The 120,110-nt window shown below is 41.4% G+C and overlaps 3 protein-coding genes and 1 long non-coding RNA gene across 7 annotated transcripts; 3 read left to right on the top strand and 1 right to left on the bottom strand.

Annotated features, from left to right (window-relative positions):
* Positions 1–1,756: 1,756 nt before the first annotated feature.
* nt5dc1 (5'-nucleotidase domain containing 1) lies at positions 1,757–99,145 on the bottom strand. 2 transcript variants are annotated; one of them, XM_023953122.2, is made up of 12 exons: positions 99,011–99,145; positions 97,445–97,536; positions 96,450–96,521; positions 96,254–96,363; positions 96,098–96,177; positions 95,934–96,015; positions 27,969–28,143; positions 21,299–21,396; positions 12,275–12,396; positions 8,166–8,339; positions 5,649–5,817; positions 1,757–4,161 (listed from the first exon to the last, which is right to left on the bottom strand). In XM_023953122.2, exons 1-12 carry the CDS (start codon positions 99,101–99,103, stop codon positions 4,049–4,051), a joined length of 1,380 nt encoding a protein of 459 aa, XP_023808890.1. In that variant the 5' UTR covers positions 99,104–99,145; the 3' UTR covers positions 1,757–4,048. The 2 variants fall into 2 exon arrangements, with proteins under 2 accessions (XP_023808890.1, XP_023808891.1); XM_023953123.2 differs by lacking the exon at positions 99,011–99,145 and adding an exon at positions 98,654–98,776.
* On the top strand, positions 70,768–73,184 carry LOC144990126 (uncharacterized). Of its 2 annotated transcripts, XR_013654083.1 has the most exons (5): positions 70,768–70,832; positions 71,353–71,410; positions 71,546–71,607; positions 72,419–72,514; positions 73,008–73,184. It is a non-coding gene; the product is annotated as an uncharacterized LOC144990126 (long non-coding RNA). The 2 variants fall into 2 exon arrangements; XR_013654082.1 differs by lacking the exon at positions 70,768–70,832 and having other exon boundaries at positions 71,308–71,410.
* col10a1b (collagen, type X, alpha 1b) lies at positions 90,633–95,860 on the top strand. Its single transcript, XM_023953120.2, has 3 exons — positions 90,633–90,769; positions 91,116–91,245; positions 93,467–95,860. The coding sequence occupies exons 2-3, from the start codon at positions 91,131–91,133 to the stop codon at positions 95,320–95,322; spliced, it is 1,971 nt and encodes a 656-aa protein (XP_023808888.1). The 5' UTR covers positions 90,633–90,769; positions 91,116–91,130; the 3' UTR covers positions 95,323–95,860.
* frk (fyn-related Src family tyrosine kinase) lies at positions 99,118–113,020 on the top strand. Of its 2 annotated transcripts, none has more exons than XM_078942786.1 (9): positions 99,118–99,256; positions 101,084–101,724; positions 104,219–104,340; positions 105,501–105,664; positions 105,739–105,907; positions 106,545–106,703; positions 111,169–111,350; positions 111,565–111,730; positions 112,024–113,020. In XM_078942786.1, the coding sequence occupies exons 2-9, from the start codon at positions 101,321–101,323 to the stop codon at positions 112,230–112,232; spliced, it is 1,575 nt and encodes a 524-aa protein (XP_078798912.1). In that variant the 5' UTR covers positions 99,118–99,256; positions 101,084–101,320; the 3' UTR covers positions 112,233–113,020. The 2 variants fall into 2 exon arrangements, with proteins under 2 accessions (XP_078798912.1, XP_023808889.1); XM_023953121.2 differs by having other exon boundaries at positions 99,119–99,256; positions 101,157–101,724.
* The last annotated feature ends 7,090 nt before the right edge of the window (positions 113,021–120,110 follow it).

Below are 120,110 nucleotides of genomic sequence, written 5' to 3'. Positions count from 1 at the left end.
TCAACAAATGAGGAGTGAGCTTGTTCGAAGTCCACATCCTTTTCATTGAAAGCGGCTCAGGAGAATCTGTCAATCAAACGTTGGAGGTGGAGGCCAGCGGGTACCACATGATTTTTCTGAGGTTTCTAATTGATCAGTTTATACATAACAGTGATACTGTCTGTGGTCTGTATTCAGACATTTCTGTTTCGAACTAAAGCTTGTAAAAAAAAAAAAAAAAAAAAACATGACAAAAGATCTCTGTGTATTAATGTAAAGTACAGGTGCAACACTTTGGTACAGCAGAGGCCTGCTGCAAGGCGATTACTGAGGAGACGACGGGAATGAAAGTACGCTGATAAGTGTTGGGACAACAGTGAGAAATGATGTGTCATGTTAACAGTTGTTTTAATGAGCCAGCATTTATCCGGCAAAATTTGAATGAGCGCTATGTCTTATCGTCATGGTTACTAGCTTACTACCTGAGGAAACTTGGAGTGAACTGGATCTCAGTCTTATTGGAAATGAACCGAGATGATCTTGAAAGATGGGTTTGAGAGCAGTACCTGGTCCTGGACCTGGGTCAGCCTGGGTGTATTCAGACTGAAATTCTGTTACGGATTATTGGTGGAAACAAATTCTGATTCACTTTAAGCAAACCAAATGTGTTCAGTCTGAATACACCCCAACATTCTTAGCATAGAGTAAGTATCCTTGCAGTACACTTACAGTAAATAACTACTTTTTCCTTGGAGTTAAAAGGAAAGCCATCCTTTATTTCATGTTTCCACACAAACAACAGTACCAGCGATATAAAAAAAAGAACTTCCATGGACAGATCTTGTTAAGTAACAAACAACCTCGAGGGCAAACTGGAGGAAGTGAAATGATCTTTTTTTGACTTATCCAGAAACAATGGAGACTTAAGTGAAAACAGTTATCCTCTGAAATGAGGATAACTGTTTGTGTGTTTTCTATGAACATCTCAAAAGTTCTTCTCTGCCTACTTGCTACAAAGGTACACCTTCTCCAAGAAGTGTTTTCAGATCAGTTTACTTGTAAACCCATTACATAGCAACAGAAAAAACAAACTTTAACTCGAAAAAATACTCAATATTTTATATTCAAAAATGTTCAGATGTTTTGATACATCTTTTTCTCCAGGATCCTTCTTCATCCTCAGTCTTCATTCCTGATGCCCCATTTGGGACATTGAAATAAAAGTAATGTTTGATTTGGTTAAACAAGCAAAATAATTAACAGCTCAACGCAGACCTGCAGTCATTTTAGAACTTTAGACTTTAAATAGTACATATCCTTCCTAGTTTCATTTCTCCTCTTTTAATTGGCTTGTGTGTTGATGGTCATGAAAAAGCTTCATTTGCACAGTAGATAAGCTGCTTTTCGTGTCTGTTTTACCTCAGATCTCCTTCATGTCAAATATTTGACTAAACTGGGTCAAAATGGACCAGCTGTCCAGAGGCTGCATTTTGGCTCAGTTCACCCAAAGCATACAGCTAATCAGCTTATTATTGCAGGTCAGGCAGCATTTGAGCTAATAACTTACATCATTTATCATAAACGTTTGTTTACAGACATTGAAAATTATGATTGAATAATAGAACATTTAATCTGTTTTTAAACTTCATCAACCAAAACACACACACACAAAAAAAAAATCACAGTTGACGAAGAAAAGTGTCACAAACTCCACGGTTAAATATCTTTCATGCCGTGTTTAGCACAATGAGATAAAGTCCCAGATAAAAAGCCAAACTCGTTTTATTGTCCGGTTTATTTAGATCAAAACTAATGTAGAGGTCTGAGATTTTCTAGCTGCTGACATCGTTTGTCTGGCTGATGGAGAAATTTTCAACATTTCAAACAGGAAACCTCAGAAATCTTAACTTCTCTGAACAAATACAGCCTACAATAATGCTCGTTTGTCGTAAAGCGATGGTTGACTTCAGCACTCTATAGTTTGATGATTAAAGAATCTGCACAGAACTGAGAAGATGACAGAAGCCATTGTTTGTTTGTTTTGCAGCATTCATTAGCTCTACATGAAGAACACATGCCTGTGCTGAGGGTTTCCAAATGTGAAGCACTTGAAGTTCAAGGTTTAAACAAAACTTAAGACCAGAAAAATGTTATGTAAGAAAAATCATAAAACTTTTTATTTCTTTGACAGTTCCTCATCACTGAACACAGAACCAAAGCTTCCCTGTTTTTGAGATCTTAAAGACCACAGATGATTCCAACATAAGGCAAATGTGCAAAAGTTACAGGTCAGATGACAAAAGAAGAGTACAATCATCACAACTGTATGCATACACAAACCACACACAGCACAAACCACTGTTGACTTTGTATGTCCGATCCCACCTGCACTGCTTCCTGTCAAGGTACATGAGAGATGCTGGTCATTCTGTAGGAATATTTCAATCTACGATTCACTGAAAGAAGAATGTTGAATCACTTCTTTGAGGTTTGTAAAGGGACAGATGTGATGTGGAAGCAGCTGAGAACAAAGACAAAATCGGACAGTTATGTTGCACTCTGTACTGTGTATCACACCGGCTATTGAAATGGAGCAGATTGACCATCACTGCAGGACAGCAACCACCCAGAAGATCAGTTTCTGGAACCAAAAATTCAAACGCTAACAGCTGTTGTCTGTCAGATGATGCCTGCCAATGCTTTTTTGCTGAAAATGCTAACTAATCCTGCTCTTGCATCTTCCCACGAATGTCAAATAATTATCAGCTGGTGCAAACAAATTCACAAAATTAGCAACATTTACTGTACCTGACCAACCAAAGTAGTCGCAGATCACAATACTGCTATCGTAAACTTTATAATGGGGGAAAAAATCCCACGCTTCCATTTTCACTAAAGGATCCAAGTGTTTTTTTTATGCTACCTTTCCTACTAAAGCCCCTATTTTCCGTTTTTCAGACCAGTAGATTTCTCTTGTTACTCTCCAATTCAGTTCTAAATGAGCAACTTTCGTTATGATTTTTTATGCAAAAACAAAGCTGTAAGTTCTAATCTTCTTTAGTCCAAAAAGGACTTCAGCAATCCATCTATGGGAATTTCTTTTCCAAACACATTTCTTCCCAAAACAGGACACTCTACAATCCTTCTATGTTTGTGATGTCTCCTAAGCCATTTTCAGATACCTTTATCAGTCTCTTTAGGAGCTGTTTGTCTCAGTTGCTGTAACATTTCAGTCAGTTTTGTGGCACTGAGTCTGATGAAATTCTCCTACTACGTACTGAGATGGAACCTGACTTGAACCTGTGTTGACAGCAAAAAGACAACCTCCATAAATGGAGATTTCTCCACAAGTGATGGCACGACTGCTCAACGCCAAGCGACCAAGGGACCATTCACAAGCCGGTTACAGCATGGATGAAGCACAGGGGTTTAAAGAATCCCTCACAGAACACGTGACACAGCTGCATCAGAAGTAACACAGAGAACAGCTAGCATAGTCTTCATTCTTCTTCTTGTTATTAATACAAATTTCCCAAAGTTTTCTGGAACACCCAACACAAAAGACAATATTGTGCTAAATTTTTAGCAACAGCGAAGATCCACAAACGTGACGAGGGCTTACCAGCAGAGAGTTATAAGAAAGTACGAGGGAACCAAAGAGAAATGACAAATCTTCACAGTAAGAGTGTTGTAGAGAAATACACTGAGGAACGGCTTGACTGGCTTTACTTGTTTCCGCCCTTGAGGTAATCACTTTAGGTAAATCGCTTCATTTCAGAGTTTGAAGGATTCAAAATGACAGATGACCACATACACAAAGTCCAAGTGAAGAGTATACCACTACTGAATGCAGCACACACACCAGTACGGCACACTGCAGTATGGGACACTTCCATTACATTTATGTGGCTTACATTCACATGGTTTCTCTGAACGCATGCTTCCTGTGCTCCACAGATGATGGCTGGGGTCACCTGGAAAAGAAAAAACTACAGGCAAAAATATGGAGGCACCTTCCTCTCCTGAAGCAGAAAGGGTTGGGAGGACTTTCTTCATTTTTTGCCTTTTCTTAGGACACATTCTTGCACCTCTTCAGCACAGAATCTGGAGGTCTGGGGTAGTAGCCGGTGGTGTAGGGCTTGTCCGGGGAAAACCTGGGGAATTTGTAATCCAGAGGAAGATCTAGACAGCAAAAAATTCAACAGAAGAAAAACAGCAGAGTGTAAGTTATTTTATGATAAACATAACGAGTAAACATGACCAAAAACATAAAAAAAAACAACAACTAGGACAAATTTGGATCTAAGCACATCTCTGTCCATGAGACCAGTTCAGATCCTTCCACACAAAAAGATAAACAATCTGGGGAAATTCATGTCAGACTCAGTCTGGCTGAAAGCAAACCAGAACATTCTTTAATCCTTGATGAGACGTGTTATTATTGAGGTCAAGGTTGTGCACCGTCCGCATTACTGGATGATGAAGAGATCGGCTTGGATCTTGCATGTAATGGCTGTAAACAAACCCCAATTTCCCGCTCTTTGAAAGCTTTCTCCAAAAGCATGTGGGAAACAGCCCCCCCCCCCCCCCCCCATTGTTTGGGGAGATTCTTCTGAGCACTTTAAAAAAAAAAGGAAGGATTCAAATCCTTGTCTGAAGAATGGACGTTGGATAAGAGAGGCCAGGTGTACAGAAAACATTACAATCAGTAGACTGTATAAAAAAAAGTCTGTAAAGGATTCTGAAGACATCCAGCACTAAGTAAATTGTAGAAACTTGATTTTATAGGTTTGATGGTGTTTGTGATGGAGATTTATTGCTATCACTCACGTGAAATATAAAACAATAAAAGATGATTTTATTCAAAAGTAAAATCCTGTGATCTTAAATCAGTTTAGAATCTCTGTTTTGATAAAAAAAAATAAGGTGGAAACATTAAAAACCTCCTAGTACAACCATTAATCAATGAATACAATTATATTCTTAAGAGAAAAACCAGAGCCATCTGTCTGAGGCAAGTTGTTTATTAAACTGACTCTCACCATTAAAACTTATTTAAAAATAAAAAAGATCTGTATTCCATATTGGAAAATCCCCTTTGGATTGAGACATGGTAGGTTTATCTTACTATAACATAAAAACGACCAGTGCCTCACAGTGGACCTCACACATGTGATGACAGCAAAAAATGATGAAAACATTATAGTTCAGTGTAGATGACCTGCTTCAGATCATACTTTGCATGTTGCAGGAGAGTCCCACGGCTTGTACCCTGAAGGCTCTGCAGGTCAGAGCTGCATGGTTGAAACTAATCATTAGAGCGACTCCACATCTGTGTTTGACACAATTGCTGTTTTTGATTTTCACTCATGTTTCTGTGATGCAGAATGAGGCCGATTGTTTGAAGCGGGGCTTTATGAGAGTTTCTCTCCAACTGCTGCGTGTTTAACATCAATCTGCGATAAAGCACCCGTTTAGTTGCCACACGTGTTGTGCAGGACAGAGAGAAAAAAAAACACATAAAATCTTTTTTTGGTTTAAGTTTCAGTTGCGTAATCTTCATGAGTGAATGCCACTCTGATGGCAGATACACCAAATTTGTACTGTCTAATTTAATTTCCACTCTTTGCTTTGATGGTCAGATCCACCTCAGGTCTCCCGTCACTAACCTGCTATGTGCTCCACACTGGGAATGGCCATGGTGCTGTATTTGTGAATGCAGTGGCAGCACCAGGTTAGCTTCTGGGCATCTTCATCTTCTCCATCACTTTTCTGCGTGTCAACAAAGTAAGACCCCCACTGGTTGGACACGGCTGAGGGTGACTTCATGCCTTGCTCCTGCAAAGTTCATGCATAGTCAGATACTGAACTCTGTGAGGAGGCCCATCTTTAGACAAGCAGCTCTGGTGAAAGGAAGTGGGGAAAAGAAGATGGAACTGAAACCAAAAGTATTTTTACAACTTTAACACATCATTTCCCCTCAGAATTCCTCCCCTCGTGAATCATTTGCCGGCAAATCTTCAGGGCATTCCCTGGCATCAGACTAATTAGCATGAAGAGTTGCACTGTAAAGATTTGTCTGTTTGGAGGAGTTACCCAACACTGGAGCCATAAAAATAATTAGAAACAACTTCTTAAGAGTTGTCCACATGAAGATGGTGAACAAGAAGATCCATAAAACTGTGGGGATTGGTGCTTCAATGAAGTTTTCCTGTATCTGTTGTTTTCAGGTTTTGAGTTAATTATTCTTTAACTGCTCCAGTGTTCTTTGGGGTTCCACAAGGATCTATTTTAGGACCACTTTTATTCTCTTGTACCTCCTTCCTCTAGGTTCCATCCTGAGAAAGCACAGAGTTTCCTTTCATTGCTGTGTTGACAATAGTCAGATCCATTCACCAATAATGAAAGGTGGCTCCATTACACCACTACCGTCTTGTATACAAGACATTAAATACTGGATGACCCTAAGCTTTTTAAGCTTTACTGACAAAAAATGGAAGTGATGGTGTTTGGTCTAAGCAGCCCCTCTGACCCTTCCTCAGTGGAGTTGGTTTCCTTGGCTCCCCATTGAAAACAATCTGTGTCAAATCTGGGTTCTAAAATGCACAGCGATTTTAAACTTGACTGTCAAATGAGCTCAGTGGCAAAATCCAGCTTCTCTGATTTGAAGCAGCTGTTGAAGGTGAAACGATTTTTACCCAAATGTCATTTCAGTCAGACAACTCATGCAGTTAAGAAGATTTATTTCCATATTTCTTTTAGTTTGGCATAAGGCTCCGTTCAGATAGAGATACAGATACTTTGGACAAAACGCTCTTTCTGTAAAGGCCAGTAAACTCTAGAACAGTCTTCCACTGTACATAAGGGAGTGTCAAACATTACAGACCTTCAAAACACAGCTCAAGCAGTGGCTGAAGGCAAACCAGTCCTGTAGCCTCTGACTTTTAACTCTCATAATGTACCACCTTTTTGTGTTCTTATTGTATCTGTGACTCTGTCTTTTGTTTTGTCCTGTTTTATGTTTCCTGCCTAGGGACTATGGATGCAAATTGGCATCATTGCTAAAATCCAGTATGTTTACGCCTATCATTGTTTGATAGATGTTCATTAATATGCACTGTCCCTATCAAATAAAGCTTTAAAAAAAAAACTAAAACAAAGATCTCCATAGAAAACTTTGGGTAATAACTACCCCTAATGGAGCTCACAGGTGGAAGCCGGGGAGGAGGGTGGGGTGATGAACGCAGAGCTCGCGGAAATGGAAGAAGAGGATTGGACCGCACCTGGAACTTAAGTAGGACGCTGAACAGGTGAGTTGATTAGACTGAACCGCCCGCAGGGAGGAGTAACCATGTAAACACACAGCTCAAGTTGCCTGCCTGAAATTCTCCCAGGGTTGATCATTTTAAGAGATCCCTGCTTTCATTACATCTCTGCTGGATTACTGTAACTCTCTGTATTTTGGAGTCAACCAGTCATCCCTCTCACATCTACAACTGGTCCAGAATGCTGCAGCTCTTACTTGCTTTTATCAATAACATGTCAACAATATTAGAATAAATTGTTTTAAAATGTCTAATTTAAAGGTTCGAATTTGTTACCAATTGTTAGGAACACAAAACATAAATATCCTTTTTGCAGCAGAACAGTTGTTTGTTTAGTTGCTTTTTAAATATTGCAAACACCAGTGAACAAAAGCACAGGACGCCATCCATGCTCTGCTTGGGGAAAGAGGAAGTGCAGTCCTGAATTTGCGAGCCACAAGATGTGCTGACCGCAGACTTTTTGAAGCGAACATCCTGCTGCTCGGAGCGCTCTTCTGTAAGGGCCAAGCCTCCTGCACGTCACTCGCTTTCCTGTTTGCTGCTGTGTTCTGGAGAAAAGCTGCCGTCATGTGGTGCAACAGACCATCCCTCATCCCGTCTCGGTGTAACTGTGCCTGCTTTCATTAGACCAAACACAGACGGACTCACAAATGACCCAAAATGTCAACATTTGATTTTTCACCAGCCAGAGTACATTTAGGACACAGGTTTGGAAACAGATGTTAACTCTGATGAACTGTTTGGGAGAGGAGGTATCTACCAGAACTCAGGGCATGTGTTGGCAGCGGGCCGGGCCCGGGGGCTTGAGGGTTGGTTGGAGGTGGGGCAGCTAAACAGAAACAGCTGCCTCCTTGAACTTACCTCAAACTTTCCCCTTTTCTCCAGTGGCTCCGCTTGAGCCTCGTTGGCCATTGTGGCTTCACTTTTTGGGACCCCCTCCCCCTCCATTTCTTCCACGATCATCACCGTCTCCCAATCGGCAAAGGTCCTTGCAGGAAACATGTCTGACCTTATGCTGTCCCCAAAGTACGCCACCTGCAGGGAAAGCAGGGAAATGAATGAAAAGCAGCTCTGCTGAGCTTCGGCCACCACAGAAGTCTGCTCCTCATCTCCTCAACAACCACAAAACTACTACACATGTGGAAAAAAACAAGCAGGAGCAAGTCCAGATCAGCTGCATTCCATAACTGACAATCAGGAGCTCATACTCCAAAAGTCTCTGAGGCCTTTTAAAGTTTGCACAACATGTTTAAACAAGGAGTAAGGTGGTTAATTAGAAGAAGAAAACCAAGTTAAATCAGTTTAATTATAGCAGTAAGATATAATTATGAATAAGCCACATGTTTTTGGCTCTGATTGAAGATAAACAAAAAAGCTTTTTAGTGCATCTGTCTTAAAGCAACATCACCTGTGAGGGGTTTCAGAGGGGTTAATTAAACTACACAATACTCATTTATACTAGACTTTAATGGAAAATGCTCTGAGACTAAATTTCTACTGTCCATCAACTGTCCTGCAGCTTTAATAGATGATCTCCCTGTTAAAGAAACATCTGCAGAAAAGAAGATTTCAGAGACGGGGAGAAAAAGGATCTCTGAGAAGTCTCTCATTCATTTCAGATGCTTCCTTAGCAGAAGAGATTTATAGAACCTGATCTCTAAAGAAACAGGATGTTAACTTACAGGTAACTCAAAAACAGACCAGACCCTCAACTCCAGAAAAGCTGTGTGTTTTTTTGAATAAGAAAAAATACTGCCTTAAAAATTCTGCAATATGAGGCAAGAATAGGACCAAATGTGACTTTTGAAGCCCAGATATCTTAAGGGAGTTGTAAATAGGGACCAATCAGCGAGCCAGAGAGAGGGTGGATGGCCTTGCAGTAGCTGCATGGTCCTTCTCAAGGCTCTGTTAGCCTCTGCCTGGCCCTTCCACATGTCAACAGACTGACGGGCAAACCCAGGCCTCGGACAGACCGCTTCACATTTCCTGCAGACTTTTCCAGAAGTGAAACAGGTCAGGTCATGGAACTGTTGTGATAAATATTTATGGAGGCCTTGGATTCCAACACAAAAACAACCAATCACAAAAAGAGAGACATGGCCAGTAAATACTTTCAAAAGAGCCTTGCATACAGAGCCACATAGTTTCATGTCTTATCTAGAAACTTAAGTTTTGGAGTTGAATGCACTTAAAGAAATCATATGAAAAATGAAGAAAAAAAACAGCCAGAGTCACAGAAAGTGATGATAAAGTGATACATCACATAATAGAGACTCAATTTGCCAAAGCTAAGCTATGCATGTTTGTGCAGAAACAGTTTCCTCTTAAAGCTGCTGCTTGTAGTCTTAAGGTGCTTTTATGTCACAAACATGTTATCAAAATGTGTAGAAAATGTGGAAAAAAATGATTAGGTTAGTCAGAACTCAGAACTGCACTTTGTGGCACATGACGACGCAGCCACTTTCCTTCCTGTCCATCCATGAGACTGGGGGTCTGTCCTGAAGTGGGCTGGTGCGGCACATCCCTAATGAAACCTTCATTCCCAACGCGATTCACACATTAAATTTGCATCAGACGCTTCCCATTCAACGTGTGTAAAATTCCCTTCTTGACGTTTTTTCCAAAAACGCGTTCAAAAACATGATGCTCTGGACTCATGTAGGAGGAGCTACATGGAAGCATTGACTGAATCCATAATTAACAATGCATAAAAGACATAGATGACGTTTACAGATCAGGTTTATTTATTTTGAAGAACTCTACAAAATCATTGGTACACCACGGGCGGCCGTGGTGCAGCGGTAGGGCGGTCAACCCATGATCCTAAGATTGCAGGTTCGATTCCCGCCTTGCACGCCCATGAGTCGAAGTGTCCTTGGGCAAGACACTGAACCCCACCTTGCCTCTGGTGGTAGGCGGGCGCCTGTGTTTGGCAGCGGAGCCGCCACCAGTGTGTGAATGTGTGTGTGACTGGGTGAATGGGTCTGTGACTGTAAAGCGCTTTGTCCTTGTAGGAAGAAAGGCGCTATATAAGTATACGCCATTTACCATACGCCATTAGTTAAGTCTCCATGTCTGAGATCATTCAGAGACTCTTCCAGTACGGGGAGCTTCACCGTCTGCACTTTCAGCAGTACTTCTGTCTCTCTGTGAGCGAGTTTGATGACTTGCTATCCCATATTAGTCCGAGGGGGAAAAAAGAAAAGAATAATAAAATTAAACAATCATTTATTGTTGTCTCAGTGGAAAAAAGGAAAAAAAGTTCAAAAAATTTCAAAGTCCAGGACGAGAACGATCAGATTCTCCTCCATGTTTGTTCTGGACTCCACCCACTGATCGGGTCATCTGCACGTGCCAAAGTTGAGTCCCTAATTGGTCGACGTGATGTGTCTTCTTTGCCAAAGTTAAGATATTTGAACTCTTGATGTGCCACAAGGACCAAACTATTCTCTGACCCCTGATGTGCAAACCGTGTTCAGAGTGAACGCAGCTTATTTTCCACTGGAAATCATGCTGATCAAACGTAAAAAATGACTCAATGCTTGATGCAATCTTCAAATATTGGACAGCAAAAACAAAACCCTGAGATTTCTCACAGAGAAGGCTAACAGGGTAGTTGAGCTTGGCAAAAACTACGCCAACTTCTTGTTAGTCCAGGACTCTACAAAGCTTCTGCTGTGTTTGGATAGCAAAAAATCTTCAGCTGAGACCAGCTTCCAAAACAAGCCTTGACTTTCTGATACAGTTCAGAAGGTTTAAGCGAGGGTAGTTGGACTGTGGATTTGTGTGAACGCGCCCCTTCACCTCAGCCATGACCCTCACTGTTTTCATCACTAAGCTCAGAAACTGTAGTTTAGCCTGAACCCCAGCATTCAGAACACCAGCATCCCACCCTGTCTGGTTAGTGAAAGTGGAGAGCAGCGAGTCTCCCAGGAGGTTTGTTCAAAGAAGCTCTAAGTGCAGGCTGACACTGGATTCCACGAGAGCTTCCATCATGGGGCGGTGGAACAGACAGAAGGGGCATTCAGGAGCCGGTGGGAGGAGGAGATGGTGGTGGAGGAGGAGGGTGATGACGGACTCAAACTGCCTGTACCTGACAAGTTACAGCAGTTTCTGTGGTTTCCCCCCTGTACTGCAGGCTTTTGCTCCGTCACAGAGCCAAACCTCTCAACTCTCTGTTCAAAGATAATTTACAGTATTTAAATGACTTCTTCCTCTCTCACCCTCCATCGTCTTTATGGCCGTCTTTGCTAGCCCCAGGATTTTTATCCAAGTACATTTGTCAGAGTTTTACACCAGCAACGTTTTACTTCTTAAATGGTAACTTAATTTGAATCTCAGCTTGGCCAGAGAACCTGGTGTGGTAGCAGAATCATGATGTGGGATAGTTTGACTGCAAATGAAAGCTCAACAAAAAAAAACTAATGAAAGTTGGACTAATTTGTGTCAGAATAAACCACAACATTAACGGCTAAAATTTAATAGAACCCCAACAATATGGGGAACTCGTGTCCACTCCAAAGATACCATGGAAGAAAATAGTGTTTTGTTCACGTAAATCCAAATATTTACAAATAATTGGTTTGCACGCATGATATTGGCAGAAACGATTCAATCTTGGACGTATTCTACGTGGTAAGAGACCAATTCATGAAGTTAACTATGTCAACTATGAGATCAGGCAATTATTAAAGTGCAGAAAACAGCTGCAAAAGCTAATAAAGAAGCAATCAGTTCTTTTTAAGAGGTTCTGATTTTTTTAAGAGCTGCTTAGTGCCTGATGTGTAAGTGCTGCTGCCCGGTACTCATGCATGGCAAGAGTTGTGTTCTTCCTCTCCAACACACCAGTCTAAATCTCCCTGAGCACGTCCATCACAGACCCCATTTCTTTCAGTCTCTGCCAAAATCTGAAGCTGGAGTCAACATGAAAGCCAGCTGCAGAAAGCCTTCAAAGCAGAGGTCGGGCATACCTTGGGCTCTGGTTTCCCGGTCATGGTCTTGAGCAGCTTGTGGAGGTGTGGCCAGTTGCCCTGAGAGTACCAGCCGGGTTTGTCCAGCGATGGCAGCCCCTCACTGTCCTCCACGTCGTTCACTGCAGAGACAAATGACACTGAATCATCACAACAGCTTGGTAGGGCAGAGATCTAGTGCAGAAGCAGATCCAACTCCACAGCCTACAACCATCAAGTTACAAACTTTACTTAAGCTTTCACCAGCAGGACATCCGCATCTGAGAAAACAAAGGTTTTTTTCTCAAATCCAATAATAATAACTTTTAATTTTAATTATAAACAGACAATAAGTTGAACTTTTGGTGTCTTGCTGATCCTTAAACATCTTCTTGACCTTCTTGGGAAAATCAGCAGGAGGACGGCCCTCAAGGCCTTGAGTTTGACTTAGATCTTCTTGTAGTGGCCTGTCTCTTGTCTCTGGGATATTACTGAGACTGGGAAAAATGGCGGACGGAGTAACACCAGTGGTGAGTCCAGACCAGAACTCGGGTAAAAAAACAAATCCAACCAATGATCTGGACTCACAATCTCTGCGTATAACCACTGGAATCATTACTGACCTCAAGGAAGACATCCGTCGTCTAAAAGCTGAGCTGGAAATGAAGGACGCTCTCCTGTCCAAGTTCATGGATGTCTCCTTCGCCCAGTCTAAGCGGCTAACCTCACTTAGCGCCGCACTCCAGGACACAGCTCCATGGGACCCGTCCACCTGTGCACACCCTTCTTCATCTTCAACACCCAGGCAAAGATCCCTGGATGAAGAAGTGGTTGTCCGAAGGTCCAGAATGAGATCTGATGAGACCCGGAAGCCTCCTGTCCTGAGTCTCTCAAACCGCTTCTCCGGACTGGCTGCGGATTCTCCCGCTCCTTCCGCAGCGGTCACAGCGGCACAGACTCCACCAGACCTGGGCTCCACCATGGATTTCCCCGCTCTCCAGAGAGACGCCACGGAGATCCCGAAGGAAGACGGACGCATCGCGGCGTGCAGCAACCCGGACCGGGGCTCGAGGATCACCGCTAAGGCCCCATCAGGATCAGACGAGCGTCTGGATCTCCCCGCGTCCTCGCGGGCTCCAGCTTCTTCCTCCCGCCGTCGGATCCTGAAGGAAGCTGTCCGCTTCCATTCCAGCAAGGCTCGGGCCTCGCCGCCGCAGATGGACCACCGGCCGCAAGGTGAGGCCGCCGCTGCCGCTGTCGTCACGCAGGTACCTGTCGGCTCTGCACATGCGCCCGCGTGTCCTCCTCCACTGTTTGCCCCGACAACGGCGATCATCGGGGACTCCATTATACGGAGGGTCCGCTTCTTTAACGCGGTCACACATTGTTTTCCGGGAGCCACAGTTCTGGATATTCTGGAGAAACTCCCAGACCTGCTGAGATCTTTCCCTTCCACAATCAGGAGGCTGATTTTACATGTTGGTTTTAATGACACATCTTATCGAGAGTCTGAAACGACTAAAAAGGCGTTCATCAGACTTTTTAATTTTTTAAACTCTTGTCCATTGACTGTTTTTATCTCGGGACCCCTCCCCTCCCTCTCCCGCGGCCAGGGCCGCTTCAGCAGGCTGCTGAGTCTGAGCTCCTGGCTCCAGTCTGCTTCCAGCCTGAATAGGTTTGTTTTTATTGACAATTTTAACCTGTTCTGGAACAGAACCTCATTTTATAAAACTGATGGGATTCACCCCAGTCCACTGGGCAGCAATGTTTTAGCTGCAAACATCCGATACTCTGTCCAGACATCACCAGCCCCCATCATGCCCCCACCAGTCCAAACCTCCTCCTCATCCGTGCAGACATCACTGTGTGGAAGTGACTGACTGGATTTGGTATCACCTCCCCACATTCCCCAAAAAACTGCTTCGATTGACAGTGCTTCCTTGCCACCACCTACACCCCCCCCAGTCTATCCCATTAAGACCATTATTACAGACAGGTATTCCATGAGGGGACGTGCTGGGAGAAAAGCAAACACTAACTGGCTTCGTCCACTAAAGGAATCACCAAAACCTGAGGAAGCAGCTTCCACAAACACTCCCCCCTCTTTTAACATGGCACTTTTGAATATTCGATCGTTGTCCAACAAAACATTTATCATAAATGATTTTATCCATGATTATAAAATTGATGGACTCTTTTTAACTGAAACATGGCTGAGCACGGATGCATCTACTGTTCTCACAGAGGCCTCTCCACCCAATTTTAGCTTTGTTTTTTCAACCAGGGAGGGCAAAAAGGGTGGGGGTACTGCATCTATAAAGTCCAACTCCTTTGCAGTAAAGCAGATTACATTGGATGAGTACCCCAGCTTTGAACATCATGCCTTTGTTTTTAACAGCCCTCCAGTTTTATGCATCACAGTATACAGACCACCCAAACCAAGCTCTGTTTTTATTGAGGAGTTTTCAGAGTTTTTAGCATCTGTCCACACTTCTTTTAACATGATTTTAATAACTGGTGATTTTAACCTGCATATAGACGGGAAGTTGGATTATTGCACCACTCAGTTCTTGGACTTGCTCTCCTCTCTTGATTTTAAACAACACGTCATGCAGCCGACTCACAACAGGGGGCACACTCTTGACCTCGTCATCAGTCATGGTTTACCTACTAGTGTGTCCGCTGTTGTGGATCTGGCTGTATCTGACCATTACTGTGTGCTTTTTAACATCACTGGTTTTATAAAGCAAGAGACCTCTGTGAGAACGGTGAAGAAACGCTACTTGACTCCTGAAGTGGTCGAAAAATTTATTACATCTGTTCGCTCCAACTCTCCACCTGTCTTACCGGCCCCCTGTGATCTACTTGTTGAAAGTTTTAACAGTAAATTAAAATCCAGTCTCAACTCAGTTGCTCCACTAACATCTAAGAAGATAAGAATCAAACCCACACCCCCTTGGAGAACTGAGGAAATTAAACAATTGAAGAGATGTTGTAGATCTGCCGAAAGACTTTGGAGAAAACACAAACTTGAAATAAACTATCAATTATACCAAAACCAACTAAAACTATATAATCAAACCGTAAAACAGACCAGAAATTCATATTTTGCGAACATCATTTCCGTAAATAAAAATAATCCCAGAGTCCTTTTCACCACAATTGAATCTTTAATCAACTCAAATGTGAACAAAAACCCAATGCCAGCCTCGGCCTCATTGTGTGAGGACTTTGCAGACCACTTCGGGAGCAAGATTGATTCTGTCAGAATGAACATCATAAAAGAACAGAAAAGCCTCTCTATTGGTTATGATGGCTTGATTTTACCTGAGGAAGCACTGGACAGTTTTGACCTGGTTGAAGCTGCAACACTTGGTCGAGTTTTCTCCCAAGTTAATCCAACAACTTGTTCTTTAGACCCCATCCCTACATCACTTTTTAAATCATTTTATGGGTCTTTTGAGAGTGAGATTTTAAATATCATTAACTCCTCTCTACAGACGGGTATTTTTCCTGCTGCCTTTAAAACGGCAGTGGTGAAACCATTACTCAAGAAAACTAATTTAGACCCTTCAGTTTTTAATAACTACAGACCTGTGTCCAACTTGCCATTTTTAAGTAAGGTTTTAGAAAAACTTGTTTTTATTCAGCTAAACGAGTTTCTCTTACAAAACAACATTTTTGAGATAAACCAGTCTGGCTTTAGGACGAACCACAGCACAGAGACGGCCTTGTTAAAAATTGTTAATGATCTCAGGTGTGCCTTGGATTCAGGTCAGATCTCAGTACTAGTTCTGTTAGATCTAAGTGCAGCTTTTGATACTGTTGATCACCTGATCCTTGTAAACAGACTTAAAAGTCTTGGCCTTTCAGGGACTGTTCTCAAGTGGTTCGAGTCGTATCTCATGGAGAGAAGCTTTATGGTAAGCATGGACACATATTTTTCTGGGGTCCATGAAATTAATTGTGGTGTGCCTCAAGGTTCCATCCTGGGCCCCTTGCTTTTTAACATTTACATGCTTCCTCTGGGGAATGTCATCAGAAGCCACAACATCAGTTTTCATAGCTATGCTGATGATACCCAGCTGTACATAGCTATGTCTCCTGATGACACAAGACCAATAGAAGCACTTTTTAACTGTATTTTAGATGTAAAATTATGGATGGCAAATAATTTTCTGCAGCTCAACCAGGAAAAAACTGAAATTTTAGTTATTGGTCCTGAAGCCAAGAGGGAGAAACAGTTTTTGAAGCTACAGGAACTTTCCTTAAGTCATTCGGAAGCAGTCAGAAACCTGGGTGTTATTTTTGACTCTAAGCTAACTTTTATCCCCCATATAAAACAGGTGGTTAAAACTGGTTTTTATCATCTCAAAAATCTGGCTAGAGTCCGCCCACTACTCTCTCTTGCTAATATGGAGATGCTAATGCATGCTTTTATCATGAGTAAAATTGATTACTGTAACGCCCTGCTTGCTGGTCTTCCAAAAACAAATATTAGGAACCTTCAGCTTCTCCAGAACTCTGCTGCACGAGTTCTTACAAAGACCAGGAGGCGGGCTCACATCACCCCAATTTTAAAATCCCTGCATTGGCTCCCCATATGCTTCAGGATTGATTTTAAGATATTTTTAACAGTTTTTAAATGTCTTAACGGTCTTGCGCCTTCTTATTTATCAGATCTTTTAGTAAGATATGAACCCTCGCGGACCCTGAGATCCTCTGGCACTGGTCTGTTAACCATTCCAACTGTAAAAACTAAAACCTATGGAGAAGCTGCATTTCAGCACTATGGTCCCCGCTTATGGAACAGTCTGCCAGAGGGCCTGAGAGCCGCAGAGAGCATTGATACTTTTAAGAAAAGGCTCAAGACCCATCTTTTTAACCTGGCTTTTAGCTAATTTTTATTTATTATTTATTTATTTTACTACTTTTATTTATTTATTGTTATTTATCTATATGTATTTTCTATTTTTATTTTATTTCTTTATCCATTTTATCTTGTTTTATGAACTTGAACCTGATTTTTAACGTGTTATTTTAATTTACCTTATTTCAATGTTTTATCGTTTTTATCAATATGTTTACTTTTTGATTCTCAATTTTTAATTCATTTTTATTTCCGGTGCTTCCTCAGCTGGAACCTCTCCCTCTTGGACGGCTGCTGTTCAGCCGCTGCGGCTCTGGGTGGGGACCTGCATCACCGCTTAGCTGTGGTGGAGCGGTCCCCGCCTGTGATGTTGCATTTGGCCGTCTATGCGGCTGTTCACAGGGGGGGAGGTTCCAATTATTAGCGTTTCCCGCATCATGTTTTTGTGCTCAGCATATGTTTTACAGCCTATTTTTCATTGTCATTTTCCATCAGTTAGAGAGTGGGAGGTGTGAAAGGCGTGGGGGGCTAGGTACGGGGAGGGGGGCCCTATTATTTATTTATTTATTTATTAATGCTTGCTTGTTTTTATATTTTGTTGTTTTAATGTAAAGCACTTTGTGTTATATTTTTATATGAAAAGTGCTTTATAAATAAAGTTTGATTTGATTTGATTTGATTTGATTCCACTTTTAAACATTAGAGGATTTTAATGGAAAAGAACAACTGAACCTTTAAGTAATTAATTAACACATGGGACAGTGTTAGAAAAACACTTTTAATTTACTTTAAAATGTGTTTGTGCCATAATAAGGCTTATAAAACTACTCCCTGTCATAAAGGGATATTCCAGCATGACAAAAAAGCATCACTGGTTGAACTACAACCACATTTTGTCACCAAATGTGTATCTGAAATTTTACATTAAATTCCCATGTATCTAAGAGTTAGAAAAGAGTTTTGCTTCCTTTTTCATGATGAATGACCTCTGCTGCATGCCTGCACTCATTTCTGTTGCTTCCTGAACTTCTCGTACAGGTTAAAACCAGGCTGACCATGAGCAGTGCTGCCAGCCATGTTCTGACCTGAACCGCCCTTCTGGTCCTGGTCCAAACTATACTATGAACCCCTTACCAAATCCTCCCAGTCATCCTTTGAGCAGGTCTGAAGCGACACTGAAAGCACCAGTCAGAGCAGCTTAGACACAGACCAGTTTCTTGTAGGAAAACTCTTATAAAACACTTGATGTGATCGAACATCTACGTGGATTTAAGTTGAAACAGTTTCTGCACGTTTAAAGAGCAGATGTCATCATGGATGAGTGCATTAGAACACTGATCCTCAAACAGCCATGAACTGAATTTGTGAAAACAATAATGACCACAACTACTGCGAGGATTTTGTGGGTGAGGTGCATTGTGGGAATTTACTCTGTCTGTTGATGCTGCGTATGAGTTTTAGTTATGCTCTTTCTGAAGCCCACAGAGCAGAAAGTCTACAATTTTTTTAAATTATTTTTTTTAGGAATAAAACTAACTAAAGCTGGGAGTTTCTCCTTTAGTTTTGCTTCCTGTGTTTTCACTTTATCACATAAGAAAACAGCAATTCAGGCGTCTAAAACACATAACAATTCTGAGACAGCATTATCGTACAGGTAAATGATTACGTTTAAAAACAATAAGAAGTAATCTGTAATGTTTTACAATTTCCATTAACTTTAAAAAGTTATCCTAAATAAAATATATAATTTGAAGAGAACTAGAAACATTTAAATTCTAAATCAAATCATATTTGAACACTTTTTAAAAAAGAATTAGGTTTATAGGGAACAAACAGCTTCTAAAGTGTGAAGTTTTCTTAAATGAGAAGTAGGAATCTGAATGCACATTTAAGAAGGGAATTTTTAATTACTTTTACCTTGGCTCTTATCAAAGATTTAGAACAAAAACCTTCAGCTCAGGCTGTGTTTGAGTTGGCTTTGTGCTTTCTTTCTAAGACCACCAGAGTTCAGACGTCCTCAGCTTTAAACTGAGCCTAAATATGCAGTTATTGTTGGGGCTGCAGAGAAAGATTAAATCTTGCATGGGACATTCCACTGGCTTTGCCTCAAAAAGGGTAGGTGGGGGTGGGCGGGGGGTCAAATATTTTACCAAAGATCTGGTTCAGATCATTTACAAAAATAAAGAAATAACTGGACAAACAGATTTGTAAAGTGTAGAGACGAGTATGTGGGACACTAAAGCCAAAACCAACACGCTAAAGAGTATATAAAGGTAAAGCTCCTATGAACTGGGATACGGTCATATGATCTGATCCCGTATTAAAGCCTGGACTAGGGCCATCTAAGGGGTTTGACCGAATCCAATTTTAAATCTGAGTTTTTATTCCTGAATCACTCTCAGAACAAAAAACAAGGCTTTCCAGCCGTTCCAGACCATTCTAACGTCTACAATCAATCGTCTTTTGCTGTCGTGGACTATGAAACCGAGCATTCAGTCTGGGGAATCTGGGATAAAGTTCTGTGGGGTTTTTTACGTGAAAATCTCTGACCTTGCTGGAACGTCCAAAAAAAGAAAAAGTGACAACTGTCTGCTATCCTTCAGGTAAGTCATATTTTTGCACTTTGTTACTTACTTTCTACTTTTCTTCATATAATTGATAAACAGCTTTACAAGCAGACAGCAAGGCAACAAACCTGGTGAAAATGGCCAGAAAAAGAGAATAATCTGAAACTGTGTGTCACGATATTGATGTGTATTTATTAAAATCTGTGCGTTTGGAATAATGATTTTTCTAAAATAGGCCATTCTTTTGGCAATAACTAGATGTTTATGATACTGCTTTTGATTCTGCTTAGTTTGACTTTAAAAACTGGCCTCTGTGCAGTAAATTCCCAGTGAAAATCTCAGCGCTGAAGTTTATGGGCTGTTAAATAAAAGAAAACATGTGAAGAATGTTCAGCAAGTGCTGAGCATGGGTAAGACAGATGCTTCTCCTGCCAGCATGGCAGAAGTCAAGAGAATCTGCCCCATTTTGAAATGTAATATCAACTTTAAAACAGTCCAGAAGAGCATTCCTTGTGGGCTCCACCTTCAGGACCAGGATCCAGACTCACATCTCCAGGTTACGAAGAGGTCGGTTGGCGGATGAAAGTACCTGCTGTGGTCAGTCAGGAGCCCCTGCTAACCTGACTGTTAACAGCTGTTTGAAGTCTTCACATCACATTGAACCTTCTGGAAACCTCAGGTGAACTCACCTTGGGTTTTTTGACACCCAATTTGCTAAAGTTGAGGCATTCACAGTTAATGCATTGCAGCTTCTTTTCAATAAGCTGCAGGTGCTTTCAGGTGGGAGTATAATTTACAGCTTGCAGTTGTTTAAAGGAACAAGGGTGTGGTCCACAAGTCTCGACATAAAAATAGGTTATTTATGCATAACCTGTAAGGAAAAGTACTTGTAAATCTTGACAGCCATAAAAAACAAAGATGGCAGAAAATAGGACGAAGAAGATCATCTGAAAATGTTTTCGTTATGAAGATGCTCACCTCTCACTTTCTGTCTGTACCTGACTCGTGTGATCCATCTGAGGATTTCTTCTCTCTGCAAAAACTTCTGTCTACAGCCACAAACTGAAGTAAACAACACTTTAGTTGGGATTTAAATCCTTAAAGTCTTTAGGAAAACAGTCTTCTCTTAGGTTCATGACCACAGCTGAGAAGTGAGGTCAACAAAATGTTCTGGAACCCAAAACTGCTCAGATCATGACTTTAGTTATTCAGGGATCAACAAGAAACGGTTGTAGCTTCAGGGATCTTTAAAAACCTTGTTGGTCCATTGCTAGAGTGGTCACTTCGTAGAGTGAAGGGCAATTTTATGTATTCAGGTCATTTCGGTTGGTTGTGACCGGGCAACAAAGTTAGACAAAATACTTTTAATCCAGAGTTTCCAACAGCAAATTTAGTTTATATAACTCTTCATAAAGTGTATGGATGGATGCATGTTATTGAAACATGTTGTCTGAAGCTTAAAGACATTTAATACATTCATCAGATAGTGCAGGCTTTTAAGAAATGTGTTTCATAAATTACTCACTAGTGTTGGCAAAAGGACACAGAAGCGAGCTTTGTGGTTTGGAAAGTTGCAGGCTGACTAAAGACTGATTGCTCCGTACTCACCAAGGGTCCTGAAGGGCCTCTGGTGTGGGACTAAAGAGAAGAATCCTGGCTTCAGGGCATTTGTGATGATGATGTCAAACAGTTCTTCAAAATCCTTCCTGCAACAACCACAAAAACTGCATTTTTTCACCTGCGCAATAGAGCTAAGATCAGAAATATACTATCTAAAAGTGATTACGTCATCCATGCATTTGTTACGTCCAGACTGGATTACTGTAACTCTTAGTTAGCAGCATGCCCAAAAAGTTCCTTAAAATGTCTTCAGCTTGTTCAGATTGCAGCAGCTAGACTGTTAGCAGGAACCAACAGAAGAGATCACATCACTCCTGTGGTAAAAACTATCTATGCAGGAGAAAATTGTTCTATCAAACTTCATGCCCGGACATCTCCTCGATTTTTACTGAAAAGACGAGTCAGGCAAGGATGCCCCATTTCCTCTTATTAATTCCTCCTCTGTTCCCAGATCCTTACTGACTCTAAAACTCAGTCCACTAAAAGGAAATTTCAATAGCAAACCACACAGACATTATCCGCCAACGGGCTGATGATACCACCCTGTTTCTAAAAGATCATTATCAGGTACCGTTAGCTATTGATCTGATCAATAATTTTTATGCTGCATCTGCCAATTGAACTTTGATCCAATTATTAATAAAACACAGACAAAGCTGAACCAATGGCTCCAGAGAGATCTCTCATTGAGATGCAGAGTTTTGCTAACTAAAGCTGAGGGAATTTCCCGCCTAACGTATGCAGCTGTATCCCTCAATGTTGACAAAAGGTTCAGAAAACCACTGACAAAATGCTTTTTAATTTTATCTGGAGGAACAAAAACCATTATATAAAAAAACAGTAGTAATTAACACTCATGTTAAGGGTAATCATAACTTTTTAGATTTTTGTACATTAAGTATTACCTTTAAAATAAATTGGCTGAGACATTTTATTAAGAATTTCATTCCAAATTACATTTTCTCCAAATTAGGAGGCATAAACTTTCTTTTGCATTGCAACTACAATGTGCAAAAGATTCCAATAAAGTTTTCCTTCTTCCATAAATAAAAGTTACTTTCCTGGTCACTCATTTACAAACACAGTTTTTCTCCACACAGATACTACATATGGAATAGCAAAGACATTACATATAGACATACATCTTTATTTTATCCATCTTGGTTTAATCAAAACATTCTTCTGGTTAATCAGCTGTTTAAATCAAATGGATCTTTGATGTCACATGAAGAACTCTGCCTCAAATATAGAATCAAAATGCCTAAAACTGAGTTTAACATTGTTTTAAAAGCAATTCCTAAGTGTGTTATGTTATTGAGAAGCTCATCATTGCAGAGTCCAACTTTATTGCCAATTGACCCAACTAAAATAATAAATAGGCCAAATTTGTTTTTCTTCTTCAAGTAAGACAAATCGCCGTGCACGCTCACTCTTTCAGAAAGATGTTGTGTCCATTCCCTATGTAGTTCCTTATTGGAATAATTTAGTTTACTATTTAGAGTGGAAATAGATCTGGAATCTACCAGCAAAATATTTTTTAACCAATAAAGAGACAGAAATCCAATTTAAACTAATCCATAAATTCTACCCATCCAAACTATATCTGCAAAGGTTCAAAGAAGATATTGATGTAAGCTTCTCTTATTGTCAAGAACAACCTGAAGATGCTGTACATTTATTTTGGTCATGTCCCTTTTCCACAACTCTCTGGTCTAAAGTTTGTAAGTTCATTTCCGCCCACATAGACTCAGACTTCCGCCTGTACTCAGAACATGTTATGTTTGGCCTCACCCACTCCCCATCTCATAAAAAAGAACAATCATACATCATTTATCTCGTTTTGTTTTTATGCAAATGGAACATTCATAAATCCAAAGTTACAAATCATACCCCTCATTTTTCTATCTTTTTCAATGAGTTCAAACAATACGTGAACACAATAAGAAACTCTGACAATAAGAAAGCCATTAAAACATTCGATCTGTGTGTCAGTTTCAACGTCTTTGTATAAAGTGTAATAATTACCCCCTGGTTTGTTCCTTTCCTGTTGTTGCACTGTTGTGTATTAAGTTGTTGTGTTCAATAAAGTTCAAAAAAAAATAAATACAAATAAATCACTCCTGTGTTAGCTTCACTTTACTGGCTCCCAGTTGAATCTAGAATCAAGTTCAAAATCCTCCTGTCAACCTATAAGGCCTGACATGGTACGACCCCATCCTGTATCAAAGACCTCCTAGTCCTTAACCATCTAAACAGAACACTTTGCTCCCAAAATGCAGGACTGCTTGTGGTTCCTAGAATTAGTAAAAGTATGGTTGGAGGTAGAGCGTTTAGCCATCAAGCCCCTGTTAAACTCTCAGCTCATGGAAGAGAGTTTCAGTTTCAGTTTCTACATTCAAAGTTAGACTGAAAACATTCCTCTTTGGACAGGCTTATTATCAGACTATCAAGTAATCAGAGATTATTTAACTTACTACTAAAATGTTTTAATTAAATTTAATGCCAATAACAATTTATTGTTAGTAGGCTGCTAGAAGTTTGAAGCTGGGGGAACTATGATGCACTGGGGTTCTGTCCTCTATTCTCCTCTACTTCTACTCTCCTCTATTCTTGATCATTTATTCATTATCTAGTTCTCCGTGCCTCTGTTTGGTGCAGTGCAATTCATGTGTTGTTTCTCTGTCCCACTCCGGGGGTGATTCCGGATTCCAGTTGGATTGTCCATGCTCCTGTACCTGACCGTGGACCTCGCCTCTGGCTGGTCTCTGCTCCTGCAGCTACACTTGGCTGTGGACCGTGTCTCTGGCTCGTCTCACACCCCCAGCTGTCCCCCAACTCCATCTGGATGAAACCCATCTGCTGGACTATTCAAACATCTAGTTGTAGATTTAGATAAGCTAATTCTCTGTTAACAATCATGGTTCATCGCCTGTCTGTCCTGGGAGAGGATCCCTCTCTCATGTGGACACCCCACAGGTTTCTTCTTTTTTTTTCTGGAGTTTTACCTTACCTATTTTTTTACCATGATAGTACACACTGAATTCTATGACTTGATGTTCTTTATGATTGATGTTCTTATACAGTTACCGGTATGAAGCCCATTGAGACGAATATTGTTGTAATTATTATAGAAATAAAATTGAATTGAATTAAATTGACTGACTGACAATTTAATGACTGAATGGACCAGTGGAGACAAAAGGAAACAGGGCTGGACCACAGTCATGAAGACGGGTAGTCATGGTCGTAGTGCAGCGATTGGCCTCTGCTCGTAAACTGTGTGCTCGAAAATTGCACATTAGTCAAAGTGTCCTTGGGCAAGACGCTGAACTTTGCCTCTAGTGGTTACAGGTTGGCGCCAGTGTTTGGTAGTGGAGCCGCAATCAGTGCATGAATGTGTGTGTAAATGGGTAAAGTGTTTTGGGCCTTCAATGAAGGTTGAACAAGTTATACAAGTATACACCATTTAAATGTTGAGAAGTAGGTCTACAAAAAAAAGAAAAAAAACTGTGTGGGACCTAAAGGAGATTCTTTAGAGAAAACATAGTTCAAGGGATTTTTTAAAAATTATTTACAAATCAGTCCTTAGCAGCAATAACTAATCCTTTCTTTCTTTGACATTAAGGTAGTGTTTTTACTGAATAACAATTGAAAAACCAGCTTCACTGGAAAAACTGCTGACATCAGGACATCCTATCATCTCAAGTAAATCAAGCATCTCCCTTCACCTCCATCAGGACCCACAGAAAGGGACTGGTAGTGTTTTATGAAATAAGCTTGAAGCATTTCTATTATGATGTGATAACAGAGATGAAGATGTTGAGGTTCTCTTTGAGAGAGACCGGGATGGATCAGGAATGAATCCATTAGAGGAACAGATCATGGTAGATGTTCTGGACATAAATGCAGGGAAGCAGATGGAGATGATTGGACACTTTCAGAGGAGGAACAGGGATGATGTTGGAAAAAGGATGCTGAGGTTAGAGCTAGCAGGAAAAAGAGGAAGACCCAGGAGGAGGTAGAGAAGGGGGACGTGAGTGTGATTGGAGAGACTGAGGAGGAACAAATAGGTTGTGGAGGTTTGTTTTTAGAAGGAGGATTTAATTACTAAATGTGGCAACCTCTGACGGGAACTGCCACAAAACAACAACGAAGATTAGAAAAGCAAAAAAAGGTCTTAGTGAAGACATTGACAAAACTGACCCAGTCTGGAAGAATTTCTTGATAGAAAATGAAACCCAGAATCCTCAAGAAACGTTAAAACCCACTAAATAAGTGAGTGTCTTATGTAATTCAGTCAATCAGAACCCTCTGTTGTCCTGCATTCTCCTTGTTAGGTTATCTTCTGCTGGCCTCCAGTCAAAATACCAGACCACAGAACTGCAGAGCTACAACCATTTTATTTAGAAAAAGCTGCCTACACTGTCAAATAGCGGGGATTTATTTTCAATACGGTAGAATAAAGCTTTTCTCTGGACAACAGACTTGTTCTAATGATTAAGCTGCAGGATAAACAGAACCATCAATCTTCAAGTAACCCGTTGTCCTATGAACCAGCAGTGAAAAGATAAAGCTCTCTGAGTCATTATCACTACAGGTACTGATGGACAAACATGCTCACACACAGCTGGTGCTTCAGCTCTCTCTGGGAGGCAACATTGCTGGGACTATAAGTGAAAGCCAACAAATGAACTGGAAATCATTCATATGTTAACCAAAAACATTGAAAGCTGAGCATTTGAACCTGATTTTCTATTCTGCTTGACTTACACTTTCCACTCAGCATCCCACACAAAGATGACTGCAACCGTGGGCCCATGAAGTGTGTGATAACAGCACAGAGTGGTGCTTTGCAGAAAAAGCTTGACTCAGTGTTTGGAGAGCCACTTGCAGCTTAATTGAGGGTGAAACAGGCTTTGGGTTACAAAAACAGCCTTCACACAGAATCAGCAGAGGTCTGCAGGTGTCACTGTCTAAACCCCCAGCACTGTTTAAGCCTATTCTGGCAGGGCTTTGGATGTATACACATCTTCCACTTCCTCCACCTGTTTCCCACCAGACCTCAAAACCAACAGGAACACCTAAGGCCTTTTGCTCTTACAGGTGGATACAGGCTGTCTACAGGCAACAAATGGGCAAACCCTGTACGGGACATACAGGTGGCCCACACAACATTTTAAGATCATAGACCACTCAGTGAATCCATTGAGTGAAAGTGTTCATGCACATTTTTTTCTACGGATCATGGTGAACACATACAGAACACATAAGGGGACGTAAGGGGAAGGGTAGGTGAGATGCAGAGATAGATGTTTCAACATCCCTAAATCCTGTTCGAGCCTTAAGGGAACAACAAGACACACCTGAGCGCCCTTTAAGATGCAGCCACTCATCTCCATGACCGTCCACAGCCTGAACAACCCAAAAACCTGCAGCACCCGTATGGTCAATACCTTTTAAGGCCTTGGTTGTTGTCAGCTTAGGATGCACTCATCCATCCAGGGGAAGTTTTCCTTTCCAATGCCGCCTTTAGCTTGCTCACTTTGGCATTTTACACTTTGCCGTCATCTGTAGGTGACTTTTATAAGCTATTATTAAAACACAACTAGGGTCATTTGGCTTTTTGGAATGATTCTAATCTAATTAGAGTCAAATAACTATAATGAATCTATTTTGGTTTGATGTTTCTTTCATTTTGTGTTGCCCTGTTGGCTAACTGTAAGATGGTGCTTTTTAACTAATTTAAATAGGTTTAACTGCAGAAGGCCAAAGTTCTTTTTTTTCTGCTCACTCTACACTAAAAAAATATACTGTAAACAAAAATGTGCTTAAATAAGCACACCCCTCTTTCAAAAAATTAAAATCTCTTTGATCTTCTTCAATAATATCTGCTTTTTTCATGGAAACCACAAGAACATGCTCACATGGAGCTGCAGGAATGCTTTTTTTCTCCAATGGTCACAGAAATCAGTGCTTTCGTTATTATTGTGGGTAAAATCATGGGATGCTGGAATGACTACTGAACTGCAAACTGTTGTAATGAAAGTTGAGGCTCATGGCCCAAGGAACCCAACAGGAACACATCATCCGCAAACAGCAGAGTCGAGGTGTTAAATGGTGTCTTTAAAAGATATGAACTGAATCTCTGACAAGGAGAAACCCTAGAAAAATTCAACTCTAACTGGAAATGAGTCTGACTTACTGACAGTGATGATAAGTAAGCTCCTGCTGTTTGTACATGGATCAGATGACACCCAACACTTAAAAACGTACCCAGAGTTCCTTCCATAAGATATCCGGACAGAAGTAGGAAAAAAAACACTTTCACAGCCAACAGAAGAGACAGAAAGTCTGCAGCATCATTGCAAAATAATTATTGAAAAACAAGGGCAGTGGGCATAACAGATTCATTTTTTCCTCTTTCTGTGAGCTTCAAGTTTAAGAATATGTTTGCCCTTTTTAACCACTGAGCGACTGAATAGTTTCAAACAGAGGCTGGAAGAGTTAGTTTGGGTGGTCTCCCTATGCCAGGCACAATTTTTTCCAAGTTTAAATGAGCAACAGGCTTTCTGTGAAGCCCACTCTCTGTGACAGATGGACTGATGGGAATCAGTGGCAAGGGTATGAGTTCTGCTGAGGTCATAAGGGGGGGTCTTACCCTATGATGTGTTCACAGACGAGCCTGCAGTAGTCGCTGTGGGAGCTGGTGATGAGCAACAGAACCTTCCCGGCACTCTTCATGCTGCGGAGCCACAACTTTACCGAATCAGAGCATGGCTGCAGGTACTGGCTCGGGTCCCGCTTCACACTGGGGAAGTAGGTACCTGCATCTTCTGCAAAGAAACAAAAAAACGCAAGACTGTAAACAAAGTCCAACAATCAGATTGGAATTTCTTACATTTAAGAAGGATTTCAGCCACTTAACAAAGAACCGTGTAATATTTATGCATTGAAAATTAAAAAACAAACCCAAATTCGACACAAAACTTGGTAAAGAACCAAGTCTAACCAGAAATCCTTAGAAGATACTCCTCAAGGACTGGACTAGAAGCTGAATCATTTCGGTTGAGAGCAGCCTATCCAGAACATCCAAATAGGATGTTCCAAATAGGAACTGTGTTTTTTCTCTTGAAGTGTCGCTGTAAAGCACGTGCTGAAGAAATAAGAACCAAAAAAAGGAAACAGAACATCCAGATATAATGATTTTATCTTATCCTCCAACATCCAAACCAACCTCCTGCATGCTGAAGTGAATTAGAACCAAACCAGCAATGAGTGGCCGACAGCTGCTCTGACAGACGCCTGTCATGTAATTAATGTCAGATGTCATCATGGCGTTTTGGACATGGCTTTAATAATTTGACACAAATGATTCATCTGTTTCTGAGTGTCATGAAGCCTCGTTCTGATCAGCACTAGTCCACCATTTCCACTATTTAACCCAAGAGTTTGTCTCTACTGAAGCAGTAAATTACACATCAGCAAAATGCAGTGTTTTAAATAAGCCAGGAAGAGTGGTGGGATGCTGACTAATAAATGTTATACAAAACACAGACTCATCCAGAATGGTACACATTTGCTATTCATTTGCACAGGGCATACATTTTAGTATCTCATTAAAAAGTCCAAAAAAACTAAGGTTGTTTCCAAATTCCTTCACTACTCACTACATTGTGCAGTATATGGTGCGTTCGCCATGTTGTAGGGGTGTCCAAATCTACAATTCCAAAATCGAGTGCCCTAAAAATGTCCCATAAGTCTCTGCGACAAACCAGTGTGCATCGATGCTCACTAGATTGGCGAATATAGACCACAATGCATAGCGTTTTAATTTTTTTTTTAAAAGAACATTTATTTAAATCTTTTTTTTTTTAAATATTTTTCATCTGCAGAACACAGTGAATTCATTAATGGTCCTCGCAAAACACTCCTATCAATGAGATTTTAACTTTGTGAAATCAATGATGTCATTTTTCGCTGTTTAGGGTGGGAATTTGGACACAGCAAATTTGTCTTTTACAAAGTCCAGAAGTGAAAGTCAGGACCCCCTCAATGTTTACTAGCGTCACAGTAACTATGACCTTTGACCCATATCATGATTTGCTCCAAATGAACATTTTGGGGAATTTAAGATTTGCATATCTGACACACTCCCCGTCGGGACGGCCTCCAGGAGACGTCCTGACCAGATGCTCCAACATCTCAGCAGCTCTCAGCGAGGATGATGGTGTTTAAACAGGTTTACTAATAAAACAAGAGCGACATCTTGTGGCTTGGGTTTGTAATTAGCAGAAGGCGAACCCAGTGACCTCCACCCTTTTCCTGTTCACAACTATGGTCTCTTTAACCCTTGTGTTATCCTAGGCACTTTAACATTGGGAGTTGGGTCATCTAGACCCACTAGACAGTGCTCTGAACCTTTTTTCTTCAATGATTTGTGATCTTCACTGGTGTCCATGGATTACATGAAATCTTTCCACCTTTATCCACCTTTGTCATGGTAGGGAGAACACCACAATGGAAGGGTGGGGTCATCTGGACCCCATAGGATAGCAAAAGGGATAACAAAACTCTTTTAGAATCCTTTATGTGTTGGAAACACAGCTACAAATGTCAGAAATACTAATGAGAGGAAGCAGTATTTTCTGACCAATGGGCATTATGACAGGATAAAAAGTAATCTGCTCTAAACCCGTTGATTATAACTTATTTAAATTATAACTTGTTTTTTTACAAAAATTTTTTTACATGAAATATAGGAATATTGCCTCTTAAGAAAGTTTGTTTGTTTAGCTTTCTAATAAATTCATTATTTTAGTATGCATTCATATTTTACGAGAAAGACCACAGTATCAGTCATCATCAGATGATCATTCATCAGAATTTTGTCATACTTTTTAGATGAAAAATTCCAACGGTCTTGTTTAGTGACAGACAAAGGTTTGCTGCCCTCTAGAGAGGTAACAATAAAAGTAGATCCAAATAGTGTGCATTTATAGTTTTAGGTTCCAACCAAAAGATGGCGACATGGTCGCATGAGCAAAGGTAGAGATTTTCATCTCAGGCCAAGAGGTTCCCATCATTTAAAATGTATATGTAAATAATTTGTGGGAGCACGTTTCATCTTTAGTCTTAATTGTGTCCACAGATCATTTCAGCTCCAGCTAAACAGAAGAACAAGGTTTGATCATCATCATCATCGTCTTGCCTCATTACTCTCAGCCGAGGAGGTGAGGAGAACTCCCCCCAAAGACTGCCCATAATGCCGTGGGCGTCAGATCATAAACAAAATCTGACCTTTCATCCTCTGGGTTCATTTTGATCACATGCAATTTTGCAGAAAAAGAAGTAAAGAGGTTTGGTTGGAGTTTAAGACGCTAACACACAATGACACCAGTCACAAACATTCAGACACATCCATTCAAGCCAGGATGCACAGTGAAGGGCGGAACAAAGAAGAGTTAAAGAGCTACGCGGGGGTACAAGCTTCTTTCTGCACCATGTTTTGGTACTCTGATTCCTTTTTCTAAAAACTAAAACAGTCTTAAATTTTCTGCAGGAAGCCGAAGGGTGATGTTGTCAGACGTTTTCATCCGACTTCAGTGGATGGGTTCCCGCATGGACTTTTGCTTGATTTTGGTGGCTTAAACGTAAAATCGTGAAAACTTTTCCAGTTTTCAATGAAAGGACGGCATCAAGTGTCTTTTCTTTTCAGTGTGGCATTTGACGAGCACACTGAAGGGTGTGAGCCGAACCTTTTCTCCATCAGCCCATAACTGCAGCGGTGTGTGGTGCAGAGCGATGGGCCTCTGCAGACCCCGGCTGTGAATTTAGGCCTGGAGTGCCCTGAAGGCCTGTTGGCTTGTGGCCAGGCACCGGGGTGTTCAGAACAGCTGGACCATTGCCCAACATTGGGGGAGAAACTACCACAGAAGCAGTTCCATGTTTCACATTGAAGCAGCTGACAGGATGCACAAAATCAACAATTAGGTAGGGTCAGGGTTTTCTAAACAGACACACAAGCAGTGATGAAGAGATAGAGGTGCACATTCATTTTATTTGGAAGGAAATCAGCAGGGAGAGGTGACAGTAAGAGAACACCCCACACATTTTCATATCCTTCACAAGCTGTTGTCTGTGTGGCAGACGACACATGCAGAGCGTGTGAAGGGAGAGCTGTAATCTCCCGCATGGCCTCATGCAGAGGTTTCCAGCACCTGTCTGGACCACGTGGAAAACACTGGTCGGGCCTTTCGGTCTGTGGACTTTCCTTTTTTAGCAGACTGACCACAAAATTGCTGCATTATGTCCCTCCTGAAGCGCAGCAGGGGTTTTTTCTGTCTTTGTACTGACAGAGCAGGAAATCCTGAATGTGTGATAAAATGAGAATAACTCGGTTCAAAAGCAAATCACTTTACAAAACCGTCTCCATATTTCTTATATTTGCTCCTTTAAGCATCAAGGCACCTTTTCCAGAGCAACACTGCACCTACAGGAGGACTTAGCACAAACTTAGAGGAGAAAACACCTCTTAAAAATAAGAATTGTCTTCAGTTTTTGATAAAACTATCAACACCAATATGCTAAGTTAAAAAGAGAGGATACGGTGGGAGGAGAGGAAGCCATGTGATGCCAAAAAGTTTTTTTCTCAACTAATACAAATAAAATTTTCATTACAGTTAAGCAGAAACTACATGAGAACAGAGGTGTCAGTCAGGAGGGAGGGCGGTCCTTCTTCTGCCAACTGGAAAAGGCGTGGTTGGATTTCTGTCCTGAGTCAAAAAGTGGAAGCATCCTGTGGCGCTAAACCTTTCGCGGATGTTTAAGTGGTTTTTGATTTAAAAAAAAAAAAATAGAACCAAGTTTAAGAATGGAGCAACTATTTGATCCATTTGCTGAGGCCAAAAAGGTGAAACGCCGCCTCTGGTTTGAGAATGAGTCCGTCCTGCAGGCGGAAGATGAACAGTGAGGTTGGCCGCAGATTAGCACGGTAATGCAGTTACACCCCCCACCCCCCCATCATGTCCTGGAAATGTTGCAGTTCCATCTGTAACTGATGCAGACATTTGTCAAAAGGACGCAATTTCCCACTGACTTATGTTAAAGACACTTTACGACAAAACTAAATGTTTGCACAGTTTTGTTTTTGATATTGATATTTATTTCTCAATTGTAAAAACTGAGGGGGGAGTTTGTGGATCATATCATTTGAGCTTCAGGGGGTATTTTTTAAGTGGCAGCTCGGTGAATCCATGGGTTGACACAACAAAGCACAGATGCAACAATTCTTAAAATTGTTGAGTTGGGTGGATTAACCTCCGGACAACACTTCCTCCCCATTTTTGTTCATTTTTTATACGAAAAATTTAGTCACATTTTTAAAGAAACAAACTTTCGGAATTGAAACTATTTGACATCATGAAGGCTTTCTACAGCCTGTTTGATGTCGCTCTCATTGAATTCAATACTTTTTCACAAATCACACAGAAAAAAAATTTAAATTCATGATTCAAGTCTGACAGTCTTTAGTCTGCATCTTTAGGGTTGCACATGATGTGACTAATGTGAATTGTCTATTAAGAGGACAAATGCAGCTCTGTGTTTAATATACAACCTGTTGAAAGCAAGGCCTTATATAGAGTCTCAAAGCGTTTTGTGCAAATACAATCAAGATTGTTTTTGATTGTATAAAATAATTGGATGGCACTAACCATTTTTTAGAACTAAGTTTAAACTTTATAATTTGTTTGAAACAAACTCCAGTTGATTTCTGCCTTTACCTGATTAGCTGGCTCCAGCAACCATTTAACCCAGAAAGGGCTTAGTGCAGGGGGGTCAAACTCATTTTCACTGAGGGCCACATCAGCATAGTGTCTGTCCTCAAAGGGCCAAATATAACTTATACATGTAACTAAATGTAATGAAAAATAAACGTAACGACTCCTTAATGTTAAATTACTCATTTATTTATTTATTATATCTTTTTGAAGTGACAATTAGAGTTTCATAGAAAACATATGTTTGCTTGTTACTTTAGCATAAATCCTTTTACTTTTGATTCTGTCAGGTTAGGTTATATGGACAGTGTTTAAGTCCTAATGTATAGTTGCCTAATCCCATATTTCAAGTCTGATTCCCCCTAAATATGAATAAATACACACCTACTACCTCCTTCGGCTTCTCCCATCAGGGGTCGCCACAGCGAACAAGTCGCATGGTAAACTTGGCAATGTTTTACGCCGGATGCCCTTCCTGACGCAACCTTCTCAAACCGGGCTTGGAACTGGCACAGAGGTGGAGAAGGGATTAGGGAGCAGCCTGGAGTCGAACCCTGGTTTCACGGACGGAAGGCGCCGCAAACCAGCACGAGCTAAACCGGCTCATGAATAAATACACACCAATTTTTAATTTTTAATTTTAAGAAATTACAAACTTTTATGCTCTCGCGGGCCACATAAAATGACATGGGGGGCCATATTTGGCCCCTGGGCCTTGAGTTTGACACATGTGGCTCAGTGGATATAGAGAATGGATGAATGGATGCTTTACATTGATCAAAAAGAAATCCAGTTTAAAGTTTTCAAAACAACAAAATATTTCACCAAAGGTCAACATTTGTATTAATTTGTTGAGTATCTCATCAACCCTTTACGTAATTAACGTATTTCCAGTGGATTCAGAAGCAGATAAAAGCTGCCTTGTGCTAAAATACAACATTTTACAGAGACTGGTTTATGCAAACTTAAATCATCCGATTCTGCTATCAGCTTTGCACCGTTATGCAACACTATGTTAGTACAGTAATATGTTTTGTATAATGGCGCGAAGTTGCTTTTCTCCGCATCGAAATCAGCTGATTCATGGTGATCGCGTGAACGGTCAAAGAGGTAAGGTAGGTGAAAGAGAGATCATTACTTAGGTGTTGCCAGCAACATCTCCTGTATTAAAGGGCTAAAGCAGCCTCTAATGGTGCTTGACCGTGCGCTATGGAGGAACGTAGATAAAGTAAGACTTTTTTTTTAAACACAAATTTGGAGGTCCAGCCAATCAATTCAAATACCCTGCACATTTACCAAAGCTAGCACCATGTCTGCATTTGTAAGATAAACAACGAGGCTGATGTTTCTCAAAGTTTGAAGAGCTGCTACTGAAGGAGAGGTGGAGGAGAGGATGAAGAACAATGGCAGCAGAGAAAACAAGGCCAGTGGTTTTTGGAGCAATGTGCAGATCACTGTGGGGGACAGTGACGCCAGTGGCACAGTCACTCTCTCCTCAGACCAAACGTGAGGAACTTTGCAATCTGTCATTACACCAAACCAGAGCTATATTTAGCCAGAGCTATCTTGAGAAAACTGTGAGCTTTCCAACTTCAAAGGGCTCAACTTGAGATGATCATCTTCAAACACCTTAATGGGAGCAAAAGTGTGCTGAGTGCACGGGAAAGTGCTGATTCAAAAATATCCTTTGAACTGAAATCAAAACCTGAGATAAAGATCCTCAGCTCCAAAGATGTTTAACACAATAACAGGCTGCACTCCAACCCTCTGAAGAGAAATTTAAAGAAAAGCAAGAATAGAAAAGCAAAATGAGTAAAACACTGGACAAGTCCCATCAGATTTGGTTCAATTAGTGTATGTGTGTGTGTGTGTGAGTGTGTGCGTGTGTTTGTGGGGTGGGGGTGGGGGGGTGAAGGTGCAATCTCCATAAAAGTCTGTTTCCAGTTCCAATGTCTTCTATTTCTACAAGTCCTCAGTTTTTTTTTGTTAATTTGTTTTTTCAGTCAAGCTTTTTTAGCTTTAGTTTGTAAAATGCCCCTCCACAGCCAATAGAATTCAAAGGAAATGTTGTCACTCTTTCCTGTCACTGCCTATAGCCAGAAAATGCAACCCTCACATGAAGGACAAACTCAGACTTGAAGAAAAAGTCCTTCCATTTCAGAAATGTACTTCTTGTTCAGAACAAAGTTACAAGTTCGCCTATAAAAATTTTTATCAGTCCTAAAAAGAATTGCAAATGGTCATTTAGTTGACACTTCAACACATTGCATTCTAGCTAGGATTTTAATATTCCACTTGTAAAAGCAACAACCCTTGGAGTTCATTTATAGCTTGGATGGATGAATGGGACTGTGACTGTAAAGTGCTTTGGCCCTTCAAGGATGGTAGTAAAGTGCTGTATATGTATAAGCCTACGCCACTTATCAATTTTACTATCTACATTTAAAAATGGAGAAAAGTAACTAATTAAAAAAATCGACAAAATAAATCCATTTAAAACACACAAAATAATATCAATGATGAAAGACTTGGCATCCCTGCACCCTAAGCTTCCTCCTGATTGTCAGTGGTGGTCACATCTAACTGATGGTGAGTGGTTCATCCACCAAACAGCACAAAAATGTTCCAGGCATCTTAAAGTGTCTTTATTTGAGGAACTTACTTGGGAGGACCACAGAAATATAGTAACAATGAGACAGAAGCATATCTGAACATGGTTATTCTGTCGTAAAGTGACCTGAGTCCTTGGACACTTCCCTGCATATTGACAACTAAATAGTGATCCGTATTCATGTCTTTTGTGTGTTTTGATCCTGTTTTATTTGATAGTGTGCTTTTGCTATCAAAAATAAAGAAAGTTTTGTGCAGTTTGTAGAGGTGTGCCAATGTTAAAATCAGGTTAACACAAATAAAACATAACAGTGAGAGTGGAGAAAATGTTCTTCATTATGTTCTCTGCTAATAGAAACAGACTGTGTGGTGGCAGCAGCTTTGATCAGACTGAAGATTAGCTTTTTCCCCTCCAGCAGGAAAAACAGACGTCTCTTAACTCCTGATGGTGAGTTTTCAGGTTTCCACAAAAGGACACTAGGTTTTATTCCTGCCCACGGGTTATTTTAACTTTCCAGGCAGTCCGACTTTAATTCAATTCCATTTTATTTATCTAGCCCAATATTACAGCAATAGTCGTCTCAATGGGCTTTTCTAATAAACATGAACTCATGAAGAACTTGAAGTCATAGATTTCAATATTTATTGGCTAAACTAAACTAAACAGACTAAACTAAACTGGGCATCCCTGCCCTTAGATCATCCTCCTTTACCTTGGGTAGTTTCCTTTCATTGATAGGATGTCTAATTATTTGTTTTTGTGTTCATACAAAATTCTATTTTGACATTTTCATTACACATATTAATAAGTCATTCTTTCAATTTCTTCTGTGTTTGTACATAAAAACTTTGAGATGAGATGTCATGTCCCAAATGTAAATCTTGTTCTGAGCAAAGTTACAAAAAAAGACCACATGTAACATGTAAGTGTCTTCACAAAAGGCATTGGAATGGTCAGAAATCGTAACACCATGCATATCTGATTAAGTTCAAACACCAGCTAATCATAACCGTGGTGGAAAGAATAATAAACACATCTTTTACAGTTCTCAACAGTAGATGTTCCCCTTCCTCCCATACTACACAGACATTTGCTTTTATTTATTTTTATGGATATTTGTGAATGTTTCAACCTCCTATTTAATCCATTTCAGAGGTCTCACATACTGACGCACAGGCACTCTTCTATTTGTTAGTGTTTTAGACCTCATCCCTGTCGGTAGACTTTAGTATCATTTGCACACTCCATATGTGCATCATCTGCACACAGCCAGTAAGGAGCCGGTACTCACACAATACAATAGACTAGAGCGTGATGTAAGGGCACCACATGACGGCATCACCTGCACCTCATAGTTGTGTGCAACTTCTGCTAGCCTTACGGATAGCTCACGATAAACTTACCGCACGTATGACAGCAAAAACCCAAACAGACCTGAGGTTTAAAGGAATGAACCGACCCCAACCAACCAGACAAGTATTTCGAGATGTTAGAGATGAAAGAAGAATGATCAAACCTCTACCTGAAGGACCAGGACCAGCTCAGAAGCCTATTTGTAGGATGTCCACTCTGAAATGGTGGATTGTGGATTCAAAATCCTGGTCCATGCCAAGAACTTAAAAATGGGACTGGTTTCCTCTCTACTGGACACTCAGCATGAAGGGAGTTGATTAATGGGTTAAACCACCAAATGGTTACAGAACACAGCGGTGATTGCAGCTTGCCACTCGCTCAGGTGTCAGGTCAACTGGGGAGAAGAAATTTCCCGCACCCAGGTGCTGATGGAACTTTAGCTTAAACACAGAACATTGTTGCCTTTCTGTTTCACACTGAAGAATCTGAGACAAAGGTTCAGGGAGCTTTTACGTTTTTGTGTCACATGGTCTTCATTGAAATCAATGCTCCACAGCAGCCAACTGCCAATTCTTTTCCTTTTTTCTTTTAACTTATACTTTAGAGTGCCGTTTCATCAAGACAGAACATTTGTTTGTTGGTCTCCTATTTAGCTGTTATTGCTGCATGCAAAACATGTCTTTAGCTTATCAGGGCACAATCACAGAGCAGATCAAAGCACAGGCTGCGTGAGAACATCACTCAGCAAAGCAGACATAACAGTGTACATCCGCACCCTGATGAGTGACGTCCTGCAGCACAACTAATGTACACATTTGTTGCACAGCTGAGGGGACGACAGAAGCAGATGAATGCCCAGTAGCTCATTACATACACCAAAAGAGGCAAAATGGCACTTTCGTGTCACGTGTGGATTTATAGTGTTTACAGACTCATTCAAGCTCCTTCCTCAGAGACAGGGAGGGGTGGATGTAAATGTTTCACCCATAAACACACATATGTGTCATTTGGTCAGATCTTCCAATTTATCAAGCTAACAAATATGCTGGAGGTAGATTTCTCTATATTATGTTGAATCTAACCAGGTACAATCAGAGTTCAAATCTGTAATATGTAGAAGGCTTGAGTAAAAGAAGAACAGAAGCCCAACCTGAACACAATTTGTTGATTCATGTATTTTTCAGACTATAAGTCGCTCAAGACTAAAAGTTGCAGCAGCAAAAATATAAATAAAAAAGATGGAAAAGTCATGTATAGGTCGCACTGGAGTATAAGACGCACCTTTGGGAAATATTGATTTAGGGTGTATTCAGACTGAACCAGTGAACCAGTTGGTTTCCCCTGATAATCAAATGTTTCTGTCTGAATACACCCAAGTGGACCCTGATCCAGAAGACCACTCTCAGATCCATCTTTTGAGGTGGTCTTGGTTATTTTTCAATCAGATTGAGCTCCAGTTCGCTCTGAGTTTTCCTCAGTCTGAATAAGCTCTGTTCTCTGAGTGGAACACTTGGACCACACAGCCACCGTAGTGGGTCATTACGGGAGAGTAAAGGAAATAACCGATGAGCTGGAGATGCTGTTTCACGCAAGCTTCAGTGATAAATGCATGATTTTGTAAACACAACTGCATCAGAGTCACAGCCCAGGCCCAACCAAGCACAGAAGATCTTTCAAACAAAATAATTGAGTGTATTTTCATTTAAAAAAACATCTTTACTCACAAGTTGAAAAGGTGTCCTTGCAGCTCTGTAATGTTTCTAGCAGCACAGCAAAAGTTCAAAAACTCTAAAATTAAAGTCAACAATGTTTTTTATTTCTTGTAGGTTTTTTTATAACCTTCTTTTCTTTATTTCCTTCAAACAAAGTTTTAAAAGGCCTTTCAGACTATTAAGTCTTCATTATTGGTTGCTCTGAGTGCTGCAGCCCCAAAAAGAGAGATCATCAAACCTTAATAATTGAGCATTATTTATTTCTTCAGCACTAAAACTTGATGATCCAAAACAAATGTTTACATCTTTTATCACCTTTAAACTACTGCAGTTCCTACTTTGGGCTATATCTCTTAATTCTGGGGCTCCTCTTACGGAGAGTCTTTACTGGATTTCAAAGCCAGTGTTGTGGGCACACTCCAACTGCAAACAAAGACATAAAATTAACTCCAGTTGCCACTTTGCCAGCTAAATTGAGCCAACGACTTGTGGCACAGATGACTTCATTGTCTATCTAGGATTTTTACGACTCTGTAAAAGCATGGATACAGTTACTATAGTCAACAAATGAGCTATGTATACTTTTCGGTTGCAAAGTCACTGAAGCAGACACAAAGAATAAAAAACCAAACACAGATGATTACAAAGAAGAAAGACAGCTCAGGACAACAAAGCCACGCACCAGATGAATGGCATAAGGCAGGCGGGTAACACATTTGGATTTGAGAAGCAATGCTGAATAAAGTGGGAAGAACCACAGCCGTTTTCAAAACAATCAGCCAGGATGTTATTGAGCAGGAAGCTGAGGTGAACGGATAGCAGAGGAGGTGCTGTATTTTCAGACCTTTTGGGTACTTTGTTTGAAATGAAACCAGGCAACTTTATTTTAGAGTTACTGTTAAAGCCAAGCCTCCCTCCCATTTCACTGAAAAAATGACTTGTAAAAACCTACTGAAAAAGTTAATGCAGACATTTAGAAACAGGTCACTACGTCCACTACAAAATGTAGAAGCTTAGTTTTAATTCTTTTTCTCAGAGGGAAAACTGCTCTTAATAAAGCTCCTAGTAATGACAGTGTGCAGGAAGGCGGGCTGAGGTCACCTCACCAGAGGTTGTTAAAGGTCCGTAAGAAGCCCCCCCTTTTATACGCAGGCCAGAACTTTAAATAGAAGAAAATATTTCTAGGGTGAGGCACTAAGACTTTTAAAGAAAAACAAAAGACATCTGAATTTATATTGAGTAATTTCACAGTTTATTTAGAGCAGAACATTGTTCCTTATAAAACACTATACATTTCAGGATAGACATGTGACCATCTCAGGAAAAATAATCTGCCTTTTATTTAGTGTGTCTTCCAAGTTATGGTTACAGTTGGAGATGTTGCAGTGTTAAGGGGTTTTGCCAAAGGGCATGAAAACAGAATAGACCCATAAACAAACGACTTTGATGTACAATCTGCACAACCCAGTAATCTACATCCATGCCCCAATACTTGTGTGTAATCCAACGATCATAATCTGAATGTGAACCAGAGTATTTTTAGTCTGGGCAATAAAACGCTAATTAAATAAATGGAGATAGAACTTTTTCTTGATAGTAGAATGAGTCTATTTAGGGCCCGAGCACGGAGTGCAAGGACCCTATTGTAATTCGAATGTTTATTAGGGCCCGAGCACGGAGTGCAAGGACCCTATTGTATCTGTTAGGTTTATTATTAGGGCCCGAGCACGGAGTGCAAGGACCCTATTGTAATTCGAATGTTTATTATTAGGGCCCGAGCACGGAGTGCAAGGACCCTATTGTATCTGTTAGAGTTATTATTATTATTATTATTATTAGGGCCCGAGCACGGAGTGCAAGGACCCTATTGTATCTGTAAGAGTTATTATTATTATTCTTTTTCTTCCGACGGAAGAGTCGCCTTTTTGAGGCCTTTAACATACCCCAAAACTCACCAAATTTGGCACACACATCAGGAGTCGCGAAAAATTTCGTATTTTACAGGAGATTGGCATGGGCGCAAAAAAACGGCTCGACAGCGCCACCTACAGTGACATTTGTCCCGAGCCCCCGCATATGCTTTGACATACAAGCTTGATCTTTTCAGGACATGTTCATCAGATAGAAACCTACAAAAAAGTCTCTTGGTACCAAGCTGTCAGTCGCACAGGAAGTCTGCTATATTGGTGTCAATATGTCATTTTTGCTCTATTTTGGACATTTGTAGGCCTCCTTCTAGAACGAACTCCTCCTAGAGATTTATGAATAATGACTCCAAACTTTAATTTTGTAAACTAAACCCATGTCCGATGTTAAATTGCGAAGCTTTAAAGGTATTACGGATGTTTGTGACCGTGGCGGCGCGTCGAACTTGGAGGTCATTTTGAAAACACGCCATGAAAAGAAAAATGGCCATTACTCAGCCATGCAAAATCCAATCTGATCCAAAGTTGATATGCATGATTGTAGTCTGACTCTGAACACATCAGCAGTGAAAAAATCTGGAAAAGGTGTAGCGCCACCTGCTGGCAAGAGGAAATGACATGTTTTACTTGGAGCATCACTGCTCCGAGTAGGATGAGCCGACACACCTGAAAATGACGTCCACCTGTTGAAAAGCCATTGAAGTTTACCCTGACAAAAAACCATAACTTTCAATGCGGGGGTGTGGTCGTGACAGAGCGGCAAAGTTGGGCGTCTCGCCATGCACACAAAAGTTGCTCTCACGTGCACATTCCTTGTCCAATCTCACTGAAATTCAATGGATATGATGAGGCTTCGATTCTGAACCCATGGATATGACAATACTGGACGAGCTCCATAGCGCCACCTAGTTATTGAAAAAAACAGTTTTTGTTGCATTCTTCCCTATCTTTTCTCTGCGCTTCGTCCGACGTGCATGAAATTAAAACTGGAGATACTCAGAAAGGTCCTCTCTCATCATCTAAAACTTCATGGGTGTACATCTGACGGTGCCAAACAGGAAGTGGTCAATTGCACTTACTCATAAAACAAAGCTTCATAGCAAATCAGCCGTTTGTCTCAGGAAGCTGAGATTTCAGAGTTAGATGCCTCTTACAAATCTCCAACTTTGATAGATAGCACTATAGGGTCTACGAGAAACTTCATACCGGTGTTTTTCCTATGCAATTTTGGACTGAACAAAGATTTTTAGCATAAATTTTGTTTAGGTTATCAGCACCAAAGACTACACTTTAATAGGCATTTATGTGCTACTGCTTCCTAAAAAAATTCAGAATGATTGAAGTTACAGGTGAACTTTTATACAGCATTTCATCCAAAAAGGTCCGAAAACTTCTTTTTAGGCAAAACTGCAAACACCTATTTTTTTGCATAACTTATCTTTCAAATATCAACACAAAAAAATTAAAAACGGTAGGGATCTGTGTTTGCTGCCTTCCATATTTTTTTCAGACTTAAAAGTGTAACAGATGATTTAAAAAAAATCCTTTTTCATCCAAAAACCTGTGTTAAATCTGTCTAGACTCCAAACAAACATTTTTTTATGGTAACTTATGTTTCAACAATCGACACCAATTTTCACAAACCTATAGCTGAACATGTCCCATAGGTCCCTGAATATTTTCATAGATATAAAATGAACTGGTCATTCTAACATCTAGCATTCTAACATCTAACATCTTACATGTCAAAGCCTCTCTCAGCCTGGCTCTGCTGAAGGAGTCGTGTTACAACCCCGCCCCCTCCTGCTGGGACCCCTGCTTCTATGTAAATTAGCAAGCAGTGAACAGAGAGATGAGGAGTAAGAATGGCCATTACTCAGGCATGCATAATCCAAAGACAGCCAGTTAAACACTGAAAGACATATTTTTTCGGTATGTCTTTCATACATCTTTAGTATTAAAAACTCTCCAAGATGAATGTGCCTGACTCCACCTGCAGGTGGATCACAGACTTCCTGACGGACAGACAGCAGTATGTGAGGCTGGGGAAGCTCGTCTCAGATACTCGGACCACAAGCACCGGATCCCCCCAGGGCTGTGTCCTTTCACCCCTGTTACTCTCCCTGTACACAAACAGCTGCACAGCTGGTCACCTGTCTGTCAAACTCCTGAAGTTTGCTGACGACACCACACTCATCGGCCTCATCTCTGACGGAGATGAGTCGGCCTACAGGAGTGAAATAGCCAGGCTGGTGTCATAGTGCAGCGCTAACAACCTGGAGCTTAATGCTCTGAAGACAGTGGAGATGACAGTGGACTTCAGGAAGGCCCCAGCCCCCCTCCCCCCTGTCATCCTCTGTGACTCCCCGGTGACCTCTGTGGAGTCCTTCTGCTTCCTGGGAACCATCATCAGCCAGGACCTCAAGTGGGAGCAGAACATCAGCTCCATCACTAAGAAGGTCCAGCAGAGGATGTACTTCCTGAGGCAGCTGAAGAAGTTTCACCTCCCTGAAAAGATGCTGGTAGACTTCTACACTGCCATCATTGAATCCACCCTCACGTCCTCCATCACAGTCTGGTTCGCTGCGGCCACGGCCAGAGACAAGGCCAAGCTGCAACGCGTCATCCACTCAGGAGAGAAGGTGATCGGCTGCCACCTCCCGTCTCTCCAGGAGCTGCACATCTCCAGGACCTGGAGGCGGGCAGCCAGGATTGTAGCCGACCCATGTCATCCAGGACATAATCTCTTTCGGCCCCTCCCTTCTGGCAAGAGGCTCCGGTCCATCAGGACCAGGACCTCGCGCCACAAGAACAGCTACTTCCCCACTGCAGTCAGCCTGCTGAACAGTACCCCAACTCCCCCAGGTGACCCCCCCGCCCACCAAAGGACTGTCGGTGCCACTTAATGGCCCCACCATCCCAGCCCATCTGTGCTCCCACTTTACTTCACCTTACTCTACTGTATATAGTGTGTTGTTGTTGTTAACTTAATTTTTAACTTATTCTTAATTGCACTATACACCAAGTCAAATTCCTCGTTTTGTAAAGTGCGCTCTACTGAACCTGGCAATAAAACTTTTTCTGATTTCTGATTCTGATTCTATTAATCATTGTTTTTTATTCATTCAAAATGCAATTAAATCAATATTTTATCTTTTTTCTTTTCCTTTTTCTTTTTTTTTTATCTCTTATATCCTTTTTTATAATCAATGTTTGAACTTCTTTTCCTTTCTATTGTCATGGTTTCAGTTTGTTGTCTTGTTTTTCGCTTTAGTTCTTGTTCTGTCTTGTTTGGTTCTGTTTCCTGTTTTATTTTGAAAGGTTTCCTGTCTTGTCATGTTTCTTGAGTTTTACTTCCTTTGGTCCCCATCTGCCCTAATCGTGTTCACCTGTGTCTTGTCTGCCCTGTCTGTATATAAGTCTTGTCTCCACCTTCCTCCTGTGCTGGTCCATTAACTTCTGCTCATGTTGATCACGTCTTCTTGTCTGGCGTCCATGTCCCTTGCCATGCCACAGTAAGTTTTTGTTTTTAGTTTTGTCATCCTGCTCTGCAGCGCTTTTTGTTAGTTAAATAAACCCACTTGCCCTGAACCCGTTTGCCTCCCGTCTCTGCGCCTGGGTCCTACCTGCTCTCGAGCCTCCCCCCCACACGACATCTATACATCCAATGAAATTAAACTACAAATCAACTAACACAACTGATAACAAATGTCTCTAAAAAATGATGTGTATATTTGCAGAACCTTAAAAACACCAAACAAATAACAAATGCTTCCCAATTAAAGCACAAAAAATGGAACACAAAATGTAAAACCCAAGTTAGAAATTGCAATTTGAAAAAGATACTTTTTTCAGCAGCTTTTCAAAATCAATCACCAATTCTACTCTTCTGTGGATGAAACAAAGAACTCCAGAACAATGAAGCCATTTCTTTAAGTCTCTCTCACCTTCAGTTTTAAACAAGGTCTGTGAAAATCCACCATACATTGGTCACATGAACTCAGAGACCTGCTATAAGTGCACAATTGTAAAAGCTCTTTTATATAGACAACTGTTTGTTTGCTTAGAGCTCTAAATATAAAAAAAATGCTTTTCTATCACCTAGACACAGATGGAGAACCATATCAACTGGATTAATAACAGGGTGGCATGTTTAGACAACATGAAGCTGTCCATCACATTTTTGACCTAAACATGTAAACACATCCTTGGCTCTGCGGTTAGGAAATGGTATTTGGGAATCTCTTTATACCAGGAGCCAGCCTGGCCATTGGAACATCGCCACAGTGCCCATCCAGACTGGGACAGCAACGGGGTCCACTTCAGAGCCGTGAGCTGCTGTGTTTAACTCCAGCTGTCCCAGCAAGGGAGACAACTGCAGCAACATCCACTGACCAAGCTGACAAGCCCTGGCAGAAAAGATCCCCACAAGAAAAACACTGGCTCAGGCAGGCTGGTCAAAAAAAAATAGTTTTGCCATTGTCTTGCAGCTCGCAGATCAAGTGGTTTAGTTTTCCAGTAATGTCAGTCAAGAATGCAAGTTCAGATTCACAATGTTCATATTCACCATATTCAACAGACATCTCCTCCAATAGCACCTTAAAAATCCTGTGCTGTTTTGCTTTGCAGCTGAGGTTGTTTACGATTTTCAGAATAAGAGTCATTATATGTCCAGAGCCAATCACTTCTGCACATAAGGCCTGCTGGTGAATGACGCAGCAGTAATGCAGACATTTTGGAAAGTCTGGGTCAGCTTTACAGTGAGTGATGAAACCTGTTTGTCTATTGATCATAGCAGGAGTCCCATCTGCAGTCACTGCTACCAGCTTTTCTAATTGTACCTTTTTCTGCACAAAAACTCCTTCACCGTGTTATACATTTCAACTCCTCTTGTAGTTGTCTGTTAGGGCAGATGTGTCAGGAGTTCTTCTCTTGTGGAAACCAAAAGATATGCTGTACTGTTGCCGTCCACAGACTCATCACACTGGACGTTAACCACCTGCACTTTGCAAGATCCCGGTCCAGCTAATTGGCCAAGTTATCAGACATAGCTGACACTCATCTAGACATTGTAGTGGAAATTGAATGAGTTCTATTGTTCTCATCCTTAGGGACAGTGATAGCAATTATCATCATTGCTTGAATTTTTTTCATGCTATATGCAAAAGTCTTTGTCCCTTAAGGCAACAGATTACAGCCCCCCCCCCCCCCCCCCCCCAGGCTGCTGTCGTATTAACATTAGCTTGGAGCTCCAGAATGGACAAGAAAAAACGACGAGAATGGCTCGAGCAGGGCGTTGCTCACGGGGCGGTCGCTCGTGCCATGCGGTCGCACGTGCTCGGGCCCGCTAAATGCTACTTGTAGCTTTAATTATTATTATTATTCTTTTTCTTCCGACGGAAGAGTCGCCTTTTTGAGGCCTTTCACATACCCCAAAACTCACCAAATTTGGCACACACATCAGGAGTCGCGAAAAATTTCGTATTTTACAGGAGATTGGCATGGGCGCACAAAAACGGCTCGACAGCGCCACCTACAGTGACATTTGTCCCGAGCCCCCGCATATGCTTTAACATACAAGCTTGATTTTTTCAGGACATGTTCATCAGATGGAAACCTACAAAAAAGTCTCTTGGTACCAAGCTGTCAGTCGCACAGGAAGTCTGCTATATTGGTGTCAATATGTCATTTTTGCTCTATTTTGGACATTTGTAGGCCTCCTTCTAGAACGAACTCCTCCTAGAGATTTATGAATAATGACTCCAAACTTTGGTTTTGTAAACTAAACCATGTCTGATGTTAAATTGCGAAGCTTTAAAAGTATTACGGATGTTTGTGACCGTGGCGGCGCGTCGAACTTGGAGGTCATTTCGAAAACACGCCATGAAAAGAAAAATGGCCATTACTCAGCCATGAATAATCCAATCTGATCCAAAATTGATATGCATGATTTTAGTCTGACTCTGAACACATCTGCAGTGAAAGAATCTGGAAAAAGTGTAGCGCCACCTGCTGGCAAGAGGAAATGACATGTTTGACTTGGAGCATCACTGCTCCAAGTAGGATGAGCCGACAAACCTCAAAAATGTCCACCTGTTGAAAAGCCATTGAAGTTTACTCTGATAAAAAGCCATAACTTTCAATGCGGGGGTGTGGTCGTGACAGAGCGGCGAAGTTGGGCGCCTCGCCGTGCACACAAAAGTTGCTCTCACGTGCACATTCCTTGTCCAATCTCACTGAAATTCGATGGAGGTGATGAGGCTTCCATTCTGAACCAATGGATATGACAATCTTGGACGAGCTCTATAGCGCCACCTAGATATTGACAAATACATTTTATGTCACATTCTGACCTGTCTTTTCTTCTCTGTGCTTTGTCCGATGTTCATAAAATTACAACAGGAGATACTCACAAGGGTTTTCTCTCATCGTTTAAAGTTTCATGGGTTTACACCTGACAATGATTGCGCAAGCCACCACCAAACAGGAAGTGGTTGATTGCGTTGCAGTCAGATAATTAAAAATTCATAAAAAATCAGCCGTTTGTATCACGACGCTGAGATTTCAGAATGAGAGGCCTCTTACATATCTCCAACTTAGATACACAGCAATTGCATGGGTGAACAAAAAACGGCTCAATAGCGCCACCTACCATGTTTGTTTTTGAGAGCCCCGCCATGTTCTTTAACATACAAGCTTGATTTTTACAGGACATGTTCATCAGATGGAAACCTACAAAAAAGTCTCTTGGGACCAAGCTGTCAGTCGCACAGGAAGTCTGCTATATTGATGTCAATATGTCAGTTTTGCTCTATTTTGGTCCTTTGCAGGCCTCGTTCTAGAACGAACTCCTCCTAGAGATTTTTGAACAATGACTCCAAACTTTGGTTTTGTAAACTAAACACATGTCCGATCTTAAATTGCGAAGCTTTTAAGTTTTTACGGTTGTTTGTGACCGTGGCGGCGCATCAAAATTTGAGGTCGTTTCGAAATCACGCCATGAAAAGAAAAATGGCCATTACTCAGCCATAAATAATCTAATCTGATCCAAATTTGTTGTGCATGATTGTAGTCTGACTTTGAACACATCTGCAGTGGAAAAATCCGAAACAGGTGTAGCGCCACCTGTTGGCAACAGGAAATGACATGTTTTACTTGGAGCATCACTGCTCCAAGTAGGATGAGCAAACACACCTCAAAATGACGTCCACCTGTTGAAAAACCATTGAAGTTTACTCTGATGAAAAACAAATCTTTCAACGCGGGGGTGTGGTCATGACAGAGCAGCGAAGTTGGGTATCTCGCCATGCACAAATGTTGCTCTCACGTTCACATTCCTTGTCTGATCTCACTGAAATTAAATAGATTTGATGAAACTTCCATTCTGAACCCATGGATATGACAATTTTGGACGAGCTATATATGTTCATAAATGATCATGAAGCATGATCATATAATCAAGCTTCATAGGAAATCAGCCGTTTGTCTCAGGAAGCTGAGATTTCAGAATTAGATGCGTCTTACAAAGCTCCACGTTTGAAAAGCAGCACTATACGTACGAGAAACATTTAACCACCTTAATCACCCTATTGTGCTGAAAGCAAATTTTTGGACATTTTGACTCAAGCAAATATTTTTATCATAACTTCTGTTTAGTTTATCAGCACCAAAATAAAAAATATTTACATTTATAAAATGAACTGGTCAACTCTAGGATTTTATTTTATTCAATCTTACATCCTCAAGCTTTTCATCAGTCTCCCCTGCTGCAGGAGTGGAGTTAGCCCCCCCCCCCCCCGGCTGTGTGCTCACATGTATATTAGCCAGGAGTGGCAGACAGAAAGAAGAACAGTTACAAAGCCTAGTTCAACACTAAAATACAGAAATTTCCTTTGTTTTGTTTGTCTTTTATACATCCTTAGCACTAATCATTGCTTTTTTATTCATCCAAAATACAATTAACTTTATATTTTCTTTTTTTTTTTTACAAACAAAATATATGAATGTGCTCCAAAACAAAACCCAGTCTCAGTACACTCCTACAGATGTAACATCAGACAGTAAATGTCTCTTTTATGCTTTTTTAATCAATGCTGCAACTTCTTTTCATTTCCTTTCAATACATCCAAAGAAATTAAACTACAACGACAACAAACACAACATATAGCAAATGTCTCTAAGAAGATTGTGTATATACAATATGTACCACCTTTAAACACCAAATAAATAACAAATCTTTCTAATACAATCACAAAAAATGGAACACAAAATGTAAAACCCAAATTAGAAATTGCAATTTTAAAAAGATACATTTTTCAGCAGCTTTTCAAAATCAATCACATATTTTACTCTAATGTGGATGAAACAAAGAAGTCCAGAGCAATGTAGCCACTTCTCCAAAGTCTCTGTCACCTTCAGTTTTACACAAAGTCTGTGAAAATCCACCATACATTGGTCACATGTATTCAGAGACCTGCTAAAAGTCCACAATTGTAAAAGCTCTTATATAGACAACTGTTTGTTTGCTTGGAGCTCTAAATATAAAAAAATGCTTTTCTATCACCTAGACACAGATGGAGAACAATATCAACTGGATTAGTAACAGGGAAACATGTTTAGGTTTAAACTTACATCAATAGACAACATGAAGCTGTTCATCACATTTTTGACCTAAACATGTAAACACATGCTTGGCTCTGCGGTTAAGAAACGGTATTTGGGAATCTCTTCATACCAGGAGCCAGCCTGGCCATAGGAACATCGCCACAACACCCACCCAGACTGGAACATCAACGGGGTCCACTTCACAGCTGTGAGGCTGCTGTGTTTGACTCCAGCTGCCCCAGTAAGGAAGACAACTGCAGCAACAACCACCGACCAAGCCGGCAAGCCCTGGCAGAAAAGATCCCCACAAGAAACACTGCAGGCTGTTCCATAAAAAATATAGTATTAACCTTGCCTTGCAGATCACAGTTGAAGTGGTTTAGTTTTCCAGTAAAATTAGTGAAAAATGCAATTTCATATTTACCATATTCATATTCACCATATTCAGCAGACATTTCCTCCAATAGCACCTTGAAAATCCTGTGCTGTTTTGCTTTGCAGCTGAGGTTTTTTTTATGATTTTCACAATAGGAGTCTTTATGTGTCCAGAGCCAATCACTTCTCCACATAAGGCCTGCTGGTGAATGAAGCAGCAGTAATGCAGACATTTTGGGAAGTCTGGGTCAGCTTTACAGTGAGTGATGAAACCTGTTTGTCTATTGATCATAGCAGGAGTCCCATCTGCAGTCACTGCTACCAGCTTTTCTAATGGTACCTTTTTCTGCACAAAAAGTCCTTCACCGTGTTATACATTTCAACTCCTCCTATATTTGTTTGTAAGTGCAGTTCTGTCAATAGTTCTTCTCTTGATGTTGATTTCTTGATGATGTTAAAAAGATTCAGAATGATTGAAGTTACAGGTGAACTTTTAGACAACATTTGATCCAAAAAGGTCCGAAAACGTCTTTTTAGGCAAAACTGCAAACACCTATTTTTTTGCATAACTTATCTTTCAAATATCAGCACAAAAAAATTAAAAACGGTAGGGATCTGTGTTTGCTGCCTTCCATATTTTTTTCAGACTTAAAAGTGTAACAGATGATTTATAAAAAATCCTTTTTCATCCAAAAACCTGTGTTAAATCTGTCTAGACTCCAAACAAACATTTTTTTATGGTAACTTATGTTTCAACAATCGACACCAATTTTCACAGACCTTTAGCTGAACATGTCCCATAGCTCCCTGAATATTTTCATAGATATAAAATGAACTGGTCATTCTAACATCTAGCATTCTAACATCTAACATTTTACATGTCAAAGCCTCTCTCAGCCTGGCTCTGCTGAAGGAGTCGTGTTACAACCCCGCCCCCTCCTGCTGGGACCCCTGCTATGTAAATTAGCAAGCAGTGAACAGAGAGATGAGGAGTAAGAATGGCCATTACTCAGGCATGCATAATCCAAAGACAGCCAGTTAAACACTGAAAGACATATTTTTTCGGTATGTCTTTCATACATCTTTAGTATTAAAAACTCTCCAAGATGAATGTGCCTGACTCCACCTGCAGGTGGATCACAGACTTCCTGACGGACAGACAGCAGTATGTGAGGCTGGGGAAGCTCGTCTCAGATACTCGGACCACAAGCACCGGATCCCCCCAGGGCTGTGTCCTTTCACCCCTGTTACTCTCCCTGTACACAAACAGCTGCACAGCTGGTCACCTGTCTGTCAAACTCCTGAAGTTTGCTGACGACACCACACTCATCGGCCTCATCTCTGACGGAGATGAGTCGGCCTACAGGAGTGAAATAGCCAGGCTGGTGTCATAGTGCAGCGCTAACAACCTGGAGCTTAATGCTCTGAAGACAGTGGAGATGACAGTGGACTTCAGGAAGGCCCCAGCCCCCCTCCCCCCTGTCATCCTCTGTGACTCCCCGGTGACCTCTGTGGAGTCCTTCTGCTTCCTGGGAACCATCATCAGCCAGGACCTCAAGTGGGAGCAGAACATCAGCTCCATCACTAAGAAGGTCCAGCAGAGGATGTACTTCCTGAGGCAGCTGAAGAAGTTTCACCTCCCTGAAAAGATGCTGGTAGACTTTTACACCGCCATCATCGAATCCACCCTCACGTCCTCCATCACAGTCTGGTTCGCTGCGGCCACGGCCAGAGACAAGGCCAAGCTGCAACGCGTCATCCACTCAGCAGAGAAGGTGATCGGCTGCCACCTCCCGTCTCTCCAGGAGCTGCACATCTCCAGGACCTGGAGGCGGGCAGCCAGGATTGTAGCCAACCCCTCTCATCCAGGACATAATCTCTTTCGGCCCCTCCCTTCTGGCAAGAGGCTCCGGTCCATCAGGACCAGGACCTCGCGCCACAAGAACAGCTTCTTCCCCACTGCAGTCAGCCTGCTGAACAGTACCCCAACTCCCCCAGGTGACCCCCCCCCCTCCCCCCCCGCCCACCAAAGGACTGTCGGTGCCACTTACAGGCCCCACCATCCCAGCCCATCTGTGCTCCCACTTTAATTCACCTTACTCTACTGTATATAGTGTGTTGTTGTTGTTAACTTAATTTTTAACTTATTCTTAATTGCACTATACACCAAGTCAAATTCCTCGTTTTGTAAAGTGCGCTCTACTGAACCTGGCAATAAAACTTTTTCTGATTTCTGATTCTGATTCTATTAATCATTGTTTTTTATTCATTCAAAATGCAATTAAATCAATATTTTATCTTTTTTCTTTTCCTTTTTCTTTTTTTTTATCTCTTATATCCTTTTTTATAATCAATGTTTGAACTTCTTTTCCTTTCTATTGTCATGGTTTCAGTTTGTTGTCTTTTTTTTCGCTTTAGTTCTTGTTCTGTCTTGTTTGGTTCTGTTTCCTGTTTTATTTTGAAAGGTTTCCTGTCTTGTCATGTTTCTTGAGTTTTACTTCCTTTGGTCCCCATCTGCCCTAATCGTGTTCACCTGTGTCTTGTCTGCCCTGTCTGTATATAAGTCTTGTCTCTGCCTTCCTCCTGTGCTGGTCCATTAACTTCTGCTCATGTTGATCACGTCTTCTTGTCTGGCGTCCATGTCCCTTGCCATGCCACAGTAAGTTTTTGTTTTTAGTTTTGTCATCCTGCTCTGCAGCGCTTTTTGTTAGTTAAATAAACCCACTTGCCCTGAACCCGTTTGCCTCCCGTCTCTGCGCCTGGGTCCTACCTGCTCTCGAGCCTCCCCCCCACACGACATCTATACATCCAATGAAATTAAACTACAAATCAACTAACACAACTGATAACAAATGTCTCTAAAAAATGATGTGTATATTTGCAGAACCTTAAAAACACCAAACAAATAACAAATGCTTCCCAATTAAAGCACAAAAAATGGAACACAAAATGTAAAACCCAAGTTAGAAATTGCAATTTGAAAAAGATACTTTTTTCAGCAGCTTTTCAAAATCAATCACCAATTCTACTCTTCTGTGGATGAAACAAAGAACTCCAGAACAATGAAGCCATTTCTTTAAGTCTCTCTCACCTTCAGTTTTAAACAAGGTCTGTGAAAATCCACCATACATTGGTCACATGAACTCAGAGACCTGCTATAAGTGCACAATTGTAAAAGCTCTTTTATATAGACAACTGTTTGTTTGCTTAGAGCTCTAAATATAAAAAAAATGCTTTTCTATCACCTAGACACAGATGGAGAACCATATCAACTGGATTAATAACAGGGTGGCATGTTTAGACAACATGAAGCTGTCCATCACATTTTTGACCTAAACATGTAAACACATCCTTGGCTCTGCGGTTAGGAAATGGTATTTGGGAATCTCTTTATACCAGGAGCCAGCCTGGCCATTGGAACATCGCCACAGTGCCCATCCAGACTGGGACAGCAACGGGGTCCACTTCAGAGCCGTGAGCTGCTGTGTTTAACTCCAGCTGTCCCAGCAAGGGAGACAACTGCAGCAACATCCACTGACCAAGCTGACAAGCCCTGGCAGAAAAGATCCCCACAAGAAAAACACTGGCTCAGGCAGGCTGGTCAAAAAAAAATAGTTTTGCCATTGTCTTGCAGCTCGCAGATCAAGTGGTTTAGTTTTCCAGTAATGTCAGTCAAGAATGCAAGTTCAGATTCACAATGTTCATATTCACCATATTCAACAGACATCTCCTCCAATAGCACCTTAAAAATCCTGTGCTGTTTTGCTTTGCAGCTGAGGTTGTTTACGATTTTCAGAATAAGAGTCATTATTTGTCCAGAGCCAATCACTTCTGCACATAAGGCCTGCTGGTGAATGACGCAGCAGTAATGCAGACATTTTGGAAAGTCTGGGTCAGCTTTACAGTGAGTGATGAAACCTGTTTGTCTATTGATCATAGCAGGAGTCCCATCTGCAGTCACTGCTACCAGCTTTTCTAATTGTACCTTTTTCTGCACAAAAACTCCTTCACCGTGTTATACATTTCAACTCCTCTTGTAGTTGTCTGTTAGGGCAGATGTGTCAGGAGTTCTTCTCTTGTGGAAACCAAAAGCTATGCTGTACTGTTGCCGTCCACAGACTCATCACACTGGACGTTAACCACCTGCACTTTGCAAGATCCCGGTCCAGCTAATTGGCCAAGTTATCAGACATAGCTGACACTCATCTAGACATTGTAGTGGAAATTGAATGAGTTCTATTGTTCTCATCCTTAGGGACAGTGATAGCAATTATCATCATTGCTTGAATTTTTTTCATGCTATATGCAAAAGTCTTTGTCCCTTAAGGCAACAGATTACAGCCCCCCCCCCCCCCCCCCCAGGCTGCTGTCGTATTAACATTAGCTTGGAGCTCCAGAATGGACAAGAAAAAACGACGAGAATGGCTCGAGCAGGGCGTTGCTCACGGGGCGGTCGCTCGTGCCATGCGGTCGCACGTGCTCGGGCCCGCTAAATGCTACTTGTAGCTTTAATTAGGGCCCGAGCACGGAGTGCAAGGACCCTATTGTATCTGTTAGGTTTATTATTATTATTAGGGCCCGAGCACGGAGTGCAAGGACCCTATTGTATCTGTTAGGTTTATTATTATTATTATTATTATTATTATTATTATTATTCCGACTTTTCCGTCGCCTTTTTGAGGCCTTTAACATACCCCAAAACTCACCAAATTTTGTATACACATCAGGAGTCGCGAAAAATTTCATATTTTATAGGAGAACGGCATAGGTAAACAAAAATGGCTCGATAGCGCCACCTGCAAAATTTGTTTTCGCGAGCACCTCCATATGCTTTATAGTACAAACCTGATTTTAACAGGGCATGTTCATCGGATAGAAACCTACAAAAAAGTCTCTTGGGACCAAGCTGTCAGTCACACAGGAAGTCTGATATTTTGATGACAATATGTCATTTTTGCTGTATTTTGGTCATTCGCAGGCCTCGCTCTAGAACGAACTCCTCCTAGAGATTTGAGAGTAATGACTCCAAACTTTGGTTTTGTAAACTAGACACATGTCCGATGTTAAATTGCAAAGCTTTTAAGTTTTTATGGATGTTTGTGACCATGGCGGCGCGTCAAAATTGGAGGTCGTTTCGAAAACACGCCATGAAAAGAAAAATGGCCATTACTCAGCCATGCATAATCCAATCTGATCCAAAATTGATGTGCATGATTGTAGTCTGACTCTGAACACATCTGCAGTGAAAAAATCTGGAAAAAGTGTAGCGCCACCTGCTGGCAAGAGGAAATGACATGTTTTACTTGGAGCATCACTACTCCGAGTAGGATGAGCCGACACACCTGAAAATGACATCCACCTGTTGAAAAGCCATTGAAGTTTACACTGACAAAAAACCATAACTTTCAATGCGGGGGTGTGGTCGTGACAGAGCGGCAAAGTTGGGCATCTCGCTATGCACACAAAAGTTGCTCTCACGTGCACATTCCTTGTCCAATCTCACTGAAATTCAATGGATATGATGAAGCTTCTATTCTGAACCCATGGATATGACAATCTTGGACGAGCTCTATAGCGCCACCTAGTTATTGCATTGGGCACATTCTGCCCTGTATTTTCTCTTTGCTTTGTCCGATGTGCATGAAATTAAAACTGGAGATACTCAGAAGGGTCCTCTCTCATCATGTAAAGTTTCATGGGTGTACACCTGACGGTGCCTGCGTAACAGGAAGTGGTCGATTATGTGCACCCAAATAATAGAAATTTATTATAAATCAGCCGTTTGTCTCAGGAAGCTGAGATTTCAGAATTAGATGCCTTTAATAACCTCCAGCTTTGATATGTAACACTATAGGGTCTACGAGAAACTTCATCACTTGATTTTTTTAATGAAATTTTGGACTGAACAAAGATTTTTAGCATAAATTCTGTTTAGGTTATCAGCACCAAGAATTCAACTTTCATAGGCATTTATGTGCTACTGCTTCCTAAAAAAATTCAGAATGATTGAAGTTACAGGTGAACTTTTATTCAACATTTCATCCAAAAAGGTCCGAAAACGTCTTTTTAGGCAAAACTACAAACACCTATTTTTTTTCATAACTTAATCATCATATATCAACACCATTTATTTTTTTAAATGTAGGGATCTGTGTTTGCTGCCTTCCATATTTTTTTCAGAAGTCCAGGTGAAACAGATGATTTTAAAAAAATCCTGATTCATCCCAAAACCTGTGCTTTTTCCGTCTGGACTCCAAACAAGTGTGTTTTAAAATTACTTATGCTTCAAATATCCACACCAAGTTTCACACGCATATAGCTGAACATGTCTAAATGCTTCTTGAATATTCTTTACAGATATAAAATGAACTGGTCAACTGTAGGATGTCATTTCCTCTTACATGCTTCAGTCTTTTCCTCATGCTGCAGCTTGTTCCTCAGCCTGCTCTGTTGCTGGAGTCAAATTTCCCCCCCCCCCCCACACACACACACCAGCTGCCTGTTTATATGCTAACTAACCCAGAAGTGAGGTGACAATAGTTTAGACACAAGAGGGAGGGCAGACTGCTTTTTCATTTGTTTTGTATGTCTTTCATAGATTTTTATGAATAATCATTGCTTTTCTAGTCATGTAAAATGCAATTAACTTAATATTTTATCTTTTTTTTTTTTACAAACAAAACATATGAATGTGCTCCAAAACAAAACCCAACTCTCAGTACAGTTCTACAGATGTAACATAAGACTTAGACAGTAAATGTCTCTTTTATCCTTTTTTAATCAATGCTGCAACTTCTTTTCCTTAATATAAATCCAATGAAATTAAACTACAAAACCAAAAAACACAACCTATAGCAAATTTCTCTAAATAAATTATGTGTATATACAATATGTAGCACTTTTAAACAAAATAATAACAAATCCTTCCAATACAAGCACAGAAAAATGGAACACAAAATTTAAAACCCAAATTTGAAATGGCAATTTTAAAAAGATAATTTTTTCAGCCTGCTAAAAGTGCACAATTGTAAAAGCTCTTTTATATAGACAACTGTTTGGTTGCTTAGAGCTCTAAATATAAAAACAATGCATTTATGGACGTGGCACGGATGGCACGGATGTTCAGCAGGGTAAACCCCAGGAAAGCGGCGGGACCTGATGGAGTTCCCGGAAAGGTTCGGCGGGCCTGCGCCGATCAACTCTCCCAGGTCTTCACAAAAATCTTCAACCTGTCGCTAGCTCAGGCTTTCATCCCTGCTTGCCTGAAGTCATCCACTATCATCCCGATACCCAAAAAGTCCTCATCCACAGCCTTCCTCACGGACTTCCGCCCAGTTGCACTCACTGCTGTCATCACAAAGTGTCTGGAGCGGCTGCTCCTGGGACACATCAAAGACTCCCTCCCTCCAATCTTCGTCCCCCACCAGTTTGCTTACAAAGCAAACAGATCAACGGATGATGCCATTTCCATCACCCTCCACACTGCGCTGAGCCACCTGGAACACAGAGACACCTACGCCAGGATGCTCTTTGTGGACTATAGCTCAGCCTTTAACACAATCATTCCTGACATTCTGGTCAACAAACTGTCTGAACTAGGACTCCACCCACTCACCTGCTCGTGGATCAAGGACTTCCTGACAAACAGACCACAGACAGTCAAACTTGACCCCCACCTCTCCTCCACCCGGACGCTGAGCACAGGCTCCACACAGGGATGTGTGCTGAGTCCTCTGCTGTACACACTGTACACAGCAGACTGCAGACCAGCCCACACCAGCAACACCGTGGTGAAGTTTGCAGACGACACTACTGTGGTGGGGCTGATCTCTGGGGACGACGAGACGGCCTACAGAGACGAAGTCCTGAAACTCTCAAGGTGGTGTCAGGCTAATAACCTCATCCTGAACACCACCAAGACCAAGGAGATCATCCTGGACTTCAGAAAAAACAGAACAGATCCACCCCCACTCTACATCGATGGAAACTGTGTGGAGAGGGTCCACAGCTTCACCCTCCTGGGCACCACCATCTCTGCTGACCTCACATGGTCTAACAACACCATGACTGTCATCAGGAAGGCCCAGCAACGCCTGCACTTCCTGAGAAAACTTAGGAGGAACGACGTCAGCCAGGAGCTGCTGGTAACGTTCTACCGCTCAACCATTGAGAGCATTCTGTCCTATGGCATCACAGTGTGGTTTTCCCACTGCACTGAAGCAGAACGGCAGAGTCTCCAGAGAGTGGTAAAGACAGCGCAGAGGATCATCGGCTGCCCCCTCCCCTCACTGAAGGACATTTACCAGTCTCGCTGCATCAGCAGAGTGACTAGCATCACCACTAACTCCACCCATTCTGCTTTCCCTCTGTTTGAACTGCTGCCCTCTGGAAGGAGGTACAGGTCCATCAGAACCAGGACAAACAGACTAAGAAACAGCTTTTTTCCATAGGCAATTATCATACGGAATGCACATACGTCCACCAACCACACCTCACTCTAATTTTACTACAATGCGTGCAATATCCTGACTGTCTAACCGGGTCACTGTGCAATAACTTGATATTTATTAAGCTGTGCTCACAGCAACTCATGTAATTCCTTTCTATTTTATTCACAAATATTTAATATTTAACAGTTTCTGTCCATATTGTTCATTTTTTGTTAAGAGTTGTAAATACAGTATTTCTTTTTCTATTCTATTTTTATTTTTATTTTATGTAACTCCTTCACTCCAAGGCTGCTGCAATTTCATTGTATCCCCATGTACAATGACAATAAACGATTCTGATTCTGATTATATCACTTAGACACAGATGGAGAACCATATCAACTGGATTGGTAACAGCAACAACCACCGACCAAGCCGGCAAGCCCTGGCAGAAAAGATCCCCACAAGAAACACTGCAGGCTGTTCCATAAAAAATATAGTTTTACCATTGCCTTGCAGATCACAGTTGAAGTGGTTTAGTTTTCCTAAAAAAATTCAGAATGATTGGAGTTACAGGTGAACTTTTAGACAACATTTGATCCAAAAAGGTCCGAAAACGTCTTTTTAGGCAAAACTGCAAACACCTATTTTTTTGCATAACTTATCTTTCAAATATCAGCACAAAAAAATTAAAAACGGTAGGGATCTGTGTTTGCTGCCTTCCATATTTTTTTCAGACTTAAAAGTGTAACAGATGATTTATAAAAAATCCTTTTTCATCCAAAAACCTGTGTTAAATCTGTCTAGACTCCAAACAAACATTTTTTTATGGTAACTTATGTTTCAACAATCGACCCCAATTTTCACAGACCTATAGCTGAAGATGTCCCATAGCTCCCTGAATATTTTCACAGATATAAAATGAACTGGTCATTCTAACATCTAGCATTCTAACATCTAACATCTTACATGTCAAAGCCTCTCTCAGCCTGGCTCTGCTGAAGGAGTCGTGTTACAACCCCGCCCCCTCCTGCTGGGACCCCTGCTATGTAAATTAGCAAGCAGTGAACAGAGAGATGAGAAGTAAGAATGGCCATTACTCAGGCATGCATAATCCAAAGACAGCCAGTTAAACACTGAAAGACATATTTTTTCGGTATGTCTTTCATACATCTTTAGTATTAAAAACTCTCCAAGATGAATGTGCCTGACTCCACCTGCAGGTGGATCACAGACTTCCTGATGGACAGACAGCAGTATGTGAGGCTGGGGAAGCTCGTCTCAGATACTCGGACCACAAGCACCCGATCCCCCCAGGGCTGTGTCCTTTCACCCCTGTTACTCTCCCTGTACACAAACAGCTGCACAGCTGGTCACCTGTCTGTCAAACTCCTGAAGTTTGCTGACGACACCACACTCATCGGCCTCATCTCTGACGGAGATGAGTCGGCCTACAGGAGTGAAATAGCCAGGCTGGTGTCATAGTGCAGCGCTAACAACCTGGAGCTTAATGCTCTGAAGACAGTGGAGATGACAGTGGACTTCAGGAAAGCCCCAGCCCCCCTCCCCCCTGTCATCCTCTGTGACTCCCCGGTGACCTCTGTGGAGTCCTTCTTCTTCCTGGGAACCATCATCAGCCAGGACCTCAAGTGGGAGCAGAACATCAGCTCCATCACTAAGAAGGTCCAGCAGAGGATGTACTTCCTGAGGCAGCTGAAGAAGTTTCACCTCCCTGAAAAGATGCTGGTAGACTTTTACACCGCCATCATCGAATCCACCCTCACGTCCTCCATCACAGTCTGGTTCGCTGCGGCCACGGCCAGAGACAAGGCCAAGCTGCAACGCGTCATCCACTCAGCAGAGAAGGTGATCGGCTGCCACCTCCCGTCTCTCCAGGAGCTGCACATCTCCAGGACCTGGAGGCGGGCAGCCAGGATTGTAGCCAACCCCTCTCATCCAGGACATAATCTCTTTCGGCCCCTCCCTTCTGGCAAGAGGCTCCGGTCCATCAGGACCAGGACCTCGCGCCACAAGAACAGCTTCTTCCCCACTGCAGCCAGCCTGCTGAACAGAACCCCAACTCCCCCAGGTGACCCCCCCCTCCCCTCCCCGCCCACCAAAGGACTGTCGGTGCCACTTACAGGCCCCACCATCCCAGCCCATCTGTGCTCCCACTTTAATTCACCTTACTCTACTGTATATAGTGTGTTGTTGTTGTTAACTTAATTTTTAACTTATTCTTAATTGCACTATACACCAAGTCAAATTCCTCGTTTTGTAAAGTGCGCTCTACTGAACCTGGCAATAAAACTTTTTCTGATTTCTGATTCTATTAATCATTGTTTTTTATTCATTCAAAATGCAATTAAATCAATATTTTATTTTTTTTCTTTTCCTTTTTCTTTTTTTTTTATCTCTTATATCCTTTTTTATAATCAATGTTTGAACTTCTTTTCCTTTCTATTGTCATGGTTTCAGTTTGTTGTCTTGTTTTTCGCTTTAGTTCTTGTTCTGTCTTGTTTGGTTCTGTTTCCTGTTTTATTTTGAAAAGTTTCCTGTCTTGTCATGTTTCTTGAGTTTTACTTCCTTTGGTCCCCATCTGCCCTAATCGTGTTCACCTGTGTCTTGTCTGCCCTGTCTGTATATAAGTCTTGTCTCTGCCTTCCTCCTGTGCTGGTCCATTAACTTCTGCTCATGTTGATCACGTCTTCTTGTCTGGCGTCCATGTCCCTTGCCATGCCACAGTAAGTTTTTGTTTTTAGTTTTGTCATCCTGCTCTGCAGCGCTTTTTGTTAGTTAAATAAACCCACTTGCCCTGAACCCGTTTGCCTCCCGTCTCTGCGCCTGGGTCCTACCTGCTCTCGAGCCTCCCCCCCACATGACATCTATACATCCAATGAAATTAAACTACAAATCAACAAACACAACTGATAACAAATGTCTCTAAAAAATGATGTGTATATTTGCAGAACCTTAAAAACACCAAACAAATAACAAATGCTTCCCAATTAAAGCACAAAAAATGGAACACAAAATGTAAAACCCAAGTTAGAAATTGCAATTTGAAAAAGATACTTTTTTCAGCAGCTTTTCAAAATCAATCACCAATTCTACTCTTCTGTGGATGAAACAAAGAACTCCAGAACAATGAAGCCATTTCTCTAAGTCTCTCTCACCTTCAGTTTTAAACAAGGTCTGTGAAAATCCACCATACATTGGTCACATGAACTCAGAGACCTGCTAAAAGTGCACAATTGTAAAAGCTCTTTTATATAGACAACTGTTTGTTTGCTTAGAGCTCTAAATATAAAAAAAAATGCTTTTCTATCACCTAGACACAGATGGAGAACCATATCAACTGGATTAATAACTGGGTGGCATGTTTAGGTTTAAACTTACATCAATAGACAACATGAAGCTGTCCATCACATTTTTGACCTAAACATGTAAACACATCCTTGGCTCTGCGGTTAGGAAATGGTATTTGGGAATCTCTTTATACCAGGAGCCAGCCTGGCCATTGGAACATCGCCACAGTGCCCATCCAGACTGGGACAGCAACGGGGTCCACTTCAGAGCCGTGAGCTGCTGTGTTTAACTCCAGCTGTCCCAGCAAGGGAGACAACTGCAGCAACATCCACTGACCAAGCTGACAAGCCCTGGCAGAAAAGATCCCCACAAGAAAAACACTGGCTAAGGCAGGCTGGTCAAAAAAAAATAGTTTTGCCATTGTCTTGCAGCTCGCAGATCAAGTGGTTTAGTTTTCCAGTAATGTCAGTCAAGAATGCAAGTTCAGATTCACAATGTTCATATTCACCATATTCAACAGACATATCCTCCAATAGCACCTTAAAAATCCTGTGCTGTTTTGCTTTGCATCTGAGGTTGTTTACGATTTTCAGAATAAGAGTCATTATATGTCCAGAGCCAATCACTTCTGCACATAAGGCCTGCTGGTGAATGACGCAGCAGTAATGCAGACATTTTGGAAAGTCTGGGTCAGCTTTACAGTGAGTGATGAAACCTGTTTGTCTATTGATCATAGCAGGAGTCCCATCTGCAGTCACTGCTACCAGCTTTTCTAATTGTACCTTTTTCTGCACAAAAACTCCTTCACCGTGTTATACATTTCAACTCCTCTTGTAGTTGTCTGTTAGGGCAGATGTGTCAGGAGTTCTTCTCTTGTGGAAACCAAAAGCTATGCTGTACTGTTGCCGTCCACAGACTCATCACACTGGACGTTAACCACCTGCACTTTGCAAGATCCCGGTCCAGCTAATTGGCCAAGTTATCAGACATAGCTGACACTCATCTAGACATTGTAGTGGAAATTGAATGAGTTCTATTGTTCTCATCCTTAGGGACAGTGATAGCAATTATCATCATTGCTTGAATTTTTTTCATGCTATATGCAAAAGTCTTTGTCCCTTAAGGCAACAGATTACAGCCCCCCCCCCCCCCCCCCCCCCCCCCCAGGCTGCTTTCGTATTAACAAAAGCTTGGAGCTCCAGAATGGACAAGAAAAAACGACGAGAATGGCTCGAGCAGGGCGTTGCTCACGGGGCGGTCGCTCGTGCCATGCGGTCGCACGTGCTCGGGCCCGCTAAATGCTACTTGTAGCTTTAATTATTATTATTATTATTATTCTACCGGAAGAGTCGCCTTTTTGAGGCCTTTAACATACCCCAAAACTCACCAAATTTGGCACACACATCAGGAGTGGCGAAAAATTTCGTATTTTATAGGAGATTGGCATGGGCGCACAAAAACGGCTCGATAGCGCCACCTACAGTGACTTTTGTCCCGACGCCCCGCATACGCTTTAACGTACAAGCTTGATTTTTACAGGGCATGTTCTTCAGATGGAGACTTACAAAAAAGTCTGAAAGGACCCACCTGTCACTCGCACAGGAAGTCTGATATATTGAGGTCAATATGTCATTTTTGCTTCATTTTGGACATTTGCAGGCCTCGCTCTAGAACGAACTCCTCCTAGAGATTTTGGAGTAATGACTCCAAACTTTGGTTGTGTAAACTAAACACATGTCCGATGTTAAATTGCGAAGCTTTTAAGTTTTTACGGATGTTTGTGACCGTGGCGGCGCGTCGAAAATGGAGGTCATTTTGAAAACACGCCATGAAAAGAAAAATGGCCATTACTCAGCCATGCAAAATCCAATCTGATCCAAAATTGATATGCATGATTGTAGTCTGACTTTGACCACATCAGAAGTGGAAAAATCCAGAACAGGTGTAGCGCCACCTGCTGGCAAAAGGAAATGACATGTTTTACTTGGAGCATCACTGCTCCGAGTAGGATGAGCCGACACACCTCAAAATGATGTCCACCTGTTGAAAAGCCATTGAAGTTTACTCTGATAAAAAGCCATAACTTTCAATGCAGGGGTGTGGTCGTGACAGAGCGGCAAAGTTGGGCGTCTCGCCATGCACACAAATGTTGCTCTCACGTGCACATTCCTTGTCCAATCTCACTGAAATTCAATAGAGGTGATGAGGCTTCCATTCTGAACCAATGGATATGACAATCTTGGACGAACTCCATAGCGCCACCTAGATATTGACAAATATATTTTATGTCACATTCTGACCTATCTTTTCTCTGTGCTTTGTCCGACATTCATAAAATTACAGCAGGAGATACTCATAAGGGTCTTCTCTCATCGTCTAAAGTTTCATGGGTGTACACCTGACGGTGCCTGCGCAAGCCACCACCAAACAGGAAGTGGTTGATTGCGTTGCAGTCAGATAATTAAAAATTCATAAAAAATCAGCCGTTTGTATCACGAGGCTGAGATTTCAGAATGAGATGCCTCATAAATATCTCCAACTGAGATATACAGCACTTGCATGGGTGAACAAAAACGGCTCAATAGCGCCACCTACCATGTTTGTTTTTGAGAGCCCCGCCATGTTCTTTAACATACAAGCTTGATTTTTACAGGACATGTTCATCAGATGGAGACCTACAAAAAAGTCTCTTGGTACCAAGCTGTCAGTTGCACAGGAAGTCTGCTATATTGATGTCAATATGTCATTTTTGCTGTATTTTGGTCATTTGCAGGCCTCGTTCTAGAACGAACTCCTCCTAGAGATTTTTGAACAATGACTCCAAACTTTGGTTTTGTAAATTAAACACATGTCCAATATTAAATTGCGAAGCTTTTAAGTTTTTACGGTTGTTTGTGACCGTGGCGGCGCGTCAAAATTTGAGGTCGTTTCGAAATCACGCCATGAAAAGAAAAATGGCCATTACTCAGCCATAAATAATCTAATCTGATCCAAATTTGTTGTGCATGATTGTAGTCTGACTTTGAACACATCTGCAGTCGAAAAATCCGAAACAGGTGTAGCGCCACCTGTTGGCAACAGGAAATGACATGTTTTACTTGGAGCATCACTGCTCCAAGTAGGATGAGCCGACACACCTCAAAATGACGTCCACCTGTTGAAAAACCATTGAAGTTTACTCTGATAAAAAACATATCTTTCAACGCAGGGGTGTGGTCTTGACAGAGCGGCAAAGTTGGGCGTCTCGCCATGCACACAAATGTTGCTCTCATGTGCACATTCCTTGTCCAATCTCACTGAATTTCAATGGATATGATGAAGCTTCCATTCTGAACCCATGGATATGACAACTTTGGACGAGCTCTATAGCGCCACCTAGTCATTGCATGGGGCACATTCTGTCCTGTATTTTCTATGTGCTTTTTCCGATCTGCATGAAATTAAAACTGGAGATACTCAGAAGGCTCTTCTCTCATCATCTCAAGTTTCATGGCTCTACATCTGACGGTGCCTGCGTAAGGCACTGCCAAACAGGAAGTGGTCGATTCCGTTGCAGTCATATAATCAAGCTTTATAGGAAATCAGCCGTTTGTCTCAGGAAGCTGAGATTTCAGAATTAGATGCGTCCTACAAAGCTCCACGTTTGAAAAGCAGCACTATACGTAGGAGAAACATTTAACCACCTTAATCACCCTATTGTGCTAAAAGCAAATTTTTGGACATTTTGACTCAAGCAAATATTTTTATCATAACTTCTGTTTAGTTTATCAGCACCAAAATAAAAAATATTTACATTTATAAAATGAACTGGTCAACTCTAGGATTTTATTTATTCAATCTTACATCCTCAAGCTTTTCATCAGTCTCCCCTGCTGCAGTAGTGGAGTTAGCCCCCCCCCCCCCCCCCCCCAACCCCCGGCTGTGTGCTCACATGTAAATTAGCCAGGAGTGGCAGACAGAAAGTAGAACAGTTAGAAAGCCTAGTTCAACACTAAAATACAGCAATTTCCTTTGTTTTGTTTGTCTTTTATACATCCTCAGCACTAATCATTGCTTTTTTATTCATCCAAAATACAATTAACTTTATATTTTATCTTTTTTTTTTTTTTTACAAACAAAACATATGAATGTGCTCCAAAACAAAACCCAGCCTCAGTACACTCCTACAGATGTAACATCAGACAGTAAATGTCTCTTTTATGCTTTTTTTTAATCAATGCTGCAACTTCTTTTCATTTCCTTTCAATACATCCAATAAAATTAAACTACAATGACAACAAACACAAGATATAGCAAATGTCTCTAAGACGATTGTGTATATACAATATGTACCACCTTTAAACACCAAATAAATAACAAATCTTTCTAATAAAATCACAAAAAATGGAACACAAAATGTAAAACCCAAATTAGAAATTGCAATTTTAAAAAGATACATTTTTCAGCAGCTTTTCAAAATCAATCACATATTTTACTCTTCTGTGGATGAAACAAAGAAGTCCAGAATAATGTAGCCACTTCTCCAAAGTCTCTGTCACCTTCAGTTTTAAACAAAGTCTGTGAAAATCCATTATACATTGGTCACATGTATTCAGAGACCTGCTAAAAGTGCACAATTGTAAAAGCTCTTTTATATAGACAACTGTTTGTTTGCTTGGAGCTCTAAATATAAAAAAATGCTTTTCTATCACCTAGACACAGGTGGAGAACCATATCAACTGGATTAGTAACAGGGTGGCATGTTTAGGTTTAAACTTACATCAATAGACAACATGAAGCTGTTCATCACATTTTTTACCTAAACATGTAAACACATCCTTGGCTCTGCGGTTAGGAAATGGTAATTGGGAATCTCTTCATACCAGGAGCCAGCCTGAACATTGGAACATCACCACAGTGCCCATCCAGACTGGGAAAGCAACGGGGTCCACTTCACAGCCGTGAGGCTGCTATGTTTAACTCCAGCTGTCCCAGCAAGGGAGACAACTGCAGCAACATCCACTGACCAAGCTGGCAAGCCCTGGCAGAAAAGATCCCCACAAGAAAAACACTGGCTCAGGCAGGCTGGTCAATAAAAAAATATAGTTTTGCCAATGTCTTGCAGCTCGCAGATCAAGTGGTTTAGTTTTCCAGTAATGTCAGTCAAGAATACAAGTTCAGATTCACCATATTCATATTCACCATATTCAGCAGATATCTCCACCAATAGCACCTTAAAAATCCTGTTCTGTTTTGCTTTGCAGCTGAGGTTTTTTATGATTTTCACAATAGGAGTCATTATGTGTCCAGAGCCAATCACTTCTGCACATAAGGCCTACTGGTGAATGACGCAGCAGTAATGCAGACATTTTGGAAAGTCTGGGTCAGCTTTACAGTGAGTGATGAAACCTGTTTGTCGGTCAATCATAGCAGGAGCCCCGTCTGAAGGTATGGCTACTAGCTTTTCTAATGGTACCTTTTTCTGCACAAAAACTCCTTCACCATGTTATACATTTCAACTCCTCTTGTAGTTGTCTGTTAGGGCAGATGTGTCAGGAGTTCTTCTCTTGTGGAAACCAAAAGCTATGCTGTACTGTTGCCGTCCACAGACTCATCACACTGGACGTTAACCACCTGCACTTTGCAAGATCCCGGTCCAGCTAATTCGCCAAGTTATCAGACATAGCTGACACTCATCTAGACATTGTAGTGGAAATTGAATGAGTTCTATTGTTCTCATCCTTAGGGACAGTGATAGGAATTATCATTGCTTGTTTCTTAATCTGATAAAACCTTCTTCTACTTGATGAGAAAATGAGCAGGTCTAAACGAGGCTTAGATTTAAGAATTTTTTTCATGCTATATGCATAAGTCTTTGTCCTTTAAGGCAACAGATTGCAGTCTACCCCCCCCCCCCCCCCCCCCCACACACACACACACACAGGCTGCTGTCATATTAACATTAGCTTGGAGCTCCAGAATGGACAAGAAAAAACAATGAGAATGGCTCGAGCAGGGCGTTGCTCACGGGGCGGTCGCTCGTGCCAGGCGGTGGCACGTGCTCGGGCCCGCTAAATGCTACTTGTAGCTTTAATTATAAATTATTTTTATGTAATTTCCTTTCCTTAAAAAAATCAGAAGGGTAGTGTAAAACAGTGTTATAATTTGGCCCTTTAAACTATGTTTAGTTGGCAGATTACATTTTTTATCAGCCGGCCAACTTGGCCAGTGACTCAGAAATTAAATGTGGCCCGTGTGTGGAGGTATTTCAGTTATTTAAAATCCGACCCAAAAAAAAGCACAAGATGCACTGCAAATTGTGCAGAACGCAAGTTCCTTTTTAAAAACAAGAAAAACCACCAACCTTTTCTATCAGCTGAAGCAGAGCCATCAAGCATGATCATTGTCAGACTGAAATAAATTATGATTCTCCAGCAAAATCAGCAAAGGTCAGACCTGCACAGCAGCAACAGTCCAAACTACCAGAAGAAACTCTGACTTTTTGCTTTTACTTCCTAGATTATTCTCAGGATGTTGACAAAAATGTTTGTCAGTTTTATGTTTGTTCTGTAAAACTTGAAATTGTTAAAATTTATTTGTAGAATTAATGTTTTTTAATGGAAAACTTCAGCATTCTGTTTTATAACAGATTGCATTGGATTGGAAAAAAATTGTCTGGTCTGATGAGTTTCCATTTTGTGGGTCAGAATTTGGCATCAACAACATGAAAGCATGGATCCATCCTGCCTTGTATCAATGGTTCAGGCTGGTGGGGGATATTTTCTTGGCCCACTTTGGATCCCTTAGTACCAGTTGAGCAATGCCACAGCCTAGATAAGTATTGTTGCTGACCGTGTCCATCCCTTTCTGATCACAGTGTTCCATGTTCTGGTGGCTACTTCCAGCAGGATAAGGTGCCATGTCATAAAGATGGAATCATCTCAGACTGGGTTCTTAACATGACAATGAGTTTACTGGCCTTCATAGTCACTAGATCTCAACACAATAAAACATCTTTGGGATATGGTGGAACAGGAGATCAACATCATGGATGTACAGCTGCCAAATCTGCAGCTACTGTGTGATGCTGTCATGTCAATATGGACCAAACTCTCTGAGGAATGTTTCCAGAACTTTGTTGAATGTCTGCCACTAAGGATTAAGGCAGTTCTGAAGACAAAAGGGGGTCCACCCAAACTAGCAAGGTGGACCTAATAAAGTGGCTAATGAGTATACATGTAACTTCGGTCTAAATCATATATGCTGGTTTTAGTGCCTTGTAGGCGGCATTGTACTCACAGATTTGAGACCCGATTGGCTGTTGCAACTGTCTGCCTCAGCTGCTTACAGGTATGACAGCCTGCTTTGTGAATTCAGAAGGCCACAGTCAGATTTTGTCTCACCTGCCAGGTGAGATATGGTTGAATAAAAGTTGTACCACAACCACTGTATAAATATTTTTCTTTGTTTCAAAATATGATTTAATTAAAATGGATTTTGATTAAAAAGAACTATTATATTAAATGAATGTGGCTACCAGAAGATTGTGAGTATGTGTGCGAGAGTGCATGGGTGGGACGGACCTGGGCGCTGGCTCGCTGGGATCCTCTGGGGCTTTTCCTCCCCATCACAGAGGGGGGAAGGGAATTGAGGGGGTTGGGGAGGGGGGCTCAGATAATATGGCGGGGGAGGAGGGTTGTAGTGGGTAGGGGGGGTGGCTGTGGGTGCGCGGCGATCTCTGGGTTGCTCAGGTCGGGTGCCGGGTCTGGCTCGCGGAGACAGGGCGCCGGTCGGGTGGTGGGCAGCTCATGGGTTCTCGGGGCCCTGGCTCCGGCCTTGGCCCTTGTCTCGGTGTCAGGCGCCCGGTGGCCCCCATGGCTGCCGCCTGGTACGGCTAAGCGCTCCTGTCCTGTGGCCTGGGGGCCGGACGCCGGGTTCGCTTATGCCTTTGGGCATCAGGGGAGCCACTGTAGGGGGGCCTTTTCTTCGCCTGGCTGGGTGGGTGGGCAGTCCCCTCCTCCCGGGCTGCCTGGGTCCGGATGCCGGGGGGACTCCTGGCCTGGGGGTCTCTCTTCCCCTCTCCTGGTCTGGCTGGGTAGGATCTGGTTCACCTTATGAATAGGGATGGGTACCGTGCCCCGGTATTGAATCAGCCCCGGGGCCACATTCTTCAAGACCGCAGTATCGTTAAGATCTGACCTGAACGGTTCTGGAGAAGTTACTTTTTCTTTTTTTGTGTCCCACAAGCGTTATCTGCCATATTTAACTCACGAAGTCAGTCAATTTTCCGTTAATTAATGATGATATTAATTTCGGTATTCTCGTTGAAGCGGAAAGCTCTGTCTATTTGTGTGCAAGGGGGGCGGGGCTCTTGTTCAGACAGCACGCGCCGCGCGCGCACACACAAGACAAGGCAGCGCACACACAGTCAGTGGCGATCTCGTAGGGGACACGTGAGCGCCCTAGTATGAGGGGCCGTATAAGACATTATTTATTCTGAACCATTCACATTCATTCATTCTTGCTCTCACAGTCATATATACTCTCTTTCGCATACATATATTCTCTTTCGCATACATATATTCTCTCTTGCACATACATATATACTCTCTTTCGCATACATATATATTCTCTTACGCATACATATATTCTCACTTGCACATCCATATATTCTCTCTCTCGCATGCATATATATTCTCTTACGCATACATATTTTCTCACTTGCACATCCATATATTCTCTCTCTCGCATGCATATATATTACTTTACACATACATACATTCTCACTCTCATTGTCACTCTTAAAAAAGAATATATGTCTGTGAAAGACAAGTGTATATGTGTGTGTGAGGAAGAGTATATATGTGCGTGTGAGAGAGGAGTATGCATGAAACAGAAGTGACTTTGCATGAAAAGGAAGGCAGTTTGAATGAAAAGGAAGGCACTTTGCATTAACCGGAAAGCAGATGATTTCTCGTGCTCTGATTGGACGAGAGGCCGCCACCTACCATTTTGAACACACTGTAAACCCTAACACTTGTACTGGCTCCTAACTATTAAGGTTACACAACTTAAATGTCATTTTGTAGTTGATTCAACTATAACTTATTAAGCTCTATCAACATTTTTTCAAATTTAACTTAACAGTGCTAAATATTTTAAAGCTTATTTGTATCTAGCACTCAAAAATTTAAAGATCCCTGAAGTAGCGTCATGACGTCATCACTTACTGGTGGGAGGGTCTTTCGTTTTCTCAACGTTAGCTCAGGTGGCCATGTTGGATTTGCCGAATGCGAGTATGCGACGTTTGAAATTGAAAGTCGAGCATTTTATTTTTCTGCAATGCGTTGCGATTTCGTCCTGCTTCAAGACACCCCAACCTCGTTTTTTTTTTCCATCCGCCTCATCGCTGATGGTGCCGTCTTGTCTTCAGCCCTGATTTAATTTGGTAAGTATTGTTCATGGTTTATTTTGAATGAATGCTTTAAAAATGCTCTTATACTAACGTAAATGTGGTTTACTGTTGTTTAAACATATGTGTGTTACGATTGTTTCAGAGCTTAATGTGGCAATGTATACATGATTAGTTTGTCATAGCAGACGTATGGCGAGCCAAACCCAAAATGCATTTCTGCCCGTAAGTTACGACAGTGATGAGTTTGTTTGTTTTTTCAGAGGTAGAAATGATCTGTTATGCTGCAATCACACTAAACGTGATCCGCGTGTGAAATTCGCGTTGGAGGCTTCTGTCTTAGGCTAAAGTTTGCCCCTGGACACATGTCCAAAAATGTCACTCAAAGCCTCTAACGGTTGTGTGGGAGGAGCTACCGCCAACAGTTTTAAGCCTGGTTGCTACATGGAAGCATTGGGTTTTGAATGCAGATTTAAGCTTTTATAAATCACCGATCTTCATTATAAAAACTGTTTTTGTAAAAATAAATTAATCAACGTGCTCGTGTTGTGTTCAGGTACCGAACTACAGAGTGTTCAGTGTTTCACCTCCAGGTAGACGCCAAGGCCAGCCAGGTAACTTGTCTCCTGATCAGTTATTTGTCTAGAGCTATTTAAAAAAATTAAAAATGCAATAGGTAAATGTTTTTTGATCAGAATATAATTGAAACATTTTTTTAACATTGAAAAATCTCTTTTGGACTTTTTCAGATACTGAACTTCAGAGAGTTCACCAGAAAGTCACCATTTCACCAGAAAAGAGGTGTCAGTGGGTGAGTTTTATACTTATTTAATATATTCATCCTGAACTATTACCATTATTAGATTTATACGGCAGCATGGAAGCATTTATGCACATTTTAACTAGCCAAAGGTCTAAATAGAGCTGAAATTATTTACAATGTAACTAAACATATTTAGATTGTAGGCTGAAGGTGGCACAATGGAATGGAGGTGCAAGTTGTGTTCTGTTACTTTGGCACTATGCAGTACTACATATAATACTGCAGTACTACATAGCCAATATTCCAAAGTGTTTCCACTGCCATGTATGTGGAGACACTTTGGAATATTGTCATGTCTTTATGACAGTATATTACAATAATAAAATTATGTTGCATTAGCACCATTCCATCATTTGAAACCATGAAAACTCATCTGTCAAGATCTGAAATGGATTTATGTAGAGTTATGCAGTCAGAGGAAATTGTGCAGTTTTTACATGTTTGTGTAACTTAAAGCTGCCCTTTTCTGAGACCAAGTCCACCAAAACAGACAGGAACTGGCCAGCTTGGTTAGGATTTATGAACTCCAGGTGAATTTCTAATGTGCATAATTCAAAAACGGATAACAAATCATTTGTAAACAGCTGTAAGAAGCCAAGGTGTAACTTGCCTTAAAAATGACTTTGGGTCTTTGACCTGAAGTGGATCATGACATAAACACTGTATTGTCCTCTTACTAGAAATAGACATCTAGAAAAGGTATCATTTTATTATTTCTTAAAGTTCCTTAAATAAATATTGGAAGTGTTTGCTCTGCATTTGCTTCAATGGTAATGGATATTTCTTTTTATTCGTTTAGGACCAACGTGATGTGAACATGAGACGGGCACTTGTCCTCCTTGCACTTCCTGTTTATCTGCATGAAGATGCCTCCAACTTCTTCAAGACCTGTACAGTAAGTGCACACAACTCCCTGTAAATGGTTTTCACTAATCCTTTAATATTGATTGAGATTTTATCGAGTGACATAATAAATAGGGCAATTGTTTGTAGTTTGTAAACTGAGTGATATTTTTAAATGGTTTTAAAAATGAGACGGAAGATGAAAGGCGAACATCAGGGACTCTTGATTGGAAGGAGTGGGAACCTTTTCGTTTACCTTTTCTGCTCCTGATCCATCATTGTTTGTATAAAGAAAAATGAAGCTTTAATCTTAAATTATTTTATAAATGTCCTCCTTCAGAAAAATGCTAAAGAACTTTTTAAAAACACAATTTTAATTGGAGTTGGTCCTTAAAACATCATAGCCAGTTGATTAAAAGCTAACAGAATGTTAGCATGAAAAGATTCCCATTGACAGATGGCAGGAATGTCAGTTTTGGACATTAGTGTGATGAATATCTTTGAGGGTCTGAACTCATCTGTGTTTTTTGTTTTGTATTTTCCAGAATACCAGACCTCACAGACACTTCTGTGGGTATCTTCTCAGTTGTCGTGGTGATGCTCCTGATGCTGCCGTCAGTGGTCCCACACATCTGGCTGACTAATCTCTTCTAACTCTTCGGGGACATCTATGCTCTGGACCTACAGCACCCCAAAAAACTTGAACTTGCCTTCATATTTATTCAGAATGCTGTCTTGAACCTTGAGGACAGCAAACCACTGAAAGGACCTTTATTGACGCTGAAGAATGTTTCGTTGAGTGAGTCTTCCAGAATGGACTATTTGTTGGTTTAAGTGTTATGTAATTAATGTGTTTTGTTGTGATCATTTGCTTTTTCTGCCGTACAACACAAAACCAACTCTTTTTGTCAATATGTTGTGTGGTACTCTTATAATGCAGTTTTATTGCACTGATTGTTTCTTCATCCTCTTGATATTTGTGCTTTTCTTTTTTTAAAGAGCAATTAAAAAAAGTGTATTAAGCAATCACTATTGTGTGGCCTTCACGTTTGTTGGTTTTTTATCAATGTTAGCTTTTAAAATGTAATGGGGCAGTATCAATATCTCTGTTTAGAATACATTTTAAGCTGAAGAATTTTAAATATTTTCAATGCTACACATTTAACGAGTTAGAGAATTTATAAAACATTTGAGTGAATTTTACATATTTTATGAGTTGAGTGATATTATAAAGATATAGTTAGTTAAAGTGTTTTTTAGTTGGAAAATATTAAAAACTTTAAGTAAATAATATCTCTTTTATAAATTGGGGAATCTTAATATTTTTTTATATGAAAAAATACAAATTTAAGCCAACTGACAATATAAATTTTATAAAATGTTAACTTAAAAGTTTTAATAATATAACTTAACTGTTGCGAAATCTGTTACACAATAATTTTTAAGTTCAGTCAACTTGCTAGGGATTACAGTGCAAACACTTACATGAACCAGCAAGAAATCCCAAATTAACAGACTTGTGGTGTGGAAAGGTATGTTTTTCAGCTAGCAGTAATAATCAAAGTATCCGTTCTCTGTTTCAAAATGAGATTGCCACAAAACCGTATGTTATCTCATACTGGAACAGCTTTGGATGTAGAATTCAGTGGGAAAAGGTTTGGACCCTGCCACAAAAGTATTTCATCACCAATAAAATCAGAGAAATTTCTTTCAAAATTCTTCACAAATTTTATCCAGTGAAACATTTCTTTACTAAGTTTAAAAAAGATCTGGACATAAACTGTTCATTTTGTCATTCCTCACCAGAAACTGTGCCTCATCTTTTTTGGTTTTGCTCTTTCACTCAACTATTTTGGAAAGATGTGATACATTTTATAAGAACTCATCTATGTGAAGATTATAGATTATTTTACGAGCATATTATTTTTGGATATTTTACACAAGGAAGACGTAATGCAGAAAAAATATATGTAGTTAATTTACTTATAATTATGGCTAAATATTTTATTCACAAGTGTAAATATGTCAACAAAGAAACAGTGTTTTATGTTTTTCAGAAAGAAATAGTATTGTATGTGAACAGTATTAAATCTTCCACTAACAAAAAAGCTGTCAGAACAGTTGAAACATGGTCTCTCCTGAAACTTTAACAGATTCCTTTGCCTTATTATTTTTGTTTTATTTTTGCATAACCTGTTTTACATGGTTATAATTATGGTTTTTTTGTTCATTCTCCTGGCGAACGTGAAGATTGTATTTTGCACACAGTCGAGTTTTGTGTTTGGTATTTTGTATGTTCAATATATTGTTAATAAAGTTTATTTTTTAAAAAACGAACCGGAAAGAAGGAGCCACGGGGGTCCTGCAGCAGGCCATCTTAACAAATATTTCATCTCCACCTCACCGTTGCCTTTTTTAAGAAATGACAGCTGGTTTTCCCACATTTATATGTAGTTATGGATCGAAAACAAGAGGAATTTGTTTTAATGTAAATGCGTGTTCCGGCGTCTACAGGAAGTGTCGCCGATAGTTCACGCAAAGGCTCATGGGGGCTAGGACTAAGGTCGATACGGATTTTCTGTTTCGGTGGCACTTCTATTACCATTATTGGTATTTGAGACATTCCTTTGTGTCTCTAGAGATGCAGACAGATTTGTGACCACTTGAGGTGAAGATAAAATATTTGTTAAGGTTCCGATGGCCTGCTGCAGGACCTCCGTGGCTCCTTCTTGCTGGTACATGTTAGCGTCTGTTCAAAATGGGAGGTGGCGGCCTCTCGTCCAATCAGAGCACGAGAAATCATCTGCCTTCCGGTTCATGCAAAGTGCCTTCCTTTTCATGCATACTCCTCTCTCACACGCACATATATAATTTTTCTCACACGCACATATATACTTGTCTTTCACATACATATATTCTTTTTTAAGAGTGACAATGAGAGTGAGAATGTATGTATGTGTAAAGTAATATATGTGCATGCAAGAGACAGAATATATGGATGTGCAAGTGAGAATATATGTATGCATAAGAGAATATATATGCATGCGAGAGAGAGTATATATGTATGTGCAAGAAAGAATATATGTATGCGAAAGAGAGTATATATGTATGTGCAAAAGAGAATATATGTATGCGTAAGAGAATATATGTATGCGAAAGAGAGTATATATGACTGTGAGAGCAAGAATGAATGAATGTGAATGGTTCAGAATAAATAATGTCTTATACGGCCCCTCATACCCTAGACTAAGAACACCCGTTTCTGCGTAAAATTAATGAAGTTTGCATCAAGGAGCCCCTACCATCCTGTCACCTTGCTGCTGCGATGACGATGACCGTATGTTGCGCTGTGTAGAACACGCTGGGGCGGCGTGTTCTACACAAAACAAACAGGTAGAGAGGCGGGGCTTAGATTCACCGCTTATGATTCCAGACCCGTGACAAACTATCAACTGCTTCCTAATACTTAATAATAATTAATGACTAATGATAGTTGTCATCCGTAAAATTAATATAATTTATTGGGTTTACTGGATTTAAACAAAAATAAATAAATAGAAAGGAGTTTGCATCAAAGTGAATTTGTTTCCATCATCTCACTCAATCCTAACTCTGGTGTTTGACAGACAGAAAAGTCTGTTCAAGGTTGTGGGAAATGGGCAAAAGATCAAAGGAAACATCACCCTCATAAAGAATAAAAATAATTAGATTAAATAATTAAAATGAATATCCTGTCTGGAACATTCTCATGTATAAAGTAAAAAAATTGTTAAAAACAACAATGTTGTTGCATAATGAGGAAACAAAACACTTTATGTTCTTAATTTGTTATTTATTTATTTATTTTTCGTCCTCAAAAAGTATGGATAAGAGTACCGTTAAAATACCGGATCGATAAGCAGTATCGATAAGAGTAGTAGTACCGTTAAAAACTTAACGATACCCATCCCTACTTATGAACACACGGTTCACTTCGGCAGCATGCATGTATCTCCACCCCCACGTGCACGTGCACACTGCTCCCTGTCTGCTTCAACCCTCCTCCTAACCCACAGTGTATCGATGGACAGATATTTTCCACTCATTTTCGTGTCAGAGTTTCACCTTTGATGTAATATTTGTCTTTCCAGCAGATCTGGTATAATTGTTACAACTTAAAATATTAACTCATTCAAATCAGTGCTTGTATCCCCCACTTTCTCACCTCTCTTCCATTTACTCTCTTCCACCCCCCCCCCCCCCTCTTACATTCTTCCCCTCTCCCTCCCCACACACACTAAATGTAACAAATAAATAAAAAATAATATAACAAAAAGCGGTTTATACAAATTTACACTCTGGTTTCTGAAAGCTATACAACCTCTTTTTGTGATAGTAAAACCTGTCCAACACAAAAGGCCTTCAGCTCCAATTTGTTTGCTCAGCTGTTGGACAGAACAAGTTAAAATATTTTATATATATATATATACATATATATATATATATATATATATATATATATATATATATATATATATATATATATATATATATATATATATATATATATATATATATATATATATATATATATATATATATATATATATATAATGAGAGGGCAAAGATCCTGTGGGACTTCCAGATCCAGACTGATAGGATGGTAATGGCGAACCAACCAGACATTGTAGTGGTGGATAAAGAACAGAGGAAGGCCGTTGTGGTGGATGTGGCAGTGCCAAGCGATGGGAACATCAGGAAGAAGGAACATGAGAAACTGGAGAAATACCAGGGACTCAGAGAAGAACTGGAGAAAGCCTGGAAAGTGAAGGTGACAGTGGTGCCTGTGGTAATTGGAGCACTCGGGGCAGTAACCCCCAAGCTGGAGGAGTGGCTACAACAGATACCGTTGACAAAAATGTTTGTCAGTTTTATTATCAGATATCATCTGAACTTCCTGAAATAACTACACTGAATATTTTTTTTAAAAACTCTCTTCACAGCTTATGGAGGTTTTAAGGAAAAACAGACTAATTTTTACTTGTTAGTGATATTTACTGCAAACCCCAAAGGTCATGCTTTAACATCTCTGTTCTCTTCTTGAAGAGACAGGAACCAAAAGGAAGTTTTTCACCCCACCCTACACCAGGCCGTCTGACCTGATCCGACAGTGTTGCTTAAATGCAACATTTTGAGCGCTTTAATGTTCAGCTTGACTTGTCTCTTTAAATTCCTCCAGCCCTGCTGGATTTATGTTTACGCAGTTTAGAAAAGTCTGCAAAGTGGAGGACAGGGGTGACAGTTTGATTCAGACCTGTAAATCAGAGCGCTCGGTGTTGTTGTCATAAAGGTTGAGGCCGCAAAGCTGGCCTGCAGGACTTTTAGGGAAGAGCAGCAATCTTAACACTGTGTTTTCTGTCTCAGCACAACAGCACGCCTGTGGTGGGGTGCTGGTTAACATTCCTCCACAACCTCACTCGTTTTTTTTTTCACCCCTCTAAACAGCTTACTCTTTGATGGTTTTAATTGTCTGTATCCAAATGAAGCATGACCATATTCTAACAATGCATACAAATATCAGGAAAAACTGATGGGTTGCTAAAGGTTCCAGGTGTTGACTTTCTTCTGATGTAGAACAGCAGCGAGAAAATGTTGGCTAATTCTGCACTGCAGTGTTTTCACTGGAACCACACAGTCTCTTTTAGGCCTCTTTAATGGGCTTAATAGCTTTCATTACATCAAGATTCAAGCCCATTTCTTCTATCTTTTCATCAGCTGTGGTGAACACTAAACCAACCTATTTTATCCTGCTGCTAGAATAAATACTTCTCGCAATGATACTACTTTCCTGCTGGAGGACTTTGGGTTTCTCTGCATTAGAGTAAAAAAACTAACATAATAGTCGTTTTATAAAAAGGTCCAAATGCATTTTTCCCACCAAGCAAGGAATGGTTCTAAGCCCTCCTTTCCTGCCCAACACCTAAAATAAACCTGAGCTATGAGGGAACTCCACCAAAAACCACCAAAAACACCAGATTTATTTAGCTGTAGAGTGCACCAGGGCATATATAGCACACATTTTATTCTTGCTGCAGGTAAAACATTCATTACTTTTAGAAGTCTTTCAAAAAAGGTTAGTCTAAAATAACTAAGGTGCCCGTAACATAAAAACTCTCCAATCTCTACTCATGAGAAGAAATATTCAAAACTTCCAAAAACGTATGTTGTTGTGGGAATTATAGAATAAGTTTTAATTCGAGCTAATTTGCTTGCGGACATAACAGGCTGCATAGAAGAAAAAAAACACTCACTTTATGTTTTGGACTCTGGTTTGTCTTGTAGGCCAACATGCTTCTCAGATTTGTGCTGAACAGCTTTGAGCAGCTGATGGACCAGATGGAGTGGTACCTAAAAGATGTCTTAGCAATGGCGCCTCAACATTCACATAATATGGGCTCCATAGTCCATTAACGCTACTCTGACCCACTTCGGCAAACCAGACTGTGCTGTGGACCTCTTCATGCACAGAGCGGATTGATCACAGCAGCTATATCAAAGAGGACATTTGGGTCAACATGAGAGACAGAAGTACAAGACAATCCAATTGACTTTCAAAAAAAAAAAAATAACATCAAAGGACTTCGTAAATTAGCTCACAACTTCATCAGCCTGGCCAGATGGACATTGTCTAGTTCTGCCACTCCAATTATGGAAACATAAACAGTGGGACTCGCAGACAAAGCATTGCTTTGTGTGGGCTACATACCATGATCGCACATAGTTTATCTGGCTCCTGGCTAAATTGTCTAACAATATAATGACAAATACCAGCATTTACAGTCACCGGCCACTTTTTTAGGTTCAACTTGTTAATACCCGGGTGGGACCCCTTTTGTCTTCAGAACTGCCTTAATCCTTGATGATTCAATGAAGTTCATTGTGTCTATAAGTTCTATTAAGCACTTAAATTATTTTTTATCAGACACTGGGTTTGTTTTGTGTAAAACCTACCGACATGTTTCGGCGGAATGCCTTCCGCCTTCGTCAGGGTCGTCATCAGATGGTGGCGTGTGACGTCTTTAAAAACAGCTGATTTGTGACTGAGGCGGAGTCACCTGTCAAACTTTGACAAGTGACTCCGCCCCTTGATGTCCGTCTTTCTCTGGAGGATGTTGCTCCAGGTGTGAGAGAGCAGGAAAGCCCCCTCATCCCGGTTCATGGAAGTGTGGGCTCGTTTTCTGATCTCCACCGCCTCCATGATCCATCTGCGGTGTCTGTTGACTTCGGTGCGGAGGACTTTGGCCTTTTCCCAGTCCATGATATGGTTTTCTTGTTTGCAGTGATCCGTTATGGCTGATTTCATGTTTTCTTGAACTGCCTGTTGTCGTCTGACTCTTGTTAGTATTTTGTTTGTTTCCTTTTCACATTCTTTTTGATGTTCTGTTTTTCTTGTGATGAAGGAGCGTCCTGTTTCTCCGATGTATGTTTTATTGCAGGTGTGACATGGGATTTCATAAATGACATTGCATTTTTTATTTTGTTCAATCTTATCTTTTGGGTGAACCAGTAGTTGCCTGAGTTTTTTATACGGTTTCACTGGGGTGCTGATGTGATGCTTTTTCATGGCTCTTTGGATGCGTTCTGTGATTCCCCTGATGTATGACAATGTAACCATTCCTTTGTTTTCTGGTTTTTTCCTCAGTTTTTCCTTCTCTACTTCCTTGCATTTCCTCTGCTCCACCTGTGTTTGTCCCTTTTTTATGGCCCATTGAGGATATTGACACCTGGTTAGTGCATTTTTTATGTGTTTCTTCTCCTCCGTTTTGTCCTCCCCGTCCGTTACCAGTTCTGCACGATCAAATAAGGTTCTTACGACAGATATTTTGTGAGTGGTAGGATGTTCTGAGGTCCATAATAAATATTGGTCTGTGTGAGTTGGTTTCCTGTGTACTTTTATTTTTATGTCTTTGTTTTCCATGTGTCTGATGTTAATGTCCAGGAAGTTGATGGAGTTGTCTTTTTCCTCTTCATGTGTGAATTTGATTTGTCCTGTATCGTCCATCGTGTTCAAGTGGTCTGTGATCTCCTGCGTGTGTCCTGCTTTGATCTTTTTCAGAAAGAGGCGGTGGAGATCAGAAAACGAGCCCACACTTCCATGAACCGGGATGAGGGGGCTTTCCTGCTCTCTCACACCTGGAGCAACATCCTCCAGAGAAAGACGGACATCAAGGGGTGGAGTCACTTGTCAAAGTTTGACAGGTGACTCCGCCTCAGTCACAAATTAGCTGTTTTTAAAGACGTCACACGCCACCATCTGATGACGACCCTGACGAAGGCGGAAGGCATTCCGCCGAAACATGTCGGTAGGTTTTACACAAAACAAACCCAGTGTCTGATAAAAAATAATTTAAGTGCTTAATGCCTTAATCCTTGTTGGCATGGATTCAACAAGGTTCTGGAAACATTCCTCAGAGAGTTTGGTCCATATTGACATGAAAGCATGAACAGTTGCTGCAGATTTGTCAGCTGTACATCCATGATGCTGATCTCCTGTTCCACCACATCCCAAAGGTTCTCTATTGGGTTGAGATCTGGTGACTATGAATGCCATTTGAGTCCAGTAAACTAATTTTCATGTTAAGAACCCAGTCTGAGATGATTCCATCTTTATGCCATGGCGCCTTATCCTGCTGGAAGTAGCCACCAGAACATGGAACACTGTGGTTAGAAAGGGATGGACACGGTCAGCAACAATACTTATCTAGGCTGTGGCGTTGCTGAACTTGTACTAAGGGATCCAAAGTGGGCCAAGAAAATATCCCCCACCAGCCTGAAGCATTGATACAAGGCAGGATGGATCCATAATTTCATGTTGTTGACGCCAAATTCTGACCCTATGATCTGAATGTGGCAGCAGAAATGGAGACTCATCAGTTCTTTGAGTTACTGTTGTCTTTCTATCAGCTGGAACCAGTCTGGCTATTCTTCTCTGACCTCTGGCATCATTTCTGCACACAGAACTGCTGGTCACTGGATATTTTCTCTTTTTTGGACCATTCTCTGTAAACCCTAGAGACAGTTGTGGGTAAAAATCCAAGTAGATCAGCATTTTCTGAAATACTCAGACCTGCCCATCTGGCACCAACAACCATGTTCAAAGTCACTTCAATCACCTTTCTTTCTCGTTCTGATGCTCGGTTTGAACTGCAGCAGATCGTCTTGACCATGTCTACATGCCTAAATGCATTGGCTTGCTGCCATGTGATTGGCTGATTAGAAATTTGCGTTAACAAGCAGTTGTGCCTCAAAGTGGCCAGAGGGTGCTTAATGTGTTCCTATAGCCTTGCTTCAGTTCTTTACCATTTTACACTGTTGAGCGCAGACAGAGTAGTGCACTGATTTTATTTCCTGTGATGAGATAAGATATGTCCTTTTTGTCATTTTTGCCTTAAATTATCTAAAAGTTATTTTTGTAGTTAGCCAAACTTGTTTGGGCAACAAAACAACTTCCTTAGATTACTACTTTAGCATGAGATGCATCAGAAAGTGATACTATTTCTTTTACCAGCCCCATTTAGTTTACAAATGCAGTACAATAACATTACAAATTGAATTGATCCTTCTTTAAACTCCATGTCCCCGCCAGATTCATGGGAGATGACCTTAAAATTCTAAGTGGAATGTTTCAGTTTCGACTTTCTATGAGTTTTTAGGTTTTAGGTCCCTTCCTGTCTCATGATTAAACAGTTCCTTCTGGTATGAGTTAGACCATATAGGTATCCTGCAATCTCAGATGTCCACTGTCATATTGTTTAGGGGTATGAATCAAAGTGAAGTGCCCTGGAATCCTTTTCATTCATATTTTAGATGTTTACTTTGAAACCATCTAGCTTTTACTGAGTTACTTTTTCCAAGAAGGACAAAGAAATAGAACAGGGGTGGATAGAAGGGATTTTTCTGACAGTGTGGATTTCTTCTCTTACTGTTTTCCTGTATCTTCAGAGTCTCCTTCATCCACTCAGCTGATGGATTTGGTGTATTGTTTTGGGAGCAATTTGGATTTAAGGAAGTTAACCAGCAACTCCCACTTATCTGCTCATTTCCTGTTAGCATGTTTACAGTGTATCATTCATCACATCAATACAAAACTTCCATTGAAAATCAGACAAGAAAGCAAAGAAATGTCTCAACTATTTGGCCTCAAAAATCTTTAAAGATGATACCAGAACCAAATATTAAGCAAAATACTAAATTACAAAATTTAAAAGATGCTTAAGTTCTTTATTGAAATAATCATCTAAATCCTCCCTGGAACCCATTGAAAATTTAGTTAGGAACTTTACAATCCTTCCTTATTGTTTCTTCATATATCTTTGGATATATTAAAAAAAGAATAACAGCCACTTCTTGCATAATATTTGAGTACATTTTCCAAAACAAACTATGCTAACCTTTTTAATGTAAAGTTAACACATGAATGGATTACTTAAGATCCACACAGATCCACAGATTGTGTCACTTTAAATCTAAATTTGCATGTAACAATGCCTACACGTTTGATGTTGCTATTTTGGCTCTTCTGCTACCCTCATATTTTATTCCACTAACTTCTTAAATTGTCTAAATTCTTTAGCCACATTCACCCGTATGGGGTCTTGATCTATTTGGATGCTACAGATTTGGGGGGTTTCTGGGCTTGTGGAGGGTTGTAGAGAGGACCTCTGCACCTTAAAAGGAGCACAGGTGGATTTTGAAGTTCCCTTGAAGCACCTAAAGGGACATCATGAAAATAGAATGTACCATTGTCGTGCGTGTGGTGGTAAGTGCATTGTGAAGTATTTGCAGGGCTAATGTAAGTTTAACGTACTTATTACGTATGGTTGATGCTGCCCTCTTGCTGCCTTCTAGTCATTAGTAAGGTGCTGGCTGTAATTAATCGTGCGTGAATGCCCCGTGTACTGAGTGTACGCGTATTACATTAGTGCAGTACAAAACCAGTAGGATGTCCACATAAACTACACAGTCTTATTTCTTCATTTCTTTTTTCTTTTGTCCCGTCCAGCAAATGAAGACAGATTTTTTGTTTGTCACTCTTACATTACATGCGTTGATGCTCATCCCCACATGTTCACACACACACATTCTATCACACAGCATCCACACAACTGTTTACAAGTTTTGAGCATATCTGTACAAATTCTTAGTAAGCATAGAAGACTTCCTGCCACACATCACTCCGACATGCACCTCCTCATGCACACAGAACACCATGCCTGTGTTCAACCAGCAGGTAAATTAAATTACTGTAAGAGAGGAATCCACAAGGAGAGCATACTTGTCACGTCATCCTTACCCTTATTTGTTGAATAGCAGTTCACTACAACCTGTCAACAGCAGCATGTCCATAGAAAAATGTGCATGAGCATTTTTACCCTACGGGCTTACAGCACCTGCCATTTTGTGCCCTGTACGAAGGTCTGCCAATTTTTACCCCACAGACAACCCTTGTCTACCCTCAAAGGCAGTTGTGATTACTGCCTTTAGAGACCACAGGTTTGTCTTGTAGTTCGCTTGAGGACGGTGCAACCACCTCGGGAGACGTCATAATAATGGAACGTGCCATTATCGTGCGTGTGTTAAGTCTATCGTGAAGTGCCCGTCAGGCTAATGTTAGTTTCGTGCATGTACCGAGTGGTCTGTATGACCACCCATGTTCCCCGTACAGGTTTGCCCATTTTTTGCCTGCATACAGCCCTCAACCACCTGTGAGGGCAGTCATGAACAAGGCTGTGTTCAATGTGACAGCTTCCATAAAAGTAGGCAGTCAACAGCGTTAAGGTGTGATTGACATTTGGCTTTCTGTCTCCGTCTCCACAGACAGAGGTCTGACTAGCCTTTACGTCCCAGAGACACTGGTGAGCAGAGAAATGAATGTGAGACGGGAGGAGCCGAGGGAGGCTCTAAACTCTGAATGAGTCTGTGTCACATGCAATATACAGAGTTTCCCTCAAACTGACAGTCCTGGCCAAATTGTACAGGTTTATTGCAGATATTTTAAGCACATGTTGGAGGAGCAGTTGGTAGGATGCCAAACTGTACTTTTCCACACGGCTTTTTAAATTAGTATGTTTTAAACATTTAGAAGAAATTTTATCTTCAACCTTTAGAAAACTCAATGAACCTATCTTTTCTCTCTGCACAATAACAATAAATCATCATTTATTTACCTTGATACAAAATTCTTGGACACCAACACACTAATGAAAATTAATACACAATTGCCAAACAAGAAACCGATCTTGTCCCCATCTGTCCCAATTGCGTTCACCTGTGTCTCCTCTTGTCTGTAGGTATTTAAGTCCTGTCTTTCCCTTCCTCCTGTGCTGGTCCATAGTTGATGCCCCCCCCCCTCCCCCTTTTTTCGAGTGTCTCAAGTTTCGAGTTTGCTAGCCTGCTCAGTAGTTTTGGTTTGTAGTTTTTGTTTAAGTTATTAAAGATCCTTTTTTGCCTCCTCCTCTATGGGCCTGGGTGCTTCCCTCATTCCTTCCGTAACATTATGGAGCAGCCATACCAGTACCCAGCAGAGAGGAACAAGTGGGCCTCGGTAGACCCCTGATTGGTCCCAGATCCCCTCCTCATTCTTCAACAGGAGTCGTCTGGCCGTGAAAGGTGGCCGTCATCGTCGCCGCCGCCGCCCTCATCGTGAGTCCTCACCTGTCCCTGTGGTGGTGCCACAGTCCTTCCTGGACCCGCTGGACCCACTGGACCAGGACATGTGGCTATGGGAGGACTTTTGCCAGGAGGAGTAGGGGGTCGAGACCCATTGGACTGTGGATGGTTTCCAGTTCCCCGCCTCGGTCTTTGATGGGAGTCATCTGGCTGTGAGGGGGGGCTGCCGTCGTCGCCACCGCCCTTCTCGACGTCCCGTCTCAGCTCCGAAGGTGGTGCTGGATGCACCCCAACCCGTCGCTGCTCCCAGGAGGGTCCTGGAAACACCCCAACCTGTCCCTGCTTCCTGGGGGGTGCCAAATGCACCCCAACTCGCTTCTGCTTCCTGGGGGGTGCTGGACGCTCCCCAACTCGCCCCTGCCGCCTGGGAGCTGCCGGACACACCTTGGTCTGAGCTGCCAGTTCTACTCTCCTGGCCCGTGCCCCCTGCCCCAGACTGCGTAACAGAAGCTTTATTCCACGTTGGATGGAGAGGTGTTTTTTCCCCAAACGTTTGGCCAAGAGGAAACAGTGAAACGCTCAGAAAATGTGCAGAGAACCCAATGACAGAAGCTGGATTTTGGAAGAAGACTAGAACTATGGAGACAAGGGGATGTCTGAAGACAAGTGCAAAGCACTGCATCTGGAGAACCCTCACAGCCTCTAGGGAGCAGGGAGTTGAAGGGAATATGATGTGGCCTTTTTGTGCAAAGGCAGAATCCGGAGAGGCTGCAGTTACTCGGTCAACCATTGTAAAGTGGAGTGTGAGTACTTAAAGTATCTTGAGGAAAGTGATCTAAACACAGCATGGAAACTACAGCAGAATGGCTGAAGAGGAAAGAATCAAAGGCTGGAATAGCCCAGCCATAGTTCAAAGATCAAACAGGCCAACATGCATTCGTACTCTCTGGTTTATCTTCCCACCTGAGAGCATGAGAGAGGACCAAGTGCAGACTTTTAGATTGTTACTCAAAAACAGATTGCAACATAAGCTCTTTGACAGCTGCTGATTATGAGCTAAGCAGGGAGGTTCAGTAAAAATGAAAAAGCTCTTCATAGCACTTATTCAGGTCTGATTAAGAATAATTAGCTTTAAGGTAAATCATTACCTTCTCTCTAAATAAATCCTAAAATAAGAGGAAATCTGATTTGGTAACACAAGAGTTCAGCGGCATCTCTGGCTTTAATTCTGCTTTGACATGAGACCAGCCTCACCATCATTTCATAATGATTCAAAAAGGGAGTAAAGAAAAGAGCGAAGGCTTTCACTGCTTTTCTGACTTACACTTAGCCTCAGGTTGGTCAAGCTTCCAACCAAGATTTTTGCCTTTTGATGCCTGTAATTGCAACCAATCCGCAGCATGAAGGTCCAGCCTTAGTGCTTCCATTCACAAATCTGTAAGTGCCTCTTAGTGGTGTATTTGGTTTATTAAAAGCCTGAATCTAAGCCATCGTCACTTCCCTACTCAGACACTATGTTTAGCTCCAGTGTTCCCTCATAAGCATCTGTTTATCAACCTAAAACTCAGGGCTAAGTCACACAAAGATTACACTTCTTATACCTCCCTGTCAAGAATTAAGCCGTTTCTAGGACAAAGAATTATGCTAGACCACTGTAGTCATATTGAAAACAGTGCTGGAGATCCTAACCTTCACTGTGGTCAGCAATCTGTAGTGTCGAGTGCTGAATGCACAGCTAGAGGTCCGAGGAGGGACGGACCACAAACTGGCCACAGCAGCTCGTGTGTTAAGTGCAGCAGCAATAAAATTTTAATTAAATGTCTTTACAAATCCACTTCCAGCAGCGAGGACCAGGTAACCCAACGTCTTATATGGTTTAGGAAATATCCAGACAATAAATACAAAGCAACACATAACTGAAAGAGCTCATGGGTTACTGTGATCATTGTAATGAAGGGAAAATGCCTGCTCCATTTAACCCCTGATATGGTCGTTATTTACATGGCTTTATCTAAGCCAAAATGTTTAGAAGTATGCACTGCATAAAAATCCAAATGCACATGTGGACAGAATTAGTAGTAAGCAAAGGAAAGCCCAAACTGGTCCCTGAAATGCTGTGACACCAAAAGAATAACTAAAAATGGAAAAAAAGACGTTGCTATTGAATTGTTGTCTAATAAAATGATTTAAAAAACAAATTAGAGAAACATTTAGGCAACATGACGAAAAAAGTCTGTCTGTTTAAAAAAAGTTGGTTAACTTTGGTTCTTCAGTATTGTTTTGTATTTGTAAGCAAGTTAAACACTTTGAAAGATCATAAATCCTCAAATTAACTCAACAAAGACATTTGAGGATTAGGAGTTTTTTCCAAGAAGAGTTGGCACGTGTGACTAAGATAACCAAAGAATCAAACTACCACCTTTCAGCTGGGAAGCCCTACCTTTGAACCACAGCCGCACACAACCCTGGTTCGACAGCAGACGACAATGTGAGCGTGTTGTGTTTCAAAAGTTACAAAAAGGAAGGAGGTGATAGGTTGCTGTATTGATCTGGACTATTTTAGCTCTTTGGAAATAATTCTTAGTATGAAAAATAAATAATCTGTACAAACCAGATGTAGCATCAAAGACTTAATTGGTAAGCGACTGTGTTTGAATGTGTTGTTCTATGAGGTTAGAAGTTTTCTCCTTAGAAAACGTTTAATTCTGGTTGAAGTGGAAAACAGTCGCTGAGCACAAAGGAGGAGCTCCGAGATCATCAGAGTTCATTAAAGTCGATTATGTCACGTCTGGAGAGAAGCTGCTGCACCTCGACATGTTTGCAGTCCAAAACAATAGTTACAGCAGACCCCTCCCATAAATACGAGACACCCCACCATCATGGAAAACTGTGAGGAGGACTCCACGGTGTCAGGCATGCTTTCCACGCAGCTCATCTGCCCTCCTAATTACATGTTTATGCTCTTCAGTGTCTTTTGCCAGGCAAAGCGCGAGCTTACCCAAAAACAAAATGTGAATCTAAGTAACCGTTTACATTAAACCTCACTCAGGCCCGATTTAGATGCAGAGGTAATAATTCTGACACACCAAGAAACAAAAAAATAGATCCGCCTGAAATAAGAAGAGGCCTGGCTGTGGTTGAAGCCACGTTTGGGGTGACGTGCAGTGGCATATCTGCAGCTCAGAAAGCTGTTAAGGACGACTCCACCCCCACACTGCTCTATCATTTCATTCAGAGTTTACCAAGGTTGCCCGCCGCCTGCTGAGCGCTCCTCTGTGGCTCTGGCAGCCTCAAAAGGAGAGGAAGGCGTCTCTGGAACTGGATTGATTGAAAAAGTAGTGCTCTGATGAGGGTTTTTAGCCTGGTTTCACCTGAAGGCCATCAAAGCCAGCTATCAACCACTGTCACTCTGTGGGTCTCTCCTTTCCCAAAAAAAGAAAAAGATAAGTGCCAAAAAAAGTTTTTGAACATGTGGGGGTTTATTTTTATTCAAGATATTGTATTGCTTCATTTGACTTTTTGTTTAGCTAAGAGGAAGCCAAAGGCTGAGGAGGTCATAGCCAATGTAGCTGGCTGTTCACAGAGTGCTGTATAACCACTTCCATGGAAAGTGGTATGAAGGTAAAAGACCAGGCGGTAAAGGTGCAAAAATCACTCAGATAACCACTAGAGGTTGAAGTGAGGTCAGTACTTCCTGCTAATGACCACAGTGCGGCATCAGAGGACCCTACGACAGCATCCCCTCTACATTTATAATCCATGTAACTAATCTTATCCTTATAAATACTTCATGATACACTTACCACACACGACCAAAGTATGTTGTATTTCTATGACTAAGGTGGCCGTACGAGTCTCACGGGAACTGAAAGACACACCTGCGCTCCACTTAAGATGCAGCAGCTTTTTTCTACTGCATGGACCCGGACAACCGAAAAACCTGCATGTGGACTTTAGGGCAGGACAAAAGCAAAGTCTTTTGAGCTCAAGTCATGTTTGCATTTATTTCTAAAATCTCGGTGCTAGAGAAAGATGACATGCTGACAACCAAAGCTGCTGGAAGTCTGGTGTGAAGCTTCCTCAGTTACTGGTGATTTGGGAAGCTGCAAGTTATTAACTTCCATCCATCCATTTTCTACACCTATTTACGATAATCCCTTTTGGGGTTCTGAGTTGCTGAGGCCTACGCCAGCTACTAACAGTCAGTCCATCAGAGGGCCACACAAACACACAAACACGAACACCGAGTGTCACCAGTCGACATATGAAGCATGTTTTTTGGACTAAGGGAGGAAACCAGAGTACCTGGAGGAAAGCCACACATGGACCAGGAGAACGTGCTAATTTCACATAGAAACAACCCAGCTGGTATTTGAATAAAGAATGAATTAAGAAAAATATTTTTAAATATTGATTTGGTAACAGTGCAATCTATTTATTTAAAAAATAATGTAATCTCATCTCATTTGCATTATTGGTTTTTATTTCCTGACTTTTTCAAACTTTTCATTTTTTAATGTCTTTAATTGTTTTTTCTTACGACATAATTTTTATTTATCGTTTTGTTAAGATGTTAAGTTTTTTTCAGTGGGTTTTAAAAATCTAAGTCACATATTTTAATACAGGAATGATAAGTGATCACTGAGAATGAAGATCCTGAAAACTAAACATCTGAAACACAGCCATGTAAGTTGTTGGACACATGCGTCTACTTTTGATTTTCTTTGTTCTCTTTAATCGCATGTACTGAAAAAAAAACACCTTCTTTGGTCTGAATTCAGCTCTGCACTGAAGGAGTCAGTTCAGATTTTATGCTCTTGGATTTCCAGGAGGAAGGAGAAATGACAGGAAAAGAGGCCAGACAGTGAGAAAATGGCAGAGCTCTTATGAAGTTTTTACTTATTTAGTGAGTTTTGATTGTGCATACTTATTACTGAATGCCACAAAAATCCATTTTAATCCAAGTAGCAATTAAAACCATCTATGAGCCACATGGTAGAAAAACAGGCTTTAGTGCCCCCTGGTGGCTAAAGGTTATACTGCAAGACTCTGCATCACTGTCATTTTTAGCAGAAAATGAGCAAAGAAACCACCAAACCTAAATAAATAATATTGGACTGAATGCAATCTAAAGTAAAACATTTTGTGTCCTACCACAACCTGGGCTCACTTTCCCGATTGTCACTTTCACTAAAGCAGCCTGGGCTCAGCACAATCTATTTGATAGAAGAATGACTGAAATGAAGGATTTGATCAGCCGCTGTTTACAAGACCCTTTCACTTCAATGGCGCCACTGTCACTCAGAGTGCCAAAGGAAGCTGCATCTCTGCCGTTCCTCACAAACTGAAGGAACCAGCTGGAGAAAGGAGGAGAAGCATGGAGGGGAGGAGGACCATCCCTGAGAAGTGACAGGCTTCTTCAGAGTGGCACCCATCATTAGCAGTGACATCAGAGCAGGGAGGGCCTTCCACAAGAGGTAGATCCTCCAATGATGCCGGACAGCAGCTCGATATAAAAACCTTGGGCTGGGAGCTCTGGGAAGCAGCTGCTGCCACAGAGAGAGGCAGACAGACTTCACAACTGAGGATATACAAGTGCAGTGGTGGACAGCAGCCTCCCGCCTCCCCCTGCTGTTTGACTGGAGCTTAAACCCTTGAGGTGAGTGCTGGGAGAGGGACTGGTTTGGATCAAAGGGCAGAGGGCTGCAGGGACAATAAATGCTGTTTGGCTCATAGTGACCGTTGACTGGAAGCCAAAACCTGCGTCCCCTGAAATGCAGATTATTTATCTTCACTGTGAGAAAATGTGATCACATGAGTAGTTTTTTTAGGGACCAGATAAACTTTTTCTGAATTTGCTGCATCAGAGTAACCTCTGAACGGTTAGAAGTGATCTATCACATGTTGTTCAGAGCTTGAAGAGGGACGTGTGTCTGACCCATGGATCCTTCGGCATCATCAATCAAGGCTGGATTTACTAACTGAAGCATTTTCTGCATTTACAGGTTTAGCTACTCAAGATGGATTTGAGGGTAACAAGCCTCATTTTTGCCCTCTTGGCTTTGGCTCAGGCAACCCCGGACAGGCACTACGCATCAAAAGTGACCAAGGTTCCCTATCCTGTCAAGAGCCATGGTGAGTCAACAGCTTCTGCAGCTGTTTTTGGAGCAAATGCAGAAAGTCATAAATTGCTACCTTTTATCTTTGGCATGCTAATTCAGCTCAAAGAGTCGTAGGCTGCACTGTAACACTGCCATTATACTGTATCATGGTCCGTCAGCTCCTTAAACCACCAATAAGCACTGCTAAAAAGGCTTTTAAAAACACAACATTTTATGGTCTAAGTGACTGAAAATTTCAAACTGTTGGTTTTTATTTTTATTTTATTTGGTTGTACCTTACAGGACAAACTTAAGAAACTTATCACTGAGCAAATTTACTGCTAACAAAGGAGCAAAACTCCAAATTAACCATAAAATGAGAAAATATGAATGAAGGGATGTTGTAAAAAACAAAATATTTCTGAATAGCTGCCAGCTAAGCAGGCAGTTTTAATAATCTTCTTCATTATAAAGAAACAAATTTTAAAAAAATTACCTAAACGTTATTATCTGTGAACAAAGTAAATGACTCCTTAGTTAGATGCAAATGCATATGTGATCTTCCTCATCATCTAGTGGTCTCCACCTATTGTCACCATTAATGTCCTTCTGTCATACACCTGAACAAACTGCTGAACAGCTCAATAAGTGGAGCTGCAAACCACCACCTTCCTTCATTAAAAGTTATCAAGCACGCCTACTGAGCTGCTCCATGTGTGCATAACTGCATGGAGGACGGCTGGAGAGCTCAGGAAAACCAAGGTCACAGAGAAAGAAGGCGTGATCTGATGAGGTCTAACACTGCAGTTTATATGTCCCACACAGCCGACGGGGTTCTGATGTTCTGATGTGGTTCTGCTGTCTGTGTCCGCATTAAGGACATAGACAGTGAGAGCTTGGATACGCTGCATCTCAAAAACAGATGCTGGCACCACGTTGCAGGCACGCCCAACCCGGCGGCACAGTAGGATTAAAATCCCATCGCACAATTAGAGAGAAGAAATAAAAAAGAGGAGATGGAGAGAAACACAAGTGCAGGGCAATAAACAGCAGATTTACTGGAGGCCGGCTCTGCGGCACAGACACGTTCTTACAGTATCTGTAATAAAAGCATAGAAACAGCAGCAAACAGTGTCTGAATCCAGATGCAGACAGGAAGAGCGTTCTTTAACCAAACTAAGCATATGGTCACTGCGCCCAATGATGAGAGGATTCAGTGTTTATGAGCCGCACAGATTTCAGATGCAGGGTCAGCCACCGGGGCCAGCATTGTCACCTTCAGTTTGTGGTTGGATTCACTGCCAACAAAGTCCAGCTCTGGCGCAAACATCCCCTGTGGGGATTCAGGCACACCCCAAATGTGGCTGGAAAATGACAGCGTGCCTTTTCCATAAAAGCACTATTTCAAAAGAGAGGAAACCATGTTTGGCAAGCTTTACAAGTCACACTTCCCCTACCGGTTTATACCTCTAGAAGAATTTAGCACAAGGAAAGCTCTGCTGGTGGTGCAGAAGAAACAAGATAAAAAAGAAAATAATAGATGTTCCCAAATAAGTATCACCCTTTTGGACGAGATATACCGCTAAAATGATAAAAGCATATAAACCCAGACTGAAGCTCTTTCAGCCAACAAATTATCAAATTACCTTTAAGGCTTTTGGATTCTAAATATACAATATTTGATTTTCTTCATTTATTTAAAAAAAAAGGTATAATAAGGTTAGTAAAGTTAGTGTAAATACAATCCTGTGATCTCATCTTGAACATCTTCCGCTGTTTTCACTGAAGGGGAAAAGTTTCGAGGGTGTGTTTCAAAAAAACAAATCAAGGGGGAAGCTCAGGAACTGGTTTACCGGCTCCCAGACCACCAAACTCAAGTTTGATGGGAACATCACATCAGATCAGGATCCTACGATGACCACAGAAGGAAAAAAGTTCTGCTATTACCACAAATGACCACACAATCATAGAGAGCAGTGTTTTTTTGTCAGGTTGTGGTGGACTGCAAAACCGAAGCTTAGCTTGTTCAAGGACAGAATACTTGCTTTTATATTGCATCCCAAAAAAGGAGTGTAGACTTTATATTAGGACACTTTTATTACATTTTTGATTTTGTTCATCCTTAAAAGAAAATAAGTTTAATTCTAAGCAAGTAGTAATGTTGTTTTAAAAACTGAGACATATTTTCTTAAGAACTGTCAAATACTGATCCCTTTGGTGTCCCCCCCCCCCCCCCCCCCCCTCCCCCTCCAAAGTTGTTGCAGGAACACCAGGTGCTGAGGGTCCTCCAGGTCTACCAGGGCCAATGGGACCACCTGGACCTCCTGGAGAAAGGGGCATTGGCTACCCAGGACCAAAAGGCCCCCCAGGACCCCCTGGTCCTCCCGGTCACACAATAGCAGGCAAACCTGGTGCCCCAGGTAGCCCAGGAAAACCAGGTTCCCCTGGTTTTCCAGGTGACAAAGGTGCGACTGGTGCAACTGGACCAATGGGTCCCAGAGGTGCACCTGGTTCACCTGGAATCCCTGGAACTCCTGGACTCAGTGCTGTTGGAAAACCTGGACCTGCTGGGATTCCTGGTGCAATGGGTCCAAGAGGAGAACCGGGTCTGAAGGGACATCCTGGCATCCCTGGAATTCCTGGCCCCAAAGGAGAACGAGGTATTGGGATTCCAGGAGCCCAGGGACCAACAGGTGCTACTGGACCAATGGGACCTTCTGGTATGCCAGGCAAACCTGGAATAGGAAAGTCTGGTGCTCCCGGTTATCCAGGTGAACCTGGTAAGACTGGCATGCCAGGAAGGGATGGATCTCCTGGACCAATGGGTCCTCCAGGAATGAAGGGTCACACTGGACCTCCAGGTATAGGAGCACCAGGAAAACCAGGCCAAAATGGTACACCTGGTATGCCCGGACCAATGGGACCAAAGGGTCCACAAGGTCCTGCTGGTCAGCCAGGCTCACCTGGGATGCCAGGTGTTGGTAAAACAGGTGAACCAGGAATACCAGGAAGCAGGGGACAACCTGGAACTCCAGGAACAACTGGTCAGAAAGGAGAACCTGGCCCAACTGGATTTACTGGTCACCCAGGTGCTCCTGGTCCAATAGGGCCAGCTGGTCCACAGGGTGCGAGAGGATTCCAGGGTGAGCCTGGTCCAGTCGGACCCAAAGGTGACACTGGTATGGTTGGTGCACCAGGCCCAAGGGGATCAAAAGGTGAGCAGGGAGCTCAGGGTTTCACTGGAAAACCAGGTATGCCTGGGGCAGTAGGTCCCCCTGGTATTCCTGGTCATAATGGTGCTCAGGGACCAAAGGGCTCACAAGGCCACCAAGGTGTTCCAGGACTCCCTGGATCAAATGGTGCACCTGGACTTAAAGGACACACAGGGCCTCCAGGTGCACCAGGTAAAAGTGGTGAACCCGGAAGACCAGGACCCATGGGACCAGTTGGCCTCCCTGGTCCATCAGGTCCTCCTGGACTCAAGGGCCATCCTGGCCTTCCAGGCCCACCTGGCCCCGCTGGCATAACAGCAAAGGGACTTAGTGGTCCCATGGGTCCTCCTGGACTTCCAGGTGAAAGAGGCCAAGATGGTACTCCAGGTCCTGTTGGTCCTCCTGGTCCACCCGGTCCACCAGGAGAGATTATTTACCAGCATGACAAGAGCATGCCAATAAAATCCCATGAGGTTGTACTGCCTCACGAAATGATCAAGGCTCCCATGTCAGCCTTTAGTGCTATTCTGTCCATGGCCTACCCCCAAGCAGGAACCCCAATTCAGTTCAACCAAGTTCTGTACAATGGAGAGAATCATTACGATCAGCACACTGGTGTGTTCACTTGCCAAGTGCCAGGCCTTTACTTCTTTAGCTTTCACGTGCATGTCAATGGGGCCAATGCATTGGTTGCCCTCTACAAAAATCAGGAGCCAGTTGTTTTCATCTATGATGAATACAACAAAGGCTTCCTTGACCAGATGTCAGGCAGTGCTGTTCTTTTGCTTCATCCAGGTGACAGAGTCTTCATCCAGGCCCCTGATGAGGAAAGCAATGGCATTTTTGCTGCAGACAATGTCCATGGTGCTTTCTCTGGGTTCCTAATTGCCTCAACGTGATTTCACAAATCCCAGTAAATCTCAAAACCATTCAAAAAGTCATTTGATTGTTCAAAGGAATAAATAAATTTACTAAATTCCTAATTAAGAGTGTAATTTGGTTATATGTCAAAGCTTGATTTAAACCAAAAACTTAAAAGATGAAAAAGGATATATACGAAGGCCAAAAGTTAAGGAGTTTTTCTGAGAATTCTCACTCACTGTGTGTTTTAACTATAAACTGGATGATATTGGAATTTATCTTCAATGGTGCTCAACAACTCCCTGGAATATCAAAAGCATGTTTTTTGTATTTTTATTTGCCTTTATCACTGTCTGTCTGAGAAATTCCATGTACAATACATTCAATCAATATGCAAAACTGTGGTAATATATTATTTGAGATCAGAACCGTCTCACATGCACTTTTACCAACAAAAGATAGGAGAACAATAGAAGAAATTCTGACAGATTTTTGTAAAACTGTGTCCCACATGATGTGCTAAGTTATGTACCATTTACTGATCAACACATGAAATAAAAGTTCGACTTTGAAAAACTGTTTTTGCATTATGACTTCTTCTCGTCAGCGCAAAGAAAAACGAATGTAATGTTGGTGAAGGCGTGGATACCTTTGAATGCAGATGTGTTGTAATTGTGATCGATGGCAGCCACCATGTCTTTCCAAAAGTCGGAATTCACCTCAATCCCCCGCTATCGAAAAAGACACAGAAAGGATTCAGCTTTTCCTGTTTAAGATAGCACACATAGTGTACAATGCTAAAGTATACGTCACCTTATGTAGCATGTCCACAACTTTCCCACACAGCAGTACCCCGGGAAGGTCAAAATAATTGTCATAGAAGTAGTATTTTGCTGTCAGATGAAGCAAATGTTGTCATAAAAGAGTTAAAACGAAAAGAAAATTGTCCACAATGCATTACCGCCCTACCAGATCTAGTGAAGGAGGTACTCAGGCTGTGAAAATGCCTCCACTCCTTTTTTGGACCATAATGTTTGATGATTTCTTCAGTGCTGAGATCCTTGGTTCCATGTGTCGCTCTAATTTGAAAAAATAAAGAAACATCACCTACATTAGTAAACTTGTTTTACTTAAAGTTAATGACAAAGAAATTTTGAAGCTGAACCTTAAAACAGTTCCATCCTCAGCCAACTTCACAAGGTTTCCATCCTCAAGGTCCACGACCAGCCCTTTACAGCTGTAAGCAAAAGTCAGGCTGTTGTGAGACAGCTCTGAAAGCTCATCATTTCCTCTGGATTACATGGAAACCCCACAAACAACGCTCTGCCCCTCTTCTGATCACCTGCTGTGAGAACATTGATCTATCAAACCATTTCCATCCACATTAAAATCTTGATTTAGTAATGTTTATTTCTACAGACATTAGAAAATATTTACAGTATTGTTCCCTAACTGGCCTAAACTGGGCAGTTGGGATTGACAGTCCAACAGAGATCCCCAGACTTGCTTCACATCATCCAAATTGATGCCAAAGCCTGAATGTCCTCAGTGAGTCCTGTGTGAGTGCAGCCATTAGTAGTCACATTGACCTTTGTCTGTCTGACTCCACTATAACAGCTGGTGGTTTGCCTCTTTTGAGACGGTCAGTATTTGGCTCAATATGGCCTGTTTGATAACAGCTGAGACAAACTGCAGCCATGAGGACGTTTTTTTTGTCCAATAAGTCGTTCTCCTTTTTTCTGAAAGAAGAGGAGAAAAAAAGTGTGGATAACATGCTGGCAGGAAGCCAACAATCAATATCCAGCAGTATGTCTTTCTGAACCCAAAAACTGTCCAAGGAAATAATAACATCAATCAAAAATCATATAAAATCCAACCAGAATCCAAGTTTACTTAAGCTATTACAGTAATAAAACAGATAGATGAAGGAACAAAGAACAAACACAATAAAAAACCTTAATAAAGACTAATAGATTAAAACCTGAAAGCAAAGTATAGAACTTCCTGATTCCAGAGTCCAGATTAATTTTACTAGAACAGGGATTGGTGGCTTTAAATCAGCAATGAGAGAGGAAAAAAAAGACAAGCCTTAAAACATTAGAAGAAAACCATTTTTGGAATTTCTGAAAGATTACTGATGCATTTCTGTGTCAAACTCACCAGAAGTCCCAGGTGGCCGGAGTCAGATTTAGCAGGTCTTTGTCATAATCTTTGTACTCCACCAGATACCTGGCAAAGCTCTCGTAGATGAGCTGTGAGCACACAGAGAGGGAGGAAGAAGAGGCACATTGGTTTCATGAAGAGACGCTTTTCTTCCCTCCAGCTCACTCAGTTAGTTTACCCTCAACCTTTTTGGGTTTTCTTGTGAGTCAGTGATCTAACCATTTCATCAGCTGGTGGCTTGCTTTGAAGATAAACCATAAACATAAAATAGATTATTGCATTGAACACTAGAATGGGCTGAGCTTTGGTTCTCCATCTACTCCAAATCCTGATTTTTGGCTGGATCATATTCCTCGTACCAAAGCATCCAATAACTACCCAACCAGTGGTACCCACCTGTTATGTTTTTTGCTGAACTTGCATGTTTTTTGTCAGGTGTGTACGCCCCAAAGTGATGACTTGTCAATGTTGTTGTTTTTTTGTTATACACCCACTCCAATGAACTTGCTGATATGAGGGGCTGTAAGCTAGCAGAAGAGCATAAACTAAGGAATGATGGGAAGTCGGGAAAGGCTTGCTGTGCTTTGTGGCAACAGTCTCACCCACAACTCACAGGCAAATTTCTAATTAATATCTGCCGCTCTGCAGAAACTTTGTCAAGAAAATAACACCCTATTTTTCTTTTGGCTAAAAACGGCATAATCCTAACTAACACACCACTGGGACCATAGATCATAGGATGGTCAGAGTGGGACTTTTAAACACCTACAGAAACAGCTTTAAAAAAGTTGCAGGAAGTCAGTAAAAAAAAAAAGAAATGCAGACCAACTCAAGAGGCTGAAGTCAGGCTGCTGCCCCTCTCTGGATAGCAGCTGAGACTGAGAGCAGCATCAATGTGTCTGCAAACATGACCAAGAGCTGAAACCTCATAATATGTACTAAACCAACACACGTTTGTTTTTTGTTATGACATCAAATACATTGTATGCCTCATCATTAAGCACTGGTGCCTTTAGTGAAAGAATAAAGACGTTTGGAGTGAGGACTGGGAGGAAAAGCTGTCTTCATTTTCAATGCATGATCCATGCGGTGTTCCTGCATTCTCATGTATCCCCAGCCTGCACTGACAGAGGATGAAGATGACAGGAGAATCTATGCATGTTATCTATCAGGCCTGGTGAGCCGCAGGCCGTGCGGGCTGCTCACGTGCAGCAGCTGCGTGTCACAGGATCCACACATCCAGTCTGCAGCCACTCATGTCATGACAGCGTGGGAGAATCTGCAGGATGCTGCTGAGCAGCATGTCCAAACGCCCGCCACGTTCACATCCCATCATCATCAGGGCGACTGCCGCTCCGGTGCACGCTCAAAAACCCCTCACATCTGCACGCACACGCGCGTTTTCCCCCCACACAGGCCACGCGGAAACAAACATGCCCGCCGACGGTCCGCGGAGCGCCCACGACCTGCTTCAGCTCCGAGCAAGCAGCAGAGCGGCGCGTCACGACCGCCGCGCGGTTGTGCGGCGCCGCCGTGGAACTGAAGCACGCCCGCCCCACTCACCCGAGAGGTCTCCTTCAGGTGGTACCGGCACAGCGTGTGGTCCAGGTCGAAGCCGATCACGTCGCAGTCCGACAGGCTGAAGTATTCGCTCATTGTGGCGGAGTGCGGGGGGACGAGGCGCTCCGTGCGCGGGGGCAGAACAACACGCGTCGCGCGGAAATGACACTGACTGACAGCAACAAGGACGGCACCGGGATCAGCGCTCGAACCGGACTCTGCTGCGGCACCGCCAGGCACACGCACACAGTGAGTGCACGTGCCCGTTTCAACCAAATCTGAATCCGGAATAACCGGACGGGAAACGCCAGGAAGTGAAGTTTAGCGTTCAGAAACAAATGCATAAGCGCAACTCTGTTCTGCCAGCAGATGGCGCCAGAGAGCTGGGACAAACCCTAACCGTAAACCTTAGAGTGAGTGCGCAGCGCTAAAGGGTTTGGGTTGGAAGTGTTCACATCTGTTTTCTGTCTGGGACGAGTAAATGCCCCTTCCTGTCGCGTCTGCTTTACCTTATAGTTAATTATTTCAAAAAGAGTCACGCGACACAGAAACCAGCAATGCAAGCCCGTTCCCAGAGTAAATAAACAGGGAAATGATTTTTCCCTTTCATCAAATGAGGAATGAGGAAAGCACACAGGCACAAAGAGGAGGAGGCAGGAGTTCCAAGTGAACAAGGACTTTAATTACTTAAAATAAAAACCAATGCAATGCAGGAAAAGCCAAACTAAGAACCTCAAAACAGGAGAAACTTCACAAACCAGGGGGATCAGCACAATAACAAACTATGGAGCAGAAGAGGGAAGGACAGGACTCAAATACATTCAGAACACACAAGACACAGGTGGAAACAATGAGGGCTGATGGGGACCAAAAGTAAAACTCGAAATAACAACGTACAAAACAGGAACCTTTCAAAATAAAATAGGAAGTGAACTCAAAACACAAAAGCAAAGAAACTAAAACCATGACACTTTGTGTGTTTACCAATTGACTTATAAGATTAAATTTTCACAAGCAGCAAACATTTGAATTGACAATCCTTTCACAAGGCCATGGTCAAGCGGGGGCAATGCCACCCTTAATGCAGCCCCCTCAACCCCCACCCCAATTTGATGGACCACAAAAATCTATAATTAGCTAAAGAAATAAAAATGACACACAAATGAAAAATGCACAAAAAACAAACAAAGAACACCAAAACATACAATAACATAAAAGGCAAAGAAGAAGAATGGCGTGACTGACAGCTACACAGAAACCGGTTCCATCTGGATGAAGCTCGTCTGCTGGACTTTTTAGCATGTAGTTGTAGAGTTAGATAAGTTAATTCCTCTATAAGAGTTCTGGTACTTCGCCTGTCCGTCCTGCATGTGGGCATCCCTGAAGTTTCTTATTTTTTTCATCAGGAATTCGTTTTTTTTTTTAGGATTTTTTTCCTTACCGAGAAGGGTCTGGCAGGAATGCCCAGTTTAGTTTAGTCTGTAAGGTTATGTTTAGCATTACTTATTGAATCCTATGACCCCATGTTTATTATCCAATTACTGGTATGAAGCATGTTGAGACGACTATTGTTGTAATATTGGGATATATAAATAATAAAAAAGGGAAATAACAAAGTAGAAGGATTTAAATACACTAGTGATCTGTAGTGATCTGATAAAATTTGCAACTCTGCAAACAAATATAAAAAAGCAACAAATCAAGCTCTACTTGACTTTAATTGATGATCGTTAACTGTACTGAATCCAGTGAGACGTGTGTGTGTTTAGGCTAATGCATGTGTTACTGTAAAGAGAGAATTCTGATTATAAGTAGGCTTACTACACTGTCAAGAAGATGGACTTATTTTCTAAGATCTTTATATTTAATCAACATATTGATTGATAACTGAAATGGTTTGGTGTTGTGTTGTGTAATGTTTTTGGTGTTGCAACATTTACTTAATTTTAATGCTTGAAATATATCAAGCATTACAATCATACAAAAATCCACACTCTAAATGCATGCATGTCTACATTAAAATAACACTTGCTGACTTTAAATCAAACATAGATTGCTGTTGTTTTGGTGGTGGAGGGGGCGGAGCAATTTCACAGACCTGCCGTACCTGCGCGCGTGACGTCAGCGCGGCGCTCCTCATTCCTGGCAGGTGCAGGTGATTACCGGAGTCCGGACTGCGACCGCCGTCATTCGGGAAGCCGGTGCGGGCGTAGAGGAGCCGGGATGCGCGTTGTCCTCCTGCCAGCCTCACCTGACTGTGATGCCCGCCAAGCAGAGCTGCTGACAGACTGACAGACTGACTCCGCTTCGACCATGGAGGAGCGCAAGAGCCCCCTGTCCGCCTGCTGGCACAACTTTCTGGCTTGTTTCAGGAGGCCGGATCAGACGGATAATGCGTCTAAACGCAAGGAGAAAGAGGACACGGTGATAGCGAACCCCATCGCTGTCAGTTTAAACCAAGACCCCAGCTCCGCCATAGGGAGACCCCTGCCCTTCCTGCCGGCCAAGCCCGTCGGGGAGTATTATGTGGCTCTGTACGACTACTCCGCGCGAACCGCCAACGACCTGAGCTTCAGCAGCGGAGACACCCTAGAGGCGCTGGACAAACACTCGGGGGACTGGTGGCTGGCCAGGGCCCTGACCGGGATCTCTGCCTCCAAGCAGGGGTACATCCCCGCCAACTATGTGGCCCCCGTGGAGAGCATCAACGCAGAGCCGTAAGTACTGATCCAGGAGGTCACAGCTGATGTGCGCACATTCCCAAAGCGAGGATGTTCTAACTCCAGGTGCTGAAGGCTGAGTGATTTTATATCATGTAGCACTGGCTGCATTACAGGACTTGTTTTCCCTCAGGTTTTTGTTTAAGTCTGTGGTTCTTGCACACCATGAAGGACCTGCATGTTCAGGACCTTTAGCAGTCATCCATCCTCACAGCAGTGAGTTTGGAGCCACAGCAGCAACACTGTGTTTGCAGTCTGGAGGGGATGAAAACTGCTGGTCGCCCACCCCTGCTGTGGCAAAGCTTTCTGCCGCCTCGTAGTTTCGTCACTTGGTGAAACTAAGACTGGAAAAAATGCTTAAAATGCAGCAGGAAGTTTGTTTGTTCTTGTAAACAAAGCAGGAAAAACCAGCTCAGAAGGAACTGGTTCCACCAAGCCACCAGGGGAGACTCGCCTGCAATCGTCATTAGGAGCCAAGCTAACAAATATGCAGAGTCACGTTATCTCAGATCGTCAGAAGCCTCCAAGTGCTGCATAACAAAGTCTTGGAGACCAAAACTGTAGAAAAGGCAGAAAACCTGTTTCTACCTTTTTTTTTTAATCAAATGGATGGAGTTAAACAAAGATCAGCTGAAGGACAGCGGCGACCAGCAGAGAGGCTCTCAGAATGACTCTCTGTGTCTTTGGAGATGATTAACCTGAAAGCATCCACTTCCTGGTTACAGCTAATGATTAACATGTCCAAGTGAGCCTGAAGATGAGAGAGGCAGATAGAAGCCTGGCCTGCTGGGATTCTTTCCTTCTGCACAGAAAAACTCCTGTGAAACCGCAAAGCTCAGGCGCTCTTTTAAAATTGACAAACATTTGGAAGCTGTGGAATTCTTTTAGTAGCTCTTAACATCACAAAGAAACAGTCAAAGCCTTTCAGCCAATGATATTTGAATATTTCTTCCTCATTTATTGAAACCTTTTAGATTTTTCAACTCTGCTGCTTTGATTTTGTTGCATCAGTCAACAAAAGCAATTGAATGTTAAAAAGGAAATGTTAACCCTCCAGGTTAGAATTTTTTTTTAAACTTTTGAGGATTTGAGAGTTTTCCACCAAATAAAAAGTAATTTCAAGTCCCACTCTGATCATCTTTTGGTCTTTTCATTATGATGACGCCGTTTTTTTGACATAATCAAAAACCTGTGTCGTTTTCTAGGACATAGTGTCTGCAGAGCAGCAGGAAGCCATTAGAAATTCACCACTGAATTTCTAATTCGGGTGGGATTTTTCCCCTGAAGTAGGCCCACCCCAACTTCCCGTTATCCATCTTTTTACAACTCTCCCCTGCTAGCTTACAGCCCCTCACAACCTCAAGCTAATACTAGTGATGCAACTAAAATGGTGATCAACATCAGATCTATCCAGACGTCCGGTTTAGATCCAGATTCCAGCTCAGACCAGGAAAACAAAGACGTTTATGGATCTATTTGACTGACAGTGGATGATCAGAATGGAGCAGAGCAGGGAGCTGGTGGTTTGCCTTTGTAGCTTCTATGCAACAACTACAAGCTTTTCAAGCAGCATTTACTTGTCTGTTCCTGATTCATCACGATTTCCGTAAAGAAAGACATAGAAATGCCATTTCCCTCATTTGTCCTTCATCATCAGAAAGATGCTGCCAGAACTTGTTAAAATGTGGGTTTTTAAGGTTTTATAGTAATTTATTTATATGAAAACATTTCTAATTTAATTATTTTACTACTTTTATTTCTACAAAACCAAATGATTTTATGTTCTAAATGTGTGAATTGTAAAAGGCGGAGACTACAGACAGTTAAACCTTCTACTTGTAGAACTGCTGTCATGTTGCTTTATTTAAAGGACAATAAATTTGTTTTTAAAAAGAACCTGTTCAAAGTTAAAGGAGATTCTACAAAAAAGTTTGTTCTTAAAGAAAATGGTGTGGTTTTTTTTGGTGTCCTCATGCTTTTCTTTAGCCTTTCGGAGCAGTTTATCCCCATAAGACAATGCATTACCTTTAAAGAACAATTTTTTTTAAAGAAATAGGAGTTGTTTTCATGTAATGAAATGGGTTCTCAGAGCACAGGGTTTTCAGATGGATAGTCAGAAATGCCCGAACGGATTAAAATACTGTTTTGGGGGTTGTTTTTGTGAGGAATAAACATTATAATACACTTAAAAGCTCAAAAAGTTGATTTTGCATGATAAAGGCCCTTTAATCCTTGTTCCTCTTCTTTTCAGTTCTGTACTTTTTACACTCGGGTTTTCTTGCAAACATGTCAGGCTAAGAGACGGGCGGTAGCTGAAATGTGATAGAGGTGAACTGATGACCAGAAGTTTGAAGAGTTTCTTAAAATTATCATTTTATTTAGTAAAGATGAAAGTTTTTTTTATCTCAAGAACACATCTTTGATCTGAAAATGATATAAAAAAATGGATTCTCTGACATTCAGATGTTATGTGTTCCTGATTATCTTGCAGGTGGTACTTTCCAGAAACTAAGAGGCTGGATGCTGAGAAGATGCTGCTGGCTGAAGGGAACTCTCACGGTGCTTTCCTCATCAGAGACTGTGAGAGTCAGAAGGGAGAGCTGTCCCTCTCAGGTCAGTCGAGGAAATTCATTTATAGAAATCGCTAATTGGTCCTGCAGGTCAGTTTTCCGTTAAAGGAAAAGATAAGACTTAAAATTCATTTCTGCAGCAGAGCTGTAAATCACAGCACGCCATTTTATCTTTTCAGGAAGCTGGAGTGCAGGTCAGGCAGTGTAATGACGGGCAGTTTAGGACTAAACAACCACATAAAAACAGAGCAATAACTTTATCTCAGTCCTATGATCTGATTTTGCTGTGTGGCCTGGTTCTTTCCACATGCAGAATTCCTTCCGAGCATGCTCATTCTTTAGACCGGTTCCTGATCCGTTTCCGCTCACACCCACTGTCGTCAGGATGAGTCACACATTTGAATGTGACTCATGGAAATCAGCTTTTATTTCAACGAGCCATCCAAAAATACCCCACAAAGACTCAAGACTCTATTTTTGTCCTCCTGACTGTAATCTTTGTTGGTTCTTGGTTCTGCTCCAGGCTGTAAGAACGTGCAGACATTTCCTCACACCTTCCGGAGTTTCAGACTCGTACTCAAGTGTTTGCTCTTCACAGAGCAATAAACGACCTGCAGACTCAGGAGTTGTTCACCTTTTGGCTTATCCTGCTAGGAGCATTTTGAAAATGGACACGGCTGATCAGTCAGGATTTGTCAACACTTCAGTTCAAGTTCAGTGAGCTGTTGAAGCAGAATTAACCAGAAAAAACCCCCCAGTTTTTTTCATTTCAGTCTTGGAGAACAGCCTTCAATGTATTAAAGTGCATTTAACCACAGTCTGAATGGAAATGTATTTATTAGTTTTACTTTAGCGCTTGTTATTTTACTTTTCCCTAAACTAAGCTTATAAAGGCTGACTGAGAAAATAATGCTTTATGTTTTATTGTCTCATGAATAAGGCTTTACAGGTGGGGGTTTTCTCTGACTTGGAGTTTGAGTTCAATGTACTTTTAAGCCTCTTTTGCTTTAAAACAGATCATAAACTTTATCCTATGATCCAAGTGGAGTTTGGTTCTGAAGCTTTTTTCTTTTTTTCAGACAAACTGAGCAGTGCAGGTGATTCTGGCTGCACTGATTCATGCTTTAAGAATTCCCAAATCTAAAAAAGTTTAAGTCTGTCATTTTATTTACTTTAATCCTTGACTTTATTTCTTTTTTCTAGTATTGGACAGTGGAAAGGTGAAGCATTACAAGCTAAGGAAAGCCCCCAACGGTGACTTCTTTGTGTCTAAGAACAGATCCTTTGCAAATTTGAAAGAGTTGGTGGAATTTTACTCCAAACAGGCTGACGGTCTGTGCGTACGTCTTGGCCAACCGTGCAAAAAGGTGAGGTTTATTGTACTTTCATTACCCAGACCTGAAACAGTCCAGTTCACCCACACTGGCTCCTGTCTGTGCAGTTGGAGGCCCCGCAGACCTTCGGTCTGTCCTACAACACAGCGGACATCTGGGAGATCGATCGCAGCTCCATCAAAATGGAGAATAAACTGGGAGCCGGCCAGTTTGGAGAAGTGTATGAGGGCCTGTGGAACAACACCACACCTGTAGCTGTGAAGACCCTCAAACCCGGTACACAAGCATGATCTCCTTTGTGCATCGACAGTGAAACATAATTAGTTTTTCCGAGCAGGACTGAGCAGAAGATGAGATCCTTTTAGTCGTTTAAGCATTTAAAGCCATAAAGAAGGAGGCTGAAAAGGAAGAACAGCTTTTTTCGAGAAAGCAGGAAGTTGAAATCCACCTGAACTTTGTTCAGTTTTCATGAAGTTTGGTCGGGTGTTATCACACGACGGCAATAAGGAACTTTTGCTCTTATCACTTTAATGTACAACGGTTTAATTGCACAAACTGTTTATGGTTTTTATTTAGAAATCAAGCAAATTCTTCAGAATAATAAAGTTGCCAAGAAAACAGATGAATTAAATGCAGCAGTTAGGAAACAATGAGATCAGACCAGAGGTCTGGGTGAAAACTTCAACAGGAGGGATGAGTTTGGATGAACTTTTCAGAGGGAGCATTCTGATCAGAAGCTGTCTGAGAATGGTTTTGTAAAGCAAGAACTTGTAGTTTTAGCGATGAAGACTTGGATGAGTGTCGTTAGATTCTGTCTGAACATGAAATCCTGAGGAAGCGGAGCATCTATTCACCCTTAAATACCACTTCAGATCCATGACCTGTGTTAAAGAAACTCTGTTCCACCCCTCAGGCTCCATGGATCCGAAGGACTTCCTGATGGAGGCTCAGATCATGAAGAAGCTGCGGCATCCCAAGCTAATCCAGCTGTACGCCGTCTGCACATTGCAGGAGCCCATCTACATCATCACTGAGCTGATGAAGCATGGCAGCCTGTTGGACTACCTGCAGAGTAAGACTACCTTCCTTTAAGCTGCTTCTGCTCCGTTGGAGGATCAGGCTCCAGAGCCGCGCTTCAGATCACAGCTGGCATCATGGGATGCTGCACAGACTAGGAATAAAACAGACTGGCTAAAAATGAGGAAGAGTTTAGGTCTCATTTTAAATAATACAGGTGTGCTGACTGGTGATGCTATCTGGCAAGATTTACAGTAGCTGTATTGATTTACATAAAAAGTAGTCTTTGTACCAAAAGGTCTAGAATTTCTAAAAGCAAACGTGGGGTAAAAGATTTTACCCAGAAATCTTGTTTTAAGAATGAAAATGAAGTATCTGCAGAGCCATTTTGATCCTCAAAACTGGGTCAGATGCAAACTAATCAGATTTTTTAGCCTTTCATTCCATCAATCCATTTTTTTCTCTTTTTATTTGTGTAGTGAAAACATAGTCAACCATGAAAAATAGAACATAAAGAAGTTTACAAACCCATATTTTCTTTTTAACATCACAACCTAACATATACAGGCAGCAGGTTAAAAGAAATAATAATTAAAATAAAATAAAAAAATTAAAAAAACAAAAAAACAAAAACAAATCACCAATCAACCTTCATCACCAGCAGCAAAAGGCTAGTACAGGTTTTTTTTTTTTTTCACATTTCACCAGAACAGAGTTCAATCCAAAGAAAGATTAGTCTTATCCAGAACTGGTTGCCAGACTTTTTTAAACTCGTCAATGTTGTCACGAAGCGCATGTGTTAATCTTTCCAGAGGAAGAATCTTCAAAACCTCTGTTTAAACCAATCCTCTATGGTCGGAAAATCCAGATTTTCAGAATGGTTTTTCTTGATCAATCCGTTTTTAAAAATATGTTTAATTCCTTTTGGGGCCACGGGGTTGTTGGAGCCTATCCCAGCCACTGTCGGGCCACAGCGAGCCATGCAACTACACAACCACAGACATGTTCAGAGACTATTTAGATCATGTAAAACACCTGCATAGACCCAAAAGGATTATTGCAACATGAAGCTGGATGTTCCCAGAGTGCTGTCATATGAAGAGTTTAAAGGAAGGGAAACATTTCGGGATAGAAATGCAGATATAACAAAAACTACTGAAGCCGTGAAGCATTACCCAGCTCATCCGTCACATCCCCAATGCTCAGTCAGGTTCAGAACCAACCAAAATGCCAAAGGGGGCTTATTTGGTTTTAGGATAACAATAACTCAACTGCTGTTCAGATAAGTTAGTTTTTTTGTTTCTTCTGAAATGAAGAGCTCTGCGTCTAGAGGGAGAGCATAAAGATGCAGAATCCAAGAAGCTGAGGTCCAGTGGAAAGTCTCCTCAGTCAGTCATGGAGTCGGTCGGCAAAGCAGCTTTTAGAGGAGGAGGAAAACATGCTGCACCAAAGTCAACAACACTGAGTAATAATTTTTTACTATAGTTTTATTACTCAAGCTGTTCAGTCAGCTAAAGGCTGCTACCAGAACAGAACAGGTTCCTTCACGTCTCTGCAGAGACGGCACCATCATCTCCAGCAAGCATGAGCTGAAGCTCCTGCTTTGGTGTCTTTAATTGGTCTTTAGTTATCAAAGTTTAATAGATATTAAATGTTTGGTTTTCTTTAACTGTAAGTCATAATCATAAAAAATCAAAAGACTTGATAAGTATTAGTATGGCTGTAAAAAATGTGGGACCTTAACGGCAGATTGATTCACCATTATCATTTTCATGATTCATGTGCTTCTGGTTATTAACTGTAAAAGTCTCAGCCTCTCATTCCTCCAATAATACAAACTATTAACTTGGAGGTTTTATTGATGTTTTTTTATGTTCTTTATCAGAGTAGTGATTATTTCTGTCAGTGAGGACAGTGATTCTGATGAAGCTTTCTGTTACGGTAAACAGTATTTTGTTGCTTTGTTCCTGTTTCCTGCAGTACATCTGCCCGTTTGTAGAGGTTGACTACCGTTCCACGTGTTTGTCTTGGTAATCTTGTGTGGTTGAACCTTTCCCGGTACAGAGCCGTCACAGCTGTAATGTATGCAGCCATGCCCACCTGTCAAAAGCTCTGAGAAAGATGCCCTGCATTCTTAAGCAATGAGCTAGGTTTATTTTTGGAGCATAGGGGGCGGAGCTTTCTTTGGTTACAAATCATCAGGTGGATCTCTTTGACAAATGATCTGAATGAAAATGAAATGTCAAAACATGTTTTACTTTAGTTTTATTACTCAAACCTCAATGACTCACAGATATTCATTCATAAACAGATGAAACTAGTTTTTATTTACAAAAACGTGGGGAAAAATTTAGAAAATGTCAAATAATCTGAGTAAACTCTTTCTGTTTTAGTGCCATACATATATAACCATTTTCTGCATCAGTTGAATGTCAGAATTTTCTATTTGATCACTGTCTTTCATCATCAGAAATCTGCACCACAAGATGCATTCTGAGTTTGGGAAGCCTCTGATTGGCTAATGGATTCCATTTGAATGGAGTTACAGAATGGATTAGTCTACATTGCGAATCCTTCAGAGGAACTGCTCTAGTTTGTGTGGAAACGGGGTGAGGAGTGGGGTTGCTCTCCTTAGCTGAACAGTACAACATTTTGCAAGGGGAGTTTGCTCTTTTTTGAAGGATGCAGATGTGCTCTGGCTCCTTCCCCTCGGTCTGCTCTGGGTTTTCTCAGGACAGACGGACATCAAATCATAGAATCACATCTGATCTGAATGTATGAATTACAAACAATACAGCAGCATCTCTTTTGAAAGCATAAGTTTCTTATCTAGTAAATAATGGAACATTTCAAATACTGAACTTCTCTCATTGGCATCATGGAAAATCCAAAAGATTAGGAGAACATCTGTGCACCTGGCCTGGAACTATTTCTTCAGACAATAATATGCAAATATAAAGCACATTACAAGCTGAGAAAAGACAGATTCTGGGTCCCACAGAAGGAATGTGGGAATAAACCCCCAGGATTACGTCTGAAGACATTTACCAGAAAGGTGACACTTGAGCTCACATGGGTCTTCCAAGTGACCACAGACTAACCTCACATCCCGAATTGCAATGAAAATGTGTGGGCAACACCAAAGAGGGGACTGTGAGCAAGAAGAGGAGTGTACAAAATCCCAGAAGGTTATCCCAGGGAGTCTGTGGAAGGAAACCTGAACGTCAGTCTAGCGGTTTGTAACAGTTTGAGGGCAATTCTCTCATAAAAAATAAACATGATTAAAAAATATGCAAATGCTTCTCTCACTCAAATCGGACCTGACTCTAAAACACGTTTCAAATTTAAGGCCTGCGACAGCACAAACATTTCTAATTTCTTAAAATAAAAATAAAAATTGGTGTGTATTTATTCACATCTAGGGGGAATCAGACTTGAAATATGGGATTGGGCAACTATACATTAGGACTTAAACACTATATAACCTAACCTGACAGAATTAAATGTAAAAGGATTTATGCTAGAATAACAAGCAAACATGTGCTTTAATAAAAAAATAATGAGTTATGTAACATTAAGGAGTAGTTACATTTGTCATTACATTTAGTTACATGTATAAGTTATATCTGGCCCTTTGAGGACAGACACTATGCTGATGTGGCCCTCAGTGAAAATGGGTTTGACACCCCGGCTGTAATACAATAACAAATAGTGTGTTATTGATCTAAAGCAGACTGTTTACTCTCATTTCATATTAGTTATGTTTTTCCAAAATCCTTGTAATTGAATATTGTCTGAGTTGAAAACATAAGACTCCATCAACAAAAATCTTACAATATTGCAATAAAAATCCTTTCAAGTCCCACTGCAGTCATATTTTGATCCATCTTCAAAGTGTTCCCAGTGTTCTAACTATGATGATGCTGTTTTTAGCCAAAATCAAAAATTCTCAATCCTTCAGTAAAAAAAGTCCTTTTCTAGTCCAAATATGACTTTTATTATATTGATTTATTTAAGACATTTCTGCTAAAATGCATTATTTATAACTTAACTCATAGATGTAATAGGTGGGATTTGCAGTTATCAGTCTTTTTGTATAGCTGGGGATAGAAACATAATCTGATGCTGAAGAGGCTGTTAAATTAAACCACAGATATCAAATACTTACGTTCTTCTCACCGTTTTTTCTTTGTGACGTGTTAGAGAGACTTTGTTTATTTTATACTAAAATAGATTAAATCATGTTGGTGCTGATTCCTGTTCTATTGTTTTAATCAATATCCTGCTGCTTGGTGACGTGCACAAATATGTTGTCAAATCTGTTCTATTCTGTTGTTCTTATTTTTAGCTGTAAAAATTCTAGAATGTTGCAGAGCCTCACACATGTCATTTTTGAAATGTGTGCAGATCTTTTCGTAAATACTGAAGTATACGTTTGAAGTTTTTTTTCCACCTGATTTACGCCACTTTCTGACCATTTGAGTAGCTCCTTTTTAACACACCTTCCTTTTTTTCTGTAGAGGATAAAGGTGTCACTTTGGCCATCTCGGACCAAATCGAAATGGCCGCTCAGGTGGCGTCAGGCATGGCTTATCTGGAGTTACAGAACTACATCCACAGAGACCTGGCAGCCCGGAACGTTCTGGTGGGGGAGAACAACATCTGTAAGGTGGCAGACTTTGGCCTTGCCAGGGTCTTCATGGTGGGTTCCCCTTCAAAGAGCATCTTTATTTTACTGCAGGAAACCCAGATTCTGAGTGCAAGGATTTGTTCAGATTTGCACAGGACTCTGATGGTTCTGTAACAACCCGAATGTGTGAACTCGGACCTCAGCAGTCCTTTGGGGTGATTTGTGTGTTTACTGCTTCCTGGCTTTGCTGTTGCAGCGTCATTTGTTTGTTTTTATGTGTTTTCAGAAAGAAAGTGAAAATGTGTATGAGGCCAGGGAGGGAACCAAGTTCCCCGTGAAGTGGACCGCACCAGAGGCCATCCATGAGAACAGATTCACCATCAAGTCAGATGTTTGGTCCTTTGGCATTTTGCTGTATGAAATCATGACATTTGGGCAGGTGCCTTACCCAGGTAAGACCTTCAGAACCCCACAGAACAAGTTCAAATGACAGCACAGACATCCTATCTGTTGTATAGTTTCTGAGCCATGGTCCACCCCCCCACCTCCCCCCATGACATGTCCTTAAAACTTACTTACTTAAACTTAGTGTTAAAGGGTTAATGACTGTCATTGTCAGGCCTCTGAACAGCCTGATGATAAAGTTTAACCAGATGTGTTAAACCAGTGCAACACATCTGCACTGAGGGGCAGGGCTGGGAGTTCATTTTATTTCAAAACTTCTGTCCTTCTATCGTTCTTCTAGGAATGTCCAACATTCAGGTGACTCAGAGAATCACTACAGGCTACAGGATGCCCTGCCCCCCCAACTGCCCCAAGCTCCTGTACGACATCATGTTGGAGTGCTGGAAGGAGAGCGACCAGGAACGGCCTACGTTTGAGACCCTTCAGTGGAAACTGGAGGATTACTTTGAAATGGACATGAACTCTTACGATGATGCTGCCCGGTATTAGAAATGAAGCTCTCCGAAGGCCTAATTCAACTGCCCTGAACGTGGAGCAGGTTCAAATCAAACACCTCTGGAAATTTGAGATGAAGGATTTAAGGATTCCTGCTGAATCTGGCATACAGAGAGCTGAATGCAGTTATAGGCCAACAGTGTCTTTCTACATACCTGGAGTGTCTCTCCATCCGTAGACCTGGAGCGACAGGTTCTGTTGGTTTCTGGCATTTTGCACATTCTTTCCACTGGTGACGAGTCAGACGGCTTCAGGAAGCCTTCTGAGAGAATCACAGCAAAGTTCACGTTAAAGTTCACCCTGTTTGTGCACTGGCTCTGTCCTCACGAAAGCATGAAGGAAAAAGAATCTCTTGAACTGATGTTAACTGAACAAGAAATTCCTGATAAATTATTCTATGATGATGCATTAAAAGGAATCATGCGGATGTGACTCTTTTGTGATCCGATCCACTGTTTTGGATGAAACTGTTGACGGTTCAGACGAGTCGCCGTCTTTATGCTTCGTCTGTGACAGTCGTCCCTGTAAACTCACTGACAAAAAATGTTTTCAGCGCCTCACCCACCGAGTACTGATGCTTCGTCTGTGTGTGAAGAGTACTTCTGCACAACCTGCACTCACCCCACTGCCCTGCTGGAAAAAGCCTTCATCTGCCGTTTTTTATGTTGTGGACACATCTTTGGCTGTATATGAGAGACAGAAAAAATGTTTATATATGAATAACTGTTTTTAACTTAATTGTCTTTACCATAATATGATTAAATGACTTTTAATGAGCAGGACATGCTTGGGTTTTTATTTGGAGCTTTTCTACATATTCAGATCATGTGGGGAGTCTGAGTTTATTGTGGGACGCTACTCATCAAAAGCACTTTACTTTAGGATAAAAACAGAAAAGCCAAACATTTACAACTGCTGAATTAATCCTGAACAAGTTTATTTTCAGGAACTCCTGTGACTCTAAAAGGGATTCAGTGGAGATGGATGGATAACACTAAGAAACCCCTGAATGTTTGGATTTAATTGACACAATTTTTACTCCAGTACAAGCACACAAACAACATCAGGGGTCCCTTTGTTGATTTTTATGTTAATGTGTGGCCCACTTCTTAACAAATGTTACTTCCGTCATCTAATCTTGGTTTTGGAGATCCAGTCAGTGGAGATCTGCCCTCAAAGATGAATGCTGAGGCTCCAGCTCCCTCCTGTCTGTCTGGTCCAGGACATAAAGTCCTCCCGTCTAACACCGCTGCATTCTTCTTCTCAGAGTTTAGAGCTTCAGACACTTTGTTATTTAGAATGACTCCGGCTCATTTTGACATCAGACATTCTTTATCAAGCATTGTTACTCCATTGAAAAGAGCAGCAGGTTTTTCTTAGATGAATGTGGAAGAAAGGTCAGGTTCCAATTCCTAGAGTGGCCACACGGAGGAGCCAACACTTCTTTCTTTGCTGCTGTCAGAGCTCCTAATGTTCCAGTGAAACCTCCAGCTAAGTATGTATGAGATAAGTAACGATAAGAAAACTAATAAGAATCTGAACAGGCTGCAGAAACAATAATCAACCATCTAAGAAGAAAATGTTACAGGTTTACTTGTGGTCAGAAGTTACAGAATGTGCATGGATTAGTCTACAGTGATAATCCTTCATAGAAACTGCTCTAGTTTGTGTGGAAACGGGGTGATGCTCTCCAGCTGAACAGTAAAACATTTTTGCAATGAACAAAATGAGCAGAAGGATGCAGATGTGCTCTGGCTCCTTCCCCTCGGTCTGCTCTGGGTTTTTTCAGCACAGACAGACATCAAATCATAGAATCACATCACATGAATGCATGAATTACAGACGATACAGCAGCTTCTCTTTTGACTGCATAAAAACAGAGATAAAGCATTTTTTCTCTTTACTTTTCTAATCATGACAGAACATCCTAAGGGTTTGTGTTACAGACAGTAGAGGAGGGAGAGCCCACAAGAAACAGGTTCTTTAGCTGATCATCTTTTTACCTGCATTCTTTCTTTGCCTCCCGCACCGACAGGTTTACTAAGCAACACCGCCTTCTAGTGGTAAAAAGATTAACTCCACCCATGAGAACCTAGACCCATTTTCCCTTCATAATAAAGGTGGACCACAGAACACATTACTAAGGTTTTTCTGTTACATTGATGGCACCATTAGTTCTTATAATACCCTTTACAAGAAAAATTGTTAGCATTTCTTTAAATAAGACATAAAATGATTTCGCATAACAGGTAAATATTCTAACTTTGCACCTTACAGTAAGACTTAGTGATCATTTTAACAAAGAAAAGACAAAATGTTCAGGTGCACCCACCTACTGTTGCTTCTGGTTAACAGGAAACAAAGATTCATAAAAGTGTGAGGACAGAATTCAGGAGTGGTAGATGATCAGCTGAATGTAAGGCAAAAGTTGGAAGAGGGGAACCTGCAGAGGCTGAGAAACATTTCAAAAACCTATAGGAGACCAATAAAGAGGTGGATGAAATAAGGCTTCATGCTTCAGAAATGATCAGTTTTCATTTCATGAAATGTCGGTTTTCATTTTTCAAAATAAGAGCATCTGGGCATGCTTCACTGTAAGGTGAAAAACAATTTAATACTTTTGTGGATCAAGTAAAGATGAAATATAGATTAAATTGCACCAACCACACCAGAGGAGTCTGTCACCAGGACATTTTCATCTGATTTACTGTAGAAATATGGATGACATGAAAAATCCCTTTAAACAATCGGGTTGGAAGATGGGGACAAGTGGAAGATTTAGAGGAAGATAATATTGATGCTAGTTCAGAAACTCCACAATTATGATTCAGTGATCAATAACACTGTGGTTCCTGAGAAATGATCAGCTGCAGAATTTGGGAGAATTTTCCCTCAATATTCTCTCTGATATAACTTTTTTTCTGTGAAAAAGTTCAGAAAGTCTTTCCTTGACCTTATGAGTCTATTTAGGGTCACAGTTAACCACTCAGGAGGTATCTTAGTTCTGTAGGGGGGAGACTGTCCACAACAGGCTGTACTTTCTCTGGAGGCTGCACTCATTTGACAGCTGCACAAAACTTCTGCACATGTTTTATCGGTCGGACGTGGAGAGTGCTCTCCTCTATGCTGCTGTGTGCTGGTGCAGTACCAGCAAGAAGAACATCTGCAGGCTCAACAAGATGTCACGGGGATCCCAGGGACAAAAACCCAAGAGCAGGAAACACAAGACTCAGGTCCAAAATCCAAAAGGGGCTTTACTGCCGAGAGCGAAACAGCAAACTCGAAAGAGCAAGACCAAAATGATGCTTCGACACAGTACAACAGAAACTCAAACCTAATCATATTGACACACACCTGTGACTCTCACAGGAGACCTCAGGAAGGGGAGGGCCTCCAGGAGAGATTACAGCAGAACAAAAGAAAGACCTGTTCATAACACAAGATCATCAAGAGGACGAACTCAGTGGTGGGACTGACGCTGGATCTTGTGGAGGAGTTGTCAGAGCAGAAAACTCTGACCAGGATCAGGGCCATCCGGAGGAAACCCTCACTTCCCCCACAGGAGGCCTTCACCAACAGGAGGAGGACATTCAGCAGTGGACTGCTGTCCCGGCGCTGCTGCACAGACAGACTGAAAAAATCTTTTGTTCCTCATGCCATCAGGCAATATATCTCTGAAGCGGAGCATCTAAGAAGCAATTGTTTTTAATTCTTAAACCCACTGATTTTGAAATTGTTTAATCTTTTGATTTTTAATCTATCTAATCCATTGATCATTTTTAATCTATTGATTATTGAACCATTGACCTTTACTGCTTATTAATATGTTTGTGCGATTCATGAGTGCCAGCAGATGTCCATTTATTCAAATTTCCTCAGGGATTATTAAATACCCTATCTACGTATTTATCCGTCCGTCCGTCCTTTCGTCTATCTATCTGGAAACACTTGTACTATTGATCAAAAGATGATAATATGATGATAATATTTCTAAATTGTCTCTGGGACAATGAATGGAAGAACGATGGTTCATTTTTAGTGACAAGAAGAAAATAGGACGTTGCAAAGAAACACAACATTTTCTTACGACGCTTAAAGAAATCAACGTAGCATTTTGCATTATAAAAAAATGTTCTCATGGAATAATAAAAACTGCCTAAACAATTTATCATTGCCAAATAATTGAAATAGCTTAATGAACATATTGACAGTTTTTCACCAAAACAGTTCATAACAAGTAAAAATGAAAAAAGACAGTGGTCCTCTGATGTGCAGCCCTCCCCTCTGTGTGGGTGTTTGTGCTGCTGATCAGGCATCGTGTCCTTGTTGTTGTGATCCTGCAGGATTGTTTTCAGGGTCAGTTTAGTGAGAGAAAGTCTGATTTACAGTCTAATCACATTGCGGTGATGGGTTAGGGGAGGTTCCAGAAGTCGTCTCCGTTGGAGCTGAAGAAGGCTGCCATGTATGATGGATGGACTCTTCCTAGACATCTCACATTGATCACCAGGGCTGTAATGCCCCAAGCAGAAACCAGCATGGAAACATCTTCTCAAAGATGAATGACCTGCTCCTGCAGTCTGCAGCCTCCTCTTTTCGGCTCGGAACCTCCACAACTCCATCGTGTATCAGCTGGCAGCAGCAGTAAGAGCCTCACTGTGGCTCATGTTGAATGTTGGTGGAAATGGGAATTAATTAGCAAAGCCACAGTAATCATGACCCCCTCATTAGCATCTCTTTATCTAATTATCTTCACTCAGTTGGGGTGCAGGATAGAATGAGATCAATTCAATGTGAAAGAGTATTTTTCATCTTCAGTGAGCATCAGGAATGGAGTCAGGTAGTGAAGCATGCAGAGAAACAGGAACACAACCCGCTGTCTGTGTTTCTGCTCCTGCATTGAGCTGCATGTGCCAGACTCACTTCATCAGAGAAACTGAGCGCTCCCACATCATTTCCTTCGAGCACAACAGGAAATATGCAACTGCATAATTTCACCTTAAAAGCCTTGTTTGCAGCAGTGTGTTGTGCACAATCACATCAGTAAATCAAGACTTACTTAACCCTCTTATGTCATTGCATCAACACACATAACAAGTTTGGTCCTAGAAGTAACCCTGCAATCGAAAGATGTAATTGTGTCATATTCCAGATACAACTGATGGTCCACCTTTTAAGAGGTTCTCTACTGCAAGGATAGGTAACTATGTTCTGTTGGTTCAGGTTCTGCTGTCAGGGTTTGTGTTTTCCACAGTCACAATTTACTGCTCTATCTGCTGGTCATCCACAGCTCTTTTCTGTTGGTAATATCTCCCAGTAAACGTTAAAGTCTGGTTTTCTGTTGTTGCCCTTTCCGGAAAAAAAGGTGTATACTTACACAGCACTTCACTGGCCCAAAGTGCTTCACAGTTACACTCTCATTCACCCATGCACACACACATTTACACACTGATGGTGGTCCTGCTGCCAAACAATGACAACTGCCAGACACTTCAACACATGGCCCAGGGCACAAACCTAACCTGGGATCCACTGATCAGAGGTTGACCACTGCACCACGGCCACCCCATGCCAAGTGTAATGAATGAAGTGTTAAGCTTCTGCCTAGAGATGGCCCCAGGTGTAACTGGGCCATGTCTACTGTTAGCCAAGTTCTACACAGGATAAAAAGGCATCTGAGTGAAAAAGTAATGTGGGTCATCAAGGTAAACAGTGCACAGTTCAACAAGTCAAATTTCCAAAGGACACTTCAACATTTTGACATTCAGTGTAAGTCCACACAACAGCTGCTACACAGGGAAGTTGGCTTTAGGGTCAGGGTCCAATGCTGTTTCCCTTCTGCTCAAACCTTCCTCTTTTATTTTGTCAGGACAGCAGATATTTGACGGAACTTAGTCCCAACTGCTCTTCCAGGGGGTACGGGCTGCGTCTGCGGGCAAAACATGGGCAAACCTGTAAGGGGCACGCAGGTCAGGGATCTGTTGGTGAGCCCAAAGAGAGAAAATGTTCATGAAATCTTTTTTCTACTGGCGTGCTGCAAGTGACACTACTCTTAAAACTACTCCATGATACATTTACCACACCTATGACAATGGTACGTTCTGTTTTCATATCATCCATCATTTTCTTTTCTGGGTGTGTTGTTTTTTTCAATCTTCCTTGTGTAGTTTATTTGTTTGTGTGTGTCTGCAGGACGGTTTGGTCCACTGAATGCACTGTTTCTGTCAAACAGAGGCGGTTCTGAGTCTAAAGAATTAGCTTAGATTAAACATGGTGTCAACTTATTAGAAGCTTTAAAGATTCATGATGTGACTGATGAATGCAGACACACAGTAGCTGCCTCAGCTCCAACTCACACATTGTGTGAATTCTTCCCACCCACAGACAGTGTCTTGTTTCAACGTGAGCAGAGTCGGTTCCTGTCACTCCCTCCCTACCTCAATTAAAGATAAAAATCTATGCATTTTAATGGAAATTATATCAGCCAATTCCATGTCCCGGGTCATTAAAGATTTAGTTTCATTCTGGAAATGGATTTCTCTTCATTTCCCATTAATGCTGCTGTTTAATGAAATACTGAGGACAAACTGGAAAACTGGTGGTTGTTCATGATTCCTCTGTTCATTCTCTTGTTTTAGGATGGAGTCAATAGAATGAGGCATTTCCTCAATGGTTTGAACTCAACTCTTTTTTTCAAATTTTTGCTTTACACCTTTTTTAGAAGTGTTGATACTGAACAAAAGGTTTGGTTTTCTCCCAGAGCTTTCTCAAGCCTCCTCTCATTCCTTTACACTTCACACAAGCTTCCACACTGAAGAAATATCAAGTACTGACATGTTTCATTCATTTCTTTTTTTTTCTTGTAAGGGGAAGTTAAAGATGCTATTTAGATTGACTAGGAACGTGTGGGGAGGTTTGATTCTGGTGACTGTCAGAGTCAGATTAACAAACCCAGTATTTGACTACTACCTCTACATTGTGGTCGAGATAATGCCTCACCTTGTGTCTTTTCTGTGCAGCTTTAAGTCAGATCAAAACCCGAAATAAACAGCAAACATGAAATACATTACCTATTGAATGGAAAGTATTGTAAAGTGAGGTCATTTAATAAAAACGTACAAACTGTCAAACATTTTAATAAAGCATCACTTTAATAGGTTACACTGAGTTAGCAAAAGCCACGTGCTAATCTAACATCAAGTAGAGCTCGGTGCTGCCTCACCTCACAGCCTGCACTGTAACTGAACAGGAAAAAAAAAACACAAAATACAAAGATTATGAGAAGAAAAAGTATTGAAATTAGTTAAATCATACACACATTGCATTAACACTATAGAGCAGGAAACAAATATTTATTTTTATTGTTAGAATACATCTCATGATGGCAGGTGAGAATGATGAGAAGTGAGGCACTGCCTCATACTGCTGTTCACAATGTCCTCTTCTGACTTCAGTCTGGCTTTCTTAACTCTTTCCAATGACTTATTGATGACTCATCAGCTGTTATTCCTCTATAGTTTCTCTGATCATCTTCTTATTCTGCTTCAAAATGGAACCAGAGAGTTTCTCCTCCGTTCCTCTCCAAGATCTTAAACAGTCAGAAACTTACAAACATCTTCTGGACTCTTCCAGACCTCCACAGGAATGTTCTCAGGACCAACTGTCTTTCTACTCTTCTTCCTCTTATTCTTCCTGATCTTTGGTATTTCCTACTCCTCTTCTCCTCTTTGCTCTCTGACAAGTTCTTCATTCATTGGGTCTTCAAAGTTCTCTCTTTCAAAGATCTCTGTCCAACCTCTTGCTCTCACAGTCTGTTTCACCTCTTCCTCACAGCACTTCTTCCTTTTTCAACTTCCAACATTCAATTCTCTGTTC

Source organism: Oryzias latipes, chromosome 24, assembly GCF_053564925.1.
Source record: "Oryzias latipes strain Hd-rR chromosome 24, Olatipes_Hd-rR_3.1".
Taxonomy (NCBI): domain Eukaryota; kingdom Metazoa; phylum Chordata; class Actinopteri; order Beloniformes; family Adrianichthyidae; genus Oryzias; species Oryzias latipes.
Note: the sequence above shows the minus strand (reverse complement) of the source record. Positions and strands in the feature narration are given on the sequence as shown.

Coding starts and splice junctions, on each gene's coding strand:
- col10a1b (XM_023953120.2), top strand. CDS start 91,131: ATGGATTTGAGGGTAACAAGCCTCATTTTTGCCCTCTTGGCTTTGGCT. Junction 91,246..93,466: donor CTATCCTGTCAAGAGCCATG/GTGAGTCAACAG, acceptor CCCCCTCCAAAG/TTGTTGCAGGAACACCAGGT.
- frk (XM_078942786.1), top strand. CDS start 101,321: ATGGAGGAGCGCAAGAGCCCCCTGTCCGCCTGCTGGCACAACTTTCTG. Junction 105,908..106,544: donor TGTGAAGACCCTCAAACCCG/GTACACAAGCAT, acceptor TCCACCCCTCAG/GCTCCATGGATCCGAAGGAC. Junction 106,704..111,168: donor CCTGTTGGACTACCTGCAGA/GTAAGACTACCT, acceptor TTTTTTCTGTAG/AGGATAAAGGTGTCACTTTG.
- nt5dc1 (XM_023953122.2), bottom strand. CDS start 99,103: ATGAGCGAATACTTCAGCCTGTCGGACTGCGACGTGATCGGCTTCGAC. Junction 96,522..97,444: donor CCGGCCACCTGGGACTTCTG/GTGAGTTTGACA, acceptor TTTTGCTTACAG/CTGTAAAGGGCTGGTCGTGG. Junction 96,364..96,449: donor GAGGATGGAACTGTTTTAAG/GTTCAGCTTCAA, acceptor TTTTCAAATTAG/AGCGACACATGGAACCAAGG.